Genomic DNA, 144179 nt, shown 5'->3' with positions numbered 1-144179 from the left:
GGTGCAGGAACCAAGTTGATGGGTAGTTAGATTTAACTGGGGTTAAAGTTCTGCCAGGAGAGCAGGATAGAAGGAAAAGAATAAACTATTATTGCAAAGGAGTGGTTGTAGTGCTGTGTCATGAGACCTCAGGTGGGTAAGAAGAAAACTGAGATAAATGAATGAAATGGATATAAAACAAAAGTGGAAAGATGGAAGATCTTAATGGAGATGAAAGATACTAGAATAGGGATAAAAATGTAAATGAGACAAACATAAAGGAATTGGTGAAAGAATTGTGGAATAGGGTCAAATTATTTGTGTTGACAAAGTTAATAGCATGAACGCACAAATAGGTGTCTGAGTTGTGTGGTGGGAAAATCACTAGAGCCTATTTTAAAGAATGGAAAGGGTTAGGTGTAGAATGGGTCATCCAAACAAATCTTGAAATCACTAAGAATGGTTACTAGGATAGAGATGAAGAAGAATAGCAAAACGGGTGTTAAAATCATCAGTGAATGCAGGGAATTGATGAGGGGGCAGGTCATTCATGGTAATAGGGAGAAGGAATAGGTGCTACAGTCGAATGGTACCATTTTCAAAGGAGTTAGGATTTTGAAAAAGGAGGAAAATGAAAATGTTTGGAAGAATGGAAAGAAGGACAGCGAACACTCAGTTCCTGGCCTGGGGAATAAAACAAACAGATCCACACTAAAGATAGTTGTAGAAAAAGCAGCAGTTGCAGTTGCTGGACAGGTGGGGTGACAGGTGAAAATAATAACTTTGAGACCCCAGCCTAGGAATTAGAAGAGTGTGGTGCCAGCCAACTGTGGGTTCCAGAAGACATAGTGAAAGCACTTAAGTGATTTTAGAACACCATGAGGGTGATGACTGAGGAGGGTGTCTGGGACTAGCAGCTCTACAGAAGGATGGAGGGCAGATCAATGCTGTCTATGGCCCTGATAATCTAGACGATGCATAATTGTCTAACATGGAAAACAAGGGACAAATCTGCCCTCCAGCAGCTCATAGGAGTGTGACAGCTCAGGAGATGAGCGAAGGCCTATTCTGGAGATAGAACTTTCTAGGGAAAGTGGGAGCATTAGCCATTCAGGGAGTCTTTTCTATTCCAACCAGCATAAGCATGTGCTAGCTTCTCAGAGACTAGGACAAGACCTCGGGTGGACTGGAGACTCTATAGTGAATAGAGCATTGAGATGATGTTCTTGCCTATAGTGAATTGTGTCTTGAAGGGGGGAGAAGCCCATACATCTTTACCAGGCTATGACCTCAGAATGGGTGCTGAATATTTGGTAATTTAATTCTCTGTTCTACATATATGATATAGATCCTAAATACAGTCTAGCAAACATTTTTCTAATTACATTTAATCCTACCCTGTGTGTAAGTATATATTTTTGTATACTATCATAGAATCTTTCTATACTTCAAAGCCAGGTAATCCTGCATTTGAATTCCTTCCTTGGTCTTTAAGAACTAGGCAGCCTAAAAAAAAAAAAAAAAAAAAAAAAAAGAACTAGGAAGCCTGAGTGGATATTGTCAGCCCTTCCTTTCCCTGTATCCTAGACCCTAACATTTCAGTGGACAGCCACTGACCTCAGATGCGTGTGTGTGCATTTCTTCGAAGGTGGATTTTCTCTAAACCAGAGAAGAGACCACTCTGCCCCAGCCTCTCAGCAGACTAGAAGAAACAGGAGACTAGCATCCCTGGGAATGGCTCTTAAGCAACGACTCACACAGGTTCATGAGTGACATCCAGCTTCCTTATCTCTCAGGTGGGATAACCCAGTAAAACCAGAGTTTCACTGTTGGATTAAGCTCCGGTGGGTCCCAGTAGACCATAGTTCTACTTCTCTACTTCTACAGGTGCAAAGACTTCTTGTTTCTGGAGAACCCAAACCAAGACAGTAGCTCTCCAAGTTACCAAAATTCTCTGAGCCTGTTTTCTCCTTTGAAACCCAGGACTAGTAGTACTTTTATTTTCTATAAGTTCATTTCAAATTTTAGTGATAGACTGTGAATGAGACACTTAGTATGTTTGCTGGCACAGAGTGGCCCTGGGTCAGGATGAAATGTCCTTCCTCCTCTTCCTCACCCTTGCAACATTCAGGATGCCTCACAGCACAGAGAGGCAGTGAGAGAGGCAGGGGGGGTTAGCTAATCAGTAGGAAGTGCGGAGGTGACTTTGCCCATCTGGGAAGAGCCCTGAACTAGTCTGGATTTCAGTAATGAGGAATTTGGCAGGAGTATACTTCAGGTAACTTGCAGGCTTATTTATGGTGACTAAGTTGTTTTATAATAATAAATAATGAACTATTTAAATAATAGTTTAATTAATATTTAAAAACTATTATTAATTACATAATAGTAAAATCACATTTATGGTTTCAACAATGCAGCAGGCATATAGGAAGTGAAAGAAGTAATATCTGCCAGCAGCAGCCACAGGGACAATGTAGAAAGAAGATTCTAACACATGTATAGAAGCTTCTGGTACTTTTTATCAAAAAGGATTTTGTCTTCAGTGCTAGGCTAAGGAATTTGGTTTCCTGAAGGCAGATTTTTTTTTTTTTTAAATGAAAGTGTTGCTTAAGGCCCATCCTGCCAATCAAAATATCAGAAATGAGCCATAAACACAGGCAAGGGAGTTGAGTTCCTAATATGTTTACAGGGCCTGAAACTATGGTATAATGAGCCAGTTTTATCTAAATCTCTTCTAAATGTGGAGCTGGACATTTTCAAAGGCCAGTGTCACCTCTCAGGAATGAAAGAATGAGTCTCTTTTCCCACATTTCTTTGTCATTGAGGTGATTTGCATGAAAATGGGATTCCTATTACTTCTCTGCTTCTTGGGCTTGTTTCTTTCTTCAGAGCTGAAAGTTAGACTGTGGCAGACCAGCTTCAGGCATTCATAATTAAAAATAAGCAGAGACTTAAAAGAACTCACTGCAATTAAAAGAGTAACCTCTGCATTCTGGGAACTGGGGAGCCAACCTGAGCTGTAATTATGTTATATAAAATGTGACCAGGAGCTCAAAGGAGAAGCAGCAAGAGCAGGGGGGCACTGGAGAAAGGAAAGCTGGGCCACTGAGAAGGGTCATTAAATTGTGGAATCAAGACACACACAGTAATGTGGAATAAGCAAGTTTTGCCCGATGGCTGGTCAAGGAAAGCACTGAGGATGGAGGAACCACAGAGGTCCTGGATGAGGATGCTCTTGGAACAGTCTGTTTTTTTGAATTCCATACTAGCATTGAGAGGTGTTCTCTACCCCTCCTGTCTCTACCCCACCCCCACCCCCTTCTTTTGGTTCATGCATTCTTACCCAACACTATGGATCTTAAGGGTAAGAACAGCCAGAGACCAAGAACTCATGGTGCTTCCTCAGTGGCCCATTTGAGCAAATATCTGCTGAGCACCTACTAAATGCCAAGCCCTATGAAAATAGAGGTGAATAAACAGGATTCTCCAGGAGTTCCTACCTCAGAGTGAGACAGAAGGGTAGAACAAATTAAGTATAAGAGATTGGGATGAATACAATAATAGATACATCTGGTGTAATACTCTGTCATTGAACCCCTGCTCTGTGTCAGACCTTTGGGAGTGTTGTCTCTGTTCCGTATAATACCCCCATTCAATTAAATGTATCCATTCTGACTGCATTAATTGAATGATGAGAAAGTATCATGTACATGGTATTATTACTAGATATTAACTCTCAGAGATCTTAAGTGCCTTGCCAAGTTATATAATTAAAACATGTCAAGCCTGAGATCTTTCTGGTTCTAAGCCCACGCCAAGCTCAAAAATCACATAGAAGAAGGGACATTTGTTTCTATATAGGAGTAGGCATGGTTTGGAGAGGAGAGGAAAGAAGGAAAGTAAGTAAAGATCTCAAAATAGAGGTGATGACTGAGTCAAGTTTAAAGGGTTTGCCAGAAAGTCCAAAAGTGGGTAAAATAATGTATGGACTCACTCTGTAACTCTATTCTATTTCATTATACTTTAACATGCATCTTCTGATCCATTTTCTTGCTTATGGGAGAAATGCTCCATTTAATGCTGTTAAATACCTGTGCCCTGGATACTTTAGGTAAAACAGTTGTCATAAATATGCCCAGATAATAGTGAATTTAGATACTGCATATAGGTGTGACTATGCCATATGTATGTTGCCGAAGATGAAGGTCATGTTTTCAAAAAGGAGAACACTGTTTCTTAATATTAATTCAATCATTCATTCACCACATCCTTTATAAATAAATGTACATTCACCTCAGGCAGGGAGCCTCTTGGAGTTCAGAACTATAATCTCCAACTGCAGGCATGCCTGCATGGCTCATTCAGTTAAGCATCTACCTTCAGCTCAGGTCAGGATCCCAGTGTCCCGGAATCTAGCCCCATGTGAGGCTCCCTGCTCAGTGAAAAGCCTGCTTCTCCTCCTGCCTTTGCCTGCCACTCCCCCTCTCTCTCCGCTTGTGTCCTTTCTTTCTCTATGTCAAATAAATGAATAAAATACTTATAATCTCCAACTACCCACCTGACAGTTCCATTTGGATTTCAAGAACCTTCAACACCATGCATCCAAACCTGGCTTCATCAGTCATCCCAATCACTTCTCCTCTTATTGCAGGCTTTCTTTTTCTTTAGTGCCCATGGTTCTTGGTCATAATGCTTTGAAGAACAGGTAGACCAGATGAACAGTGGTGGGCAGCAAAGCAAAGTTTACTGAGCAATAGTACAAAGCTCCAGAAAAGGGAGGGGACCTGAGAGGATTGCCACCAGAGTTTCTAAGTCTAGGGTTTTTTATGAGAATGTTGACAAGCTGTTTTAGTCTGATTAACCCTCCATGTGCCTATCGCCCTATCAGGTTTTTGTCCACACACTCATCTACCTATCAGATAGTCGTTCAGGTGGGAAAGGGGAGAGAGCTCCTTCCAGGGTAGTGTAGAATAATAGGATGGGGTCTTTTTCCTTTTAAGGGTACTTTCTTCTTAGAACAGGGGCCTCTTGCCCCTGCCTGCCTTTCTTCTGACTATCCTCCATTATTCTCATGTTTCCAGTCTTGATTGGACATATCTCCATTCACACTTCTATCAGAGCTAGGATCCAGGATCATGTATACATCCTCCTCATCTTCAGACACCCATTCTGCAAATTACTGTGACCCAGCTCTCCTCTCTCCATTCACTCTATCTTTGTTAAGACTGTCTCATATCTTATCCCAACTTTCACATGACCCTTCTTACTAGTATCCTCATCTCCAGGCTTTCCCCACTTTAATATTCCCTTCATAGCATGGTCTACTATAGAACTATGTGTATATGGCTTTTTCCTTATGTAGACTCCAAGTCAGTTGCAGACCAGGGTGATGTCTTCCTATTCAGCATGTATTCTAGGCACCTGACATAGAGTAGGTGCTCAGTAAATGTTTGTTGCTTGTTGGACCCCAGGGTAGGGCAGATGGAGAACAAGAGAAGAGCCAATATGTAAGGGCATTCATGCCAAAATATACATCTTCTATGAAATTATTTATAATTAATGAGGGACAAAAAAAAGAGCAGGGCTTCTTAGAAGGGTAACAACATACCTTCTATCTCTGGAAAAATGGGTATTTCCTTATATGGATAGCTACCATTTATCACAGGAATTTTCTGCACCAAACAATAATGGGAGTTAGTGAGTGAATGCATAAAAGAGAATAAGAGACAGAAAGACAGAGAGAAAGATTAAGGGAAACATCAAAAGCAAACATTCACTTCAGCACTTTATATGTGTCAAGTTTTCTTTTCTTTGTTTTTTTAAGATTTTATTTATTTATTAATTTGAGGAAGAGAGAGATAGAGAGAGAGGCAGAGACACAGACAGAGGGAGAAGCAGGCTCCAGGCAGGAAGCCAGATGTGGGACTCAATCCCAGAACCCCAGGATCACATTCTGGGCCGAAGGCAGACACTCAACTGCTGAGCCACCCAGGCATCCCTCAAGTTTTCTACCTTGAAATATATATGTTTATTATGCTTTTAATCTATAACAACCATGGTGAAGTTGGCATTATTATGAGATAACTGAGTCCTAGAGAGATTCAATAGGTCATACAACAAGGCCATAGTAGAGCTGGATTAGACCTCAGGTCTCCTGGGTTTGAAGCCCAAGTCATCCCCTAGAGAAAGTTTTTGATGCTAGGATGGTAAAATTGAATAGTTAAGATGGCATGAAGAGTCCAGGCATGCCTGTCTTTTCTGAGTTGGCCCTTTTATATGAAAGCATCATTCAGAGGCCTGGGTTTGGGAATAAAAGGAAGACTGGCTTTTGTTATCTGAGTGCATTTGACATCTCCATCTCAAATACCTGTTATGTTCTGAAAGTTGTAGAATAACTATTTCTCGTTGACAGAATTTAACAGAAACGACACATTGCAGCATCAGAAGAGGAAATAGGAAAGAGAATGTTCAGAGAATAAAAGCAGAAGTGATGGAAAAAGACAAGCCAGGGTAGGGACCAGAGGGAATGACGTAGGAGTTCGAGACAAAGAGCAAGGAGATTTTTGATCCTAAAGTTTGGAGTGCCTGCCAAGATAAAATGTGCTAATGTTAAATGAATTAGAAATGTAAAAGTTTGGGATGCCTGGGTGGCTCAGTGGTTGAGCATTTTGCCTTTGGCCCAGGGTGTGATCTCGGAATCCCAGGATCAAGCCCCACATCTGGCTTCCTGCCTGGAGCCTGCTTCTCCCTCTGCCTGTGTCTCTGCCTCTCTCTCTCTATGTGTTTCTCAAGAATAAATAAATAAAATCTTTTAAAAAAAGAAATGTAAAAGTTTATATTTGTGCTACAATTTGACCTTAAAATGTATAACTGTTTTTTTTCTCAACATAGGACTATTCAAACTATCCATACCTACATGTCAGGCACAGATTGTCCATCACAGATGCAGTGTGAATATGATGGATATGGTCCTGGATAGTGGAGGAGACAGACAAATAAAATAAAGGCTGGTGGGGAAATTTTAGACTGGGGTTCTGGAGCAATGGCTGACTCTTAAAGGAAAAGAGGAAAGAGGCATGAATGACTATGATAACCATATGGAATGGAGAAGGTACTGAGCTTTGAGGGACTGGTCTCTATAACTGAGCAGGGGAACTTGGGCAGTACTAACAACTGAGGCAAGGCAGGTAATTTCTATTTCACAAATAAGGAAACAGGAGAGTAGAATCGGGTGAGCTGGTTGTTGCATCATTCATTGTCAAGCCACACCAGGGTCCAGGAATCATAACATATTCCCTGTTAAATTTTTACAGAAGAGATTCTTTCTTCTTTGAAGTTATCAAGACTGATTTTCAGACTGCAGAGAGTAGAGCAGTCATTTCTGAGAAGAAAATGAAATACAAACAATTCCATAGCCCATTGGTGGTTTTGATGATGACCTCCCGAATCTATCATCACATATTCTAGACTCAAGTTCTGGCTCCAATACTGGTATGGCCAAGTAATTGAAAGTCACTGAGACTTAGTTTCCTTATCTGACTGATCCGTCATTACAACCTACACATGCACACAAACACACATTCACATAATTAATGTTAACATTAGGGAAGAGAGTGGTATGGAAAGTTGACAATAGCTAAAAAGTGGATGTAACAGTATAAGTTTCTAAGAACAAGAATATCTATGAGTTATCTCTTTTTTTTTCTTTTTCTTTTTTTGCATATTTTTTTTTAATTGGAGTTCGATTTGCCAATTCATTTCATTCTTTAGCAGGAAACATTCCTTCAATTTCCAAACCCAAGTCAGAATCATTCTCAAGCTTCCACATCACCCTGCACAGGCTTGGTACATACTACTTTATATTTGAATATGCTTTTTCTATATTTTCCTCTTTGACCACATTGATTATCTTGAAAGAAGTATTTTGTTCAGTTAATCTCTGTAATCCCATGGCCAGCACAGGGTATAGAGTTAGCCCTTGGCCATTTGGTTATGAATTCTATTGAACTAGAAGTTCATCAAGGAATACTATGAAAACTCAGAAGGCAGAGTGTAGAAGTCTAACCTGTCCAGTACTTTCCCCAAGTAAACAAAACTATAACTGAAGCAACAGAGACTAAAGAGGTCAGCACATTGTCTCTGATAGCAGTGCTGAATGGGACCAGGACCTGTGGGAACAGCCAGGCATATTTCAGGTCATTAATCACATGAACATGCTGGTTTTGTGTGGCATCTCTTTATGTGGTTTTCAATATGTCAGATATAACCTGGAGTTATCCCAGTTGGATGACCATTGACTTTGGAGAATTTTATAGTGTTGGTTTCTTTTTCATGCGAGTGATTTGGGTGATTAACATATCCTCTCAAAAATAGGTACATCTACTCTCCTGAATTCAGCTTATTGAAATAACTACTGTCTTTTGCAGGAAAAAGTCCTCTCTGCCAGCTTTTATCTGGCCTTCCAGAGAGGCTGAAATGTTACAGGCCGTCAGTCTCATATGGTTGGACAATTTGTGCTCTTCTCTGTTTTCACTTTGTATTTGCATTTTCATTTCTCTAGTATAGTTTTTCCTGTAATGGAGTAGCTGGTGACTGACGGGGCAAGGAGGTAGGAGTCTCATACATCAGTTGAATCAGAGCTGCCTGCTGCCTGGCATGTTTCAAGGCAGCCACGTACAGCATTCTTTGGGACCTACCGTCCTTGGGATACAGGGCTTAGTGATAAAGAGAGCAGGGTCAAAAGGGTGAGCCTGTCTGTGTCATATAGAATTCAGACATATAGCCTCCTTCTCTAAGAGGCTTTTTATTTTTTTGTTCATCTTATTGTTTTTGTTTTTGTTTTTGTTTTTGTTTTTTACAGGTTTTTGTATGTGAATATATAGCTGGGCTTGGAGGTAGGTGAGAGGATACTAGAAATGCAGAATCTGAGCAATCAAAAGGATATTTGAAGTTATAAAGGACGAAACCCATTCTATTTTGGATCTCCTCAACAATATCCCTTTCAAAGTTCTCCTAGTCTTTCCCTAAACGTATCCAGGGTAGAGAATTCATTACTTAGTAATATACACAGAATCTTCTCTGGGCATATTTGATTAACAGAAGAGCATCTATCTTTCTCTCACTTCTACTAACTACACATATAGCCTTTTAAAGGAGTTAAGATACAGATTGGATTGCCCCATGTCTTTTTCTATAAGGTAAATATTGCTTATATAACATGATTTTGGTTTCCTTCAAGGCCCCGTTCATCCCCCTCTGACTGTATTCCAGCAGGTCGTAAAGGTCAAACATCAAACTACCTACCTCCATGAAGCATTCTGACATCTCACTGCCATTAATTGTCTTAGTAGGAGCCCAAGTAGTAACCCATCAGAATTAGTATGGTTTATGCCAAAGGATTCTGTGGTTCAGTCCATTATAGTACCTGTCTCATGGAACTGTTGCTAGTTTGTTCCTTTGGGCTGCCTTTGACCATGGGCACGTGACAAAGATGATTTCATTGACTTTAATTATGGTAAGTACTGTTGCAGGATTTTGCTCACTCTCTGTTATACAGTATTACTGTAGCTGTCTGTCTTGAACACAGGGCTGGGGGCATGACCAGATATTGGGCACTGGGTGAGAAGAAGAATGATTACCAGAAGATTCAGTAAGACAGGTAGACCAGGAAGAGAGACATCTATGGGAATCATTATATTTTGGAGAACAGAAAGATGTTTTTGGTTTGGGTTTTGTTTTTTTCTCCTCTCCTCTCCTCTCCTCTCCTCTCCTCTCCTCTCCTCTCCTCTCCTCTCCTCTCCTCTCCTTTCCTTTCCTTTCCTCTTGAGACCATTAATGATACAATTCTAGGTTCTGTCATGCCCACTGTGGCAAATAGGTCTTATAAATATACAGAGATAGGGTCTAACCACCAGAAGATTAGCCAGGCTAGGAGTTCAAATGGGATAAAAATTATAATATGTAAATTATAACATATTGGACAATTCTCAACTGATTGTCTATTTCCTGAGACCAAAGAGCCTAGAAGTGTACCTAGGAAGCCCAAAAGCCTGGAATTACTCATAATCATTCTCAGAACATGTTCTTTATTATTACCAACACTTTCTACATTTCCTGGCACATAGTAGTTATTTTATAAGCAATATGTACTGCATCTTTAAAAAAACTCCTCGATCCCTGGGTGGCGCAGCGGTTTGGCGCCTGCCTTTGGCCCAGGGCGCGATCCTGGAGACCCGGGATCAAATCCCACATCGGGCTCCCGGTGCGTGGAGCCCGCTTCTCCCTCTGCCTGTGTCTCTGCCTCTCTCTCTCTCTCTGTGACTATCATAAATAAATAAAAAATTTAAAAAAAAAAAAAAAAAAAAAAACTCCTAGTCCTTTTTTTGTTCTCAATTTGGTGGCATGGATATACTGAGAATGACTTAAAAAATAACCATGACCTGGAGTGCTTTCTATTTTTTTTTTTTTGAAAGTTAATATATATTGGACTTCTCTAGCACTACTGGTGTATAATAAACGTATAAATTTGCTTTTTATCCCTGTTTTCTAGCATAGAGATCCTAAAACCCTTGGAATTTCCTGAGTTAGGAGTGTCTTTTGTTACTCATAAAGAGCCCCTTTGGAACATACCTGAATCAATGCTAATGAGGTTGCTCAAGGAGAAGCCTCTGGATAGCTTCAGGATACTGGCTAGGCATCAGAAAGACCAAAAGCACGCATATAGAGTGAGAACTACTTTTTCAGCCTCGTGCATAGCTCTAACAGGTGTCTGTGAACCTGACAGGTTCTACTGATGTGGTAGAAAGTTTGATGTCTTCATACAGAGGTTCTCTTGTGTACAAAAACAGTGGCCTAGTATACAACTAATATTCAATGTGCATCCCTCACAAATACCATATATTCTGAATCTCAGCTTTCATGGATATATATGGGATACTGTTATCAGTTGAGGTGTGCCCCCCAACACCTCTCCCATTCAGATATTGAAATCTTAACCCCCAGTATCTCAGAATGTGGCCTTATTTGGAAATAGGGTCATTGAAAATTTAACACTTAAAGGGAGTTCATAACAAAGTAGGATGGGTCCCTAATCCAATGCAACTGGTATCCTTATGAAAAGGAGAAATTTGGACACAGACAAGAGCACAGGAGAATACCAATTGAAGATGAAGGCAGATATCAAGGTGATATACTATCTATAAGCCACAGAACACCAAAGATTCCCAGCCAACTGCTGCAAGCTGGGAAAAAGATCTGGGGCATAGCCCTGTTTTGATCTTGGACTTAAAATCTCCAGTACTGTAGGACAATAAGTTTTTACAGCTTAAGCCACTCAGTTTGTGGTACTTTGTTACGGCAGACCCCAGTAAACAAATATAGATACTAGTATTATATTGATAAGCTTGATTTTTAAATAAGGTTTAAAAGAATTAAATATGATAATAAAGAACTTGGTATGGAGTCTGAAACAAAGTAAGTGGTCGATGTTTATTCATGAACATCTTGAATAAGTAAATAAATGGACAAATTAATTTAAAATGTTTCCATTGCATCTCCACAATTGTTGGAGAAACAGAGATGTTGACCTCAAGAAGAAACATAGCAATTATTATAAAGGTCAGAGTCTATCCCTGGAGGCTGAGAGGGTTTGATGTATGTTTCTCTATTCTCTTCTGGAACTGTCTATGCTCCAAGATCAATGCCTGCAATGTTGTCTTTTGTTGCTTTGTATTTTGAAAAGATCATGCAAGGAAAGGCAGCTTTGATTTGGAAAGACAGATGGCTGAGTTCTATTATCTAACCTGGTTGTATTTATTATTTTCATCCAACTTATCTGTTCTATCTAAGGAATCCTAGACAAGACACCCATTATTAACAGGGGAAATTGAGAATTTACAAAAGGTACTGGATCTCTGCAAATGTGGCCCCTTTTTAAATACATTCATCTTGAGAGTCATCTTGTAAAAATCATCATCTTGTAGAAATCAAAGTGTTCAAAGAAAGCCATGAATGTTGACATCCAAGAACAAAGATCACAGTTCACACATAAATTTGGCAATGACTAAAGACAAAGAATACCTGTTAACTGAGAGTATGGGAATATGGGCTTGTAGGTGTTTATATTGGATCAAATTTTCAGTAAAGCAAATAGGGAATGTGTATCAAAGCCATAACAATGTGTATTTTTTATAAAACACAGCAATTTTATTTTATTTATTTTTCATATTTTAAAAGATTTTATGTTTAAATAATCTCTATATCCAACCTGGGGTTGAATTTATAACCCCAAGGTTGAGAGTCACATGCTCCACCAACAAACCCAGCAATTTCATTTTAAAGAATAGATCTTAAGGATATTGGGTATGCAGGAAAATATTGTGTAGTATGTTTATTGCAATGTTGTTTATAAAAACAAAATTGAAAGTAATTTAAATGGTTAATAGTTAAGGTTAGATTAGATAATTAAACCAATTGTTAGATTAATTATTAAAAGCCATAAAATGGATTTATATGCAGACATTGAAAAATGACATGGTAAGAGGATATCTAATTAATTAAAAAGTATGATATATTATTTATTTTAATATTGTATATACATCCATATCTATCCCTAAAGAAATGGCATTTTATTCCACAACATTTATGAGTAGGGCATGTTACAGTCCTGTATTTCTCTAAACAAAATTAAGTTCTCTACAATATCCACCTGCTTTGCTTGGTGCTACATCCATTCTTAGACACTAGTGAGTGGTATCCATAAGATGCTTACAGGAACCTTAGACTTAATGTGCTGCCAAAATCTGGGGGTAGTATTGCTTTCTTAAACCATTTTAGAGATGATCAACAACCCAAGCCCATTTCTTCTTTCCAAAGCTGGTGGCCCTACACACTGATCATGAAGATATTTTACTGCATCTCCTAAAACCATGACGCTTAGTATAAACTCCCTCTTGCATCTATATACTACTGTCTGAGAGGTCCTGCCACAGCTCACAGAATCTTTGTGGAAACAGTATGCTAATCCTTGACAGTAAGGGTTAAAAGTCTTCTCAGCCTCAAGGCTTCTTACCCTTTGAGGTTGGGACATCTTGTATGTTCTCAACTCCAAGTACTATCTTCAGGTCAAACTGCGCCATACAGTGTTCCTTACTGAGTCTGAAATCTTTGTTTCCTGGGGGGTGTGGGCTGGGAGATTGTGGGAGGGAGCAGCTCATACCTAAAGAGAGAAAATTCTGACTTTTCTTTCATGGGTGGGAAAAACAGATGCTAAAATCAGTTCTTTCCCTGATAACCAATTATTTAATCAGCTTATTACAGTGTTGAATGTCAACAGTCAGATGACCTTGGGATGAGCTCTTTTCTTTCCATAAGACCAAGAGCTACTTGCTTACATTTTTCTGCTTCACTTTCATTATCTGTACAAAGTGAAAATTTTAAATATGACCTAATATTACCTACCCACAAGTAGCTACCACAGGTTGGGCATTCCCTTGGGAAGCCAACTGAGACAGAGGTTAGCTTGTAAAACTTTACTGAGGAATCTTATCTGGAGGAGCATCAGCAGATAAAAGATGGCAGCTGGCTTGAGCAGAGAGAGAAGTTACAGCAAAACCAGCCCCAAGAGGAGCTCTGAAACTGCCCTTCACAGCATTCCCAAGTTTGAGTGAGGAGAGGTAGCCCTTTCTTCTCCCAAATGGGTCAGTATTGGATGAAGGCTGGCCCTGGAAGGCGATGAGGATTTGGGAGGGAAGCTATTCTTCACAGTTGAGACAATTCTTGGTGAGAGCTGACAGCCAACACTGTCAGCAAAGCATTGCCAGCAAGCCAACCTCGCCAGCAGTTGGAAAATCTGTCCTTCAGTTCTGAAGGAGAGCTCTGGAAGGTGCACAGCATCTATGATAGTGGTAAATAATATGACATTTACAAACAAAATAATGCCTAGTTCCCAGCACATTTTAAGAGCTCCATAAACATTACCATGTATTTGCTTCTGCTTTATTAATATTCTTGGAATATATATGCTAAAGTGTTTAACTTGGTGGTAGAACCATGGCTACTTGCTGTTTTTTTCTTTGTGTTTTTCTATGCTTTCAATTTCATAGTTCTCTCTTGCCGTGGGCCACCTTCCAACTACCTGATATAGATATGGGCAGATGTCAGACTTACTGAGTAGCTGAGCTGTATCCTTTGAGGTAGGAGGAGCAACATATCATTCTACTCATATTTCTTTATACCACTTTTATTACTATTGATTCCTATGTCCAAGCACATTCTCCCAACACCTTACAGAATTTGGACTTTCAGAAGTACCTCATAAATGTTTATTGAATAAGTGAAAATAAAAATACAGTATCATCTCATGTACTTCTTGCATACATTCCTTCCTCCATTCATTTGGTAACTCCTGCATCTATTTATTCACTTATCCATGTGTTTATTTAATAATCATATATGAAATTAATATCCTGGGCCAAATATTATTCTAAGGGCACAGCCATTGCTAAAAGTAGATGTGATGACTTTTAGATTGATGTGATGACTCGTGAGATAGTGTATGTCAGATGGCCTTATAATCTTTAAAATGCAATATTAATTTTTATTGCTATCCATGGACCCCTGTCTTATTTGTGGGGTATATTTTTGTGTTCCTTTTCATAGGAAAAAATCTAGAACAACATGTATTGTTTTTCTCTTACACATGTACCTACCAGCAGTTTCTTTCTGATCCATGTCAATGGTCCTACCTTAGCACACTTGACCTCTTCAGATTGCATTGCTGGCTTTCTTAAGCATTAAATAACTGGAGGAGAACCACTGGTTGAGGTCAAATCATTTATCAGGATCAATAGCTTTGAACTGACTCTGGGTAGATGTGGTACGCTTTCCATATTGAAAGGTCAGAATCTGTCAACTAGCAGGAAATGCTCTAAGCTCAAATAATGCATGTCAGGATAACATAAAACGTTGATTGCATTATCCAGGGGCCATTTTGAAACATCCTCATTCTTTGGGTCTAAAATAGCCACTAGATGGCACTGCTATTTCAAAATGGATTATCTTATAAAAGAATGGAAGTACCATTACCATATTCAGCCCCCCTCTTTATCCCTGTCTTGTTAATGTATACATTATGCATGTAAACTGGACTCAAGTATCTGTTATCTCTTATCCTGTCAGTTTTTACATAAAATATGGAAGTAGTAATAACACTTGGTCTTCTAGTAATGGGTAGTATTATTCTGTATGATAAGGTATTGTGTGGACTTTAAAACCTTGTATAGATATTAACTTGTCTACTTATTGCCAATAATGTAAGTCAAATGAATATAAAGTTATAAAAATAGATAATGTATCTGATAACTATTTCAACAGCTAAGTTTCATAAATTGTAAGATGACAAGAATGGAAATATTGAAAAACTCCCTAAATTTCTATTTCAAAAACCCAATTGAAAATAATAAAAGATATTTAGGGGGGGCTTATCTAAGTATTGCATTATATATCTGCATCTCTAAGCTTTCTTAATTCTAGGTATACCTTTGGTCTTTAGCAAACATCAGAAGAAAACTCCATATGCATTTGTTGTAAAATATATTGAAAACATTATTCATTGTTATTTCATATATGTAACATCTCAGGAGGCAAGTATCCATTAGAATTGAGTATAAGGAAAATGATGAACTGGTCTACTACATTTTAGCAGATAATAACAGATTATATAATATATTATCTATCTATCTCCTTGACTACCAGGAGACTCAGAGCCATTTTTAACATTCATCCCTGTAACTGTCCTCCTGCTTACAGTATCCTGATTCTTCTTTTCTATGGCTCCAGGTCTGTTTCTTTTATGGAAAACTTAACATTTGACTTTTCTTTTTATGATCTATCTCAAATCTTTTATGGAATGGGTTAGAATAATGACCAGTAAAAAAAATGATAATTATTTGAAATGTATTTTAAAATGCTTTAATTTCTCAAACCAGTAAAAGTCACTCATTTTCTTTTTGCATGATACCCTCTAGGTATTGAAAACAAAAGTAAACACAGCCTTTAATTAGAAACTGATGTAGTCAGAGAGACAAATATACCATATATTGTTAAATTGCTTTGCATGGTATTATTTAATTTAGTGCTATGGTGAGTTTGAGGATATCACAAAAGACTCAAAGAGATCCCTGGGTCAGAGAGATATGGAATGGCTTCATGCGGAAGTAGGGCTTAAGAATGTTCTCAGGGTCAGAGAGTATTTAAATCAGGCAAAGAAAAGATGGGAAGAGAGGTAAGAACCTACTTGGTATCTAGGGAACAATTAATCTGGCTTTAGCAAAGAGTTTTTTGCATAGTCTGAGCATTGAAAGTAAGATTCTGAAGACCTGAATGCAAGGCTGAGGAATTACTGCTCCTTATATAAATGTAACCTGTGTAAAATGCAGGCTAAAATCGGTAGCTCCTCATAATCCATGGCCCTTTAAATAGAGCACCTACTTACCAAACTAATTGCTTATTCTTAAGTACCCCCAGGCTGCTCCTTGGGCTCCACAAATAATTGAAAGACCAGATAATCAAAAATGATCAGCGTGTAGAAGACATTACAACAAAACTCCTGGAAACCTGTTTTGAATTTACCTTTGATGAAGTCCAAATTAGTTGAATATTGACCATTCAAAAATATTCCTGTTTTTATGGGATCTGTATTTGTGCTATGCCCAGGTTGGTATCCCTCAAAATTAAGGTAATATTCATGTTCTCAGTTTCCTGGAACTTACTTTTCTTTTTTTCCTTTGTACTATTCCAAAGACTTAGTTCAAAAAAGTTAATTGTTTTTGGATTTTTTTGGATTTTTTTTTCTTTTTAATTTATTCTCTCTCTCTCCCTCTCTCTCTCTGTCTTCCCTCCTCCTCCTTGTTTCTCTTTCTCTAAAAGAGTGGAAAAGCATTAGGTATCAATGAACTTATTTAATGCACCAGAGCAGTTGACTATTTTACCTATTCAGTGCAGAGAGTCTCTCAGATATCTGAAATAATTATACCTGTTTTCCCCAAGGTAAACAGCCTTTGTTCATCAACTATGCCTTATATGACATTGCTTTGAGCTGCCGCCCTCATAGCTATCCCTAGACACTTATTAATTTTCTCTGAACACATTTCTATTGCCATATGGATATACTCTTTTTAAAGTACAGAAGTCAGATCTGACCACAAAAGAAAGCAGGGTCATCTCCCCTATTATTCTAGTTATTATTTATTCATTCACATTCATTCATTCAATAAATATTTATTAAGCACCTATTATATGCTAGGCATTTCATCTAACAGATAACTGTGTCTCCTCCCATGGAGCTTACAACCTGAGGGAAAGAACAATATGAAAGAAAGCAAATTGTTCATGCAGTGACGATTATGTGGAGGCTGTTTTGGGAGTATGGAAGAGCAGGAAAGTGGTGGTCAGGGTTGTCTTCCTTAAGGAAAGCTGAGACCAAAAGAATGAATGAGTTGGAAAGATGTAGAAAAATGGAGGAAAAACAATCCAGTTGTCTGGGATGGAGTAAGGTGTTAAACTTTCTGTGCCTCAGTTTCCACATCTGTAAAAAGGGAACAATAACAAAATCTATCACCGCAGAGTTGTGGGAAGTAAATGAGATAAAGGAGTTAGAAGAGAATCAGCCTAATGACAGTGATGGGGATGACTTTTTATTGTAGAGAAGGGAGACACATGCTAGGCGTGGTAAGGAAGCTGAATGGAGAACAACGGGTCCGGAGGCCACATAGCAGAAGAGTGGGAAGAGAGGCCATTTGGACCCATGTGAAATAGAGCAGGGGCTTTTTGGACGTGGGTCTGCCTTTGACAGAATGGAGCATACTCAAAGAGAGAGAGTGCAGCAAGCTCCCATTCTCCCCATCCTGCCCTTTGCTCCTCTTGCTTTTTAGGTGACCTGGTTATAATGGGAATGCTGTGAAGTGACTTTATCATTTTGATTTGGTGATATTGCTCTCTCTCTCTCCATTCATATTAATTTATTAATATTAATTTATTCTTTCATATTAATTTATTCTTTAATTGGGGTGATACCTAAACCACACAAAACAAGTGCCCTCTTACCCCCTTGGAATTACTGTCAACCTTTTTGTGCACGGGTATTTGTTAGTGTTTCAGTTCCCCTTCCTTCTTCCAAGATCAGCTATACACAGTTAACTCCTTTAATCTTGTCTCACCCAGTTAGTCCCATTTTCTTAATCATTTTTGTTCCTCCTCTCACTATTCCCTTGAAAATTGCTTTATCTCATGGTCAATTTATCACATAGCCATTTAATTTTTACCAGGCACATAAACCCCTCAGTGGAAATAGCACTGAGAAGCATATTTGCACTCAGTGAAGCTCCTGCTTTCCTGAGTATATTGCTCACTCTTGCCTTATAGATTGGTTTATATACATAGCTCAAAAAGTTGAGTACAATTAGAAGGATTCTGTTTGCTAATAGCATTGCCATCTTGCCTATTCAGTCTGAGAGGAAGAAGGACCTATGCAGAGAGTAGAGCTGTAAAAAGAACCTGGACTGTAGCATTAGGCAGACCAACCTAATAGTGATGCAATTGACTCAACCTCTCTGAGCTATAGAGTCTTCTGTATTTGGTGCTGGTTATGCAGTAGTTCTAGCATCACATTTGCAGGGTCTAAATCTCCACTTTGTCCCCTGCTAGTGCAAAGACCTCAGCTGACTGACTTAACTGCCCTTTGTCTTAGTTTTCCTATATTTGAAATGAGGATAATGACCATACCTCTGTGATAGGGATGTTGTGAAGATGAACTACAAAGACCTCATAGCCTTGTAGGAGGTGAGAGTTTAGTAAATATTCAAATTATCTTCTGTAAAATGGTACAGAAAAATTGACCTAACAAGGTCATGGTGGACAAGGTCATTGTGGATCATCTAGCTATTTTAAAATTTCATAGATTCACTAAATAGGAACTTTCTGTGTTTCACATGTATTTACTTTCATGGATGCACCACGTAGAGTTAAATTGAAAAAGACAATCATCACATGACTAGTGGAGGATACAATTGACTAATTACCATTTCCTTAAAGGAATGGTTGCTTTCTAAAGTTTGAAGCAATATAAGAAACCACAAGGAAAAAACTGACTTACTCGGTTACATACAATTAAAATATGTATGTACGAAGGAAAAAAAAACACCATAACAAATTAAAGAAAAAAGAACATACTGGGAAAAATATTTCCCCAGATATACCAGAGGAAATTGTTATAAAAAGTAAGTGAGATGATATATGTGAAAATGTAGAGTTAACTATAAGACATAATAAACATGTTAATATTATTTAAAATTATGGTACAGAGCAATTAAGTCTTAAGCACCAGACACGTAAATTTATATCAATCTGATGCTATGTTGGACCTCTCTGTACCTTATTTTTTTTTTAAGATTTTATTTATTCATGAGAGAAACAGAAAGAGAGGCAGAGACAGGGGGCAGGCCCCCCACCTTGCACCTTAAGATCCCCCTAATTCCATGGTTTAGGGATGATCAATGCCTTAATTAATGGGAGAAGTCCCATTAGTCTTGTGTCATCCCTTTCCTCATAGCTCCTAAGTTCTAAGCACTTGAGTTTCCTTGGGGCTCTCTTTATAGTGTCCCATGTCAAACACAGTCCTTCTCCCCCAAACGAATTCACTCCACAGATGTTTTGAGTATAGAAACCTTAAGGAGAATTTGGAGTGTCACAGGAAGAAACAGGACGTCACTGCCAAGCGTTTGCCATCTTTTTTGCCCTCCCACTCCCTCACTCTCCTCTCTCTTTCTCAGGAACAAAGGCCTTATCTTACAAGGATGATTTCTTCTCTTTCTTTTAAGCCCGTGAAACCCACCTCAAGTGGACTTATTGCGGCAATTTCTGAATAAAGAAGGCCCTTTTCCTAAGGTAATTCTTATATTAGCCTCTAAGAGGATTAAGTTTTCTCAATTTAATTATGTATATTATTTTAAATCCCCCCCAAATACTTGTAAGTTATGGCCATTCTTGTATTTGGTGCACAGAGAAATGGAAAAAAAAAGAAAAATGAAATACCTACTCAAAATTAGATATCAGGAGGTGACCATGTGGCCTTAATAACAATGAAAGCAGTGATATCTAAATAGTATATATATAAAAGATATATGTGCAAATAAATGGGAGAAAATATTTATATCCCAAGTGATTTGAATGATCAGTTCTCATAATGAAAAATAGAAGCTTGGGGCACCGGGGTGGCTCAGTGGTTGAATGTCTGCCTTGGCTCAGGTCTTGATCCCGGTGTCTTTGGATGAAGTCCCACATCGGGCTCCTCACAGGGAGGCCTGCTTTTCCCTCTGCCTATGTCTCTGCCTCTCTTTCTATGTCTCTCATGAATAAATAAATAAAATCTTAAAAAAAAATTAGATGCTACTCCTTTGCTTCTATCAATATAATAGCATTATTTGTCTTACTGATAATAACAGTAACTATAATAATAACACATAACACAAATTGAGTGAATATGGACCAGGTACCATCCTAGGTGCTGTATGTATATTGACTCACTTAATCCCCACAACAATCCAACCAGCTAAACACTGTTATTTTTCCCACTTTATGGCTGAAAAGCAAAAGCCCACAGATAAACAACTTGCCCAAATTCACAAACTCAGGGACACCTGTAATCCAGTTACTTCTAACCTCTGCACTAATCCAGAATCAAAATTCACTAGCACTTGCAGGTGAAACCTTAAAAACCATACCATAGCAAGTCTCAGTTTTACATTCTTTAAATTTATGAAATATTTCATTTAAAGCAATAATACCAAGTACTAGTGACACTGTGATAAAACTGGAGAGATGCATATGGTGAGTGGTCACGGATACTTGGCCTTTTTGAGAGACAAAAATATGATTCATATTCTTTCACTTAATAATTTATCTTTGGGGAATTTATTGTAAAGAATTATATATGTAAATTTATTTAAATTTATATATGATGAAGATATAAGCCATGCTACTCATTGCAGCTTAAGTATCTGACAGCTGAGTAAATAAATTATAGTACATCAATGCAATGGAAAATATAATGTGATCATTAAAATTTCAATTACAAACTATACATTTACATGGGGAAATTTGCATGTATAGTGTTAAGTAATAGAAATCATTGAATGGAGATATGTATTACATTACTATTTAAAAATATGTGTGCTGGATGCCTGGGTGGCTCAGCAGTTGAGTGTCTGCCTTTGACTCAGGGCATGATCCTGGAGTCCTGGGATCGAGTCCTGCATCAGGCTCTCTGCATGAAGCCTGCTTCTCTCTCTGCCTATGTCTCTGCCTCTCTCTCTGTTTCTCATGAATAAATAAATAAAATATTTTAAAAAATAAAAAATAAATAAAATAAAAATATGTATGCTTATGGACAAAGACTTAATAATACAAAATATATGAAGTTAAATTGGTGAAAGACAATTTTTAACATGTTTATTTTAAAATTATTTTTGTGTTGTAAGTTTATTTGCATACTAAAATAAAATTGGTAGATAATATAGGGAATCAAAAGGAGGATATGCCATGCATTATTTATGGCTACTCTAGAGAAGGAATCTCATCTTGGAGAGGAACTGAGGCCAAGCTTATCATCAGCATCGATGCTCTAAACCTCCACAAACTAAGTAGTTTTTCCAGCCATCCTTTATTACTCGGTATCCCTCAAGCATTCCTCTCCAGAGAGCCTTTATGGAGCAAGAGTTGTCAAGGGGAAACTGACAAGCTCAGCTTCCAATTTCCTCATGAATTGGTACTCTTCTGTGTCACCATTATGATGACATGTGTCCTATCCTTTATCCAATTGTGTTGGGGTTGGCAGAGAATTGAGAATCCTTGTAGAAAACATTAAATAATCTTATCCAGAAAAGTTCTTGTCTAAGCTGCATTTCTCCTCCAAATTCCTACATTGCCCTGTTTTGAGGCATGAAATGTCTTACATGTAGATTGTCTTTTCACAGAGACTGAGAGTTCCTTGAGGACAGATAGGACCTAGCTCTGTTCATTTTGGTGTCACCAAGTTATAGTGATTTGCTTCACAGCTCCCTCCAATTCTGAGTGCTTTTTCCTCTTTTCACTTGCTAAGTCTTTCTAGCTCTGGTTGTATGGTCACCTCTCTGTGGAGGTTCCCAAATCTGATCAGGCAGAGAGAGGATTTTCTGTTTCTCACTCATGGTAACACTCTACATACTCTTTGCTATATTTCTGATAGAGAATGTTTCATTCTACAATGGCAATATCCTGATAGTTATTGCCAATTACACAGCTTAGACACTTGGCAAATTCTTAAATATAACTACATAAGGAAGAAAGGGAAAGCCTTTGCATTCATCCTACCCCCTGCTAAGCACCATTTATATAAAGTATGCTTTATATATCTCTTGATTTTACCAGCTATGTAAACATTTATTACACAAGGAGTCTTACCAAACATACTATTCAATAATATGCCTTTTTTTCCTCACATAAAAATATCCTATGGATAATTATTCATCTCAATTCATATAGATTTAGTTTATTATTATAAATAGATCCATAGTATTGGCACACAATAACTTATTTAATTTTATATCATTGGATATTGAATTCAATTAACGGACAGTTGTATTCATTTATTCTGTTGTATTCAGTTATTCACTATTCTTAAATACCACAGTGAACATTCTTACATATACATCTTTCTTCACTTGTCTACTTGTTCTAGGACAAATTTCGAGAAGTGAAATTGCATATAAATCCATATACATATTTTAAATTTTAATATACAACATTTTAATTAGCTAACGTAATTAATTAACTACTTGAATTAATTTAACATATTAATATATATTGCCTACTAAAAAGGCTGTAATAGTTGAAACCCCCCCATGAGATTTTATTAAAGTCATTGGTTTCTTATACCCTTGCCAGTATTGATTATCTTTATATTATAATTTAAGTATTTATTTCCCCACCTTCATACTGGCCTGATTTTAAAAAGGGCAAGGATGGTTATTTATCTTTTTTTTTTTTTGACATACAGTTAGTTTTGTTTTTAATACATATGAACATGTGGCTAATGGAAGGCATTCTATTTCTAAAATAAATGTGAACATTTTAAAGTGCTAAATTGTGAAGTGATTCTATATACTCTATAATGTACTTGACGGAAGGATTAGGGACATTGGACCCACAGAAATGGCAGATGTAATTCTAGTTCTGTGTCCTATCACTGTACCTGAGGCAGGGCACACAAACTCTTGGAACTTCAGTCTCTTCTTCAGCAAAATGAGCACAATAATCTCTCTAAAATTCTTGAACAGCATGTATGTAAAGATTGAATTTAAAAATTACATAAGATTTGCTACTCTCCATGAGGCTGGCAAAATAGCAACATTACTATCAACTGGTTGCTGATTATAAATGTAGAATCTTAAACTACCTATTGAACCAGAATGTGCATTTTAACAAGATCTCCTCCAGGTGATTCTTATCCAGTGTAAAGTTTGAGAGCCACTTAATAGAAAACATTAAATACAACATCAGATGCAAAACATGTAATCAGTGATATAATAATGACAATGATGATGACAATGATGTAATGTACATAAAGTACCAGCACTTAATATACCATAGTATAATTTTTATTAGTTTTTTCAAATTTAAAATAATAATCATGGGCTTCTGCAAAATGCTGCATTTCTTTAATATATGCAAAAGTTCCATTTGGGGGTGTTAAGTGATGTGCTATGCAGTGGAATGAATGTGATTTGCACTTGGCAGTTCATTTGGGAGGCAGTGGAGCATGGGCCTTGGGAACCAGAAGGGGCTGGATTAGAATCCTAGCTCTGTTTCTCATTAGCTGGCAGGTTCCAAGCAAATCACTTAATACCCTTGAGCTCTACTCTTTTCAGTTGGCTGCATTGAGACTCTTAATAGTTTACTTGAATAATACTATGAACACAACTTTGGCATATTTCAGGGGTCAGGAATAATATCTGTGGACAGTTGCTGTGTGATAAGTGCTGGATAGTGCTCTAAATGCCTTGAGCAGTTATTTAATTAACTCCTTGTGAAATCCTCTGAACTAATTATTTGTTATCATCCCCATTTTATGGAAGCATAAATAGTCTCAGAGTTAGGTTAAGTCAGTTGCCTAAATATACTAAACCCAGATGGCGTGATGACATAGCCTAATCCCTCCCTCTCTTCATCCCTCCCTCCCTCTCTCCCTTCCTTTTTTCCTTCCTTTCTCTCTCTCCTCTTTCTCTTTCTTTCCTTGTCTTTCTTTCTTTCTTTCTTTCTTTCTTTCTTTCTTTCTTTCTGTCTTTTCCCCTTTATAATGCTCCCTTCAGAAAGTGATGCCTGAGCTGTTTTAGGAGAAAATAAGAGTCTGGTAGGTGCTAATTCTGATTTACCATCTTCCAAGTAACTTTTTTAAAATTTTTTTCCCTCTCATATTCTCTACCCTTCTGTTTTTCTCTACTCTTTCTGTCTCTGGAAATCATTCCTTGTTCAACTGGTGGTACCCAGAACCTCAGTATGGCTTCATCAGTGATGTTGGCATTATATCAAAGATCCATGATCTGAAGAGTATTTCTTTCCTCCTCATTGTCTCGTATTTGACAGAGCTTTTAGCAGGTTTATATTTCCTACACCTGTAGATAAGAATACTTAAAATACTTATGCTGAATAAGTATCAGGCACTGTTCTAAGCAATAATTTCATTAATTCAGTCAGTTTCTGTAACAACTCAATGGTATAGGTGCTAGAGTTATATATCCCTAATTTACAGATGAAGACACCGAGGCCAGAGAATTTTTGTGACTTGATCAAGGCTACTCAGTTGATGAAGCTGAGATTCAAACCCAGACAAACTTGCTGTAGATTCTATCCTCTTAACCATTATACCTATTGCCTCCCTCCTGACTCTCAAAACAGTATTGAGAGATCAGTAGGAAAGTGTGAGACTCACCACTTTACAGATGAGCACAAATTTTCAGGGTACTATATGATTTGCCCAGGGTTACATAGATCTAGATGTGGGGTAGGGATTAAGATCCATGTCTCCAGGTAAAAGGCTAGCTGAATCAGAAAAGGAAACTCAGGACAAACAGCCACAGAGGAAGCCTGATGGAATTTGAGTAGAAACTGAGATCTGCAACATGCCCAAAGAGAAGGGCCCGCCAGATTCTCTGTTGGATTTAATTTGTCATTTATGAGTGAAACAGTTGTCTTCCTTCTTCCCACATCCATTCTGCCATCAAACGATCAGTGTGATCCTGCATCTGGAATCATGTTTGACTCTGAATTTGCAAAATTTGTTTTTGTTCTTTAATTCAGGGTTCTTCTGCCTTTCCTAACAGGCTGTCCTTTCCCTTTACATCATTGTCCACTGAGACTATGCTAAAAGAAAAAAAAAATAGGGATCCCTGGGTGGCGCAGCAGTTTAGCGCCTGCCTTTGGCCCAGGGCGCGGTCCTGGGGACCCGGGATCGAGTCCCACGTCGGGCTCCCGGTGCATGGAGCCTGCTTCTCCCTCTGCCTGTGTCTCTGCCTCTGTGTGTGTGTGTGTGTGTGTGTGTGACTATCATAAATAAATAAATAAAAATTTAAAAAAAATAAAGCTTTAAAAAAAATAACCCTCCAATGAGCTTAGCAGTGTTCCTTTTCTCTGTGGTGTGTTCTTAACGTGTCATTTCTGTTTTCTAATTATTCAATCAATTGTTTTCTCCCCTCTTTTTAAAAATCGACTCTCTTCCCATTTTCCAGATCATATAGCTTATAAATGCTTTCCATTTTTCTTTGATTCTGGGCTCTAATTTGTTCCCCAAATGTCAACTGTCAGCATTTTGAGAATCAATGTTTGATTTTAAATATTAGATCCTGCCTTTCTCTTTTAGTAAAAAAAATAACAATAATAAGTGGGAGTCCATTTTAGAATTAATAGGAAAAAATTTTTTAGTGTACAAACCATTATTTCCATTTAATCTGATTTTATTTTTAGTGTAAAGTGAGGAGGGAAGGTATTATCTTTTTTAATAGAAAAATAACTTGAAAAAAAAAAAAAAAGAAAAATAACTTGAGCTTCCAAGAAATTAAGTAAGAGAAATTAAATGAGTGACTAAAAGAAGAAAGCTGCCATTCTGCTAGGCCTTCTTATTTCTTTTTCTGCATAATATATGGAGAGAAAATAGGCTAGCACTTGCACTTGAATTGTCCCTATCCTTCTTAGTCTCTGTGTAAACTTGAGTATACCAAATACCCTTTTCCAAATAGGTACATGTATTAGTTAGAGTAGAGGTGATTTGAAAGTATATTGCCCACACTTGAAAACAAATTCAGCATTGGGATAATTTAAATAGCTAGAGTGCTTCTGGTTTAATCAGGTAGGTGGATAGTGCTAATTTTAATAGGAAGAGAGAAGGTGAGATTAGCCAACTGTCATTTGATCTTGTGAATCTAGGGTTTAGCGGATTGGGTTGGGTAGCAGTTGTGTGTTCCACGGTGTCTCTGTATTGCAAATGATGTATTACCTTCTCTTGAGTGACCAAATGCATTCCTTAATCCAGGAAGATACCACTGGGCTCTTCAATGTGGTTCCTTTAAAACATCCCATTACAATTGCATTATTCCATCAAGTCCCCAAGTTACCTTTGTGATAAAAAAGATACTACAGGGATCCCTGGGTGGCGCAGCGGTTTGGCGCCTGCCTTTGGCCCAGGGCGCGATCCTGGAGACCCAGGATCGAATCCCACGTCGGGCTACCGGTGCATGGAGCCTGCTTCTCCCTCTGCCTATGTCTCTGCCTCTCTATCTCTCTCTCTATGACTATCATAAGTAAATAATAATAAAAAAAAAGATACTACAAAAAGGAAGTTTTTTTTTTTTAATTTTTTTAAAATTATTTATTTATGATAGTCACAGAGAGAGAGAGAGAGGCAGAGACATAGGCAGAGGGAGAAGCAGGCTCCATGCACTAGGAGCCCGACGTGGGATTCGATCCCGGGTCGTGGGATTCGATCCCGGGTCTCCAGGATCACGCCCTGGGCCAAAGGCAGGCGGCAAACCGCTGCGCCACGCAGGGATCCCAAGAAGGAAGTTATTATAGTGCCTAGTAGCCTCTGCATGCTCAGTAGAAGTCATGAGAAAGGACTGAATTGGGTAAGATAGGACCACTGATCACAATAGACACAGTATGTGGAGAAAGTAGTTGTGTTGAGTCCTGGAGTTTTAGAGAAAATGGGCTGGTGTGGTGGAAAATGTAAGTCAGGGGACCCCTACTGAGTCATTGCCCTCTTCTGTTTGTAGGTTCCCCTCCTTTCTCTTTGTAATGCTAAAAATGAGAGGCCAGACTACAGTCCTATGATTCTAGTAGTCTAATTGAGGAGCTAGGGCTCAGCAGGTGGTAGTGTATCTGGGGCTTCTATGACATGGAACAATGTCTTTGGCTCATTTTCCCTTTAATAAGTGGACGGAGACAGTAGTGAATCTATGAAGACACAGTCCCTCCTCCTCCCTGGAGGGAGAATGAAATATTAAAAGACTTTATTATTGTAAAGAAGCAGATAACAAGACAATCAGGACCATTAAAAATTGACAAAGCACCAAGCCCAGATAAATTACATGGCATCATGCTGAAGGCAATGACAGGGGAATGGAAAAAGCCATTGGCAGAGATGCCTGGAAGATCAAGAGAGCCCACACACAGACATAAGCATTATCTGCAGTCTGAAAGCCAGGCCCAGGCCCACGTATGAAGACACTGTGATGCTAAAAGGTGCTCAGATTACATTTTCCCAACTGGATCTTGTCGTGCCCTTGGAAGACGTTCTCTATCACTTCATCATGGCACCAGTTACACTGTTTCTTATTGGCTTGATTTTGTCCCCCAAAAGAATGTGGACTTCTCTAGAAAAAAGCCTTATTTTGATGACTGGCACAGAACAGACATTCAGTACGTTTATAGAATGACTCAATAAATAAACAAAAGTAGTGGGGCATGCAGGCTTTGGCTCCAGTTCCAAACTGAATTCCCTCAGAGAACTATATATTTTAGGGAAGATGTTTGTAACACCTTTCTCAAATTAAACATAAAGAATCTTTATTCTTGCAAGAAATTGGCCAACTCCTAAAGGGTTCTAAAAACAGTATGACTTTTGCAAAATAAATTTGAGAAGAAAAATCACATGACCAGTAAAGGCTAACTACTATGTGTATGGGGCTATTCTTAAAGGCTTCATTTTCAAGTGCGTTCAAAATGTGCGTATCTAGATAGTAAGTGTTGTGACTAGTTCCCCTGCCTTGATTTACAGAAGAGGTAAAATTCAGAGAGATTAAGTAGATCATAATCACAGAGCACAGAGGACAGATTGGACTTTATGCAAAGTATGTCTAAGTCCAGAACTCATTCTCTGTGTATTATGCACAACTTTGTGAGATATGTATTCTCTGTGCATTATGTCCTAACTTTATGAGATACTGGTATTGTTAGGCCCTTGGCATAGAAGGCAATTAGCATCATGTCAGACAAGGCTCATGGTCACTGTCCAAGTTAATTTGTTGTATGTATTAAATGATAGTGAGTGTAAGAGTGCTGTCCTTTGAACATGCCTGACAAGTTCTGAACTAGGTCCCTGTTCTGGAACTCTGGCACTATTTTTCAGACAGGCTCCTTCTTCATTATAGGTGTCTAGATGGAACTCTGACAGGAGAGAAGGGAGATGCATGACCATCCTCAATGAAAAAGAAGACAATTGAGATTTAGAAAATATGTAGCGTCCCAAGATCATACTGGCCTAAAAAACAGAAAAGCCTGGAGTCGATGCACAGCCTCCTGTCTCCTTGTCCAATATCATTTCCACTAGTCCTCAGCTCAAAGCAACCCTGAGACATTACAGATCTTAAGGGGTGAGGGAGCACGTGCTATGGAGATAGATTGTCTTGGATCTGAATCCTGACACTGACACTTACCAGTTGTGTGACCTTGGACAAATTGCTTAATATCTCTCAGGCTCAGTTTCCTCTCCCATGTAATGAGGGAACTAATACCTACCTCACTGAGTTGCTCTGAGAATTAAATGAATCTGTGAATTAATTAACTTATTCTCTGCATTGTACCAGAAAGGACTCAAGGTGGCTTACAAGGACATGATAATATGATTTAAGAATGGAGGAGAAAAGAAATAAGAGTAAGACAGGAGATAGGGGACTCAGTCCAATACAATGGCTAAGAATAGGTGCCCCATTTTCCTCAAAGGTGTCTAGTAGCCAACCCCAGACGGGAAGCATTGACAGCTATAGTGTTTGCAGTATTCACAAAGTAATAACAGACTCATGACTTACAGGGAGCATAGTTATATTTAAGATATAAGATATATTTTATATTCTTATATTTAATATATAAGGTATACTTATATATATTCCAGGTTCTAGGTACTGCATTAGGCAGTGCAGTCAGTACTAAAAGGCAGACATGGTCCTTGCCTTCATGGAGGTAAACTTTCATGACTTCATGATGTCAGTGTAATGTCACATCCATGATATCCTCTTTACCTAAAAATACAAAGAATAAATGAATTGCATAAAATTTTACATGTCATTCTTTGAGCAAAGGGTCTGACACACAGAAAGTGTTTAATACTGGGTTGTTCACATATTAACAGATATTCATTAATCTATAGCGTCTATGTTTATGCCTTTTCTAGGCACTGGGGATATGCAGTGTACAGACCAAACATCCTGATCTATGTCCTAGTTGAGGAGAAAGATAAGATCATTATGTAAAATATGTGTTATAGCAGATATTGATAAGGGATGTGTGGTGAAGAGTGCTGAGCACAATTCAAAGAGAATGGCCAGGGAAAGCCTCACTAAGAAGGCAATGTTTGAGTTCAGACTTGAAGAAAGAAAGGGAGGAAGCCATGAAGGTTCTAGAGAGTATTCCAAACAAAGAGAACAGCTAGTGCAAATGCCAAAGGCTGGTGCACGCCTGGCAGGATCTATGCAGTATTAGGGAGAATTCCTTCAACTGAAAGAAGTAGAAACTCAACTCCAGACAGGGTAAGCAAGATATTTACAGGAGAGATATTTGCCTGAGTGGTTCATAGAATCCAAAAATGAGATGCAGGACAACAGCCATTCTAATTTGGGAAGCTCCAAGGCAGAACCAGGCCTAGTCTCCCAGCAGGCTTTCTCTCTCCTCTCTTCTCTAGTCATTGGCTCTGTCCTCTTGTTCTTTCTCTATGCAGATGGAACATGACATGGTGGCTGGCAGCTGCAGCCACATCCTTATAGCCTTAGAACCAAGCAGTGGAATAGCTATACTTTTCCCTGCCTATTATTGCATAAAAAATGTCCAAGCCCAAAGGCCACTGTGGATGTAGAATGGGACATCGTATGATTGGCTGAGCCTGGGTTAGGTGTCCACCAATGTGGTCTGCTTAACAAAGTCTGACATTGAAAGAGGGTAGAGAAAAGGGAACTGGGCTCATTCAGAGTGTACCAAAAAGTCCTGCTCAAAGTAAATGACTTTCCCTAAGAAAAGCAGTTCATAAATGTCACAGGAGAGACTAAATCCTCCTACCCTATCAGAAATCATTAGCATCCTAGTTAATCTGACGTATGAATAAGAGCTTAGATTATTCTGTGTTTCTGTGGATTCCCAAGAGATATTTTGCCATTTCTCTCATCTATACAGAGGACATTCTGTTCATTGTCATATGCCTATAATGATCCTATAATCTAAAACGCTTCATGCTTATGATGCTGAGTGGTATGCTATAATTTACCTCTCCTTTGTTGTCATTAGAAAGTGCTATGAGCTTTCAAACAGTTGAAAAGTAGGCCACAAGTACACAGAAAACATCCAATAATACACAAGTTAATTTTAAGCATGGTCATTTTTTATGATAACAATAATTATGATTGAAAAGCAATTTAAAGAGCAAAAGGCAAAAATGCATGTTATATAGTGAGGAGATTTTTGTGAGATATTCTGGGACAAATTGGCATAGATTTATATAATGAAATGATGAGAACTAGGGGCATGTTCCCACACTGTGGTCATTTTAATCAGGATATGACCATCTGCCCAAAGGATGGACTGCCTCAAATACACACATGTCCTCTGGCTTCAGCCAAAAAGAAACAACAGCGGATGTGATGGCTAAAGAGGTGGCAGATACTGAGCCTAGGATATTAATTTCCCTTTCTTGGTTTTTACAAGGATACCTCTATCTCTCTCATTCTCTCTCTGACTCTGGAAAATCATTCTCTCTTTATGGCGTTTCAAGTTCATGCAGCTTGGTGGGAAGAGTGGTGGTGGTGATGGCTCACAGATATTATGAGCCCCAGTGCACTGCCCTATCCCCTGGCTACACCTTTGTAAACTATTTTTCATTAAACTCACCTCAGATTTCCCAACTTGAGAGGCTATTTTTTTGTCAGTACACTAACCCCACTCCCCACAGTCAAATTCTTGCTCACTTTGCAAGTGCATTATAATGGCATTAATCCTACTCATCTTGACTTGAGATATGTCTGTAGTCAGATCTGCTTCTTATTTTCTTACATTTTTGGTAATTCTCAGTCTTCATCCTAATATACCCCCTGAGCCTCCATCTCTGCCTAATTCCTCGTTTTTAAATCCCTTTCTAATGCCACCTCCTATAAGAATTTTTCCTTGAGGGGCACCTGGGTGGCTCAGTTGGTTAAGCAACTGTCTTTAGCTCAGGTCATGATCCTGGGTCAGGTCCTAGGATCAAGCCCTGCATCCAGCTCCCTGCTCAGCCAGGAACCTGATTTTCTCTCTCCTTCTTCCCCTCCCCTTTTTGGGCTCTCTCTCTCTCTCAAATAAATAAATATTATATTTTTTAAAGAAGCTTTCCTTGATTCACTGTTAGATGCAATCTTGTCTTCTTCTAGACTCGTATAATTTTCTATCCAACCACTACTGTGGCACTTATTTCTACTCTATACAGATTTTTGTTTGGCCCACATCTTATCTTCATTAATTAGCTGCTGAATTCATGCCTTCAGGATTCACTTCCCAACAAGAATGCCTTGCACATTTAAAGCATTCAGGAAATGATCTGTTGATTGGAAGAATGAATAGATTGCTGAATTTCACTATCACTTAAGACAGTTAATATTAGACAACTGCTCCCACATTTTAATATCATATCCATTAATTCCGCTAACATCTCTGGAGGACCCACCACATGTTGAGAATTGTGCTAGGTGCTAACTATTTCATGGCCATAAAAAACCTACATATAGAGAGTATATATTCATTGATCCTACAAATTCATAAAAAATATCTCTCTTGATGTGAATTTTTAAAATCACCTGTGCAAAAATATATAGGGTCCTTAGAACACATCTTCATCAACCCTCAACTCTTGTTCCTGCTAGCGCTGAAATTAATTCTCCATTCTCAATAGTATGGATGGTAATTTCAACTTAAATATAGTCTGTACCCATATAGAGCTATGAAGCTCAAATCTCACTGGCTTGTTAGAAAATCATGTAAGGAACTTTAAAGTATAGATAAATTCTTGTCTCATTAGTCCTCACCTCTACCCCAGAACTGTTGGATTGGCATTTGGATTGAGAATGGTGACTGATTTGAAGTTTACCACCTTCCCCCTTTCCACCTTTCTTCAATTATGACTCCATTAACTCTGCACTTGTCTGAGGATTGGTGTTCAGGAACCATTGTTTTAACATAAATTTTATTTTTATAGAATCCTTATGAAGAAAATAAGGGGTTTTTTCTTTCTGCTTTTAATGGAGATTCCAATACATGAAGTGAATTGGAGAAAGAAATAAACAATCATTTTGTTGAAGTAGGAACGTTAAGACTGTCTAAACATATTTAAAAAGTTTCAATCCTAAGCATAAGCAATATGGAAGAATAGGAAGCTCAAGTCTCTCTTTCCTCCAATGGAGACATCAATTCAGCAATACATAGACCATTTCCTTTGTGAAAAATCCAGAAAAGTTAACAGGTAGCTACACCCGAGGCAGCATGAAACCAGCTGGATCAAAGTCTATAGGAAATTTCATGGCATTTATTTGTCCAAGTCCCACCACTAACATGGAAAAAGTGGAAGAAAGCCCCCAATTCACAGCATCTCCCTGGGCAGGGAAAATGTTGAAGCATTTTCCAGTATTTAAAATTTTCAGAGAACTGCGTGGGGGATTTGTTTCTTTCTCATTCATCTTGGATCATTGATGGGACCCAGCATACTCTAGATGCCTAGGGTAGGGCCTTATGAGAACAAAATAGAACAGGGCAGGGGATGCACAGTACAGCATACAGAAGCTGATGTAGCTCGGTGTCATATTCCTCAGAGGGGAGAGAGAAGAGAGGAGTGTGTATTCATGTTCTGGCTTTTCAGGGAGCTGTCTGGATTCTGTCTCACCTGATTCAGAGTGCTGACCTGACCCAGGATACTCTAGAAGCCTCTGAGGGCCTCTGAGAATAAGTACTGGGTGGCTTGGGCAGCTCCAGAGAAACTGCAGTAGTGTCAACAAATACCAGAGAGAACAGAAGATTACAAACTCCTAAAAAAGAAAACCTGCATATCCCTCTAATTGGGAATTTAGTACAAGTCAACAGAAGATGCATCCAAAGAGAAGGTTTGAGTGGCCCTGAGAATATTTAGATGGGCTGATTAGTAAAGGTTTTCGTTTTTATTTTTCCTGTAAGAACTCAGGCTGTAAGTAGTGGGAAATGTGTATGTTTGTGTGTGCATGTGTGTATGTTCGTATGTTTTCAAATTCAAGGACACCAACACAGAGTAAAAAGCACATAAGGACAGGGAAATTTGGTCCAATCAAACAATTGCAACAAAAAAAAAATCTTCAGAAACCATCCCCAAAGAAGTTGAGGTATATTAATTACCTGGCAAAAAGTTCAAAATAATTATCATAAAGATGCTCTGTGAGTTCAAGAAAATGATATAAAAACAAATGACAACATCAAAAAGAAAAAAATGTAAATTAAAAATAAAAGAAATTTTGGAGCTGAAGAAAATAATAACTGAATTGAAAAAAATAATAAGAGTTTAGTCACACACTTCATCAAGCATAACAAAGAATCAGCAAATGCAAATATAGGTCATTTGAAATTATCCAGTAAGAGGAACAAAAAGAATAAAAGAAAAGCAAATGAAGAAAACTTAAGAGATTTATGGGTACTATAAAATACACCAATATGTGCATTATGGGAATCATAGAAGGAAAAGAGACGGAGGAGGAGTAGATGCTTGTTTGAAGAAAAAATGGCTGAAAACTTCCTAAAACTGGAGAAGAAATGGGCATCCAGATTTAAGAGACCCAAAGGATTCTGACTAAGATGAAACTAAAATGATCCACACTGAGACACATTATAATCAAATTGTCAAAAGTCAAAGACAAAGAAAGATTTTTTAAGCATAAGGAGAAAAGCAATTCATCATGTACTATGGAGACTCACTCCACAACACTCAGCAGATTTCTCAGCAGAAGTGTAGCCAATCAAAAAGGAGTAGGATGATATATTCAAAGTGCTGAAAGAAGAAAACTGCCAACCAAGAATGCTAAACCTGGCAAAACTGTCTTTTAAAAATAAAAATAGAGACTTTCCCAGAAAAAAACAAAAGCTAAAAGAGTTCATCAACACTAGGCCCACTTTATAAGAAATGCTAACAATAGTCCTTTCCGTTGAAATAAAAGGACATAGGCCAGAACACAAAAGCATTTGAAAATATAAACTTTGAGGGGGTACCTGGGTGGTTCAGATGGTTAAACATCTGCCTTTGGCTTAGTTCATGATCCCAGGGTCCTGGGATGGAGCCCCACATTGGGCTTTCTGCTCTGTGGGAAGCTTGCTTCTCCTCCCTCTGCCTGTTGCTCCCCCTGCTTGTGTGCTCTCTCTCTCTCTCTCTCAAATAAATAAGTAAAATCTCCAAAAAGAAAAAATATAAAGCTCGGTGATTAAGTAAATATATAGACAAATACAGAATATTATAATAATGTAATGTCAGTACATAAACAACTTTTAACTTAGGCATAGAAATTGAAAGACAAAAGCATAAGTAATAACAATAACTATAAAAATATGTTAATGAATACACAATATAAAAAGATGTAATTTGTGACATCAATAACAAAGTGTGGAAGAAGCAATAAAAAAAGGTAGAGCTTCTGTATGCAATTTAAGTTGTTATCACCCTAAAATAGACTATGTTTTGTATAAGCCCTATGGTAACTACAAAAAAATAACTTTTGTGTAGCAGATACACAAAAGAAAATGAGAAAAGAATAAAAGCATGTCACTATAAAGAAATCAATAAAACACAAAGGAAGATCTCAAGAGAGAAAACAGAAAAGCTATAAGACAGAAAAGAATTAACAAAATGACAATAGTAAGTCCTTCCCTATCAGTAATTAAGTATAAATTAATTAAATTTGTCAATAAGAAGATATGGAATGGCTGAAAAAGACATTCCATACAGACGATAATTATTAAGAGAGCAGGGTGGCCATGCTGATATCAGACAAAATAGTCTTTAAGTCCAAAAGGGTCACAAAGACAGAGGACATTATGTAATGAATAAAAGGGTCAAATCACCAGGAAGATATAACAACTATAAATATATGCATACCCAGTATCAGAGCACCCAAATATGTGAAATGAATATTGATAGAACTAATAAGAAATGGACAGAAATACATTAATAATAGGAGATTTTAGTATCCCACTTTCAATAATGGATACAACATTAAGACAGAAGATCAATAAGGAAATAGGACTGGAACAACACTCTAGACAAGATGGCATTAGCAGACCTAGTCAGGGTATTCCACCCAACAGCAGCATAATACACCTTCATCTCAAGCACACACAGAACACCCTCTAGTAAACATACCATGTTAGGTCACAAACCAAGTTTTAACAAAACCTTTTTTGAAGACTGAAATCACATCATGTATCTTTTCTGACCATAATGAAATTAAACTAGAAATCAATAGGAGGAAAACTGAAAATTTCACAAATATGTGCAAATTGAACAACGTCCCCTTGAACAACCAATGGATCAAAAAGAATGAATCAAAAGAGGAATTAGAGAATACCTTGAGACAAATGAAATGAAAACATAACATAGCAAAACTTACAGGATCTAGCAAATTGGTACTAAAAGGAAAGTTTATTAGTGGTAAATACCTATATTTAAAAAAAGAAGAAAGATCTCAAAACCTTCTCCCAAGAAGCTGGAAAAACAAAAACAAAAAATTAAGCCCCAAATTCCAAAGTTAGCAAAATGAAAGAAATGATAGAGTAGAGCAGAAATAGCAATATAATAAGGTCCATATATGAGAGCCCCATAGCTAATATCCTACTCAATAGTTAAAAACTGAAAACTTTTCTACTGAGATTAGAAACAAGGCAAAGAGATTCACTCTTGCTACTTCTATTCAAAATAGTGCTGAAAGTCCAAGCCAGAGCAATGAAACAAGGAAAAGAAGCAAAATGCATTCAGATCAGAAATGAAGAAGTAAAATTTTGTTCTAGATGACATCATTTTAAATGTAGCAAGTCCTAAAGATTCCACATAATAATAAATGAATTAAAAGTAAGATGAAAATGAAGTTTCAGGCTATATAATCAAAATAAAATATTAGTTGATTTTCCCAAAAAGAAATTAAGAAAACAATACCATTTGTAATAGCATCAAAAATAAAATACTTAGGAATAAATGAGTGGAAAATAGTATACTGAAAACTTACAAACATTGCTAAAAGAAATTAAAGAAGGCACAAATAAATGGAAAGAAATTTTCTGTTCATGGATTGGAAGACTTAATGTTATTAAAATGTACACACTACCATGAGTAATCTACACATTCGATGCAATCTTTTTTTCGTTCAATGCAATCTGTATCAAAATACCATTGGTGTTTTAAGAAAAAAAAATTTCTAAAATCCATATGGAACATAAAGAATCCCAAATAGCCAAAATAGTCTAGAGAAAGAACAAAGCTGGAACTCTCATGCATCCTAACTTCAAAATATATTACAAAGCTACAGTAATTAAAACAGTATGATACTGACATAAAGGGAGCTGTATAGACCAGTGGAAAAGAATAGAGAATCCATATACAAACTACATATAGAGAGTCAGCCGATTATTTAACAAGAGTGCCAAACTGCACAATGGGAATGGGACAGTCTCTTCAACAATTGTTGTGAGAAAATTGGATATCTAACCAAGAAGAATAAAAAGGCAACCTGTGGAATGGTAGAAAATATTTGTGAACCATATATCTGATAAGGGGTTAATTTACACTATATATAAGGAACACCTACAACAAAATTGCTAATGAACAAATAACCCAATTAAAAACTGGGCAAAAAGCTTGAATAGACATTTATCCAAAGAAAACATACAAATAGCCATATAGAGGGCCAATGTGGAAAGATACTTAGTGTCACTGATAATCAAGGAAATGCAAACCAGAACATACAACTTCACACCTATCAGGATGACTATTGTTTAAAAAAAAAAAAAAAAGACAAGTATTGTGAAGGATGTGGAAATTGGAACCTTAATATACTATTCATGGGAATGCAAACTGGTGCACACTTTGTGGAAAACACCCTGGAATTTCCCTAAAAAATGAAAAACAAGTACCATATGATTCAGCAATTCCATTTCTAAGTATTTATCTGAAGAAAATAAAGGCACCAATTTGAAAAGATACATCCCCCTCACATTCATTTTGGCACTACTTATATTCATCAATGGATAAATCAGTAGAGAAAATTTGATATATACTTGCAATGGAATATTATTTGGCTTTTTTTTTTTTTTTTGGCTTTAAAATAAAGGAAATCCTGCAATATGTGACATCATGGATGGACCTGGAGGGCATTCGGCTAAGTGATATATGATAGAGAAACACAAAAGCTGTATAATCTTCCTTATGTGTGCAATTTTAAACAACAACAGCAAACTAAGTTCCTAGATACAAAAAACAGATTTGTAGCTGCTAGAAGTGGGGAGATGAGTGAAAGGAGTCAGAAAGTGCAAACTTCCAGTTATAAAATAATTAAGTCACGAAAATGTAACGTATAGCATGGTGACTGACTATAGTTAATAATACTGTACTGATAATTGAAAGTTGCTAAGAGGTCTTGAAAGTCCTCATTACAAGAAAAAGTTGTAACTATATGTAGTGACAGGTATTAACTAGACCTATTGTGGTGATCATTTCATAACACATACAAATATTGAATCACTATGTTGTACAACTGAAATTAATATAATGTTATATATCACTTATAGCACAATTAAAAATAAAATAGTATCTTAAAAATAGTTTTTATATTGATTACATGTTGACATAACACTTTGGGTAAGTTGAGTTAAATAAAATCTAATAATGGGCACCTGGGTGGCTCCTTTGGTTAAGTGTCCAACTCTTGATTTCAGCTCAGGTCATGAACTCAGGGTTGTGAGATCCAGCCTTATGTTGGGCTCCACACCCAGTGCTCTCCATCTCTAACTTAATTAATTAATTAAAATAAAATGGGGAGTATAAACTAATATTTTATAGCTTTTGAATTTACAAGGAGATTTCACATACATTAATTCCTTTAATCACTGCAGCCATCTCTAGAGGAAATTATTGTTTATATTTCTTTTACTAATAAAGAAACTGCATCAGAGATTTAGTACCTTGCCTAAGGCTATAACTAAATCTGTCCCAGGAATCCAACCTAGAACTCCTGAATTCTGTGTGCCAGTGGTTTTCAAAGTGGGGTTCCTGGACTGGCAGCGTTAAAGCCACCTGAGAACTTGTTAGAAATGCAAATTATTTGGCCTTACTCAAGACCTATTGAAACAAAGTCTCTGACAGCCTGCCTTTCAACAATCCCACAAAATGACTCGTGCTCATAAGGTTTCAGGCATGTTATGAGAAACAAATTAGATAAAAGATCTGAAAGGAATATATAAGGGATAGACAAACCATAGTAGCATTATTTGTTCACTCCCTCTTTCTTTTCTATTATTTGTCCTCTGAGGGTGTAAATATTTAAATGTCAACAAAATAGACAGGAAATTAGGACAAAGAGCAAAATCATGAGGTGGCCACCTTGACTTGCTACTAATAATACCAAGAATCAATGACTTGACAATAATAGCAATTGCTGTTTTCCCTAAACGGTTCTTGATTTTTCTTTCCATGTAAACAGTGATTATGAAATTGAATTCCCATAATTATGATCAAGGAGTGGTAATGAAAAACTATTTTGTATGAAAAAAAATTATCTATTTACAGTAAGCACTGCTCTGTAGGATCTGATTCTGAAGGACTGTTTTATCTCCTGAGGAAGTTTCTTCCCAAGGACACCACTAAGTGAAGGCTGCTTGTTCCTCCCACATTTCAATCCAGTTCTTTGCATAAAGTGAGCCCACAGGAACTTCAGAACAAATGAACAAACATACCACTAACCACAAGCCAGGAGTATAGAGGTTCAAATTCTTCTAAATCCCCAAAGCTTCCTCTAAATGATTACTTTATTCTCTTTGAAAGTGATTCTACTCTACCATCCTGGATGTCTTCTAGGATATCTACTACCTTCCTGGTCATTTCCTCTTATTCATTATAAATACCTGGTATTTGATTCATAATCTTACCTTATACCCAAAGCTTTGTCATCATAGAAGTTGTTGTTGTTGTTGTTGTTTTTTAAAAAAAGATCTAAGTTTTGTGGATCACCTACACAGCATCCTGCAATCTCACCTTCTAAATGTTCCAAATTCCAAATGCTTTTGTCTCAAACAACCTTAACCATAAACTACTTGCTTACCCTCTGGGTCCAGACCTGGCCACCACTGGGGTTTCTCTACTCTGTTGTATCAAATTCATATTACACTCTGTCTCCCAGTCTTCTGGTTCTCATACTGAGTGATTCCCACTATAAACTCACTGAAAACCTCAAGACATTCTAGTAGTTCTTAGCTTCTTCTGATTTCACCTGTTTCTTTTGAAGCTTATAGATGCATGTGATATATCACTTTTGTCTCTTGACAGGAAAGTGACAAGATTTCATGGGATTTTAAGGTAATGCATGTAGGAATGAGTAGTGACATGTTAACTGGACTAGAAGGTGAAGAGTCTAGGGTAAGGGAGAATGCTAGTTTGTTGTGTACAAGTTGAAGTATGGGTTTTTAAGGTCACACTCAGCCTTGATGAGACAGGAAAAAGGGAAGTTCAAAAGGCTACGTAGAAGAGATGGTATAAAGAGAATCAAGCATGAGTTCTCTGAGGGCAACAATCTTATTTGTTTTGTTCCTCATTGTATACACAATTTCTAGACATTGCCTATTTCGTACATAATTTATTTGTTAATTCATAGGGATGTGTTAAGGATTAAATGGAGATTGTATAAAGCTTCATAAAAATGAGTATCCCAAAAGATCTAGGCAAGACTTCTTGTAATCTTGCCTTAAAAGTTGCACAGCATCACTTCTCCTGGATCCTACTGATGACAAGTCATAGGTCCAGCTCAGATTTAAAGGGAGGGAACTGTACAAGGATATGAGTTCTAGGAGGCATTATTCATTAAGGAGAAGGGAATCTTTGCAGAGTAACTCAAAACTCAAATAAAAGCCTTAGTAGAAGTGTTATTTCTTTCCCTCTTCTTTAAGTTCTGTATAAAACAAAGCTCAGAACTCAGTGCTGCAGTGTCATCATATGTAAAGAAACTCATCCTGAATATTGGAATTTATGTTCCAATATTGTGCGGTGATTGGGTGGCTTAGTCAGTTAAGCAACCAATTTTTGATTTTGGCTCAGGTCATGATCTCAGGATCATGAGATCAAACCCCGCATCAGGCTCTACACTGCACATGGATCCTGCCTGTGATTCTCTCTCTCTCCCCCTCTTGCTGCCCCTCCTCCTGCATTCTCCCTCTCTCTCTTTCTCTCTCTCTCTAAAATAAATAAATAAAATCTTTAAAAATAAATAAAAATAATTTTAAAAAGGAAAGAAATTCCAACATTTGCTAAACTTGAAAACATTCAGAGGGATCATAATACATAGTTTCTGGCAATCCTTTTCCTAATGTCCGCAACCATTCTTAAGCACTCTGAGAGTCCTGAGAAAGCCCCGCATGCCTTTGCCAAAAACATCCTTTCTCTCATTGATGCCATCCTGTGCCCTATCTTACCTATCACTCCCCTCTCACTGCTGCATGCCACTCAACAGGTACTATCATTGTGTGCTCTTGACATAAAGCAGCCCCTTTGAGTCATTCCTCCTGAAAGAAATGTCTGCTTACTAGAATAATAGATTCCATCAAAACCAAAATTTTATTATTATTATTATTATTATTGCCTGTTTTAAGGATAAATGGTCTTTAACACAAAATATCTGCTGGTGCAGTGCATGAGTTAAAATCGTAATAATCACAGATATGGTCGAGTATGATTATATTAATATTTTTGCCAAACACTGACTTGGCCTTGATGAAATTCTGCTTCAGGCCTGTCCTTTCTAGAAGGGCCTGTTCTCTCTACTTAAGCATGAATGACTGGAAACAAAACTCCTGCCCCACCCTTCCGTGAGGCATGGTCATAGGCAGAGAAGTGAAAAGAGCATGGCAGGCAAGGGTTAAGAAGTCTGTGTCTGAGTATTGATCTCTTGTGTGGCCATGAGAAAGATGCTTGGATTCCAAGGGAAATGCTTCTCAGACTGACTCTACTATGCATGTGTATCATCTGTTTATTGGGGATCGTTTATATGCAAATCCTGATTCGGTAGCGCCGAAGGGGGCCTGGGCTTCTATATTGCTAAGCAGCTCCACATGATGCTGATGCTGCTGATTTATGAACCCCGCTAGAGGAGTAGCTCTAGATCATTCTTCTCTCATTTGGGAATGGGAATAGTTTTATGTATTCATCTTTCTCCCACTTAAAAAAAAAAACAAAAAACAAAAACAAAGGACAAAAACAAAACCTTTGTTCATTTTCTAAAAAAAATTGAAATCCACACTTTTTGCTGTATTCCTTAACGCAGCTTGTGAAACTCTTTGAATCAGGTACAACCTCATCTCCAACTACTCTCTATTTCTCCTAAATCTATAGTACTCATCATCCTTCTTCATGCCATGTTCCCACACACCTTGACAGGTAATCCTTTTCTTTTAGAACATACTGCATGCTTAGCTACTAGGCTGAGCTCCTTCAGCAGTGCAAATTAGCATCACGTTAATGTTTGTAGCCCAAAACATATGTTGGCAAATTGAATTTAAATTTAAAAAGAAATATATATATATATAATTTTTAAAAAGAACACAGTTGCATTGTGTTACATCTGAGCAGATTCTTAATCTACTTGTCAGGGCAGTGACGCTCCGGTTAGTGTCCAGTGGGTAGAGACCTCGGTAGATCACTTTGTGGCACTTGAGTTGCCCAGAGTGGGAGCAACGGTTTTGTCTCACTCTATAATAAAGATTAGGCTGTCAAGTGACTAACAGTAATGTGGGAGTCTGAGATGACAGCAGGATTGAACTGCTGCGTGCAGAACCTATGGAGGGAGAAAATTATGAGGAGGTCATGGTACACCTGAAGCATTCCCTTTGAATGATGTAATATGGAACCTACGTTGACCAAATGAGTTACCAGAAAAGGAAAGAGAGAACCTAATAGGTATTGAACGCCTACTATGGGCTAGATGTTTTTATACATTATTCCATTTACTTCTCACAGTGATTCTGCAAGGAAAATATTGCCATAAGAGTTCTAAAAGTAGTTATCATATGATAAGCACTTTATCCACATTATCTTACTTGGTGTTCAAGCAGCATTACGTTATACTCTTACACATCATTTTATAAATTTCTAGCTGATATTTGCATTTCAACATGTATCCAACTCACAAGAACTCTCAAGGGTTAGTTTTCTTACTAGGCCTGTAAGTTCCTTGAGACTCATATTTTACTCAGAGTCACACTTCTCAGAACCAAATATGCTCACTCGGTTTCAGTTGAATTGAATTTTTCTACACCAAGTTGCCTTAATATCTCTTTGAGAGTTGAGAAGGTGTACTCTTTATTTTTATATTCTCAGTACCCTGTACAGTGTTTTTGCATTCCAGGTAATTTATAAATGGTTATTAGAAAAATATGTGGGTAGATGGATGAATCAGACAGACCAGGGAAGAGATTAGCAAGTTTCCTCCACTGGATTTGAAGGTGAAAGAGGGGATAGGAGGTTTAAAAAAAATAATGGGAAAGAATCTTGAAAGTCAGTATCTAAGTGAAATGTTTGAAGAAGATTATTTTTGCCATTATGTGCAATTTAGGTCAGAACATGGAGGTTGGGAAGTGATGTATGACACCCTGACACAAAATGCTATGGTGTTTCTCTTCATTGTTAGGATTACTTATGGTCACTTTATTTCTACCATAGCAATGATAGCTTCTTCCATGCAGTCTATATCTTTTGGATCCAAATCAATTTGATCAAAATGGTGACATGAGGATAATATGACTTGAGTTGTTCCCTCAAGCAGCTTGCTAACAGGAAATAAATATATTACCTTTATGAACAGAGGCAACCCAAGACTAAAAGAAAAGAAATACACTGAGATGGGCCATAGGCACTCACAGAAGGGAGAAGTTAAGATAATTGCACACTGTGGTCAGCTTGAGTGGACACACTGCCCGAGTGAGTACACAGAGTGAGGGGAGGTTGAGTCAGGAGCTTGAACAAAATGGAAGAATACTTCTCCAAAACAGAAACAAATTTTATCCTCAAAGTAAAGATAATGAAACTGAAGTTCAGAAGAAGGACAGAGTAAATTGGATGAGTGGTGTGGCCAGAATTCAAGCCTAAATTTCCTAATACCAAAACCCAGAACCTTCACCTTTTGGCCAGTCACTTTCATGAATTAAGGTGATGTTGGAGAATAGAGAAGAGAACACAACTGGGAAGAAATTGATTAATAGTAGTAATACCAGTAGGAGGTACTTAGCCGCATTCTCCTCCATGCACTTTACATACAGTGACTCCCTCAATCTTCACAACAACCTGTCTTACAGATGGATAAACTAAAGCCCAGACAGGTTGAATCATTTGCCCAAAGTCACATAGCTGGTATGATTTGAGTCCAGGCAATTTGGTTCCAGCATGTGTTTTGAAGTAACAGTTGCAGAAAGAGGGAATAGAGATGAAGAGGGATTAGTATTTTCTAGATGCACCAAAGTCTTCCAGGAATGAATACCTCAGGACTAAGTTCTACTAAGGGTCTCTCTTGAGTCAGAAATATGATCCTCCCTTCCTTGCTTCCTTACTCTTCCTTCCTTACTCTTCCTTCCTTACTCTTCCTTCCTTACTCTTCCTTCCTTACTCTTAAAAACAGAAAAAAAGAAGGAAAGTAACTAAAAAAAAAAACAACAAACTGCAATTAACATCCTTATCACTTGAATTCAAAACGAAAATTTAAAAACAGCTGAAAGGACTCCTTTGAAATGAAAAGGAAACTATTTTAGATTACAAAAAAAGTATACTAATTAAAAATGATTGATATGTTATTTTGTTAGTGACTCATCTTACCTTGCTACAGTTTCATTCATTTCTTGTCGACTAATGAGCTCATTGAAATAAAGAAAGGAATTTAGACTGAACTTTAATTTTCTTTAGGGTTTCACACATGTTTACATTTCATTTTAGTTATTAAGCAACCCCTATAGTTTACTTCTATTTTCCTTTTAATTTGAAACTAAAAAGACAAAGAGAAGAAGAACTCATAGTCTGGCTGAGATATAGGCCTTGTTTGTTGGTGTGTGTTGATGGTTTGAAATAATGGAAATTCCCATCCCTTATTAATAAACACATTATCATCAAAGAAATAGAAACATTGGCCAAATATGGTCACTGATAGTTGGTGGAGAAAAGTACTCAGTACAAGCAAGTTTTCCCACTTTTTTTTTTTTTTTCAATATGAAAATAAGACTGGAATTAAAATGGTCGTCCTTGTTCTGCCTTGGTCCTTTTTAGCCATGAGATGGCATCCCTGAGCTTCCCCCAACTCCTTTGTTATGTGGAACATAGGGGTCCTCTAGGGTACACAAGGGATGATGTGGAAGAGTGCTCTAAGATGTATGATGTCACAGAATGCGTGACCTTTTTAGTATTACTTCTAATTTCGGAGCATTTCATCCATGGGAAAATAGTTTAGGCAGTCACAAGCTATTAAGGAAGGTCCCACCTCCAGATCCTCATTCCCATTAATGTGACATACACTGTAGTGGAAAGAACAAGGCAGTATAAAACTGGCTCGCTGACTTCTTTTTAAGTTTTTTTTTTATGATCAACCTTGGAGGGGTTTATCAATTTTATGAATGTTTGCAAGGAACTTAATTTTAGCTTAATTTATCTGTTACCATTTTTAAAAATTCATTGATTTCTGTTGCTTATTTTTTCTTCTACATATTTTGGGTCTCATCTCAGCAATGTCTGTACACTGGATGGGACACAACTCTCACATCCCCTACCCTGTGCAACCATTGATATTTCTGGTTAGTTCTCAGCCTCACAGCAGCTGTGCAATGTTAGGCTCATCATATGCTCATTCTGATCATGCATTGCCTCACACGTGATAACCGTCCTGTACTTCTGTGATTCACCCCCTGCATAGTTCATTCAGCCTCCCAAATACCTACTCAAATTCAGCAGCAGCCCCAAACCTGGTCTTTACTTCCTTACCCATGCTGTCTTTTTGTTCCACTTAGCTGTGCTGCAATCCAGAAAAAGCACTTAGGCAGAAAGCTGGAGCACCTTTTTGGCTCACCTCATCTCTCAAAGGCCACAGTCTCACATTCACCTATTGTCCAGTGACTGGAAACAGTGCCCTTGTATATTCTGTCCAGTTTTATAGTTTTTATTTTTCAGTAGTAGGAGAAGTTGAGTGCCAGTTAGTCTGTGTCATGGTTAGAAACCAAAGGAGCACTGTGTTTCTAGGAAGTGGGAACATTGGGGCCTAGTAATGGATCACTTCCAATCTGTATCCCCATCTTTATTAGTTTATCTGCCTAATTGATATTAGCATCTACATTGAATTTACGCACAGAGTCTTGGTGAAGACCAATTTAGATAATGGTTGTGGAAGTGTTTTGCATGCTAAAATATGTGTTATAGAAACGCCTGGGTGGCTGAGCAGTTTAGTGCCACCTTCGGCCCAGGGCATGATCTTGGAGACCTGAGATCGAGTCCCACATCGAGCACCCTGCATGGAACCTGCTTCTCCCTCTGCCTGTGTCTCTGCCTTTCTCTCTCTGTGTCTGTCATGAATAAATAAACTTTAAAAAATCTTAAAATATATATATGTGTTATATAACAATCATGTGACATTAAGCATGAATATTTTTCATTAACCACATATGTTTAAAAGGATTAGTCAGTATAAAAGATGAAATAAGTGTTTTCTGGCATGTCAGAAAGGGAGATAAGAGCAGGGGAATAGCATTTATAATTAATTACTATGTGCCACATGCTATACTTGTGGCTTTATTTGAGCAACCCTATAAATACACATATTAATTTTATTCCCATTTTACAGATGAGGAAACAAAGGCTCAGAGGGGTTTAAATCACTTACATAGTCAACAAATGATAGATTCAAAGACTGATCCATGGATTGCAAAGCCTGTGCTTTGGAGGTGTTTTTCAAAGATTTCTTTCTCACACTGAAGGGCTTTGTATAAGCATCTAGACCATATCGCTGAACCCCTGATATTTGCCACCTGAAGAATGAAACATAGCCTATTATGGTGTCCTATTTTCTTCTCAGTGCTGTATTTTTTTCCTTTGGACTTGTTGGAAGTTTATTGTATAAATGGTTCTGAGGAATGTGAGAATTATTAGTGATAGCTGTATCCTCAAATAACAGAGTCACTCATTTGTGTGTGTGTGTGTATGATATTGAGTATGAGTATGTATGTGTGTTTCTGAAATTGCTTCTAAGTAAATCCTCTCATTTTTTACACCAGAAATCTGGCTTTAAATAAAACTATTAAATGTAGTGTAAACATTACTAAATTGGGATGTTAACATTTAAAAATTGTTCCATGCCTTTTTAATGTGTTTTGCTGTTTTCCCTGCCTAATTACCATTCTTCTCAATATTTATATGTTAACATGACCTTTTTCTGATTGAATAACTTCAATTGGGTCTCAAGTGTTCACAATATCTTACTTTTACAATTAAATTATGTTCCAAAATGATGAACAAATCCTATCACAGGAAGAAGCAGGGTGGTGTAAAGGGTGTGACATCTGTCAGAACCTCACAATCATTGTTTTTACAAGTAAGAAACAGAGAACATAAGAAGGAAGTCTGCATGGACAGTATTTGAATAGTTACCATGTAGGCACTGTGCTGGGAGTTATTTCATATATATCATCTCATTTAACATCCACAAAAATCCAACAGGGAAGAAATTACTATCACTCTCGACAGTAATTGACTCAGAGGGGAAACAAGCTCACACAGCTCACTGTGTAGGTGGAGAAGGGATGTGCCTCCCATTTCTTTCTGATATACAAGCCCAAATTAGCTTGTGTGTGTGTGTGTGTGTGTGTGTGTGTGTGTTATACAAATGACATTCAATGTCTTTTTAAGAGTGGAAGCTTTTATTAAAAAGATTTATTTATTTACTTATTTATTCATTTATTTGGGTGGTGGGGAGAACAGATTGGGACAGGGGCAGAGGGAGAGGGAAAGAGAAAAATCCAAAGCAAGCTCCACACTGCGCAGCCCAGCGGTGGGCTTGATCTCACAACCTTGAGATCATGACCCGAATTGAAATCAAGAGTCAGTAGCTTAACTGACTGAGGTACTCAGGTCCCACTAAAAGTGGAAACTTTTTGATTTTGAGAACTCGAATGTATTAAACAGATCCTTTGTGACTGTGGAACAGTCTCCTATCCCTTCCAGTCTGGGTTCTCCTTCTCCAGCTCTCCCATCTGCTCTATAGCCCACCCCTAAGTTACTCACCATAGTTCTCAAAATGGAAATTTCAAACTTCCAGCCCTACTTCCAAAAAATAAAAATTTACTCTGATGTAAGTAATTAATGGTCTGTGTTTCAAACTCCAATTGTGATTCTCCAGGGGGAGTTTAGAAATAACTCAGAGGGGCATCTTTAAGAAGAGTGACCAGCCTCTTATGGTGACTATTTTTCATTCATACAGTATGTTTGCCAAACCATCCCTATGTCACTTTAAAGTTAATCATATGTGGTATAGAATGCAAGATGGATGGTTCTTTACCAGTTTGGCCTCAGATTCAACAGACATTTATTAAATGTCAGTTATATGCTACACACAATGCCATTTGTTTCCTTGTTCATTATCTTACACAAATTTCTGAGGAGATTGATGTCACATAATGAAGGCTCTACAAGGGATTCTAACTAGTGTTAGAGTCAGACAACCTGGTCTGCCCATCTAGGCTCTACTACTTGCTACCTATGAGGTCTGCCTTATTAAATACAGAAATAGTGATAGCTATCTCAGGAATATGTTATGGAGTATTTAGTGACATCACATCTTTTGGTATCAACCAATAATCTTAAAATTCCTTGATGAAGGCTAGTTTTCTAGTAGGTCACAGGTACATTTCAGGGGCACATGGCCTTTGGATTTTCTTATTAAGTTATGCTGGGGTATAATCACATTATCCAGGGTGTGTTTTACTTTACCTCATTCACTGTGACCATGCTTCATTGATTCATTGTCTTTACTTCTGTCCATTATAAAGATCTGCATTCCCAATTTGGGCTTTTTCTTAGAATAACTGCTTCTTTTTTTTAATGATACCTCTTCTATAGACTTAGTGCTTTAACCTCCTAAATTCTGCTTATTAACTCTGGTCCTCAGGCGGTTCTTTCATAAACTTTCTGACACTGAGCTAGCCACCATCTTATCCATCAGCTGTTATCTTCAAATAGAAAAGTGATCTCTGGACTCCTCATTTGCACAGTGGAATAAACATTCCCAAGACAATCATTTACATATACATTATATTTGAAACGATCATTGGCTAAACCTTCCTAGAGACAAAGAAGGAGTTGGTTCATGACTCTCTTGTGACTTAAGATCTTTTTGTGTGTGTGTGTGTGTGTGTGTGTGACTTAAGATCTTTGAAGGCAGGAGTGAAGAACTTGTTACCACCTACAGTGAGTTAGGCATGAAGGAATATTTATCTTACTCGCTTCTCACAGTGAAGTTGAAAAGTGGGTGATGTTCCTCCCGGTTTATTGTTGAACGTGAAAACGCGCTGGCAGTGGCTCATTTGTGTTACTTCTCTCTCTAAAAGTGAAGTAAATTAAAGGAGAAAGAGTCATGAAGAGCTAAAAGCTTTGCCACAGATTACCCAAACCTAGAGCAAAGAGTAAACATCACAGACACTCCAAATCAAAGTTGTTTTGCCAAGCCTGTCGATAGTATTTTTAGTGACTTAGCAAGCATGTGGTACCACAGAGCCTTTCAAGCACTAAGCCATTATTAATGCCCACTCCAGAAAAAAAGGAAAACAAAACAAAAAGGAAGAGCTCCTGTTCTGTAACAGTCCATGGTCCCATCAGAACTGCCCACAAAGCTAGTTTGGGAACTCAAAATACTGTTAATTAGCTCCGGTAAAAATGATGTTGTTTGTAATCAAAACCATTCCAAGCCTTACAGAGCTAATGTTCAGATGACAGATAGATATATAGCAAACGATCATTTCAAATAAAATATATTTATATGTAGTTAGTTCTCACTATGAGATCTCCAGTGTGAATTGGAAAAAGTGTGAAGCCAAAGGGATGAGGTCTTAATTGGCTTGAAAGAGGGTATTCTTTGGAATCGTAAGACTTGAAACTGAGATTTGGATCTAGCAATTTACTGGTAGTATCATTTTATGCAAATCATTTTTTCTTCACTACGTTTGGTTTTCTATAAAATGGAGGAAACCAGTAATAAAATATAAAAAAAAAATTCCTGTTCTTTTTACCTCTCAGAAGTGTTCAAAACATCCCATGAGATGATGGGCATGAAAATGTTTTATGCTGATTTAGTAAATGGGCATGAAAATGTTTTACACTAATTTAGTGAATCAGTAAATACTTATTGAGTACTTACGTGTCAGATACTGTTAAGCTCCAGAGTAGTATACAAAAAGAATTACTTTTGTTGTGGTTGTGGTATTAGCCATGAATTGTTTCCTAGTCACCAGAGAATAACTGTTGAATATTCATTCTGGCACCTAAATCCGATTTCTAGCTTATCTTCACATTTTAGGAACAACATTAAGCCATGTGCCATTCCCTGAACATCCAAGTCCACTTACACCCAAGTCGTTGTTTCTCTTTGAACGCTTGCTTTTCCCTCATAATCCAAATCATGCTCATGGCTCACATACTTCTATTGAGATTAAACCCAAGTGAATTTAGCCCCCAAGTCATCTTCTTTTTTTTATAATATATGCCTTTTCTTTTCAAGGCTTCTCAAATTTTAATGTGCATACAAAGCACCTGGGGATCTTGTTATAATGCAGATTCTGGGAGTCTGCATTTCTAAAAATCTTTCAGGTGATGTTTGAGCTGGCAGTTTGTGGATCACACTATGAGCAGTAAAATCTTAGGATACTAATCCTGGACTTAAATAATTCATTGCCAATAATGCACAACTGTATTTTCTTAAATTAAAATTTACTGGTAAATTCCCCTCTGTGAACACTCATGTAAAGGAAAGTGCCTTGTGGTTTTCATGAAATAAGAGATAGGTGAGCTTAGATACATCACATTGCATCCCTGGGCCTAGTTTTCTCATCTGTAAGACAAGAACCTGACCAATTCCTCACCCCCAAGTGTCCCAATGAATATCTTCAGTGCACTGCCTAACTGCACTATACAGTCCTTTTTAAAAATAATTATTTTTCTTTCACTGATTTTACCTTTCCTTTTATTTTTTAAGCCTCCTTGAAAGCTCTTTCTATGGGTATTATCATGGAACTAAAAAAATGTCAAGAGGCAATTGGTGTTTTTGGTTGTCAGAGTCTCTGCTAAATTAAAGGTTAAATATTCCAAAATCAAGGCCTTCTGAAGGAAATCAATACCCCTGAGTGCCACCAGTTATTATCATCTCTTCCTCAAGTGCCACGCTTATGATGCATTTCTTTCTGTCTACCTTTCATAAATTTGCATCTTTTCTCTTCTTCGTGGCAGAGTAACAAGAGCACAGATTTCAAAGTCACACATTTTATTAAATGTGGGCATTATAATTCCAAGACGGCCTTTCTGAGACAAAATTTCCTCATCTGGAAATCTGTGAAATGGAATTAACAACAAGAACAATAATAATAAGAGGAAGAAGAGAAAGAAGAAGATGGATAAAACTGTCTAAGTTTTATGAATGTCAACCTCAACCAAACACAGTATCTGGCTTGTAGCAGGGGCTTTGCGGATGTGAATTCCTCCCACAGCCTATCCTTAGTCATCGTTTCTCTTTCTGTTTCTTGTACTCTTTTCCAAACGTATTATTCTCCATTGGGCTTTATTTACCTTCATCATCCAAAAAATATGTGTGTGAGTAAATGAATGAATAGGTAAAAGAAAGAACTAGCAATGTGAGTTACAAGGATAATACTTGGCATTTTTATTTTGACCTTCTATCTTTTAAAATCTCTGAAGCATTTTCTTATTTATTTGCTTATGACATTCTTGTAAAACATTTTTTTTTTTACCTTTCTTACTGGACACACTTTATCTATGGTTCTTGTGTTCTTATGCTTTGTCAATATAACTGAGAGCTTCCTGAGGGCCAAGACTAGTTCTTAGTCATCTCTGACATGGAAATGTTGGGGTTCAGAGCCAATGGTCAAGAAAGAATTCTTAGGATGTTTTCATTGCAAAAAGGTAGTTTTATTCAAGCATGGGAACAGGACTCATGGTCTGAAAGAGCTGCCTAGGGTTGTAATGAGTGACTGATTATTTACTTTCAAGTTGGGAGGGGGTTAGGGACTGCATACATCTCTAAGGAATTTGGAAACAAGGTTTCCTGGACCTTGAGGGGACTAGCTATTGTTAGGAAAAGGTCATTTATTACTGTCTAGTACAACATTAATCATGAGACTCTTCAGATGTATATCAATGGGCCACATGCTTGGAGGAAGATTGTTAACGTGTATCTTGGGGAGGGGGTAGAGATAAAGGAAGTTTCTAAAGGAATTTTTATATGTTAAAGTAGACTTACCAGATCTTGGAAGGTCAGCCTAAGACTGCCTTTGGCCCTTAGCAAAAAGTGTCAACATGGAGGCAGCTGAGTTCCCAGAGGAAGGTCACTCTGCGTGTTTCAAGGACTCGTCAATGGGTTCTAAGTAGAAAGGAAATTTAATGTTTTCCTTTTGCCTTTTTTCCCCACATCAATCTCTGCCTTAGCTGTGTTAAGCACAGTGCTTGGCACACACAGTTCCCTCAAAGATGTTTTGTTGAATGAATGTATGTGAAAAGGAAAGAAGGAAGAAAGGAAAAAAAAAAGAAAGAAAGCAAATGAAAATGAGTTTACTTTTCTAGATTGAAAGTGGCTTTTCTTACACGGTGCCTGGCACATACTAGGTGCTCAAAACATATTCATCAGAGAAGTATAATTGCCGATTTAAGCCTTGGGTAGATTCCCAAATGCCAGGCAGGTGACATGAAGTGTTTGATTTGGAAACTTGCAATGACTAACACTAAGAGTAACTGGGGAAAATGGAGAAAGAGAAACCATCTTCTTTCAGGTCAGAGATGTCAAGCTTTCATGTCATTGTCCGCCCTGCCTCTGCAGGCTGATGGTTGCCAAGGCAACGGTGGTGCCAAGCCTTCGCATTCACGGAGGTTTCCATTGATAATTGCTAATGTGAACAAGTGCTGGCTTGCACTTTACACCTGCCTGGCTTGTAAGTCTACCTTAATTGGATGTGCCAAGATTGAGGAAGAAGTAATCTGCCCTTTCAAGACAACTGACAGGGAGATGAAGTGTTGTTTGGGCCTTTATTGTTACAATTTTGCTGACAAAATTACTATGAACTGTCTTCTCTGGATGCATAGCCTGCGTTTGTTGACAGAACCCCAGTGTTTATCTTCTAAGGGTGGTATATTAAGTCAGGGGAAACTTTGATGAAATGTTTGGAGTGGTTTTGTTGGAAATTCACTTGTGTGTGTGTGTGTGTGTGTGTGTGTGTGTGTGTGTGTGTGTGTGTGGTTTTCTTCTCCCCAGTTGCTGTGGGGAGAGTTGTGGCATTGAGGAGAAACCTGAGGATATGGGGAAGTAGAAGGGGGTAAAAAGGAACCAATCACCTACTATGGCCAAGACATTGTGTCGGCCTTTCTAAGGCACTGGTCTTAATCTTCCCCATTCCTACAAGGCAGGTGTTAAAATCTCCAGGCTACAGTTCAGAAAACTGGCTCCTAAGGTGAATTTCTCTGTTTGAAATCTCAGATGGAAATCCAGGCGCGTTGTCAGGAATCAAAGTCAGGTCTTCTTGAGAATAAAATCTGTTCCTTTATCTATTCTTGTCTCTCAGTGGGAATTTGGACAAGTCACTTCCTTCCTAACTATAATTTCTCCTTTCTGCTTTGTGAAGTCTTCCCAAAGCAGTCCCCTCCTTTCTGCACCGGGAGCTCTGTTAATATTTAAACCTATTTATCTCTGTTTAGAAAACATTGACTGAGAGCCTACCAGGTTTTAGGGACAGTGTTAGGTGCTAAAGACACAGACAAATAATTTGAGTTATTTTATAAGAGCCTCCCATCTAGGAACAGATGGCCTTCAATTAGAGAGAGTTGGTTAAAAAAACGAAGTCTGCATGTGTACTGTTGAGTATAGAGGAGAAGAATTTTACTAGGGAACGGGGCCAGCAAAAGCACAGAGGAGCAAAATAGTATGCCTGGGCTGAAGAACTGCAGACCATTTAGTATTTAGAGAGCAAGGGCTACTGGAGAAGCCGACAATGAAGAAGGGGCTTGTGATGAAGTGTGGTCGTAAACTCAGAGATATGAGATTGGTCTTCTTCTTTGCAGTGGGGAATCTCCAGTGACACATTTATGGCCAGGATCAGCAAAATTTTTCTGTAAAAGGCCAGAGACTAAATATTTTAGACTTTGCAGACCCCATATGGTCTCTGCCACATATTCTTCTTCCTCTTCTTTTTTTTCTCCCTTTTTTTTTACAACCTTTTAATAATCTAAAACAAAACAAAACTTCTTCACTTGCAGGTATAAAAACACAGGCTACAGGCCACATTTTGCCCAAGGTGGTAGTTCACTGAATCCTGCTTTATGGCTCTGTCTCCAATGTGTCACAGTCCTCGTCACCAATTTGATTTCTCAATTTTCCTCTTAAAATTTAATGCTTGGTTAAGATCAATATATATTATCTCATTTAATCCGCATAACAATCTATTTATAAGTTATAAAAGCTTAATGATTTTTTTTTAAATTAAGTAAACCCTGAAGACAAGCAGGAACACTTCATAATTGTTCAATGCCTTTTCACTAGTAGATATTTGCTAAATTTTTAAAAGGTAAAATGGTTGGATTTTTATTGTGGACATAAGTTAGCCCTACAGGACTTAAATTCTAACTGTGCATAAGAGCTACCAAACAGAGTTGTATACTCTTAATGATGTATAGTGTACCTATGTGTAGAATAAGGATTTCTTAAAGTCAGTTTAGGCTACATGAGATTTTTCACTCAAATGCTGACTTCAGAAGGAAATTTTCCCCTACTAAGGTGTGCTTGGTGTGTCTCACAATATAGTGAGACAATTAGTTCTCCAGCCCAGATCTGGAATCTCTAAAAATGCAATTCATATTTGTTTTAGAAGTCAAGTCACAAAAAAAAAAAAAAAAGTCAAGTCACATATTAAGCTGGTGATTGGTAAAAACAAAAACAAAAAAAACTAGCATGTTTTCACTTGCACTATGGCCAAATCATACCTCTGCCATTCTCTATAAGCAAGATTATGTTGTTATTGCTCTTGTTTATTTCTAATTTAAATGCAAATCTTTTTTTTCTACTTACCCCTATCCAATTTCATTGCCTTTATTTTAGCTCCCTGTTCAAACAGTTGAGGTTATCTTGAATCTTTGCTCTACCATCCGCCACATTATTTGTCCTTCCTAATTTCCTAGCAACTCAGAGTTGGAGGGTCCTTGCAGCTCTTCTATCAGCTGAGGTTTGGGTTGGCACTACAGGGCCACCCCACTGTGTGTGTACTTCCCGTGGTGGAGAATGGGGAAGGGAATCAATACTTTCCACTGCATTATTGAACAGCTCTAATTGCTTTAAAAATGGGGTAAATGGAAGAAGCAAACACACGTTGACTCTCAGCAATTTGTGTATATAATGTTATCTTATTCTCCAAACAACCAAGTGAATTAAGGATTCTTATATTGGCTATCCAGATGAGAAAACTGAGGATTAGAGAATGTGCATTTGTTTGTTGCCCTAGTTGGTAAGAAATGCAGATAAAATTCAGTGCCTCTCTGACTCCTAAGTCCAGAGATAGTTCCCTGCTTCCACAGGTGCCTCATTATCACTAAAGATCTTTTCTAATGTTGGACCAAGTTTCCTTTCTTTTATGCTATGTTCTCTGTGCTCTCCGGAACAATGCAGAATAAATTAGCTCCCTCTTGTTCTGCCTTTGGTTGTTAGAGAGCATTATTCATAGTCAGGGTAATGCAGCAGCTGACAGACTCTCAGGAGGATGAAGAAGTGGACCTGGGGGCTTAGCACAGCATAAGGCTATGGACAAAAGTTTTGACACAAGACAAATTTGGGTTTGAATCCTGGCTCTTCTAGGTAGTTTGTGACCATGGTCAAGTCATTATCCTTTCTCTGAACTTACTTTACTCAGTGTAAAATGAACAGTATAAAAAAAATTGTTTTAAAGAGCCCTACCTCCTAGTGGTGTTGTGAGGATCACTGAAGTGGTGCTGCCAAGCATGACACAGTGCCCTGTAGAGTGAATGCTGCCTTAACAGTAGCTTTTGTGTCATTCCAGAGTATTCTGGGTTTTTTTTGTTTGTTTTTTGTTTTTTTTTTTACAATAAACTGTGTTCATTTGTCTGTGTCTGACAAGGCAATGCTCATTACTTGTAACTATCTTTTTCTTTGTTACTGATGAAAATATTGAATAACAATAGTTCATTAATACTTTCATATTTTCTAAGTGCCAGAGGATAACTAACATCACATATATTACCTCATTTCATCCTCATAATATCCCTGGAGGGTAAATGCTATTGTTATCATACCCATTTTCCAGACAGGTAAACTGAGTCTCAAAAAGTTTATGCAGTTTGCTCAGGGTCCCACCTCTAGGAATTCAAACCAAGGCAGGCTGGCTCCAGCATCCTGCTCTTAACCTCTGTGCTCAACTGCTTCAGAGCAGCCTGGGGCCATGGAAGCAGAGACGTCATCTCACTCTCATTCCAAACGCTACTCAGCAATTATTTCCTCTCATTATTATTATTTTTAGTCTTTCCCCAAGTCCCCGATACTTTGTGTTTTCCATGACTTGTCCTAGCTCCCTCAAAAATGCAAAATTAATTCTCACTTAATTTTTCTAATGTTAGACCAAGGTTCCTTTCTTTTATGCTATGTTCTCTGTGTCATCCAGAACAATGCAGAATAATTAGCTCCCTCTTTATCAAGGAAGATAAAGTGAACAGTTTATCTTCTTTGAGCCTGTTCCTCCATCTATAAAATGGAGATAGAGATACATAGTCAACTCTTTTGCGAATACTAAATATAGTCATTCAAACCAGGTGTCCAGATCAGCATCTGGCACACCTGAATAAGTTCCCTTTGCTAACTACCTACAGCATTTGCATTAAAAGAGAAGATTCGGCAGGATAATTACTTAATTTGCTTGCTCACCAATGCCTTATAAACTGCCTACTAGATGTAGGGCTTGGTTTCTACATTGGATGAAACAGAAAATATTATGCTATAACATTTTAGAAACTGTAAGAATAATATGGATAGTCTGGTGGGAACCTAGAAGGTCAAGTAGGGCTTCCCAAGAAGGAGAGGAATTTGATCTGGGTGTTGAAGAATGATTAGGAGTTATTCAGACAGCAGGGGGAGAAAGAAGACCTTCTAGACATAGTCAACTGGGAATAGTAATAGAAAAATTGTGAAGAATGCAAATATTGGCTTATTTACCCAGTCTGCTGGTCTGCCATTCCTAGGAAATCACACCTCCCATTGCTTCATTTTTTTCCTGCTAATTTTTATTTTACAAGCAACATAATAAAAATAAAGAAGTTAAAATCAATGCACCAATCTAATGCATTGAGTGCTTTAATTTTTCTGTTTTGTTTTCTAGTCATTATCAGTGAGATTCTATTAAATTTTATCTTTTTATTAACCACTCACTATTGTTACAAATGCTTTGTTCCTATTTTTGATATTTATCATTACTGGTTTCCTTTCAATGACTCTTATTTTATGTATTATGTTTTATATTTTTTAAACTTTGAAAAATTCCAAGGATAACTATCTTGAGACATTATCATAAAGTAGCCAAGTGCACAGACTTTGAATAAAATGCCTGAGTGGAAACTGTGATGACACAAGTACTTTTTTTTTTTTTTTAACCTTGGATAATTTATTGAAACTCTGCTCTGGTTTTGTTATCATTGTTATTATGTTGCTTTTTTCTCTCTAAATGAGAATTAACAATAGCTACTTCATATTTATTTTCACAAAAATGAAACAGGTCACAAAGGAAGCACTGAGTCCAGTGTCAAGTGATTAATGATGGCTCTGATTATTAACATATAATGCCTATTTTTTTACATAAATATAAATATATATGTGAAGACATTTGATTGATTTGATTCTTAGCCGGGAACAAAAGATACATATTTCATTCTTTATTCCAGCCCTATTATTGTCTATCTTCTGCTAAGAATCTTACAAGATCACCCCATTAGCAGATAGTTTGTTTATTCATTCGTTCAATTTGCTGAATGCCCACTTTGTCCTAAACACTGTCGTAGGCTCCTATGAAGCTCGTGGTCTGGATGGGAGTAGATATGCATATGTGACAATGCGATGTGATAACCATCTGTCTACTGCGAGGACTGCGTGAGGCACTGTCAGACTCAGAACTCAACACTTCCTTTTGGTCCCCTGGAGCCACCCCCTCCCCCCTCAGGGAGGTAGCCCCAGCCTCTTCCACTAATCCTTAACCCTGTCTCCACCCATATGCATGCTTTCTTCTGGTTCTCATGACCAGAAGCTCTTGTTTTGTCTCAGGATCTGTGCACATGCTCCTCCTCTGCCAGAGACCCCTTACTCTTTACATGTTGCATTTCTCATTGTCATCTCAGCATAAATGTCATTTTCTTAGAGAGCCCTGAGCCATCTATTGGCCTGTTGCTCTCCTTTTTCTTTTTCCATTCTAGCGTCTTCATCATTATCTTCTTAGGACATGTCAAGTATATAATTGTATACCATCCCCTCAGGCTGTGAGCTTCATACAGAGGCCATGTTTGTGTTCATCTCCATTCACACAACACTCAGTAGAGTAGAATATAGAAAAGACTCTGTAAAATATGTCTTCAAAGGATAAAAATCAGGGAAGGTGAAATACATGTGCATTGAGACTCAGACGAAGAGGGGCGTCTGGGTGACTCCGTGGTTGAGCGTCTGCCTTTGGCTCAGGTCATGATCGTGTGTCCTGGGATTGAGTTCCACATCCATCCCCTGACAGGGAGCCTGCCTCTCCCTCTGCCTATGTCTCTGCCTCTCTCTGTGTCTCATGAATAAATAAATAAAATCTTTAAAAAAAAAAAAAAAAGAATCTCACCAGAAGAGTAAAAGTTCACCAGGGATATAAGGAGAAATCGTCAGTGGTGAAGTGTCATGTTTTGGAAGCAAGCACACAAATTTAGAATCCATTCTTATTTGTCTTCAAATACTGGTCTTGCTACACCTACATGAACTCACGCAAATCATCTCAATGTTATGGCTCATCTCACTTGCATCTGTGAAATGGAGATAATAGCACCAAGTTGTAAAGTTGTTGTGAGAGGTCAACCTAAGGTATCCAAAGCATGTGGGTCGATCAACAAATAACTTTATTATATGTGTCCTCAGATGTGATAAGGAGGATCATGAATTGTGTGGACTGGAAATATTCTGGCATAAAGAGTTCCCTTGTCTCAGTCTCAGAGGGGAGAGACAATGGTCTGACCTGAAGCATTTGGCCGTTGTGAGGAAAATTGAATTGTTGCAAAGTCTTCAGAAGTACAAAATGCCTACAGCAAGTTTTTGAAGGTCAAAGATTTTTAGTTTGTTTTTCATAGCATCCAGAAGATGTAAACTAGTGGTTCCTCCTTATCTAAGGCACTCATCTCAGTATCACACATGTGCTAGTTCACTTAATCCTAACCATCTATGGCCTGTGATTTCCCCAGCTCTGCAAATGAGGAAGCTGAGACACAGAGATGTCAAGAAACTTCAGGACCATGGGGTTAGTAAATGATGAAGCTGGACTTCCAGCCAAGTAGTGGGGCATCACCAGTGCACTGCACCACCTGTGTGTGCCAGAAAGCCCTGTGGAATTTGAATTGTTGCATATATGAGTTCAATTCCCTACTCCACTACTTACTAATTGTGCTGTGTGAGGCAAGGGTTTTAATTTCCCTGATCCTCTGTCTCTTCACTTAAAAGAGAAAGACGATATATAGTTTGAAGGAGGTTGTGATATTTAAACAAACCAGCATATGTGCTTGGTAGGTGCCAGCATCGTAGCTGATGCTTGGTGAAAGTGTCTAACATTACTACTCACGATTGTACTAAAACCTGCCTGTGGGTTTTGACGTAGCTAAGATTTTATAAGCCTTGATGGCTGTTAATTGAGAAATATGCATCCGTGACAGGTAATCAATACCCTCATTTGGCAGTCAGGTTCCAGATGAAATAAAGCTAAACGATGATGCAATTAGAATATACAAACAAATCCCCCACAGAAGCCAAATAAACTTGACTGTTTTCTCCATCCTAATCATGCCACCGTGTTTGGAATACATCTGGAAGGCATTTTCTCGGTAAATCTGGACCCAGCTAAATAAATAGAGCTTCTTCGTCGGCTGTTTGCTTACCTGCTTTCTCCTTGGAGCTCAGTTTCCCTCCGCCCAAGTAGACAGCACGTAGGCCTGACTCCCTCAGTGTGAAGGACATGCCACACACCTCACTGACAAACAGTGTCCCCTGAAATTCACTTTGTCATTTCTTTCCTAGTTCTCAGACACAATGACAATAGCTGGCAATTTAAGTGGGGAAATAGTTTGGGAGGCAGGTTCTCAATAATCTCTGGCAAATCTTTCTTAAAAAATCCTTTTCCTTTATTGGAGCATACAAATTACTTAACCACTATGTGCCTGTCTTTGTGGTCACCCTCATACCAACCTGCAAATTTTTTGTTCTGTATTCACAACTGCAGCTTATTAACTTGAAAATGCATCATAACTGCCATATGCCAATGACTATAATTAACCATAACCTTAGCCAATGTTTTAGCTAAAACAATAAACAATGATTTAAAAATAGAAAGAAAATCCTAGATCCTCTACTTATTAGCTCTGTGTCTTGGGCAAGTAATGTTAGTCCATGAGTCTCTGTTTTCTCAGCTTTCAAAAGAGGATGATTATAGTACCTGGCACTCGGTATGATAGAAAGTCCAAGGGATATAATAATAGTAATAATAACAATAAGCTCACATGCATGCTAGTTATGGTTATCATTGCCACCCTAAATTTTAAGTCAAATTTCAGAAATGAGACTAATTTGTGTCATTTAACTTTTCCATAGTGCTTTCTGGAAGGTTTGGGATATGGCAAAGAACATGAGCTGTAGGGTCCTACAAACTTGGATTCATATTTTGTCTCTACCCCTTCTGCATGACCTTACATAGTGACCTAACCTCATTTGCAAGATCTTTAAAGAGTTGTTTATGAATATGTGACTCCTCCCAGAAACTTGGAATTTTAACTTGAGCTAAAGCAAGAAAACTTGTGAGTGTGTTAGAGTACATAATCGTTATAATGTACCCATGAAGGTCTTAATGCTAGAATGATCTGAAACTGCTTGCAAAGTAATTAGTCATAGGACCAGTAAACTGGTCCTCTTGGTATCATCTTGTCTAATTCATTCATTGTGTAGAGGAGAAAACCCCAAGGTTCTAAGAAGTTAAGTGACCCACCTGAGATGACAAAGCTAGTAAAAGGCTGAGCCCAAGAGGTGAACCCAGTTATCTTAGAGTGATCAGTATTCCAGCTTAATCTGTCAGAGCAGAAGAATGAAATAAACAAAGTAGTTATTAATTTTAGATTAGAAATAAAGGTGGAAAGAAAGGCAAACAAGGAAGGAAAGGAGGGAGGAAAGGCGGGAAGGGGGAGATAACAATGAAATTGAGTACATGGCATCATTTGGGGTGTGTGGAAGTCCAGTGGTGCAGATTATAGTGGAACCAGTGGGATGAGGTGGTGAAGAGGGTGCTCAGAGGTGAATGAGGTGGACTCAGGTCCCAGCTCTGCCTCCACAGGGCTGGGCAGTATGCAAAAAGGGACTTCACTGCTTTGTGCCCAGGTTTTCTAGTATCACACTCTCTAATCGGTCTGTGGTAAGGGCTAAAGAGATGATTGATATAAAATTATTAGTACAGAGCTTAGCACATAGGAAATATTCCATGCATTTAGCTCTTCTTATTATACGTGAAGTTGAGTGTCGTCTCTCTTCTATTTTTAAAGCTGTTGTTTTGAAGTCATTAAGATATCTTGGTTTGTTTTGTTTTGTTTTGTTTTGTTTTGTTTTGTTTTGTTTTAGTTAAATGCCATGGAGCTAACACTTTGAAAAGGTGTTGGAAGTAATTACAAAAGAAGCAAAGGCTTGGGAAGGGGGCTGCAGAAGAACTGAGCATCAATGTATACAGTACCTCCTAGGACTTAAGGCGCTGTGGAGAGAGCTTTCCTGTCTTCTACTTAATCCTTAGCACAGGTCTATGGGATAGGTATTGTTTCTCTCATTTTACAGATTAGGAAAATAAAAGTCTGAGCAATTAAATCATTTGGCTGAGGCATTTCTGACACACAAACCTTTTTCCTCTCCCTTCCAAGGTATAGTCCCTCCCCACCTATGTTTCCAGAAATCATTAGAAAAAAAGATCTAAGAAAACCACCTATTACTGGTTATTTGTTTCGTTGGATTTGGTTGGTCAGTTTTGGTTTTTAGGCAGCCTATTGTTGCTAACCGTCCTGTATCATTTCTATGAATAACTCTCATTCATTTTCCCATCCCTTATTGGCTTCTGAAAACTGTGAATCACCAGATTTAAAAGTAAGAAGTCTCTGAGTTTACATGTTTTTCTGTGTTTTCTCATACGTAGGATAAACAGTATTGCTGCTTACAAGAAAGCTTGAGTTACAACATTCTTCTTGGACACTGATGGAAATGTCTAACTAAGGTAAAATAATATATACTTTAACTGAATATTATATATGACTAAATTTATTATTTTTGCTCAAGTGTGATTTGCCAAAACATGTCGGTAGACAAAGGGAGAGGGTAAAACAGTTTCTTGTACTCTTTAGTTTGAACAGAATCCTGTGGATTAGAAAGTGGCATTCTCAACAGACTTCTGTTAGTAGGGTCTATCACAGTTAGTAGAGGTGATTGGCATTAAATGTGTAGATCTGTGGGTTTGAATGGATTGGTTTTCTTCCTTGTATTTTTTGTTTTTTGTTTTAATTTTTGGAGAAGTCCAAAGGAGAGGACTGAGCCTTTATTTGTAATGCTAAGGGAATGCTTAGCCCTTCAAAAATTCTTGCAGGTCAGATTCCCTCTGTTTAAGTAGACTGAAATAGGTTGCAATTAAAAATGAGAAGAACTATATTTAAGTAAGGTTAAGTAAATTGTTTATTGTAAAGGAGGAAAGATTTTTCCTCTATCTCCAGTTTAATACCTGGAGTTTAGAGATTAAATTGACAAAAGACAAATTAACAGGAGAAAAACATTATTTACGTGTGCAAACCACATACACATGAGCATACTCCATGAAGAGTAATTGAAAAGACTGGTTATAGTTTGGGACTTGTATACCTAATTTAGTAAGAGAAAGACAGGGGGAAGGAGAAGCTCCTAGGGGAAGAAAAAAAATGGGTTTCTGTAGGAAAGACAAATGGGTTTTTTTTGGCGAACAAACAGAAGATAAGAAAGTTTGTGATAATACTTGTCTATACTGGAATGAGTGGTCTTTCCATCTTCTTCAGGGCTTTAAAACTCCCCAGGAGAGGGGATTTAACAGTAGAATTACTTTTGGTTTCTCTTCTGAGAGCTCACCCACCCTGAGGAGACAATTTATGGCTGTCCTTATTTCTCTGAAATTTCTGCCTTTAGTCAAATAAGGGAAGATCCAAGAAAGGCGGCTTTTTTTTTTATCTGTTGAATCTCAAATGCATTCAGCTTACAATAATTTTTATGCCTACTTTGCGGTCCCAAATAGGTCCCCACATCAGCTATCAGAAAATATACCTACTTTCGTCTTTTTTGTGTGTTAACATTTCCTTGTCTGTTATCTTTGTAGGTTGGAGTGATCAGCATTTAGCCGTGTATGTGTGAAAATACAATATCATATTTTAACAGAAACTCATAAGGGTTATTGGATATTCTATACTCTTTCATATTTTAGTCCTTGATTTCAACCATAGCTCATGTCTAGGAGAGAAAATTCCAAAGGAAATTATGTGGCATATCCCTGTGATGGTGACTCTTTCAGGGTGCCAAGAAGAAAGCTGATACCTCATCTCATAGGAAATTATTTTAGAAGTAGCTGGAAGAGTAAGGAAACAGAGAAAACCACCTGAGCAATAACATAGGCAGGCTTTATGAAGACAAGGAAGGATATTCAGCATTTAATAGTGGCCCAGATGTATAGCCCAGGCTGTTTTCATCCTGCCATACCTTTGTAACTGCCTAGAACCCCCTCTGACTGTAGCCAGTCTTCCACACTTGTAACTCAGAGAGATACGAGCCCTGCTCTCCATTCCAGTTGTTACAGATGCCTTGCTTCTGTCTGTCTCACAGCTTCTGTGCCATGCTGAAATGCACCACACTTTCATATTACCAATGTAGAAAGAACAGTTTGAGTTGGTTTGTCGCTACCCATTATAGGACATTCTAGTGAGAAGAGTCCTTGTGTAAAACATCCTGTAGGTCCCTGGATTCTCCTATGTCCACAACACAGCTCTTTGTCTATACCTGTTGTAAAATATGTGGTCTAATGAATTCTGGTCAGGGTAACAAATATATGTGGCTTCAACATGACAAAATGAAAGAAATAGTCTTGGGCCTCTTCCAAGAGTATCAGGTATTTGTAGAATTCCCATTCCCATTAAGGGGATGCTGGTTTTCTAGTTCGATCAGACCATTGGTCACTGCTTCCCCATGCATAGCAATATACTTTAGGAACATTAGCAGAGCAGAATTTCCTTGGTTATTATGTGGGGACATGACTGAAACCTGTTTGGATTTATCTAATTCCTAATTTCCATTGAGTAGGAAAACACAAACGTGGACCATGAAGAATAAAAGGCAAGCTACAACTCTATGACCAGCAACAGAAGGAAAAACCTAAGGAAAGGAGTGGTACCTAAGAAAGAACTTCAAAGGGATACTTGATAGGAGGGTCCAGGGAGTGAGATATAAATGACCCCAGGCTTTCCCATAGGTCTAGCTTTAAGAAGATATGCTGGGAATCTTTGAAAAGCAAAGAAGGAACAATGGAATGTCCTTTTCTATAACTCAGAGGTCCAGAGTCTGAGTGTAGTCAGTAAAAGACAACTTTGATAACACCTTTGATTTATCCACCACTAAAGGATTAGAGTGGCCTCAGATAGGAGAGACCTGAGAGAAACATGAGAGAGAAATGAGTCAGGGAATTAATGAGTTCCTAAGAAGAAAGTTGTTATAATCCCCCTCCCTGCCTCAATCCAACCTTCTGATGACTTAGAGTGATCTAAGATTGCAAATACTACTGTTTCTCCACTTTTCTAAAGTATTCCTCTATGAAAACAAATAACAACAGATTTTTTCTTTCACAGAAAAAAAGAAGTAAATGGATAAGATTTTTCTCATTTTAAAACCTTCCTACTCCTGTTTTCTTTTAAACCTTTGGGACTGGCTCTTATTCTGCCTTCCATGTGCACCTGCCAATGACCAAATTAATGAAAAAGCTGTAAATGATGTTAGTGGAAAGATTCAGAAATAAGTGATTGTGCTTAAGTCATGATATATTTTTTTATAGATTTGAATTGCCTTACTCTGGTTTTCTGTTGCATTTACACACAGCAATCTAGTCATATTTTCTGCTCATAAAAGTCATATGTACTTTAGATACTGGGATTAACTGTGTCTTTTGTACTAGGGCTGTGTAACGATCATGGTGTTGTGTGACTTCCAGGTGTTTTGCCACCTGGACGACGTACAAAAGCACTGGTCAGGATCATAGTTTCCATGTGTGACTGCAACACGTGGATATGATATTTGTTATTATTGACCGTGTTTCCCAGAACGTCTTTCTGAAGCACTTCATTAAGAGTTCTCAGATGCAAAAGCGTGTATTTGTCCAGGTTTGCCAGGCAGAGAGCTGATGAGTCTTGGGATGTGATAGGCTTCGGGTCACCCAGTCCCCACAGAGACACATGGTACTCTCAAATAAATGTGAGCCCAATAGTTGCCCAGGATGTACTGGGGGTGACTTCATCTTCTGGGAAACTGTCCCTAGTCAAAGGGCAAATGGATGACCTGGCACTGCTCTTACAAAATTGAGGGTAAAGCCACTACAAGAACAGTTAACTGGGCCTGAGAAAGGAACTAAAGATGTGATCAAAAGTATTTGAGTCCTTCATGTATTCCTCAGGAATAAGATCAGCTGAAGAGCAAAGTCTCCATGCTGATCTTTTGAATGTAAAGGACCAGTTTCTGGGAGGAAGGAGCCAAATTGCCTCTGCAATTTCAAAGGAACTGGTTTGCATCAGGTCTTGAACAAATGAGGAGAATCTAGGATGATCTACCCAAACAAAATCAAGTCTTTAGTTACCTCTGTGGCCATGTGTGTGTAGAACAGAGGGGCTAAGACCCTAGGAGAAGCATCCGGTGATTAGAAATTCTCTACTAGTGACCTGTTGCACATTTGGAGTTTATCACAGCTCTGAGTGTATGTTTAGTGTGATATGCTCTCTCTGAATATCTCTTCCTTGTTTGAATTTTCTGCCACTGGAATATCTGTAAAGTAGTGTGTTTGTAAGTCAGTCCTAGCGGACACACTTCAAGGGTGGTATCTATGTGGTTCATACAGAAGCTGAGCTTCACCTGTTACTTGTCTGCCAATGTCAGGGTATTCATCAGCACTGACTGAGGTGAGCCCTATGGCCCTAGTGCCCACAAACAGAAGCAACGATTTAATCACCTCTGAGTTGGCGCCAGGTATCTTCAACCTTCTATTGCATTTCCTGGCCCTATCTGAGCACAGAGTTGGCTGAGGTGACCCTCCCTCACCCTTATGAAACAGAAGGTCTCACAAATCTTTTTTTTTTCTGACCTTTCTCCCAGGAGACCATGTAGTGCCTGAAATGCTGTGTGCAAGTTTTTGCAACTTTTGTCCTGTAAGAAAAGGTATTTGGTATTGTAGCTTATAAGCAAAACCCTAAAATCAGTCTGGGGAACACAGACTGATTTGCCACCCTTTCCCCCATCACATTTGTAAATAAAGAATCAAATAGATCTTCCCCCGCTCCCCCAAACACATGCCGCTCTTACCTCCTCAGCACTCCAGCAGGCAATCTTTTCTCCAGAATTGTCAGGAAAGCACTGGCTGACAGGTTGTGTTATTGCTTCTGATCCCATTGGTCACATCATGTAACATCTTAACTCCTAACCTAATTCGATGGATGCAGCTTGACAGGGCATAACATGGATGCTGGTCCAGCTTCCCCAGTGTGTGTTTAAGACCCCACCTCCCTGCAGGCTACTGGAGCCTGCACAACATTCAAAACACTTCAGGGCATATTTCTTGGTCAAAACAGGTGCATAGCCTATCCCTAACTATAGAGCTAGATTCTTGGAAATAACTGTGGCCATGCTTGTCTTCTTGTTTTAAGAAGGTTTGAGATCTTAAGTCAGAACAAGAAAAAATAGGGCTTAGGGGACTGAAGTTATGGTGATCTTTAGAAAGCATTTTAATTTTTTCATATTCAATACAATTAATAAATCAATAAAAATGGCAAACTCAATAAAGAGAATATCAATTACATTTTTTAAATTTCCAATTTAAAATTGGAGAATTGAACAATTCTACTCCATGTACTGTCTCTTCCCCAGGAGACACTTTTATTTTATTTTATTTTATTTTATTTTATTTTATTGTAATATTTTATTTTTTATTTAAATTCAATTAGTCAACATATAGTACATCATTAGTTTCAGATGACATTTTCAATAATTCATCAGTTGCATGTAACTCCCAGTACTCATCATATCACGTGCCCCCCTTAATGCCCATCACCCAGTTTCCCCATCCCCCCACCTACCTCCCCTTCAGCAGCCGTCAGTTTTTTCCCAGAGTTAAGAGTCTCTCATGGTTTATCTCCCTCTCTGATTTTTTCCCATTCAATTTCTCCTCCTTCACTTATGGTCCTCTGTACTATTTCTTATATTCCACATATGACTGAAACCATATGATAATTATCTTCCTCTGACTTATTTTGCTCAGCATAATACTCTCCAGTTCCATCGACGTTGATGTAAATGGTAGGTATTTATCCTTTCTGCTGGCTGAGTATTCCCAGAAGACATTTTTAGCTTGTGTATTTGTTTTACTGTGTTGTAGATTACTGTATGTTAAGAGAAATTTAGGTTTTTTTTTTTCTGTGTTTGGGTTTCGTCTGTCTTTCTGATTCAATGGTCCAGAGAGTTTGCTTCCTGGGTACTACCTATGTGCCCCAAATGTGGGATCAAAGCATCTGCTGTCAGCTCCTGAACACCTCCAGTGCCTCCCTCCTACCCCTTCGAGGTGTAAGGGGAAGAAAGTTACATTCAGTTACCTTTCCTTCTGTTCTGCCCCCAAATTAACTCTTTAAGTCTTTTATCTAGTCCAACTCCAATTATTTCCTGACGACTTTGGCATAATCTAGAGATATCTAACTTTGAGTCCCGTCTCTAATGTTCACTAGCTGTGAATTCTTAGACAAGTTACCTAACCACAGAAGCTTCAGTTTCATCATCTATAAAATAGGGTTATGCTCTTCAATTACATTGGGTGGTCATAAGGATTACGTGGCATGGTGAATATAAAATGTGTAGCACAATGTCAGACCCAGAGGACATGCTCAGCACTAGTCATGTTTAGGAGTCATGGTTGCAGTGGTAACAAGTGTGGACTTTGGAATGAGACTCATCCATTTTCATTTTCCACATCTATCCACTACTACTCTTAAGACAAAGCAAGCTTCCTTGTCTGAACCTCACTTTCTTTATATATAATAGGGGAATATAGTACAGTGGGTCCTTTCATAATAAGATAAGTGGTTCATAAAAATTCAATCCTATAAACCAAAGAGCTACGTTAATGAAATTACTGGAGTGAGCCGGTATAGCCGGCTGGCTGGCCATAAGTTTAGAGTCCACCTGGGCAGTCCAAACCCTTCCAGCTTCTGATTGTTGACTTAGCGCCCTCTTTTGCAGTGGTGGAACTTCCTGCAGTTAGATGTGGCCTATCTTGTCTCAGCCTGTTGAGCCAAGAGATTAGAAATCCAGGGTCCCATCTTTAGATTCCCTGGTTTCCAAACAGGATTGACTGACATTTTTTTTGACCAACCTTATCTCCATCCAGCATAAAATAAGAATTTTATCCAGGCTCTGTGTCTATATGAAAGTAGGAGTTAGGCAGAGGGTAAGAGCTAATTATATATGAATTATAATATATATGAAATTCCGATTGGCATAATTGTGATCAGTATTTATATATATTATATATTGATATGTGTATATTATATATTATATATATGAAGTCATTACATTGGGGTATTTTCTTATGGGACTTTATTATATCTATCTTTAAATTTTTGTGTAGTTAAATGAGATTACACATTAAACAGACCGTCTCATTTCATTTAGGCTACTATAACAAAATATCACAAACCAGTAGCTTATAAAAAACATAAATTTACTTCTCACAATTCTGGAGGCTGAGAAGTCCAAGATTAGGGTGCCACCGTGTTCGAGTGAGGGCCATAGCTGGGTGCCTTTTCACTATATCCTCACATGGTAGAAGAGGTCTAGGGATTTCTCTGGAGCCCCTTTCATAAGTACTAATCCCTCTCATGAGGAGTCCACCTTCATGACTTAAGTACCCCCCAAAGCCTCCACCTACTAATACTATCACTTAGGGGTTAGGATTTCAACATATGCATTTGGAGGAACACAAACTTTCAGACCATAGCATGCACCTAGCATAGCTCTGGAATATTCTTATTAAATAATAAGAAATGTTATCTTTTTAAAATGTTATTATTGATGAAGATATAACACACAAGTTGAAACAAAAGTTCTTGAGGTTTCCAGAAAAGTATAAAAAAGAAAACTGGCAATATAGACCAGAATTTCCTCTACTAAGAATTACAAGTTGGGAAGAGATTACTGCAATTCTACAATATTAGGCTTCATAAAATTTACCACCTAAAATAAATACCTGCAGTTCATGAAACAGATTTGAATTAAATATATATGATCAGCCCATAGCATTTTGGCTTTAGCAGATTGACAGCACAGGCATGTCTCCGACCTTTACACACCCCTCTGGCAGAACTTATGTGACTCCTTACCACATAGTCAAGACTTGATATTGATTTTAATAGAATTTCACCTGCAGAGAACTGAATGATTTTCCTCACATCTATATATTCTGGATGAGTCCTGACTGCCAGAGAAGAAGGGGCAGCTAAGACAATAGGGAAGATCCCTCCCACCATAATCTCTCTTCATCAAAAGAAAACCCGTCTTCACCAAAAGAAGGGACGGGTGCTGTACTGGGTTTCCTCAGATACATTGTTGGTGCTCAAGGCACAGCCATTGTAGCATAATCTTTAAATCATTCTTTGAATAGCAGTTTTAGTTCCTTTGCATAACACAGGTCTGGAGTCAGAAATGTAAAAGGCAAGTGGCAGTCGCTAATTCTAAGATGTTCAATGAAGAAACAAACAAAAAACCAGACACATATGTAAACATGAATCCCACCAAGAAGAGGGTGGGCTGGAGAGGAAAGGGCTTGGAGTCAGAGAGACCTGTGAAGCTCATGGAAACTTCACAATGAGAGGAGGGACAAGGGTGCTGGACAGGGACTGTGTAGTAGAAACAGAAGGGGAGAGAGGAAAATTCTGAGTTGAAAGCATAGGGGGGAAGCGTAGCAAAGGAGACAACTAAGAAACTCAGAAAACCAAGGCTCTACGAAAAGAATAGCTTTGAATTTTCCAAATCAAATTGGTTGCATTTCTCCCACTGTCAGATCAATTTCCAAGGAGTCTAAGTCTCTGGTAATTCATTTCAGCACCTTTTAAAGCATCTGTGGTGATCAGTTGCCTGATGCATTAAGAAACAAATGACTGACGGGATATATGTATTTTTAAATGTTGTGTTATTTATTTTCTTTTCTTTTTGGTCTTGAAGTGCTTTAGAAGTTAGAACGAAGCTGTGAGTCATATGCTGCCTAGCTAGGGAGGCAGGAGGAAGAGGAAGCCGTTGCCAGCTGATAGAAAATCAGGTTTTAAGTCCTATTTGTTTTCCAGTGTCTTCATGATGTGACATTAGGAGATGATGGCTGCAGTTACAGGAGGACATTTGTTCCAATGATGTTCATAAATATACTTTGTTAGGCAGTTCTATCGAATCCACCTGCTTTTCCTTCCCTCTCTAAGGACAGACTGCTTTTCAGATGTTTGATTTCTTTCTCTCAGATGGGACTGTGCTGACTGAGAATCTGAAACTCAGTGTGAGACATGGAATATTAAATCTACCTGCAGTATTTGTGTGGGAGGGAAAGGCAAGGTGGGGGATGAGGGGACAGCCAGGGAATGCTAATCCCGTAAGACAGCCTTTGCATTTGAGGTGAACACTAGTGTGCCCAGGTGGCCATTGGAGGCTGGCATGAATGGAGAGTTGGTTGTTGAACGTTTGGCAGATCTCTTTTCGTTCTAGATTGGGGCTTTGTTTTTTAGATCAGCAGAGATGTTGAATTCTTTCTTCTTGGAGTTTGTGAAGAACTTTGGGGAAGAGGTCATACAAAGAGATTAAATGGTCTTTATCTGTGAGCTGAGACTACCATTGCTCACCTAGCAAGACTGTTATAAAATCAAATAACGTGGAATATTTTTAGCCTACCAGCTTCAGGCTGGCCTAGGGTCCTGAAGGATGTCTGTCTTCTGCCTCCTTTCTATGAGTGCCTGGTGCATGAGAGATGGCTCTGTAGTGAAAGTGTGACACATTAACGTATACCTCAATGTATAGACAACTCCCTGGGGATCTTGTGGAAATTCCGATTCTTACTTAATAAGTCTTTATCAAGGCCCAAGATTACACATTTTTAACAAGCTTCCAAGCAATATAGATGTGAATGGCCCTTGGACCATGCTTTAGTAAGAAGAACCTACCAGAATGGGGTCATCAGATGCAGTAGGCAGGAGGAAATGGAGAAGAGGCCTCTACTGTGGAGTCTGGCCTTGCAAGTGAAGTTGGGTGCTTCAAAGGACACTGTCCAACTATATCCAGTAAGCCAGGTGTGGAGGGGGCAATTCCTATAGCAGAGGAAGTTTTGTGCTCTTTGTGGGACTTGACTGTGGTGATGAGATCAATACTAGTCTTGAGAAGATCAGGAAGCGAGGGGATCTGTGTCGTCATCCTCATGTGTGAAACCCCAACTGCTCCCGATTATCTTGGCATGAAAGTCCAAATAACTCACCATTTACCATGTCCTTCGTGAGAATGCCTCTGGTTTCTCATACCATTTCCTCGCACACCCCTTTTACTTTTCCACACGTGTTACACTTCCGCACATACAGTCTTCTGCCTGGAATGCTCTTTGCTTGCTGCTGCTTTGCCTATCTGGCAAACTCCTACTCACCTTTTGAATTCCTTTGTAAAATCAGCTTCTCTGTGAAACTTACGTTGACAGCCTCTCTATATTTAAATCGTTAGCTTTATTTCTCGGGACTGAAGTGATCTCTTGCTGTACGTCTTTTTCTCTGTAACCTGAAAGGCCCTTGAAACCTGAGTTTTTGCTTTTTTAACTGCCTCTGTCTTTCTTAGGGCCTAGCACAGTGCTGGGCAGTGGCAGTCACTTAGTAAATTCTATTTAAAGGGAACAGAAGAAAGGTAGAAGAAACAGGATGCAATGATTACAGCTGCTCTGGAAGGGTGCCTGTGAGCATGAGGGGTTTTCTCCAGGAGAGCCTGGGAATAGACCAGAGAGGACCTTCCTGTGAAAAAAGTTGCTATGCACTAAGCAATGATGAGTCTGTGCGTATATTGTGCAGTATGGGCTGTAGGAGCATCCTAGGTGAGAGGGGTTGACCCTATCACTGGGAAGAGAAGAGACTGGTGCTCTGTGATTTTCTGAAGTTCTTGTGCTCTGAACCACTGCTAAGCCCACTTTAACTGCTCCACAGACATAGAGTCTTCTTTTTCCTCCCCTAGATCCCACCATCGCGTAATAAGTAGTTAGGGCCAATGCTGAATCCTTGAAATCCTGCTTAGCATTTGGGACAGAAAGACATGAAGTTGAGTTTCATCCAGTCATGGAGAACTTACACTACAAAAAAGAGGGGAGAAATGCAGCCTTTTCTGCATGAATTCTACCCTCGGAGCCCAGGGCTTGTTTCCTCTGTCTCTGCTTCATCTGAGGTCATTGACCATGACTAGTTTTCCAAATGTGTAACCGGAGTTCTTTGGTCCTGAGTCCATCAACTGTATATAGGTAAGGCTTTATATATGGTGTTTTGCCAGCACCCTTTTGTCAAAACAATTCGTGGTACCAAATGATGGAAAATGCTCCTAAACGGACACTAGACATGAATCCTTGCTGTGCTGCATGCAAACCATAAGAAGTGGAGTAGTTGGACTCTCTGTATCCCGGATTCTTTATGTGTAAAGTGAGAATAACAATCTCTACCTCAGAGGATTGCTGTAAGGATTTTTAAAAATGCTGTTTTATTCTGTTGTTTCTATCTCTTTCTTATAACACCCCTGCCAATAATATTACCTTGAACATTATTAAAAAGCAACTTCCTCAATTACTTACTTAGTTTCACTTCTGGCTGACTCAACCATATACTAAAATATAAGGTTACCATAAAAAAATGACTTGGTACCAAAGAAGAAAAAGATGTAAATATCAATGCAATAGAATAGAGCTCCCTCAAAAGACCTAAAATCTATACCAGCATATAAAGAGTAGTGACTCGACACATGTGACATTCATAATATTTATCATAAGCAAATCAATTTACAAAACAAAGATCGACACATTGACAGACAAAATGGCTAATGAGGGTATTAGAAAAGAAATTCACAGAAAACAACAACAACAACAACAACTGTGGCCAATAAGTCTATCAAACTCTTTCCAGCCTCTCCTATAATTATTTTTTTCATACAAGGACACTAGTACTTAGAAGACGTAAGTAACTTGTCAAAAATCATTCAAAGGGTAAATGGACCATCCCAGCATGGACGTGGTTTCTTCTAGTGTCTTGTCTTTGAAAGAATATTTTCTTGCTATTGCTATTTTTGTCTGTTTTGCCTTTCCAAATAAAAAATTTGTCAACTTCTTCTTGAATTTTGAAATTAAAGTAAAATAAAATTTGAAATCCTGCTGGAATATGTACTGGAATTGTGTAAAATCTATAGATTAAAATTAAAAAATTGAAACCTTTAATAATGACAGTTTTGTTATTTATACATCCATCTCTTATTCTTTAAATGGAAATGTTTGTTTATTTCTTCTCTGCCAGGAAATCTTCTGGGTACAAGTGACAGAAAAATGAACAAAATATAACCGGTACCCTCAAGCACTTTCTTTACCAGTGTAGCGGGTAGACAGATACATAAATAAACAATCTTAAAATTAGCTTTGTTGAGTACAGCTACTTATAGTAAACATGTTTTGTTAATTGTAACAAATACTATCCGATTTATAAAATGCCTTTGGTGTATAATCATGCCATCTGCACATAATAGAGATTTACAACATTTTATCTAAAATCCTTAAGGCCAGATATGTCTTGCAATTCAGAGTTTTGAATGTAATATGGTGCATATTCCAAATATTACCAACAGTCTGGGAAGAAGCCCATAATCAAACATATTAATATTATTTCTGCAGCAGTATAAACATTCACATTAAGTGGCTTTATAGCAGTTCAAATCAGTTTGTCTATCAAATGAATGATGAAAAGTGCTCAATTTTCAGAATATTTTGGATTTCAGAATTACAAACAAGATTTATGGATCTAGGATACTTTTTTTCTTATTAATATGTATCAATTTTATTTCTCCTTTTCTCTTATTGCATCAACTAGATCTATTTAAATAATGTTAAATAGTGGGCAGACTGGACAGACTTGTTTTATTCCCAATTTAGAGATCTGTATCTGGTGCCCCTAATAAGGAATCATTTGGTTGAAGGTTTAAAATAGGAATATTCACCATATCAAAGAAGAATTATTTTATTCCAACTTGAGAAATGAAAATGTTAAATTTCATCAAATGTATTTAGGGGATGTTGAAGTAATTATCTACTTTTGTCTTTTTATTTTTAGTCTACTGATAAACTTCTATTGCATTATTCAGTTTCCTTATATTGAAACTGGGTGAATTCTTATTGGGTTATTGAATCAGCAATATTAAATTGTTAAACTGTATTGTGAAGTAGTTAATTTACAGTTTTGAATCTATGTTCACAGTTTAGATTGTTTTGTTTTCCTTGTTTTCTGCATAATATCTTATTACCTTTGGGGATCAGGACCCAATCTGCCTTGTGGAATGAATGAAATACTTTCTCCATCTTTTACTCTCTAGAATATATTATGATGAATGCATTTATGTATCTCTTGAATACTTTGAATTTAATGACCAAAAATCTCTCAAGATCTAATGTCTTTTGGGCAAACAGTTTTCAAAGAGTTTTCCATGATTCTTCTTAGTTCTTGTTCGGCTCTGATTTTCTATTTCTCTGTAACTTTCCAAACTTGATTATCTTTTTATTAGATTGGGAAGATTTGAAGTTAGAGGAGGCATTCTTACCCTGCCCAGCTGTGAATGCATATGTCTTTGCATTGCAGAATTTATGAGGGTTTTTATTTGCTCTTTTAATTGCCTCGGTTTTTGTTGTTGTTGTTGTTGTTGTTTGTTTGTTTTTTTTAAACTTGAGACTTCATTATAAAAGAGATTTGATTTGGCCCCAAATGTTCATCAATTTATCTTTCACTGTACTATCTTTGAAATGATGCTTTTAAGATCAACTGGGTTCCCAGAAAATCACTGCCTGAAAGAACATAAGAGATCACCTGGTCTACCCTATTGATTTTGGAAATGGGAAAACGGAGGTCTCAGCTGGTAACATAATTTACACAAGTTAAGGTGTCTAGAACAAAACCAAGCTCCACTTAGCTAATAAATGCCTTTTTGAAGTAAGCATAGCAATGGAATATCATACAGATATTCCTTTTCTTGCTGAATTCAGAACCATTGTCTATGCCTGTATCCCAAGTATCATGCCCTCCATTATGCGTGTGGATAGGAACACAAAAGCCTCATGGTGTCCAGCAACCCAATGCTTGTGGCTGCCAGCCATTTAGCTCTTGTCTCCAGGGATAGGGAATCAGATCGATCAAACTCTCAGTCACAGGCACGCTATAAAAGGAAAGACAGGAACAATCGCAAGCACTGTCAGTAATCCTGAATTCTTCTTTCAGTTTATATCACTTGTATTCATATGAAACATTGCCCAAAACCCTTTTGAGGGTATTACTTATTTGTTTCATTAATCACATAAAAATTACCAAAACATGCAACAGTAAAGGTGTGACTTAAAGGAGAGAGAACTATATTTGCATAGGTAAAGATCAATCTCATTGATTATGAAGATGGCTGTTTATGTTACACTGGATGTCCAGTACCTGCCATACTGTATACTAAAGGCATGGAATTATATTGTGGCCAAAGAAAATGTAGGTTCTGATACTCACTCTTGCCTCTATCAATAAGCATGACAAGAGTGGCACTTTACTATATGCACACTCAAGTACAGAAAATGAGTCAGTGAGCTAATCTGATTCTCCAAGAGCTGGACTAAATGAAACTTCTGTTATTTTCATGGTATTCACTTGAGACCAGATTAAATGACTTTTGCTTTTAAATTTTTCTGGGCAGTTGAAATCACCATGTCTGTTTCTTCTTGCATAATGAATATACAAAAAAAAATTAAAGTTGCCATGCTGAAAAACATGAATGCTAAAAATACATTCTCATCTCCTGTCCCATGGGTCTGGGCCAGCATAGTCAGACAGGCCAAGGCTTGAAAGGGCAGAGAGCTTATCTGAAGGATGGGAGAACAAAGCACTAGTAGGCAAATGTGTAAGGAAGTCCTCCTCTGAGAAACTCAAGGGATTAAAGCTTTTAAAATTTGGACTACCAATGGTTTTGAGTATTGAGCCCAAGGCAGGAAATTGGGGGTGAGTGGGTTTGCCAAGCTGGGAAGGTCAAGATCTACATTGACAGAGTCTGAATTTTTAAAAAAATGAATAAAATGAGAATATTTTGTGATGGGGATAGATAATTAACCGACATAATGAGTATAATGCACTTAGTACAGAGGCATGGCATATAGTGCTTGTAAGTGTTAGCTGTTATTAGAAAACAGATTTTGAAATGTCTTATTTTCATTCATTTAAAACTTAAAAACAAAAGTATACACTGTGTTCCTTTCCATCATCAAATCTTGTCAGCTAATGCCTACAAAGTATTTTCCAAATCTGATTAATTCCTGCCACTTCCAGGACTTCTTGTTTAAACCATAATCATCTTTCAATCACAATAGCTCCCGGATTGGTGTCTCCATTATCTCTGTTGCCCCGCACTGTGTCCATCACCAAGAAAATCATCCAAGTCCCTTCTTTGCTCAGTCCTTCTTTGCCGATGGCTTTCTAGGGCACTCAGCAGTGGACACATACACTTTAGCATGGCCTGGGAGGCCTCCACATGATCTGTACTCTGGCCATCCATCAGCTTCATCTCTTATCATAACCCCTCACTTACTCTACTCTTCCAGCAGATATTAGAGGAAGACAAACTAGCTCCTACTCTAGGCCCTTTGTGCTTGCTGTGTCCTCTGCCATAACTATTGTCTGATATGTCATCCAGTCTCTTCTTTCCTTCAGGTTTTTATTAAAACCAAAGCTTCTTAGAAACAATTACTCTGATGACCCCAATACCCAAAATCTTACCTTTTCCTCCTTCTCTGTCCTTTTGCTGTTTTCTTTTTTTTTTAGCATCCATATCTTTTGAACCCCAAATTTTACTATACGTTTTATTGATTTTCTAGTTTGTAGTGTGTTCCTCCTATAAAATGTAAATTTCACACAAGCAGAGATTTTATCTGTCTTATTTACTGTCATGTCCTCTGGGGTCTGGCACCTACTATAGTAGGTGCTCAATAAATATTTTTGGATAAATAAAGAATGCAAAGGCCTTTCCAAGTACATGTATTTGTATTCGGAACAGCATGGCAAATATAATACAATAAAGTACAATAACAAAAAAGTAGATGCAAATGTTAGAAGAAAAAATGTTGACAAATAAGAAACTAGGGGAAAAATTTTCCATGAAGTTCACTTCATAATCATGTTTGTACACTTGCTAGATAGGTTCTATACTTGACTTTGTCAATACTTTTTAACAATCTACTACGTACCAAGAAATCTCAAATATGTTGTATATATATATATCAACCAACTCCAAGGAGTTGATATTATTCTGCCCTCTGCTTATCAGAAAGCCATGGTAACTTGTTTACTATCACTCAGATAGTGGAAGCCACAATATTCAAAAAGGATGTTAGTAATAGTGTCTCTCAGGCTTTCCCATGTCCACTGACACATTATGAAGGATTTCATTCCTTGCTCCACTGCTTTCTAGCTGTGTGACATTATTCAGATTAGTTGACCCCTCTGACTTTGTTTCTTTTGTAATATGAAAGAAAGTAGACTTAGTCTGCCTAACCTGAAAACGTTGTTGCCCATTTAGAAGAAGTAAAGAATATGAAACAATGATTAAGGAGGTAAGCTCTATCGAAGACTGGCAGAGAGAAAAATCTTCTATAGTGGGAAAACGTTGAGCCAATGGAGAAAGAGAAGCTGAGAAGATAATGAGAAGAGTTTGTTTGAGTCCTGTATCCAGTCATCCCTGAGGCCAACCATTTACAAATAGTAAATCTCCCAGTTTTACTAAAAGTAGCAGGGTAGCTGTCATTCACAATATATACCTGCATAATTAACCTAGAACTCCCTACTGACCTCCTAGGATCCTTGCTGATATAGCTCCCATTATATGGGAGCCTTTTCTGCTAACTCGATCTATACACATTTTTGGCATCTGACACTATGGTCCAGGAGAGTAATCCTAAAAAAGACTGTCTGCCCTCAAAGATTTCCAAGTTAATCATAAAAACAAATATTTAAAATAAATATATGTATATCACACATGTGCGAAGTGAAATTGGCTTTGAAGAAATTACATTTGAAATGAGCCCTGAAGGATATATCAGTCTACACCATCTCTGATTTATTTATACAGATCCCCCTTTAAATCAGAATTTAATATCTTTTGCAAATCCAATCAAAGTTTTAGGTAATGTTCTTAGAGGAAAAAATGGCATTTCAGGTCAAAGGGTCATGTTAGGCTCATAAATATATACTAAAAATGTCATATATCTTCTAGTGCTACCTGTCCATGAATATATACTCTACAGAAATGGTTCTTTTCCTTTGGGGACTCATACACATCTTAGAGAAACTAGTATAACCCTTTACACAGAAAAATGTGTTCACAAAAACTTTGCATACAAAATCATGAGTTTCTTGGTACCTGATTTAAATTCCTAACATGCAAAATGAACCAGTGATCCCTTCAGTAGGCCTCTCTTTGAGGTCAGGACTACTGATGTCCACCCACAGGTAGGTGCTAAGTGCTTCTGTCAATAGGATCATGGCAGAAATGAAGAGTGATGTGCTAAAGAGCTTTACAAATATGATTTGCCATATATACCCTGATGTCCTGAAGTTATAACTCACTAGATGAAGCTTCTAAGGAAAATAAGCTATTCAACCTGACTTGAATTTCCAAGAGTGAGCTATTCTCCAAGAAGCCAGCATCTAGCTCAGGAGTCTATCAAACAAAGGTGAGTTATGCAGACTCTATCTGTAGGGCATTGTACATTTCCTCTCCACTGCTATACAAGATGCTTCCTAGCCATAGTTATTGAATTAATCAATCAAATTTTATTTTTATTACACCATTCTGGAAAATCCACTCATACCTCTTTCCAGTAATACTGAAAAGAAAAATAATCCATACCACCCAATTAAGAATAAAACATATGTCTTCTTGATAATGTCTGAGAAGTGGCGGGTCCAATGGTCATTGGTTTTTGAAGTTACTCAACATCAAAGGCAAGATAAACTACCAGGGTAATACCTGTAAGCAGATAAGTTTCATTATAACCACTGGGGAAAAGAAAGAAGAAAGAAAAGAAAGAAAACATTTTAAAAAATGAGAGGTCTCTGATGTCCTAGTGTCTACAGCCAGATGCAATAATAATAATAACATGCATTTATTGAGCACTTTCCTTTCTACGAGTTCAAAGAGCTGTACCACATAATATTTAATTTACCCATACCACAGCAGCCTGATTTATGACTTCTCCAGGGCCTGGGGCTTGAGAAAGCAAGATTGCTCATCGATGGTCTTAGCTGATTAAAGTTGCTGAGGCTGTATTTCCTGGCATTAGAAGAGAGAGATCTAAAATCTAGAACAGGGAAGTGGAAGATGGTTGTTTTTGCTAACATAGAGTAAAGGCATAATGACAAAATGAAGCTATCCCCAGAAGCGAACCCACCAGAGGCTCTCCTGAGTGGCATTACCCTGTGAATGGGCCCAGGCTTTGGCTGGCATTGCCAGCCTTTTAGCTCCATAAATTCTTTCTTGTTAGTAGACAAGGTTTGATGTAACTCAAAGGACTTTCTGGACTATAACCCAACTCATAAGATGCAAATGAAAATTCAACCAGAATATCTATCAGTGTATTCACTCATATAGCAAATACATGCTTTTTAGTTACTAAGTGGCAATGTTTGCTCACCAGACATCTGTCTGGTTTCCCAGTATCAAAAACGAAAACAGAAAACAAACTTGAGGACCAAAGTAGTGGTTATTTGATACATATGGGATCAGATCGAAGGGAATTTTTTTTCTGTTCCTCAATGTCAACGGTAACTAGACTTTCTCTCTCTCTTCATCCCACCTCCTTTCTATCTACCCCTCCATTTTTCATTTGTATATACAAGTCTTTGACATATGATTTTCTCCACCTACAATACTCTATCACCCACCTCCCCCACACACACACACATTTTGCCAACTCTTAATCATTCCATAAATGTCAACTCCCCAGGAAGTGTTTTCTGAGGCCCAATCCCAGGCTAAATTCCAGTATGTGCTCCCACAGCACCATAGACTTCTCTCCACATCGTAAGAATTTACATACATTTATGATATAGCACTTAAAATATGGCATAATAGTTAACTTATATTTCCCATGACACCATAGTTTCTGTGTGGACAGAGACGAGTAGCACCTTATTCATCTTTCTCTCCACAGCACCATAAGGTATCTAGCATTTTTAGCACATATTGAGCCCTTAATAACAACACAAATTACTGCTAATGTGTCTTCAGCATTCAAATGCAGCAGATACTGTACTATGCATTTTGCATGTACTATCTTATAAACTCTCTGCAACTTCCATTTATGTACCATGGTCACCATTTTCAGAAAAAGAAAATGAAACTCACAGAGACCATCACTCTCTTAGTCTGAGTTCCCCAGAAGCAAAATAGGATTCAGATGCAAGTAGTTTATTTGGGAGACAATCCCAAGAACTGGACTCATGCTTTTCATGACCGTTTTTGTACACATGTGTTAAATAAGTAGATAAAAAGAAAAAGGAAAACATAAAGTGAAGAAATAAAGATTGTCACAAAGGATTTTTTATCAGAGCTAAAATGAGGTTTGATGAAGCTGCTCTGTGTAGCAACTGGAATGTTCATGCTTTCTGGATTCAGCATGTCTTCCCTTGGGGATTGCTATACCACTCTGTCAATTTTCTTTCTCTTTATACTTCTCTGATAAGAGAACTCCTCCATGTTGACACTCTATATCCTTTCTTCAGATATGATAATATACTGATTTGGAAACAGTCAAGTCTTGACCTATCCAGAGAGTCATGATGTTTCTATGGTGACCACCCATATATCAGCTCTCAGCTGGTATGCATTGATTTTCTTGATCAAAAGCTCAGTTTACTGAGGGCACAGTTTATAGTTGCCAAAAAGCCCTGTATCCTGCCCATATGTTTCTTCTTTATTCTCTCCTTCTTTCATGCATATCATCTCATTCCATGTCATTTCCAAAATTAATTTGCAGTCCCAAACTTAATCAATCTATTTTACTGGTGAGGGAATGGCACACCTCTCATAATGCAATAGCTTTGTTTTGAGAAGAGTGGCTTGTTAATTCAGTCTTTGTCAATCAAATCCTTTTGTAAAACAAAGAATTATCTCCTGCAGGTTATAATCTCAACCACGCTATTAACCAGGGTTTGTATGCTTTCTGCACTTTTGTTTATTAGTGAAATAAATCCTCAACTTCATTTCAACAAATATTGATGGAGTACCTACTGTGTGTCAACCGACTGTGGTGATGATCAAAACATGAATAAGATACGCTTCTTGTTCTTAAAGTCTAATGGGAGAAACAGACATAAAAATACAATGTCATTATGTAGTGAAATGTGTTATCATAGAGTTAAGCATAGAGTGGTCTAAAAAAAAAAACAGGTACAACATAAAACAGAGAGCCAACAGGAAGGGCAAGAAAATCAGAGAGATTATGTACAGGACATGTTTGTGACATTAGGTTGAAAAAACAACTCTTGCAAATGTTCTAAGATATAAGCATGCATATTTTATTCGATTGACTGCCAAAGTCCCTTTGATCAAAGAGAAGGTTGGAGGGTAGGTATACTGGCCATTCTCCATCTGCTCTCCCCCCTCCCCACCACAAAAATATTAGCTCACGTCTGTGCTATGAAAGGCCCACATCTCAGATTACCTTTCTAACTTGGACTAATTCCTCACTGAGAGCCAGGTGGGTTAAATGCAGACTCTTTCCTCAGGTAAGAAATCTGAACTTTATTCTACAGGCGAGTGACATTTCAAACTATGTTCCATAGACAGGGGTTTAGAGAGGAGGAAATAAAGCAGAGAGCAAGGGACAAACAAGTGCTGTCTGAGTTCTTTACCTGAGCTTCAACTGAAGTACCTGTGCTCATTCCTGCTTTAAGGTGAGATGTATGAGGTAAATTTTGCCCAACAGAGGCCATGAGAGGAAGGAAGGAAGGAAGGAAGGAAGGAAGGAAGGAAGGAAGGAAGGAAGGAAGGAAGGAAGAAGGGAGGGAGAGAGGAAGGAAGATGGAAAGAAGGGAACAAAGGGAGGGAGGAAGAGAGGAAAGAGATGGCAACTTGGAGGCATAGAATTTGAAAGGTTTTATACAAAGGAGTGAAATGATCATGTTTGTGATTTAAGAAGGACTTTTCGGTCGTAAGAGTAGGACGTGAAATGGAGGGTGTGACATTGAGAAAGGAATACCAGCAAGGAGGCTACTGTAATATCTCAGATAGATGATGAGACCCAATCTAGTACTGTATTTGTGGTTAGGGAGAGGAGGGGTTGGAGTCAAGATATTGTTAAAACATATAATTGTTAGTGAGGCATTGCCTTCCGGGAAAATAAAAATATGTGTCAGAAGCGTTGTTGTAAAGATCAAATACTATGAAATATGTTTTAAACGGCATAGAGTAGTGCAAATATTAATCATGAGTGTTATTTCTACTAGATTATAGCTCTCTTTATTCCTATTCAGTATTCCTTCCACAAGCCCCTCCCATGATTCATTGTAAATTGAGCTTTCAACTAATTGGATTTGCTGAAAGCAATAGAGAATGCCATTTGGCTACTTCCTCTCTAGGGAATGTTGATATTCAAATCTCCAGGTCATTATTTAGCATCCCCAGTTCCGACATGGGAAATTTAAAATTGGATCTCATGTTAATCTCTAAAGCAAGCTCTCATTTGCCTCCAGAATGAGCAAATATTTGAACTTGAGAAAGAGGATCTTTTCTGCAACCTACAGCAAGCCTTTGACCAAATTATCCAACAGTGGTAGATCCTGATATTCTGTAGGAGTTGTGTACTAATTGTGGCTTATACCCTATATTATTAATAATGAAAATTATGATAATGAAAATTATGATGATGTAGGTGTTAATTGTTATATATACCATCATTTAGCACCTACTCTGTGCCAGGAAATATGCAAAACACTTTCTATATTAATCATTCGATTTAAGCCCTACAATAATGATCAGTATCATCACCATTTTATACTTCAGGAAAATGAAGCTCAACAAATATAAGTAACTTGTCTAATATTATCTAATTAATAATATATAGAAGAGAGATTTGTTTCCAGCCTAGTCTGCCTGGCTCCAGATCTCAAACTGTTTCTAGATGAAAGCATCAAGTACCCAGAGTTCTCTTACTACTTACCCCTCCCCACCCCCCAAATCTCACTAAGAGAGTCCTGGCCCTATTTCTAGGCAAAAAGTTTTGCCTAAATACTCTGGCTCTGTCACAGTAGAGTGGATCTTCTACTAGACTGGATTGACATTGACTGTCAATACATTGACCAGGCCTCCATAAGGGTCTTACACACGACAAACAAGGTGGCATTGTCTGTCACTCTCAGAAATGTGGGTTTAATGTGTCAGACTGGTGGGAGATGGTGACATTCTTCTAGTTTCATGTTAATGTGGACTTTAGACAGAGAGAAATCAGGTAAGAGGATTCATAGTATGCACCCAAGCTCTTTTACTGTGACCTGAAAACCATACACTGAAGTTATATAGAGGACTTGAGTGGATTAATGGTAGAACCAAGCCAAGTTTACTCATGAAGCTTTCAATTCTCTGACTCTATTTCCAAAGAAGAATATGCCTCAACAGTGTGGTTAGTTCCTTTTTCCAGCTCTTTTTCTCAACTACTTAAGACTGAAGGCTTTAGGGGCCCCTGGGTGGCTCAGTCGGTTATGTGTCTGCTTTAGCTCAGGTCATGATCTCAGGGACCTGGGATTGAGGCCCGTATCAGGCTCCCTGCTTAATTGGAAGCCTGCTTCTTCTTTTCCTTCATCTGCTTCCCCTGCTTCTGCTCTCTCTCTTTGTCAAATAAATAAATAAAATCCAAAAAAAAAAAAAATTAAAAAAAAAAAAAAGATTGGAGGCTCTGAAACCAGACTGCTAGCATATATAGCCCTGATCAGCCACTCCCCTACTACCTGGTCCACAGTGAATTTTTTAATTTCTCTGAACCTACTTTCTCTTCTATGCAATGGGAAAAGTGACAGCATCTTTATCATGGGGTTTTCAAGTAGATAAAAGTTTACATTCATGAAAAGAATTTAAATTAAAATAGAACACAAAATGAGAGCTTGATGCATATAGATACTAATATCATCATATATACATATGTATGCATTGTATACATATATATTTTCAGGTTATGGAGAGACAGCATAATGTAACAGAGAATGACTCAATTTGGAGTCCTGTTTTGAAATCCCTCCTCGTAAGTTCCCTGAGTCGCCATTTTCTCATTTATAAAATGTGGAAGGACAATCACAGCTCATTAAGTAATATAATATGTGTAAAGAGGTTAACACAGACTTGACATTTAATAAATGGAAGTTATTATTCTGGAGAAGGATATGGTGGCCATGGAAGCATAGGAGAGATGAGTAAGAGAGACAATTTAACTGTCATTTCTTCCCCCTTTTCCAAGAATATATTTTAAATGTACTGCTTAGCTCATCTGACCCTCAGTTTCCTCATTTGTAATATGGAAATAATAAACCTGCTGATGCGTGTACATTTTATAATGACAATGTAGGTGATAGATAATTGTAATTTATGTAGATAGAAATAGAGATGCAGGTGTACACCTAGAAGTAAATGTGGTTTAAGTGGCTAGAACAGTGCCTATTATATAATAGTTGCTAAATATATTCTGGCTTTCTTTTTTATTCCTTTCCTTCTTATTCATATTTTCACATTCATATCTCTAGATCCTGGATTACTTTTCACTCCATATTATAATGATCCAGATTGATCTTGACCCCTTTCTATACTAGATTACAAAATACAGTAAAATCATTGGGAATATGAAATATCTGGCTCACTTTGTGTCTTTCACAGTCCCCACAAGATACCTGACATACAGAAGAGAGTCTACAGATAGATGTTGAATGTGTGTTGCTTGTCAGTAAGTGGAGAAAAAATTCAAATCATACTTAGCAACTGAAGGAAATAAGCAAGATGATTATAAAGAAAGGTGTGAAAATATTGTCTTGACTTGAATATGAGGAACAAGAGTATTAGCAGTATCGATAATGGTCATAAGATTTAAGGTAAAAGGAGATGATGAACATACTGATTATCTACTATATTTTGATATACAATAACTTAGCTAACTAGTCAACGTTATGACCTAGGTCATGATATTTTCTTTTCCTTCTAACTTTAGCCATACTACTATAGTAGTCTGAACACTTCTTTATAGCTCCTTTCAAATATCCCATGTAGGGAAGCCCAGGTGGCTCAGTGGTTTAGCATCGTCTTCAGCCCAGGGCCTGATCCTGGAGACCCAGGATCGAGTCCCATGTTGGGCTTCCTGCATGGAGCCTGGTTCTTCTTCTGCCTGTGTCTCTGCCTCTCTCTCTCTCTCTCTCTCTCTCTCTCTCTCGGTCTCTCATGAATAAATAAATAGAATCTTTAAAATATACATAAATCCATGTATAAGTTATATATGCCACTTAGTATGTGTAGATGGTGGCCATAAAATGGAAAAGGGATCACAATCCTACCAGGCTATAACCCAACATCTGTTATGATTTTCGTTGGCCTAGATTATGATCTTCTTTTTTTCTTTAAAAATTTATCTATTTGAGAGAGAGAGAATATGAGCAGAGAAGGGGCAGAAGGAGAGGGAGATAAACAGGCTCCCTGCTGATTGGGGAGCTTGATACAGGGCTTGATCCCAGGACCCTGAGATCATGACCTAAGTTGAAATTAAGAGTTCGATGCTCAACCAGCTGAGCCACCCAGGCACCCCTGGATTATGTTTTTTTTTTTAATTGATGGGCACAAAGGGTTTAAGGAAACAATCATTTACATAAAAGCATATGTAATTTTGAGAAGATAGTTCAGCCTGGATCCAGGACTAAGTAATGGAATCATTTAGTGTCCCTCACTTTGAACTTGTTTTGCACCTTCCCTCTTCAACATTCTAACCCTTTCCAAAAGGATAATGACCTTTTTTGCTATTTCTGCTTAAAATAGCCTCGATTTTCTTAGGAGTACTATGAATACATGAAATATCCTAGGCTCCTGCACAGTGTGTAATACATTTTCAAAGCAAAGTGGTAACTAATAATTATGATGATAAGTAATATACTTGGTATGATATATGCCAGGTACTCTACTATGAACTCCCACTTTATTTAGTCCTTATAACCACTAATGATTTAGATACTATTATTATCTGCAGCTTAAAGATGAGGAAATTGTGGCTTATTAAAGTGAAGGAATTTGCCCAAGGATAACATTTAGCAAACAGTGGGTCTTGGATTTGAACACAAGCAGTTTGACTTCAGAAACCATGTTATACTGCCTCTTTATATGTATATTTTTTTACTATAGAATTCATGATTTTACTGAAATATTTGCCCTACTCTTATTGAGAAATTTAGCAGGTAAATGTCGTGCTGGGCAAAGAGAATACAGTCAAATAAATGCCCTGTATTCTCTAATACTTAGATCTTAGTGCAACATGTGTAGTGTGCTTTCTTTCCTTCAGGATTTTTCAATGTTTATTGAACATCTATTACTTTCAAGACTCCAAGCTAGATACCAGGAGCTCCTCCCTCAGTGACCTTCTAATCTAGTGCAAGGAAGGCAATTACAATGTGTTCAGGGAACCATTATGACCCCATCACTGGTCTCACTCTGCTTTACTCTGTGAGGACATTATAGAATTGTATTTTTTGGGCCAGATGCATCATCAGAAATTCCTCAACATAGAGCTCCAGTCAGATACTACCCATTAATTGGATTTAATATTTGAAATGAATCCTGTTTGCTACCTTTATCTAGTACAAAGGCAGATCTGGAGCTATATATGAGCCAGAGGAGGAACTCAAGGGGATCATAGAGTTCTAGGATTGGTCCTTAAGGATCTCCCAATCCAATCCTCTAGCTTTTCCAATAGGGAAATTAAAGCCCAGAGAAAGATAATAAGAGGCACAGAGTTGGGAACTCCAGGTCCTTTCTACCAGACCACAGTATGTTCCCTCTACCTGCCACGTTCTCAACAGTGAAGTAGAGGCAGCCAAGCCTGGGATTTCCTGTGGAGCTGAAGAAAATGGGCTTTGCACTGATTTTGCAAGTACCTGCAAAACTTCCCCAATGAGGAGGCCAATTGACCTGGGGTGAGGAGACACTGGGTTCCTTCCTAAAGTCTGGTGCTGATCTGCTGATTTTTATGTCATTTCTTTTAACTCATCCTTTTAATTAACATGTTAAAAAATGACATGTCTGTCATTTCATGCCAAGTCTCCCACACCTTCAGCTTGGCACACTAGGGTATGAACTTGGAATTTGAGGTATCTTTGAGCAAAAGTTCAAAATGCTAAAATAGGAAGCATTAATGGGTAGAACCACTATGTGTGCACTTACCAGGATCAATTTTCCACTTAGACAGCTTTTGCCCAGTTGTGCTAACTACTAACCAATCTATACTTCCTAATGGATCAAAGCGGAAAGGTCAGGAATCATAAAATCATCCATTTCCCACTCATTAATATTCGAGTGTGGGCTCTTGAACCTGCCTCACACTCCATGACAACAAAGACTTATTTATAACCAGGTTACAAGAAGACGAACAGCTCTAACTATATAGAAACATGGGTTTGTAAGCAATTTTCTAAATGAATGAATGAACCAAATAGTACATGAAGACATGATAGTTGACTATTGACATGAGGAATTATGTAAAGGGTCAGAATTGAGGAGACATGAATGTCTCACTCACCACGTGCCAAATCTAAGGGTGTCAAAAAACTCAGTAAACAATATAAATAATACTTAATGCAATATTTATTTCAATTTAAATTAATATAAAAGTTCATGGTAAAATATCAAAATGTTAAAGACAGAATCAGTTGTAGTATGTTTACAATGAAGAGAGGTATATTTATATATTAAGTAGAAGATCGGGGGACTTTGAATAAGAAAGGAAAAACAGAGCTAAAACCCTGCCTCTGGAAATCATTAGCTTATAGCCTTGGGGCTTTTCATTAGCCATTGGCCTCAGTTTCTTCATTATTAAAAGGGAGATAATAGCTTCCATTTCACAACATTTTTTAAGGATTATAAACACTTAGGACACAGCTCCCAAGTTTGTGTATTTCATTTATTTAGTTAGGATTATTTGGAACATTTACAACGTCCCTAGCATCATGGACAAATTACAAAAAATAGAAGCAAAAAGAGGAAATAGAGGAGGAACTAACATGGTTTGAGTTCCAGATACCGTATCAGACACTTTACTAATCCATTCCTGTTTGGATGGAGACTGAACTGAAGACATTTCTACAATGGGGTAGACTCCCTCTGGACCCAGACTAAATGCCTTCTAGGGTGAGAAGTAGCATCTAGTGAACAACTACTTCATGATAGGATTTTCACTCTTAATCTAATTGAACTCATATAGATCTTGTGTGTGTGTGTGTGTGTGTGTGAGAGAGAGAGAGAGAGAGAGAGAGTATCAGATGCCCGTGTTACAAGTAAGTAAACTAAAATTCAGAAAGTCTGGGTTAATTTTCTGAGATCACAAAGCTAATCAAGAGCTGAGCTGGTTTTCAGGTTCCCAATGAATTGTTACCACTAACATACTTTTTTGTTTATATGTACAAAGTAGAAGCCTCAAAGGGGAGACACTCTTACACAAAAAGTAGAGTTTTACGGGAATGCTAAATAGGGAAAGATTTAAAGAATAAATAAAAAGTACAAAGAGGTTTAATCTCTTTAAATTATCCACATAAATCCAAGAAATATGTGGCATGCATTAAGTACCCCATTAAATTAAAAGATGTATTGAGACACTAACAAAACCAGTGTTTACTTGGAGGAAATTAAGAATAAAGTATGAAAATTGAAGTAGGCTCACAGAGACACTGACTTGGAAGGTACTAAAATAAAAATAGGTGAATAAAAGGTCATCCACAGAGGGGGGAGAACTATAGGTAACCAACTCACAAGTTATGCAAGGGTTAAGTGGAATAATGTGTGCAAAGATCTTACCTATAACAAAGTAACACATACAACTGTTGTTGTTAATATTTTTATTTGGAATCAGATAGATCTGCATTTGAATTCCATATGTGCCATATAAGGAAAGTAAGCTTTGATGTGGATTGAGTTTTTCCAGTTTATAAAACAGGAACCAAAAGAAGCATCTTAATTTTTGTTTTTAAGATTCTATATCTATAGACACTGGCTGAGTGCCTAACCCATTCTAGATATTCAGGAATTGGTGGTTGTAGTTGTTGTTGTTGTCATAACAGAGAAAGAAAATTGTTTCAAATAAAGTTGACAGTACTTGTTTTTGCCTGCTAAGAGAACTGGCAGCATGAGTCATATCAGTGGGAAAATAAATGTCAAAGATATTCCAGGACTGTTCCAGAAAACACTTGGGGAAGTAGAAAGAAACCCAAAATCTTAAACCTGCTGGCATATCTTGTGAGTGGCTGAAGGGTAACTCAGATGTAGATGGACCTTCCCCTTAGCAGATATAATGAGTTTTGGATACGTAAAGGGAGGCAGGTGGTAGAAAATTTCTATTTTGATTCAGTATAACCTCAAAGCTTACAAAATCACAACCATCACCCAGAGGCATGTCTCTATACAACACACATCTGGATATTCCTAAACATCTGGATGACTGACTGCATTTTTTTTTTACACTTTTACCCAAACATTTGGGATCAATATCAGAAAATAGGGGCAGAATAATGACTTCAGGGAAGCTGTCAGATTGAATGTCTATAATTGAAGTTTGGAAAAGTAACACCCGGGGTCTGCTATGTGACAGAAGAGCTGAGAGAAGTAAATTGCCTGTGAGCCAATAAGGAAGGCAGGTGTGATTGTGATTATGAGTGATTTTAGTCCTCCTAATTGTTGTCAGGAAACCTGTGAGACATTGGAGCCAGGAGGAAGGAATGACTGACATCTAAATGATGAGTTCCTGGAGCCATGTGTCAAAGAGACCCCACCAGGGATAATTCATTTCTGGATCTAGTGATACCTTATGTCTTGGATGTAAGTGAATAAGCAACACTTCAGCCATTTGACCTAACGTCCAGAATTGGATGTAAATAGTATTATCTAGAATTCAAAGTCAGTTACTGGTGAGACAGGCATCCTTGATAAGAACAAAGTCATCTGAAATTACATGCACACCTTTTGAAACATCTCATAAAAAAATTAGGAATTAACAAGGCTGACAGCAGCCAAGGTGTGGATAAGGCAGCAATACTCCAAAAGTATCTTAGTTCATGCAACCAAAAATGTTAGTGCTGGAAAGGACTCGGATTATCACTACCAGGGGTCACAGACAAGCAGCCTGAAGGATGAATTAATTTTCCAGGGGATAGATTTTCTTTGCTATGCTGAATGTTAAAAAAAAAAAAAAGTATATAAATCTCTTGGGACACCCTTTAATTAGCCACAGTCCCCACCACTCCTTCTTGTCTTCTTCCTGCATTCGGGTGCTTTTCCACACTTACTTTAACATTACCACACCACAGAAAGCATTTTAGTTTGCAAGACTTGAAACTCACCCTTTGTTTTGAAGATAAGGAGTCTGAAGAAAATTTAACATTACCACCTATTTTCAGTTTGGCTGTGTACCCAGCATGGGGCTAGACGGCCCATTAAAGCATTTATCAAATACTTTTGAGCACTTGTTACATACCAGACTCACTTCTAAGTCCAAACTATATAAGATGCTGCAATCTTTGCATTTCTGGAATATACCGTCCAACTGAGGAAACACCTAGAATAGTTTATGGTATATGCTCTCTGACACTTGCCTTCTTGCACCTTTGGGCTTTCAGAAAATGAAAAATTACTACACGCTCTCTTGTTGCTCTTTTACCATTTTTGGTTTCATGGTGTGTTTTTTTTAAGATTTTATTTATTTATTCATGAGAGAGAGAGAGAAACAGAGACACAGGCAGAGAGAGAAGTAGGCTCCATGCAGGGAGCCCGATGTGGGACTCAATCTTGGAACTCCAGGATCATTCCCTGAGCCGAAGGCAAATGCTCAACCCCTGAGCCACCCACGCATCCCGATTTCGTGTTTTTGAGCTGCTGATCATTTCTGCATGAACTGGAAATGGTTTTTACTGGAATGGAGTTCAGGGGATAACAAACATCCAAATCTCTACACAGAGTTGTCAGGGGAGCCCTTGGCTTTCCTAGGAGACCAAGAAATGTGGTTTTACAGGAAAAAATTCCTATTTTTTAACCTAAATTCACATATGAATAGACCATAACTCAAGAAATACTTTCTGGCTGCTTGTGAAGTGTGATAATACACTAATAATCCTTGCCAGACACTTGCTATATTCATAAGATTGTCATATTACAACAGCTTCATAGTGTGGTTCTATTATTATTTTTGACAGATGAGGAAACTGAGGCAATGGCGTGAAGTTCACACAACTAGTAAGTGGAAGAACCAGAATTTAGATCCAAGTCTATATGCTTGCATAACCTTTCCATTACTCCACTTGTGTCCTTTTCAGTTTTGCCAGCCAGAAGAAATTGTTCCTGTGAGAAGAGGCAGAAACCACAAGGCCATAGCCTTGTCTTTATCCTATAAATATCAGAATTTCACTCTACTAGCTATGACAAAGGAAATGAGAGTCCAGTGAATGCTTCTACAATTTAGTTTCATCAAAGAACGGCTGGGGCCGGAAGAGATGAAGATTTGTACCTCACTCGGCATGGTATTCTTTGCCCTGATGCATTATAGTGACCACAACCTCTGATTATGTGTGGAAAAACTGGGAGTGTGTGAGGGAAGAGTACTCTAGACACTCCAGAAAGAAGAACCCTTGAAACAGATCGACAGCTATTGGGTTTTAATTTGCTAAAGACCTTGGGGCTACAATGCCATGGGGAATATAGTGCGGGGGTGATGGAGAGACCTCAGGTGACTTTAGATGGATGGGGTTTCTCAGTTTCATGAGCCTAAGACTACAGAAGCCAACCATCCCCCCGCCCCCCATGAGAACTATCATTAGCCTTCTGGGTAGTAAAATCTTCTCCAAGATCCCAGCAAAAGGATGATGGTCATTCTTGGATTTATGTGGTAGTGTAGACTTTTATCTTTTTTCTAGGTTTCAGCTATTTTATTGGTGTGATAGTTAATGGTAATATTTTTGGTTGACCTTTCCAGGATACATGGTAGGCTTGAATTTTCTGGCTTCCTTGTATTTGAGTGAGTACAGTTCTGGCAAATATGTTTTGAGCTGCAATGTAGGACTTTTTAGAAATCTCTCTTTCTCCTAAGTATACTCAATATGAATTGCTTCGACAAAATGATGCTGGCAAAACACTGTATATAAAACCTTACCTATATATAGTTGTTGATATATTTCCAACTATGGACTCAAGACCGGTTGCACATTTGGAAAACTACTCATGTCTCTGCTTCCTCTGTCTCAGATGAAGCAGAGACAGAGGAAGCAAGCCCTGGGCTCAGAGGATAGAATTCATGCAGAAGAAGCTGCATCTCTCTTTTTTTTTTGTAGTATAAGCTATCCGTGACTGGATGAAACTCAAGCTTATGTCTTTCTGAACAGTATCTTGGCTCTTTCTTCTGGTTCACTGGCCAGCAACTTTCAAGGAAGTGGCTTCTCCATTAACCTGAGCGTCCAACGGTCTATATTTAGGCAAAGCATCTTCAACTGACAGTCATCACAGTGGACTTCCAGAATGGATACAATTTTGTTTTCTTTAAAGCCACTGAGAGTTGGAGGCTGTTAATTCTGCATCATAACCTAGCCTATCCTGAGCACTAAAACTGAGCAATTGGGAGAGGCTATGTGAGGTAATATGAGATAGAAGCCATTTTATACTAGAATTTTCTTAAAGACAATGTATTACTAAAAAATAAATAAAGGCTCTCTATTTTGAGATGATATTTTATCACTTTCAGTTATTGAGTGTTACCAGCTCTTTAAAAAAAAAGATTTTATTTATTTATTCATAAGAAACAGAGAGAGACACAGGCAGAGGGAGAAGCAAGCTCCATGCAGGGAGCCCGAGTGGGACTCCCGGGTCTCCAGGATCAGGCCCTGGGCTGAAGCGGTGCTAAACCACTGAGCCACCCAGGCTGCCTGAGTGTTACCAGCTCTTAACAGACATCCAACTCATACATGGTTGTGAAAATTAAGCTCAAATTTCTTAAGAAAATATACACATGCATCTAATCAAGATTTATTTTTAAACATCAGTTAAAAGTAAAATTTCGGTGGGGATAAAACATGAACTTAGAATTACATTATGATATGGTCACATCTGTACTGAGAATTTTTAAATGGCTTCCTTTTGCATTCATGACCACACTAATTCTTTAGCCTGAACAAAATAAATCTCTCTGTGACAGAGTTCCACATTTATTACTCTAACCTCTTCTCACTACCAGATCCAGCTACATACTTATTATGAGCATGAAGAGCCCTTCATCCCCAGTGTTTACACTTGCTGTTACTTCTACCTGGAGCACATTTCCCTTCCTTCACCTTGCCATTCTCCATTTCTTTGACTTTCATCTTGGTTATAATCACCTTCAGTAAACTTTCCTTCTCCCATTTACAGTAGGCCAGGAGTTCCCAAACCTCCTCTAGATGAGTATGAACCACATTGCATTGAAATCATTTGTATATTGGTTAGCCATCCTTACTAACCCATGGGATCCTTGAACATAGAGGCTGTTTTGTTCCTTGAATATCCCAGCTGCCTAACACAGTGTCTGGCACATGGTGTGAGCTCAGTAAGTATTCCATGAACTGATAAACATAATTAGATAGAATAAATAAATTTATCAGCTTAAAGGCTATATAATCTAAGTCACAAAGTCATTCTTTGGCCAACAAACACAGTATGAAGTGTCAAAACAAGTATTTGATTCCATCATTCCTTGATTTAAATCAGGCATTTCCTCTCGATAAGGAAATTAAAGAATGTGTGATCCTATTTCTTGCCAAATGTGTTGTGCTATAAAAAGACAACGAAGAATTAGTGAATTTTAGGAAGTGTGAATCTTGCAAACAATTTAAGATCGTTTTGGTATGAGACCATAAAGTGAAGTAAGTACCATGGTGTAAGGATAACTATCTATGAAAGTACTTTAGTGTATGTTTGTTGTGTGCAAATTTTAAGCACATAGAAATAAAGTGAGGGCAAATACCTGTACTCACTGAGTCCAGTGAGAAAAAAGAAGGACACAAGGAATTCTAACAAAAGGAAGAAAGGGTACATGCTAGCTCAGAAGCACAAAACAGACAATGCTAATCAGCATATTAAAAAGGGAAAGGAAGAAGAAAACCTAAAATTAAGCATCAATTAAATATTGGCTATTTTATACATAAAATTTCATTTAGTCCTAAAAAAATGACATGGAGTCATTTTGCTGAGATGAATAACATGAGGCTCAAATAGTTTTTATAAAACCTACCCCAGGTTTTACCAGGTCACACTTGCCCCTGGTAATGTTGGAATTGAAAGTCTGGTGGCTAGACCATACAGCCCTTCTTGTGATCACACCATGGTTTCTCTAAGCACACCCTGCCAACTATGAACTTCAGCGTTTCCTGGAGTGCTTTTAAAAATGAAAAATTGTCAATTTTGATTCACAATATCTGGCACTGGAGTCTGGGAATCTGCATTAAAAGACTAGTTCCCCATATACAATCTTAGGCATGTGGGGAGTACCTTTGCATTCATTAAATCACATTTCTTCCTAGTTGAAGAGACTTGAAGGGAAGCCAGTTTAGCCTGGCAGTATATGTCCCTTATCTGGAGATAAGGGAGACTAAGACTTCATTCATCAAAACAACAAACAAATTAGAACCCTTATCTTTATTCAATAATGACAGTTATTATAGGTACAACAACAATAATAAAGGAAAACAACTCTTCTGTGTTCCAGATCCAAGAACATGTCTTATTTAGCACTACATCTGATTCATCTCTGATTACCCAAATTAAAAAAAAAATAGTGAATAATAGGTACTCAACCAAAGTTGGTTGAATAAATGAATTTACCATGTAAATCTATTTCATCTGTACATGGAAGTTAAAAAGGCAACTCCTTATGTTTTCCTGCAAAATGCTGTTCTCCAAAGGAAAATGAAAGCCAATCATGACAAATGCTATCACTTCAATCAGAATCACTACCAGAATCGGTGTGGGTTTCTGTTTGATAATAAATGCACTTTATCTCTTGCCTGTTTCCAGCGATCCCTAACTTGGTAGTGATCTTTAATTAGGGGATGTCATACATTGAGTTCTCAGCAGTTACTCCAGATACTCTATGGGTCTCTGCTGCAGATAAGAAAAGCCATAGATTCCAACTGTGAAGCTCCGAAGTCCTTTAGCCTCTGGTTTGTACATGGTAGAAAACACAAGCTGTGATCTTGATAAAGAACTGGAACATTAAAAAATGTTAACCTTTTTCTTTCTCGTGATTCACAGTATCCCAGTAATCATCAGCAAAATCTAGCAATATAAGTGATTTCTACCTGGACATTCTTCCTTGGATATCTCACAGTATCTCAAAAGTATTATGTTCAAAGTTGAACTCATGAGGCTTGCTTCTGTTGTTTTCAGTGTCTTTAATATCTCCGCCATCCACCAAAGCACCCCAGCTAAAAATCAGGGAGTCATATAGTATCTTCTTTCACCATCCTCACATCTAATTAGTCTCCAAACCCTCTCCATTTATATCTCCTAAGTTCTCTCCTGTCTGTTCATCTGTTTTACCCCATCATCATTTCCTTCATCTAGGACACAATTCTCTCTGCAGCTTGATTTCTAGTTGTCCCAGGATGAGTTTTGTCACATTATAACCTACCTTTCTCAGTGTTGTCTGTTTTTGGACTAAAGCTCAGATCTGGCCATGTGTATCATTCTCTAGGTTCAAATTTATAGCTAAATATATATATATATATATATATATACATATATATCATATTATATATATAATTCATCATATGCATATGTGTATGTATATGTAAACAAACACACCCACTATTTCAAATCTACCTGCCTTTGCACATATTGTTTTCTGTCTCTGAAATGTCTTTCCTCCTGTGTGTCTAAATTGTTTCTATTCATTCCATATGCACCCCAAGCATCCCCACCACGTGAAGCAATCTTAGCTATCCCCTCCCACCTCTCCCATCAGTTAGTCAGTCCTTCTCTCATGACTCTTGTTCATATGTGTGTGTGTTTCTCTGTTAGCATTTACTGCACCGCCCTGTGACTGCATGCTCATTTATTTTATTCCTAAATACACTGTGCATTTCTTTTAGGAAAGGCTGTGATTTTATTTTGCCTCTCTGCTGTTTCTATTAGGGTGTCTGGTACATAGCAGGTATATGTTTCGCAAATCTGTTGCATTACTTGAGCAACACAATATATTAGTTAGAGGAAAGAAAAACATGTATCCAAAATACTTAAGCAGTGGTCATTCTTAACAGATGATTTTTTCCCTGTTTTGCTCAGATTCCCATACCATTTCTCCTATTGAAGACCATTTGATAACTAATGTAAGCTGTAGGATAAAGTCCTTATATCTAAGCCTGAAGTTCGATGCTTTCCACAGCTTGGTCCCAGGTTGAATATTCAGTGTCCAAGCACCCAAGCTCAGCACATACTATACCCTCTATAACAGTGTGTTGTGTGAGCAGTTTCCCAAGATGCCCCTAAAGGAACTACTGGCTATTAGCTGAAGTAAACAGCCATATCCCTGTGTCACCTCTAACGAGTGCCACAAACAGATACAGCTGTAAGACAAACCCCACACACACCTGAGGCCCATGACTCATCCAAGTGTGAGATTTAATTTTCAGTGGAGGGTATTTGGCTATCTAGACATTTGTCACATAAAACCTTGCGCTACAGTTATGGCCTAGAGCAAGAGGTAAGCACCAGAACACAGTGTTTATCTGGCATCACGGAAAGATTATGCATGTCCTGAAACGTGTGAGAACTTGGCTTTGTATGTGAAATATAGATGACTTCTCAGCATTATATTCTCTCAAAGGGTGGGAAAGTGCTAAGGACAAGGAAGTCTTTAGTGGAATGACTGCAAAGCAATGTTTTATTTTCTTATTTCCCTAAAATTTACTTTTCAAAAACAAAATGTAAAAGAAAAATAGATTTTATATCTATATGCATTTAAGTCATTTAAGTGTTCTGTCAAAACATGTGCCCAAGATAAAAAGGAGTTTTTATTAAAGCACCCTTTGGGATAGTATAAAATGGCAAACAACTTTAATGTCCATATATGGTAGATTTCATAAACAAATTAAGTAATCTCTGTGCAACAGGAACACTATGCAATCGATAGGACTGAAGGTGTGAAATAACATGTGCTAATCTGTGACATTGTTCATGAGGGATTTTAATAAAACATACACAATATAAACTGATTTCCAGCTTTAGAAATATGTGCATAATAAATGCATACATAAAAATACTAGAACGACGAATATAAAAATGATAAAAGCCACTACACATGGGTGATAGGATGACAGATAATTCTCATTTTCCTCTTTTTCATTCCTATATCTTCTGTTTTCTGTAACAGCACCTATTACTTTGTTAGTACTCCTAGATTTCTGTAGCAGCTGCATTTCAATTTCTTACTCCATTTCTCTTCCTTCACTTTCTCCTCCCTCTTGTGGCCATACTTCAAAATAAGCCGAAATCTTTGAAAAACAATAAGATTTAGCCAAGAAATCCGTCATTTTGAAAATAACCGTGTTTGCAGAATGCCTGACCATTTGGCAGAGTACATCTGTGCTTGGGCTATTTCAGTAGTTTTTCTTCATATAGGCTTTGGGAGCCCCTCCAGAGACTCCCATTTTCTATTGAAAGGAAATAGGACACCTAGTGTGGCATTCATAGTTCTTCATAATCTGGCCCAAGCTCTCCAGGTCACTCCTGCCCCAGCATGGCCTGGATTCTCAGCCATCTTAGATTTACATAGAACATTCCCTCGGCATGGAACATTCTTCCTCCCTCTTTGTCCTTCTATCTTGTTCATCTTCAAGGCAGAGCTCAAATTCCCTATGCTCTGTGTTCTGTTCCAGCCCCACTTCAAGCAGAATTCATGGCTATTTTCCTCTATGATTCCTCTACACTTACAATGGTGTGTTGAATCCAGCCTGTAAAGCTTATGAGGGCCAGTTGTTAAATATTCAATAACTTTTAAGCCTATTTTTAAGTTGTTGGAAGCTTTAAATTTTTTACTTATTTATTTTTCAGATTTTATTTATTTATTTGAGAGATAGAGAGTTGGGGTGGAGGAGATGCAGAGGCAGAGGGAGAGAAGGAGAATCCTCAAGCAAACTGCCCACTGAGCTGGGAGTGTGACTCTGTGCTTGATCCCAGGACCCTGAGATCATGACCTGAGCTGAAGTCAGATGGTTAACCAACTGAGCAGCACAGACGTTCCCTGTTGAAGCTTTTTAATTGGGAACTTGAAAATTGGCTGGGGTGAAATATTTGCACCAGAGACATTGGCAAATGAGGGCTTAATTTCCCCTAGACAATCAGTTTCCTAGCACATCATTGCTCTGCACATGCTTTCATTACAGTACATGTCCATTCTCACCTGTTATAATTAAAGAATCATTCTCTCCTATGAAATTGTGAACTCACTGAGGACAGGGTCAATGTCTTAATCTTTCTACATCTTAGAACCTAGGAGGACTGGCATATGGCAGGTGATCAATAAATACCTATTGGAACAGATAGAGTTGCTCTGACACACATTCACTAAATTACATTTGGAATTAGGCTATAATCTTTTTTTTTCTATCTTTGATATTCTTGTTTCTCATTTCCAAAGCTAACAAGATTTAGCTAAATAACATTCATTTTTATTAACATTCTTAAATATTACAAAATAATTGACTTTTTCAGTGTGGCAGTGATGGTGATTAGAATAGAAAACTCATAAGTATATCTTTCTTTATTATATATAGATACGATTACCCTCATATCTTTACTTCCAATAGCTTTGCTTAATAAAAAATCTAAGGAGAGCCTCAGGAAGGCATAATATGATTTTAATATACTTAGCTTCAGAGAACCTCTGATGGTTAATTAAGAAACTTTCATCTTTGAAGTAAAATTAGAAAAAAACTTATTAACTAAAGGATGCAGGGTCAATAATAAGACAGCTTTCCTTTTGAACATTCCATCTAATCAATCCTGAGAGACTTAAGACAATTATATTTTATCAGAAACGCAGAGAAATAAGCACCAACAGGGGACACCGAGTGGCTTTGGGCATTCCGTACAAAACAGTCTTAGGAAATGATCAATCCCTTCCTAATCAGAGTCATTTTATGAGATGACAAAAAAAAAAAAAACACATTATTTACAAAGCCACAGGAGTGAAAATTACAGTCTAAGGATTAGGAGGCTCAGTGTCTGTATTTGAAAAGCTGTCATATTTAGGTGCATTCTCTCAACTAGAAGGCAGTCCAAAAAAATGCAGCATTCATCCATGCAATTGTTCGTCTGTTCGTCTGTCCACATACTCATTTTTATGTTGGCTATAATAAAAAGTGAGCAGGTATGGAATTTCAACCCACTTGGTTTATAATAACAGCCCCACAACTCACCTGCTGTGTAGGACTACGCAAGTTTATGTCTGTGAATTAGAGTTTTCTCTCTTTAAACAAGTATAGTGCTGACCTCATAAAGTTTCTGTGAATATTAAGATAACATGTTTCAAGCATATAGTAGACACTCAATAAATGTTATTGCTTTAACTCCTACCTCCTTCATTTTTATGCAGGTTTCTTATAAACATATGCTCTCAACATATTGCCCTCTCTTTGAGACATTTGTCATCTGCTTCGTAAAATCAGGTACAGAAATGTGAAATTAATAGAAGATAGCATATTGTAATGAGGGGAGCACTAGATTAAGAGAAAGGAATACTATGTTCTAACCCTATATCTGCTATTGATTTATCATGTGGATTTGAACATGTCCCCCAAACTCTCTGACCCTCATTCACGTAGCCAATATTTATGAATTACCTATCCTTCACCAGGCATGTAGCTAGACATTGGAACTCTAGAGAAAGGTAACCCATGGTCCCTGAGCTCAGAAGCCACCATACAAGTGAGGAATACACATGCGTTGCAAAATAAATAAAATCTGATAAGTTCTATCATGACATTGCCTATCAAGTGTCAAAGGATGAGGAACATGTCCAGCTAGCTTACACTCATCTATGAAAGGGAAATAAGACTGCTTATTTCTACAGATTTTTGTGAACAAAAGATGAAATTAAGTATATTAAAGCAATATGTAACCCAGCGAGTGAAGTGAATACTCACTTTTAAGTGAAATATGAGATTATGTGGTATTTCCCACTTGTGAGTAGGACAGGGTATTGTTTTTGTTTTTCTTTGTGGTTCGTACATTGTAAGTGCTCAACAAATAGATAATGAATGAATGTATACAAGAATACAGAAATACAGAAATTCAGAAAAGTGAGTGAAGGGTTAGACTATTTGGGGAGGACTTAAAGGACTTGGTGGATCTATAGCCAAATTTAAAGCATGAAAAGGACTTGAAGAGGTAAGGAGAGTATGCAAACAGATAGAGAACAGCCTGAACAAAGATTGATATAATAATATTATACTAGCAAATATGCTTTGGGTATGAAATAAAGGTTAGGCAATGTGGTTTATGCTTCAACCATTACTTATGTAATCATTACAAAGGCCTTCCTTGCAAATTGAAATTATTTTTATTTTCCAGTTTAAATTCAGGAAAGGTATCACCATACTTGCATAAAAATTGAGTATTAACAGTTAGAATTTGAGCCCAGGTCAGTTAGACTCAAGATTAAAAGAATGAATGATCCAGGAATTTTATAAGGGTACAAATTGGCTGAATTGGTGCTTCAGAGTACAATCTTCATCTTTATGGCAAAATGCTCTTCTGGTTTTCCCTTGGCAACTAAACTGCCCCTTCCTTGTCTCCTTCACAGGCACATCTTCCTCTACAGTTTAAATCCTGACCTCATCTCAAAGAATAGCTCCAATATTTGTCCAGATGTATGAATCAGGAACCTAAGGATCATTCTTGACACCTCTCTGCTCCTCCAGCACCCACTCCATGTGCACACACAACCCTAAAACTCAATGGCTTAAAATGATAAGTGTTCATTTCACACAAATCTGAGGAATGGTGATTTAAGTCTGTGGCCAGGTGGTTCATTTGGTCACAGCTGGGCTTATTCACCTGTTTCCCGGTCATCTGGTTGTTGCCTGATATAGAATGGCCTCGACTGGGATGACAGTAGTGATTTGGCTTTTCTCCTCGTAGCTTATCTTCCTCTGGTGGGCACAGTCTCATGGCTGTGGCAGAGGGTAAGAGTCCACGCAAGCCCAGTCACACAGGCACTTTTCAAACCTCTGTTTGTGTTATGTTATCTAACCATCCATTGACCAAGGCAAATGACATCTGCCCCTGACCCCTCAAGCTTCATGTCACCCTGATTCCTTCACCTCCTTAGTTGCAGTCACCTCTACTCTTCCCCACTCATACTCAGAGTTTTGTACATTTTCAACCCATCTAAAACACAGTCCTCTAATGGCTCTCTGCTCATCACCAATGATCATGCAAATCTTAGGTCATATATCACTCGCTCATGAAAGTTGAAAAAGACAAATAATTCTCTAATAGGCTCTCATGACACCATATAATCTTCTTCAAAGCTCTTATCACTGCTGAAATGTTATGTATATATATATATATGATTATTTAGTCATATTTATTTATTTATATATATTTATCATATTTATACATGATTATTTAATCACATATATACGATTATTTAATCTCAGGTTTCTCAACTAAAGTCAATGTTATATGTAGACAGGAATCATACCTGTTTTTACTCACCTTTTTGTACCCCCAGCCCCCAGTTTAGCTCAGTACCTGACACACAATCTGTGTTTGTGTGACACACACAAACCAGATTAGGCAATCTGCAAATAATTAATGAATGAATGAACAAATAAGTAAATGAATACAAATAATAAATACTAAGGATAAATTTAAAGATTTTAAAATTTGAAAGTTTTTTAAAATAAATATATACATACATACATAAACAAAACCACTTAGAATTTTTGTTAAAAGTAGTCCAGGCTACTTCTTAGCTATTCCTGAAACTCATCTTGCCCTGTACTAAGAAGAAATTAGTAAAATACAAATCTAATCTGGTCATGCCCTAAACAAGGTTCTTCAGCAGCTCCCATTGCCAATAAAATAGTTAAGGCTAAGATGGCAAAGTAGGAGGATCCGAAGATCACGTCACCCCATGGATACACCCAGGTAACAGCTATATTAGTGCAATTAACCTGAGAAATGACCTGAGGACTATCAGAACAGACTCTCCACAGTTACAGAGAGGAGGCCACATTGAAACCGGTAGGAAGGGTGTAGTCTTGGTCAGGAACTAAACTAACTGCCACGACTAACACAAATGGGAAGGACAGCACAGCATGTAGAAGGGAGAGGAGCGAGCCCCACACCAGGCACCCACCTGCACTGGAAAGATCAGCCTCCATAACATTTTGCCTTTAAAACCAGTGAAGCTTAACTTCATGACTTTGTGCAACCTTCAAGGCTTAACTCCAAGTACTTTAAAAGTCAGCAGGGATAGTCAAGGCTCTAATTAAGCCCCAGGTGGCTACCCTGACTCACCCACTGTCTGCCTCTCTGCCTTGTCCTCACCTAAACAGCACCCATTCATAGTGTTCTTAGCCACCCATGTCTTTCCTTCTTGATTTCTGTGTTCGCTGCTCCTACTGACCTCTTCTGCCCAATCAACTCCCAAGTCATCCTTTTAACTCTACTCTAATATCATTCTGGAGAAGCTTCCCCAAACATCTGCGCCCTGCCCCTAGACTGTGTGTATATGGCTCTTGTTGAGTTCAAACAGCTTTTGTATAATCTCCCCTTATTACAGGTCATCACTTTACATTCCATTATACCAGGGCTTGCCCCCTTCTCTGCTCCTCCTACCTTCTCTATAGGGAGGTTCCACCAGAGCAGGAAGGAACATTTACTTCTGACTTAGGATGAGGTCAGTCACGAGTAGATGTGCAATATTTGTCTGGTGGGTGAAATGGATAAGTGAATGGATGAGGAAGGACCAGCCACCTTCCGTTTTGGATTTAGAAAGAAATGTAAAGACTGCTGACTGCAGAAACAGAGGCAGCTAAGCAAACTAAAGGAGCTCAGAATCCATTTCAGGACTGTTCCCTCTCTCCTCCAAATGCCTTCTTTATGATTAGGGAGAAAAACTAAAGTTACTGACTGTGGATTTGATAGAAACCTGAAGGTGACCTGCTAGCTAAGCTCTCATCTGTCTGCAGTGCATTGCAAGGGTGAGAGGAGAAGAAATATCCTGCTATGAAGCACAGTGATGGGAACCTGTTTTTTGGGGCTGGACTACCCTGCATGTGCACCCCGGGTCTGCCACATATTAGCAGGGTGACCTTGGACAACCTCTCTTTGCCTGATTTTTCTTCGTAGTAAAATGGGTACAATGTTTTATGAGGATTAAACAACATAATGTAGCCTATTTACTGTGTTTTATAAGGATTAAATGACATAATGTAGTCTATTATTGTGTTACTTGCTGACCCATGATTAATAGTAAATGTTAATGTGCTTCTTCCCTCTTTCCCCCCTTTCTGTCTTCTAGGGGGAACTAAAACATCTTAGGTTCATCCTTGGAGCAGGGGATTGAAAAGTGTCTCCTTCTTCTTACTGAGAGGAGGACCCCTTTTGTCCCTCTGGACCAAGTTCAGTATCAGTGACTACTCCCTCCCAGCCTTCCATCTTGTCAATAGTTTGTGGCAGGATTTTCTGGTTTGCATTTCCAATTCATTACTTCTAAAGAGAACCTTTTAGATGAATAAGGGGGAAAAAAGAAAAAAGAAGCCTCAACATCTATTCTGTCAGAAAGAGAAAGAAAATTCTTTATTTCCATTTTCTGCCAGAGAGCTGATTCAGCAGCTCGCCACCCTCCCCATCCTAACTCCATTCTTTTTCTTTATTCTAGGCCCTGTTCTCATTATCCACAGCGTATCTCTGTCAGCAACTTTATCCTCCCCTTTTAAATAAGGAGCAACCCTTTTACTCCCTCTTACTATTGAAGACTTGCTGCCAGTTTGAACAAGATTGCCCTACCAGGTCCCAGGGTGTCACACCAGGTCTATTGCAGCCCCCCCTCCCGTCCCCATGGGATGGGGTTTGTCTCTCCCCACCCAGCTACATCCCTCTTCCTGAGCCAATGACAACCTGTTTGGCCTTTGTGAAGACCCCACTACTGAGCAGAAGGCAGAGTCCTGATTTAGTCTTGCTGCCCTGTGATTGGTTGTTGGTATATGTTTCTCTGCCTGAAATGACAGTGCAGCTGGACTCTGTGGCCCACCGGGCTAATAGGAGCCCACTTAGCTGAGACTCTTATCTGAGTCCAACTCAGTCCAGGCAGAGGGACACGGCCTATGCAGCCAGCCTCAGTGAATCCAAATTCCTGCCTTGGCCACTTACTAGTGGCCACTTACCAGCCTTGGGCAAGGTAACATGAACTTTCCGAGACTGAGGGGTTTTCTATGTAAAATGAGGATAACCTATGATGATTCAATGTTTAAAAAGAGAAAGAGGGCAGTCCGGGTGGCTCCGTGGTTTAGCGCTGCCTTCAGCCCAGGGCATGATCCTGGAATCCCGGGATCGAGTCCCACGTCGGGCTCCCTGCATGGAGCCTGCTTCTCCCTCTGCCTGTGTCTCTGCCTCTCTCTCTCTCTCTGTGTCTCTCATGAATAAATGAATAAAATCTTATTTTAAAAAAAGAGATAGAGAAAGAACAAGAGAGAATGAGAGCAAACAAGGGGACAGGAGAGAGAAAAATAATGCCAACCAGAGTTCCTGACACTTCTTGGCTACCAGGTAAAAGTGAATGACCTCCGTCTCCACCTCACATATCTCTGTAAGGAGGTTATACTCTCTCCCCTCTGCTTCCTTAGCTGCTGCTATTCAATTGAAGTCTACTTCAATAGAAGTTTCTCAGATGCACATATTGGTCTGTCTTATATAAACAGTATCTCTAACTTTTTACCTTTGGCTTCAGTAAGAAATGTTCTGTCCATCTGCCCTAGCTCCAAAACCACCAGTTGGGTAGGTCAGTCTGTCCTAGAGCTGATGGAGTAGTATCGAATGCACAGCTTAGGTGTTACTCCCTCCAGGAAATCTTTGTCTATTAGACTTAGTTGCACATGTGCTTGCGGGCAGTGCAGTGCCTCAGAAACAATAAATACTTCCTCATCAGACTTCTTAGTGAGCTTAGTATAATTTGTTATTTCCTGGTCTTCTTCCACACTAGATTCTAAGCTAGTAGAGGAGATAAGGATTCTGAGCTCCTTGCACAGTGGTTGACATTAGCTGGCACACATTAAGGGGTGTTTAATGAATAAATGAATGTCATAAAAGGAACAGGATGAAACCTACCTGGAGTAGTTTGGGGAAGTGACTGCATTTCTTTAAGCTAAGAGGAGCAAACTTAATCTTCCTGGGGAACAGAAATGACATTTATGGTCCGAGAAAAATTAGGGTATTTTATTTCACTCAGTTACTGACTTAATTCCTTCATATCATTCTCTCAACTTTGATGCCATATTTTCATGCCCATTCTACAGACAAAGAACAGAAGGACTGAAGGACTGAGAATTTAGGTCACCTACTTAAGGATGCAGAGCTAGTACTCAGAAGGTCAGAAATTCAAACAGTGGTCTCTAACACCACATCCCACTACCACTTACAATTCGTAATTCTTGCTTGCAAAGGAGCTATCGGTCCCTCTGCTCTTGGAAACCAAGGCTGAAAAGGAATGAATCTTTTCCTATGCTAAGTGACAACTTTTTAAAGAAAGCTTTTACCTAATGTGAAATGAAAACATTTTCTTTATGAGAAATATGCAATCCATATGTGCGTTTATATTTCAAAGCCCCCAATTTACTAGGATTTCTCTAGGCTGTTTTTGTCAGGGTTTGAAAAATAGCTCCCTGTGATTTTTTAGATGTGAGTTAATATGGTGATAAGCACCATAAAGTCTCTGGGAATAACACATCATTAATTTACCTCAGAAAATAAGACTTCAGCGACAAATAAACCTCATAAGGGCTCTGTGGTTAAAGTAGCTTGGCGAGCAATGGCTATTTGAATTGAATGAAATTAAAGGTAAAAAGAGTACAGCAAATGTAATAAATAATTATTTTATGCAGCCGAACAACACATAGCCTGTTTTATGAAGGGTCCTTGACTAAGTCGAAAGGAAAAACAAATTACTGGAAACATTCCATTTTAGTGGGAGGCAACATTGTGTTCTGGGAAGAACGTGGAGTTTGTAGAAGGCCTAATTTAAATCCTTGCCTGGCCACTGATTAATTTTTTGACCTTGAGAGAGTAACTTTCACTTTCAAACATCTTGATATCTTGAACTGTAAAATGAGAGAACTGAATTCTAAGATCTCTCCAAAAAAAATAAAAATAAAATAAGATCTCTCCAGCCCTATTGACACTTAACTTTCTAGAATTCCAAGGATTTTATGTCACATGGTGATCAGAAACATGAATATAGTCTCAGTGGGGAATGTGGTTCATTAGACTGAAATGAACTCAAGGGACTCAGGCGGCAGGGTGCTCAATAATTATACATAAATTTTGGAGTAAATTTGACCTGGGCTTCAGTCCTCACCCCTCCACTTATTGGTCATGTGATTTCAGATCAATTTGTTCAACTTTTAAAGGCTCTAACTTCTATAAGATTGTATATGACACTTCCCTCAAAGGGTTGTCATGAGGATTAAATGAGATAATATATATAAAATTCCATGCATAGTGCCTGTCGCACATCAGATATGTAATACAAGTGGACCTCTACTGTCACATAAAGAGCCTATCTTAATGTCTTCCCTGGTGGGGTTGGAGGCATCTTTCTAGAGATGTGAGTGGCAGTGAGAAGCTGAGCTGAGCTGATTCCCCGCTGAGACTATATTCATGTTTCTGATCACCATGTGACATAAAATCCTTGGAATTCTAGAAAGTTAAGTGTCAATAGGGCTGGAGAGATCTTATTTTATTTTTATTTTTTTTGGAGAGATCTTGGCAGTGAGAAGAAGCTGAAAAAAAAAGCTTTTTTTTTTTTCATGTTTCTCTAGTAAAAGGCAATCTAGAAAGATTACCTCCTGGGTGGTAATCTGTGGGGTCCAGGGAGTTCTCATGAAGCTTGCAAAAAGTTTTTGCAGTTATTAAAGCCAAAACAAATCAGAAGTGTATGGAGTGAGTCAGGGACAGGTGTCAGTGCTGTAATCAGACTTGGGAATCTGACTGAGGACTGGAATCATAAATTTGGGAATCAACAGCATATGGGTAGTTTTTAAAGCTGTAGAATGAATAGATCCCCTAGCCACTGGTTCTCAACCTTGACTACACGTGGGAACCACCCGGAGAGCTTTTAAAAAACACTGATGCTTCAGTAACCCTCAGAGATTCTTATGTAATTAGTCTCAGGTGCAGCCTGAGCATCTGTATTATTAAAAGCTCCCTGTATATTTCTACTATCCAGCCAAGGCTATGAACCACTAACTTAGGGGGAATGTGTAGACAGAAGAGATTCAAAGACTGAGTTATGGGCCTCTTCCAACATTTAAAGTCTGTCATAGTAGGAGGAGCCAGTAAAAGAGGGAGAATGGGTCATCTCTGAGGCTGAAGAAAAACCACAGAATTCAAGAGGGAAAAGAAGGGAGGGGTTGCTAAGGAAAGACTATTTAATGCTTCTGAGAGGTAAAGTAAAATCATAACAGAGAAGTGATTAATGGGTGTGCTGTCATGGAAGTTCCTGCTGGAAGTAGCAGAGGAAGTTTCTAGGAGTGGTGAATGAGAGCCCTGCTTTTAATCTCATTTTGCCTTCTTTTGATGCCAAGCACAGGGCTGGGCATATGTTTGATTGAGGATTGGTTGAATGGGCTCTTAACACTTATTATATTTAAAAACCGTTTCTGGAATAGGTTAAATTTTAGTATAAAATAGGTCTATCTTGATACAGATGCCATTAATTCATTAAATGATGGATGGTGCTTCACTTGAAAACTTTATGCTATATTCTCATTATGCTCAAGTTACTAGACTAGATTCAGAACTGCGATATAAAGCCACAAAGGTTGTTCCCTGGACAACTTCAAGAGTCACTATTTACAGAGACTACAATGTAAATGACATTTGGAGTCCTGTGTGTTCAACCTGCATACTTATACATGGCAGTCCTGACTAGAAGCTGCTAGAAAAAGGTTTGGAAAAGAATGAAAATGATTTTTGTCATGTGTCAGGGGCATGCTTTCACATTCATATACTTCGACTTCACACTCCTCTGAACAGTAGGGTTTATTATTTCTCCTTTTTATAGATTATTAAAAATGCAAGACTCTAAGGAGTCCTAGAATATACAGGTAGTGGAGCCAGATCTCATGTCAAGTTCATAGGTGGCATACATACCAAAAACAAGAGTGAGTATTATATTGTGGCTCTAATGCAACATTATGGAAAGTTAATACTAGTTCAATGAATATTTATTAAGTACCTAGCATTGTTAGAGACCCTTGGAATAACATCATTAACCCAAAATACAAAAATCCCTGCCTTGAGGAATTCTTGGTTTTCTTCTTATTACCATTCTACCTACTGGCTCATCCTGAATATCCACTGGTTTGAGCAACAGACCTGAGAGTCTGGGCTGCACAACATACGGTCTGTGACACTAGGCAAGTCACTTTGCCTCTCTTCCTCCGTTTGCACAATGTGGCACAATAAGCCCTGTTTAGAGTTTCCAGGTGTGTTGTCGTTGAATAAATAGAAGTCTCCCTGTCACCAGTAAACAGGAATGGAAATAGATTTTAGTGATAAAGTGCAATTGGAGCTTAAGGCAAGAGATTCCAGGCTGGACTGACAGATGAGGGAAGGCGGTGGGTTGGAAGGCCCAGGTTGCTACCTGAGATATCAGGGCTAGGCTTGCTACAGGAGAAGATGTTGCTGCTCCTGCTGCTTTGTTCAATACCCTTCATGACCTGTAATTAGTAACTCCTTCTCCTTAGTCTTTCCCTTGGCTTCCTTCATGGTCCTGACGAGCATCTCCAAAGGGTTCTCACCTTGCATCCACACTGTGGTGGTCTTGGTCTCACTGGTTTTCAACCCAGCTGGCTGATCAGTCTAATAATAGTGCTCATGCACTATTTTGGCCACATGGCCTCTTGATATCTTGTAGTAAGATATCAGTCTCCATCAGACCTCAGTAGCATCCCAACCACTACTGTTCAAAAGAGGCAGAGTTCTCTCTGCAGCTGATGGCATGCCCTTAGTCCAGAACTACAGGATCTATGCTGCATCTCTCCTTTTGGGGTTTAACAGAGACTTCTTGTAGCATCTCTCTCCACAATGGTTACTTCTAGTGCCACAGAACTTGAATCATATTGAATCATATTGTTTCAAGCAGCATGGATGCTTCAAATGCAGCTACACTTTTTGAAGAATCCTTTCTCACTGTGGGTCCTAACGAAAAATGGTATAAATTGTATACCATGAACCAAAGGCTCTGTTTCTCTAGTAAAAATCAACATTTAAATACCAGCTTAAAATGCTACCGAATCTTGGTTAAGTTTGAAGTAGTTTACTAGAATCTACAGGGTTCCATTAGATGTTATGCATGGGTTAATTAAATGAGGGATATCATGGGAGAGAAGAGGACTACCAACCTTGCATTATATCCTTAAAGTCACTTTAATCTACTCAAGACACAATGTTGACTTTTTAAAAATTGGATTGTGGCTTACATACAGCTAAATTCACCCATTTTAGGTGAACAATGAGTTTTGACAAATGTATATGGTCATTTAACCACAACATCTGTTGTGTTTCCTCATGTCCCTTTATAGCTGATCTTCTCCCTCAAATAAGTGACTTGTAATTTCCAGATTTGATGGCTTTTCTGGATGTTTTATGCATTTTTAAAATTTGTAATTTAATTCAATCAGGACAAGAGGATGCGCTCTATACTATGGATAATTATTTTATGGCCTAGATTATGGTCTTATTGGTGAAAATTCTGTGTGCACTTGAAGCTGTATTCTGCAGTTGTTAGTAGAGTGTTATGTAAACGTCAATTTGGTTAAAGGGATCGATCTTCTATATTTTGTCTAATTATTCTATGATTTACTAGGAGAAGGTGTTACAAATCCCAAATATTACTTAGGTATATAAGTTTTGATGTCATACATGTTGAGGTTATCTTTTACATGAGTTTATTTTTATAATTTTGCATTTTCCTGGAGTATTGACTTTTTTTTTTAATCATTCTGAAGTGTTTCTGCTTGTCTGTAGTAAAAACTCATTGACTTGGGGTCTATTTTTGTCTGATACTGATATAGTCACTCTGACTATCCTCTACTTACATTTTATAATACATCTTTTTATTTTACTTCCAGTCTTATTGTGCCTTTGTACTTAAAGTCTTTTAGAGACATGAGATATTAGATTATTGCTCTTTCATTTCATTTGGCAATCTCTGTTTTTTTGTATATTTATATACAATGTAATTTTATAATGATTGTATTTAGACCTACGGTTTTGTTCTTTTTAAATTTGTTTAATTTTTTTCTATTACTGCTTCTTGCCTTTTTGCATTAACTCAATATATTTTAGTATTCCATTTTAGTTGCTTTATTGGATTTTTAGCCCTATCTATTTTATGATTTTAGTGCTTACTCTAGAGATTACAGACAAATCTTAAACTTATACCTATATAATTAGTTAACATTTAATTACTTCTGTTAAAATAAGAGAACCTTATATCAGTGTGTTTAACTCCTCCATTCTTAGTGCAATTATTATTTTTCTTTAGTCATATATACTTTAAAGAAATTACTGATTATGTGTTTGAGAAAGAGGGAGAGAGAGAATGTGATTTTAATATTTATCCACATATTTACATTTCCAGGTGTTCTTCATTCCCTTCAGTTGGTGTGAATTGCTGTCTACTATCATTTCCTTCAGGCTTCAGAACTTAATTTAGCATTTATTGTAACTAATTTATTGCTGCCAATAAACTATTTTCATTTTTGTGTATATGAAAATTACCTTCATTTTTAAGGATAGATTTACTATCCTTAAAATTTTCAGTTAATAAAAGTTTGTTTTGGTTTGGTTTACTCATCATTGTCCCCTTAGAATTTTGAAATATTTTTCAATGTCTTGTAGCTTCTGTAATTTCTTATAAGAAGTCAGTCAACCTTCTTATCTCATGCATATAGCATATTTTGTTTGCAGGGAGGGTTCTTAAGGTTTACTTTTTATTTTATCTTTTAGTGATTTGACTTTAATATGTCTAAAGACAATTTTCTTGTGTTTATTCTACTGAGGGTTCATTATAACTTTTAATTATTATATATTTTAATATGTTCTTTTTCGTCAATATTAATTAGAATATGCAACCAAATTTAGGAATCTAGTTTTATTTTTTTTTTTAATTTTTATTTATTTATTCATGAGAGACACAGAAAGAGGCAGAGAGAAAGGCAGAGATGGGATAAGCAGGCTCCATGCAAGGAGCCTGAAATGGGACTCAATCTTGGGACACTGGGAGCACAACCTGAGCTGAAAGCAGACATTCAATCACTGAGCCACCCAGGCATCCCAGGAATCTAGTTTTAAATTTAGTTTCCAGGCATTATTCTTCAAATTACTTTTATTTTTGTCTCTATTTGAGATTCCAACTAAATATATGTGAGGTTACTTTTCATTTTTTCATAGATATTTGAGAGTCTACTTATTTTTCTTCCAAATCTTCCCTTCCCCACTCCCTTCTTTGGATTGGGTAATTTCTTTTGTTAATCTCTTAGATTTACTGCTTCTGTCTTTTTCCATCTCAATCTATTGTTGATACCATCAAGATAATACTTTATTTCAGCTATTTCATTTTCCTGATCTAGATTTTCTATTTTTAAATAGTTTACGTTTCACAGTTGAGATTTTTTTTTACCTGTTCATTTATTTTAGCATATTTTTTTACTTCCACATATGTTCTTTTAATTCCTTAAATGTATGTAAAATATATGCTTTGAAATTTTGTCTGCTAAAGTTACCATCTTATCTCACACAAATTCAGTTTCTATTGACTACTTTTTTTTTCTAAATAGAAGTTATAGTTTTCTGTTTCTTTGCCTGTTTACCAATTTTTGGTTGAAAGCTAGACATTATAGATATACCCTATTGGCTCAGGATATGTCATGTTCTCCTGATGGTTATTGGGGTTATATTAGGTGGCTAATGAACTTTGATTCAAATTTCAAGCTTATTTTTCCCCATAGCAAACAGCTGCTGATGTTAGTCCCTGTTACCTTTCACTATTGATCTTTTAGTCTGGCTCTTTGTATAGCCTCCTTGTGTTTGAGAAATTGCGAGATCAGGCATTGGGAAAAGACAGTGTTCACTCTATGGTTTCCTTACTTCTAGGGATATCTCATAATTGCCAGTTGTTCTGCCAGCTTTGGTCTTTGTTATTTTTTTTCTTGCATTTCAAGAATATCCAGCTTCAGATTGTTGCCAACCGAAATGATCATGGTTGGAGAATGCACTTAGTAAAGAAAGCATCAAATTCATATACCTGTTTATATAGCTATCATCCATGAGTAGACTTCTTTCAGGTCTTCTTTTCTTCCTTACTTCAGAGACCCCTATGTTTTCTTCTACATATGCATGGTTCATCTGCCAACTAGCAATTTAGGCAGTTTATGCATTGAAATTAAGTCTCACCACTTCTAAGTTTTTTTTTTTTCTGTATTTATTTTACCTGCTAGAATTTTCTCTTTAAATTCTCAACTGCTTTTCCATCTCTGAACAGCAGTTTTTCTTACCATGCTTTTCTGCAGCAAAGCTGCATTTGTGAAACAGTGTCCCTGAGCCACAAAGCCACAAATTCACAATGCCTACCACTTCTAGTTTTTTTTTTCCCCAAAAGTAACTCTCCAGTCTATTTTTGCATATTTACAGGTTTTTAAAAAGTTGTATCAAGGGGCACCTGGGTGGCTGAGTTGGTTAAGCGTCCAACTCTTGATTTTGGCTTGAGTATGATCTCAGAGTTTTGAGATGGAGCCCTGCAACTGGCTCTGAGATCAGCAGGGAGTCTGCTGGAGATTCCCTCCTCTGCCCCTTCCCCCACTCATGCATAGGCTAGCTTGCTCTCTCTCTCTTGCTCTCTCAAATAAATAAATCTTTTAAAAAATTGTATCCAGTGTTTTTATGATTGTGACATATAGGTTTTCATCTGACCATTGTGTCTTCCATCATTACCAAAGTCTAGCCCTGACTCAGCAGGGCACTTGCATGATGAAGTTGGTCTGATGCTCCTTGAAACCTGCCTTAACTGCAGGCAGGAATCTTCCTGATCAGACAGGAGCTACTTTCAACAACTTCTAAAGATTCTTGAGTTCAGAAAAAGTGTCTATAATATGGTTTTTTACTTACTATCTTGGCTAGGATAGGAGCAGGTCTAAGAATTTCAGGAACTTCTATCTGGGCTTTCCTACTACCATAGCTCTTACTCTAACAGCTAATATCAAGGAGCATTCTGGCAAATTCTGAGGATATCTTTTTAAATTCTATAACCAGACAACCAGGGAAGTGGTCACAGGACAGTTAAGTCTACTGTGAAATAAACCTGTAGCAAGACTCCATTTATTACTTGACTCCATATGCCTCTACTGTAACAGAGACCATGATAGCACTTTAAGTCCCCAAACATCACCATCAACTTGGACCCATGTATTTTTCAAAAGATCTGGGTTTTAGCCTTTCATAGTTTAAAGTCACCTATTAAATAGTTACAAGTTCCTTTGGGGAAGAGTCACTATTGTATATATTTGCTATGGTGCTTTAGGCCTGGTTCACATGAGGCCTTTAACTCCTATTCTGTTGATGAAAACTGGGCCTAAGAACTAGAGCAAATCCACTCGAGAAATGGACAGAAGACATGGCTAAGAAGCACATGACAAAATGCTCCACATCAGGGAAATACGAATCAAAACCACAATGAGATACCACCTCACACCCGTGAGAATGGCTGCAATTAACAAGACAGAAGACAACAAATGTTGGCGAGGATACGAAGAAAGAGGAAACCCTCTTGCACTGTTGGTGGGAATGCAAGCTAGTGCAGCCACTCTGGAAAACTGTGCGGAGGTTCCTCAAGAAGTTAAAAATAGAGCTACCTTACCACCCAGCAATTGCACTACAGGGTATTTACCCCAAAGATACAGATGTAGTGAAATGATGGGACACCTGCACCCCAATATTCATAGCAGCAATGTCCACAATAAGCCAAACTGTAGAAGGACCCATGATGTCCATTGACAGATGAATGGATAAAGAAGATGTGGTCTGTATATACAGTGGAATATTACTCAGCCATCAGAAAGGACAAATACCCACCATTTGCTTCGACATGAATGGAACTAGAGGGTATTATGCTGAGTGAAATAAGTCAATTGGAGAAAGACAATTATCATATGGTTTCACTCATATGTGGAATATAAGAAATAGTGAAAAGGATTATAAAAGAAGGGGGAGAAACTGAGTAGCAAAAAAATTAGAGAGGAAGACAAACCATGAGAGACTCCTAAGTCTGGGAAACAAAGGGTTGCAGAAGGGGAGATGGGTGGAGGGAAAGGGTACTGGATGACAGGCATTAAGGAGGGCACATGATGAGATGAGCAGTGGTGTTATACTAAATATTGGCAAACTGAATTTAAATTAAAAAAAATAAAAGAACCAGAGCATGTCTAGAAACTTGGCAAGCCATCATGTCTTTTCACTGGTTCAGCTGGACTCAGCCTTCTGCTCAACCATTTCTGATCTGTTGGTTACATATATTAAGCAACACTCTTGTCCAATGTCCATCAATCTTACTTCTAGAAACATTAGGCATTATAGGCCTCTGCAAGGTTAGTTCCCCTGGCAGCTTTTCTGCCCTTCTCCTCCTTACAGTGAGTATCACCTGCTTGCTTCTGTAAGTTAAATGCTACCACTTTGCTTTTTATATTCTGTGATTTTGTTCAGCTGGGGAGTTCAACTAGGGAGTCCAGTTCTATACCAGTTCAACTGGGGAGTCCAGTTCTATACCTGCATGTATTACTATCATCCCACGACTTCAGAAAACAGCTATCACTGAGTTTCTCAACAATACTGATGTCTCCATAACCAGAGCAATCATTTTTACTTTAGCAAATAGAGTGCTTTCTAGGCCCTCATGAATAACATAACTAGATGGTAGGTCTTCCAATCCTATACAGCAAACACACTATAAGCATGTCCAATTATCTTTTGAGCCCTTCCTCTACAGTTTATCATGGCAGTTCTAGCATCTATGCTTTATATAAACCAGTGCTCCACTATGAAGGGAAGTCACATGGTTAATAGTGGTAGAACCAATCCTGCTATAAGAAAAAGCTCAGCTTCTCTCATCACGATAAAAAAAATCATAGTTTTATTTTGCTACAGGTTGATTTTTATTTATGGTTTTATCATTTGGTTGATTGGCTGGTTAGTTTGAATTAAGTGAACGAGTCTAAGAAGTTTTGGGTTTTATCTCTACAAAATTTTCTAAGCAGATGAATTCTTTAGAGAGACAGTGACAGTTTAGAAGTATTTATAGAATCAAGAGAGAAAAGTGAAGTGGGTTGCAGAGGGTGTTACAAATGACATGCTGTGATTGGAAAATAATAATAATAAACTCCTGTTGTTCATTTGTACAAGGTTTGAAACATGTATTGAAGCCCACACTCTAATCCATATGGATTTTCATTTTCTCAAAACACAATAATCGTCTTGCCTTTGTCTGAGGGGATTTGAATTGCACGAGTGGTGTGTGACTCCACTGGTTCTGCAAAGAATAGTCATGACTGAATGGCCTCCTCTGGGACTCTACTTTGGATTGAAATTCCAGAATAATACTGTCTCAAAGCTTGTTTTTAGCCCTAGAAGTTAAAAAGAGAGTCCAACTACATGAAGATACAGGTGTGTTACTCATACATATTGACTCAGGAGGTTTTAAAAGCATCTGTTTCAGGACTGTATTTTCACGTTGGTCTGTGTTACTGTGTGTACTTAGCCATATCTCTGGATCTCTGTGCCTTCATCTGCAAACTGGGAGTGATAATACCTAAGTTGCAGAGTTATTGAAAGGTTTCTCAACCGTGGTACTATTGATATTTTGGGACAGATAATCATTTGTAGGATGCATAACAGCATCCCTGACCTCTACTCACTAGATGCCAACAGCACTTTCCATCTAATCACTCATGTCAACCAAAAATGATTCCAGGTGTCTACCCTCAGAACTGTATTGAGAACCACTGTGTTATTTTAAAGATAACAACAATATAAAAATAGCACATTTTGTTTATTGTGTGTTTATAGTGTGCCAGACACTATTCCGAGAACTCTATATGACCATGTCATTTCATCTTCAGAGAAGCCCTGTGATAAGACGGGTTGTCTTATCATTATAGTTTTGTAGAAATGGATACTAAATAACAAAGAGGTTAACTTTCTAGGGTCAGAGTTGAACTCAGGACTCTTGACCCAACAGCCAGCAGTGCTTTAAAGCCATGCCAAACACAGTGGAGTCTCCTGAGCCATAGTAGCAACAGCATCACCTGAGAGCTTGTGGAAGATGACCTCAAATGGACTGAATCAGAACCTTCATTTTAATAAGATTCAAGGATTCAAATCTCTAAGAGAAAGAGAGAAAAGAGAGACCTTTTAAGAAAGTGGTTCACAGGATCGTGGAAATACAAGCCTAAAATTTCAGGGTAGGCTGACAGAATGGAGACCCAAGGAAGAGTTGAAGTTTGAGTCCAAAGGCAGCTTGCTGATATAATTTCTTTGTGCTTGGGAGAGGTCAGTATTTTATTAAGATCTCTAACTGATTGCATATGACCCACCCACATTATGAAGGGTAATCTGCTTTACTCAAAATTTACCAATTTAAAAGCTAATCTCATCCAAAACATGTTTTCACAGAAACATCCAGAATAATGTTTGACCAAACATATGAGTAGTATGACTCAGCCAGGTTGACACATAGAATTAACCATTATAGTGTTCAATAACTATTAGCTTCTATTGTTCCTGTTAAATAGATGAATAGAAAAGTAAAACCTGTTTTTTTCCTTAATCTTTCCATTTTACTCCCAAGGTATTCAAATTAAAGTATTAAAAGAGTTGTAGAGTCATTTTGTCGGTTTCAGGGTTCTAAGAGCACTTCTGATCAACTAGAGACGGAGTTGTGAAGCCTGGAGGGAGGAAACTGGATCCAAGGGGCACATTGGATCAATAGAATTAAATAACACCTTAAATCCTGACAGATCAGGCTCTAATCGCAGCTCTGAAATTTCCCTGGGTAACCATTGGCAAAATGCTCTCCCTATGTGAATAAGAATAATAAAAACATTGCAGTGCTCTTGTGAGGACTGAAGATGTCATCTCAAATACACCCTGCTCACTACCTACACAGAGCTGGTGAAGAAGTGATTCTCACTCATTTGTCTGTCTTTCTGCCCTCCCTGCCTTCTTACCTTCTTCTTCCAACCCTTCCTCTCTCCTTTCATTTCTCCCTTCCTCACTCTCTAGTTTCTTTCCTTCCTTCCTTCCCTCCACCTTCTCTCCCTTCTGCATTTCCTTTCTTCTATCTTTCTCCCTTCCTCCTTTCCTTCTTCTCTCTCTCTCTCTCTCTCTCATCCCCTCCTCCCTGGCTCCCTTCTTTCCTTCTTTCCTCCCTTCTTTCTTTCCATCCTTATATCCATCCATCTTTCCTTTCTCCCATCTATCTACCCTTCTTTCCTTCCTTCCTTCCTTCCTTCCTTCCTTCCTTCCTTCTGGGCACCTTTGAAAAGTTAACGGATACCTTTTTATTCTAGATGCTAGATACTAGATACTATTCTAAGGCTAGTGGCACAAAATAAATAGAAACATTATTCTACTTTCTGTGATTCATAACATAGTGGGGGACACAGAAAGGCAAACAGATACATGTGATGTTACATGAAGCTCTGACAAGAATGAAGATGCATATACAAAAGAAGGCCAAAGTCGGACTGAGTGAATCAAGAAGGCTTTGCAGAGGTGTCAGTGTTTGACAAGAATCTTGAGGGATGCATCAGAGCTTGCCTGGCAGATGAAAGGAGACAAGATCCCTTTAAGATGCATGGTCATGAATGCCTTTCCTGGCAAGGGTGCAAGGCCCTTTGGTTTCTGGTGGCAGGGAGAAAGGGCTATGGGTGGGATGAGAAGAGAAAGCAGATAGAAGCGTTAGATTTGGAAGGGACTTACCTGTCACATGTGAGAGTCTGGACTTTTACCAACAGGCAATGGAGAACCATGAAATAAGGGAGGAACATAGCTAATAATATTTGTACTTTAGAAAAGATCACTTTTTAGCATCGAGTAATGTAAGAAAGGATGGACTCCCTCTCTGTCTCACACTCAATACTCCTGACATCAACATCCTTTTTGGCTCATTCCAACCCCCTCATACACACACACAATTACCTGGGAAGGATTCCAGGTAACCTGGAAAAGTCAATTTCTCTCTTATTAAGTAATCCTGAGTCTCTCATTCCAGAAATAACCAAAACTTTGGTAATAGCAGTTTCTGAAGTAGCTCTAAACTTAGTCAAAGGAAAAATAATGGACTTAGAAAAGAAGAATTAAAGGAGGCTGCTTTTTCAGTCTTACCTTTTTATTTCCCACACATGTAGCAATTTTGATTCAGTGCAAAAGCAAAACTGCCTTGTGGATAAAGTCACCTATCCTAATGTTAAAGCTCACCTGGGATCCCTGGGTGGCGCAGCGGTTTGGCACCTGCCTTTGGCCCAGGGCACGATCCTGGAGACCCCGGATTGAATCCCAGTCGGGCTCCCGGTGCATGGAGCCTGCTTCTCCCTCTGCCTGTGTCTCTGCCTCCCTCTCTCTCTCTTTCTCTCTCTCTCTCTCTCTCTCTCTCTCTGTGACTATCATAAATAAATAAAAATTAAAAAAAAAAACTCACCAAAAAGCCCCACCGTAAGTTATGCAATGGTAAATGGATGCAATGTTAAATTAAAGCCAAATTAATGGGGTAGTAATTAATTACTTATTATAATAACTCTCAGAGTTGGAAATCACTCAAGTCTGTGACCTAGAGTTTCCCATGGGACTCAGAAGGTGGAAATATCTTGGCTATGAGACAAAACTGAAAGATGAAAGCCAAAGTTGCAAAATAATATGTCTGGTCCAAGCTGTCCTAAAGAACTGCAGTGTGGTTCTCTGCTCTTCAAGAACAAGATAACTGTAGAACCAGTATATCTAGGTTCCCAAGGGCCCTAGAGGCCAGGCCAAGTAGACAGAGGAGCCCTTCACAGTGTAGTGCCCAGAGCACAGTCAGGGGAAGCAGGTATACAAGCCTGGTCTCAAATCAGCTTTGACACTGTACACTGCTAAAGTCACATTACTTTACATCTCTGAGCCTGTTGCCTAATCTATAAAATGTGAAGAAAATCAATCCCATAGTCTTGGTTTGCAATGAAAATGGGCTGGTGTATAAAAAGCATTTACTAAGCAGTTAATGTCAAATAAAGTGTTTTTTTAAATAAATAAGTGAAGAAATATTTGAATGAACATCAAAGTATTTTTTTCCAACTTCCCAAGACCAAAGGGAAAGAAAGATGGCATATGACAGAGCAAAGATGACTTTAGCAATGAAATTTGACCTGATAAGCACTAAGGTTCAGGATGTGTGTGAGGCCCACTGGGATAGTCCACCCATGACTTGCAGTATTCCCCCTACTAAGAAGCCAGGCCCATAAAGTATCTACCCTTCTAGTTCTTACAGTTAAGAAAGTGTAACCATTACTAAGCTATGGCCTTTCACTTACTTAAGTTAGATCAACATTTGGAGCAATTGGGAAATGTGCCCTTTTCATGGAAGTGGTTCTATTTCAGGAAAAAAAAAAAAGCCACTAAAGAGACCATAAAGGTCTCTGATGTTAACTCCTTGTCACATTCTCATCAATAACTATTCTAATGTCCAGCCGCTTTCCTCCGTCCCCACTCCTGACCAGCAATCTCTTATGTTGCACTCTCTAATCTGAGCAGATGGCTTCCTCTCTTAAGGAGAGAAGGGCTATCTGAATCCCATCCCCCCAGTCTCTCTTATTTCCATCTTTACGCTGCATCTCACCTGTTCTTCATCTCTCCTCTCTCCCTTCCATTTGAGAGGAGGCAAACATAAAGTAAGTTGCAACACGGTGAAGTGCAGGATTATAAATACATGCAGACATTAGAAAAAAATTTCCATTCCAGCACTCACTGCTCACATAAAATTGAGTCTCCGTATTTTCATCTATAAAGTGGGGAGTGTAAATAGCTAACTGCCCTTTTCTCAAACAACATAATACATGTGAGCTCGTTGGATGGTAGTTATTAAAATTAACACTCACTCAGCAACCATTCTTACACATACACATATTCACATGAATTTAATCTATGTGAGATGGACTCCCATCCCCCAAAATTATGTGATTTGGGCCTTCATCTAAGCAAGGTCATCAGTTTTTTGTTTTGTTTTTTTTTTTTTGTGGGGAGTGAGGGGAAGGAGAAGGAGAGAAATTAAAATGAAGTGTTTTCTGCATATTTTAAGAGCCTCAGCCCTTAACTACCAACTATGTTGCTTGTTTGTTATAAAATATGTCTACTTCCTACCTTCCACTTCCATTTTCCACTTCCAATTACTTTTCCTCCCTTATCTATTTCATTTGTCATCTCAGGCTCATACACATTGCGAAGATTATCTCAAATGTCATCCATTGATTGACTGATTCCACAAATGTTCATTAAGCCCACCTATGTTCCAGTCAGGAACATCTTAGATAAAACAAAATAAAGCAAGTTAATAAACAAATGAACAAATAAACTAAAAACAGCAACCACAGCACAAAACAGAAAAATCAACTGTACTTCAACTCTGGGATAGAATGAATATGCCATATATATTTTTTATGTAGAGGCCATGTGAATCATCCAGTATATTAGAAACTTACTGTTGTTTCTAAATAATTCATTTGATAAGGAAATATAAGTGTATTTTACTTCTGGAAACTAATATTGAAGCAAAACCAAACAAGGAATAATAATAATAAAAAAAATGGTAAGATAATCTTCCAGAGCAGCCACTGTGACCTGCCTGTAGGGTCTTCCTCGTCACTCACATCAGTCTCTGTTTTGGAGAACACAAGAAATGGCCCTGCACCCCACCCCCACTGTAAGACTCACTTCTCTGTGTTAAGCCAAAGAATAGCACTGGATATTTCCGAACACTCCAGAAGATAAAAGACCAAAAATTCAAAAGAAATAAATGGCATGATTCTTCAGTTGGATAAACAGGTCTTCTGTCCACCCTCACTTCTGGGACACCTGTGAATCACAGCTCAGCTGACAGTCTCTGCTGAGGCAGATAAGACAGGTGACATAGAAGTGTGGCCTTGATGCTGAGAAGGAGGCAAGCTAAGTTAGGATCGCATAGCATCTTTATCCTCACAAAAGCGATGTCTTACCTTATGTGTGAGTAGCTGACCAACATGTCAGTTCTTGAAAACTTCAAACTGAGAACGACACCCTCACTAGGACTCTTTCCTTCTAGAAACAGTTCTTGCTTAAATTGGTTATTTTAAAAAAATTGCTACCAAAATGATAAATAAGACATTCTCATACCAATTAACACCCTCTTGATAACATTTATCTGAAAATGGGAAATTATTTTTTATTCCATCTAAACAGGAGAAAATGTTTACAAAGTTATTATTGAATGTGAGAGCTCTGTCTTACTAACTCCACCTGCCAACAAGCTTTTTTGGAAATAGGAGTAGGTAATTATCTTATTCACACTTATTTATCAAGCATTTTGCAACAACACTTAGAATTTGGGGAAGAGACTCTTGTAGGATGATGGGCTTTAGCAAATGTGTAGGCTTTGTCTGAGGGACCACTGCTGGGCACATTACTCAGAAAAGAAAAGAAAGAAAGAAAGAAAGAAAGAAAGAAAGAAAGAAAGAAAGAAAGAAAGAAAGAAAGAAAGAAAGAAAGAAAGAAAGAAACCTCTAGGTTTCCCAGACAATTTCTTTTAAGTGGGGGAAAGATAGTTGAAGAAGAGGATAGATATGAAAAAGAATCTCAAGAAACTCAATAGATTATTCTTTCCCTTTTCTCAGAGCCCAAGTGCCCTGATGAAGGGGAGCAGTATTTGTACATGGAGAGGCACTTAAAGGAAACTGAGAAGACTTTCTTCAATTTACACAGTGAGATGGTGAAGTTAAATGAGGCATGTGTAAGGCATTTATTTAAGGTTTTCTCCAATCTAGTATCCTCCGTAAGGATGATGGTGATGGTATTTGCTACTTGCAAGAGTATTGTAGTGAGGATTAGTTGCCTCTGAGATGCAGAAACAGATTTAAAAACTGTGGGAGGCAGCCTGGTCCATCCAAATCAAAACAGCTATTAACCTGTGCTTTGATTGACTTCGTGTGCAAACTACCTCCATCTTATTTTCTTCACATACTTGATTAGCACCTTTCTACATCCACCTCTTTGCTCTAGTCTCACTTACATGTTAAACTTTAGTCTCAGTTACAAATTAAAGTTTTTTTTTTTTGCAGGTAAAAGTCCCTACCACTAAAAGAATTTGCAAATCCTAAGAATGGATAGTGTCTAAGGGTACCTGAGGTTTTTTTCTAGTCTAGGATTCTAACTGATCAATTGTCACCATGTATGATGGCTCGGTAAAAAGGGATTTTATCAAACTCGTGATCTTCTCTCTGCCAGCTGGGCTACTGTTCCTCAGATATGCCTGCTCTTGAGAGTCAGCTGAATTCTCAGAATGAAGTTCTGGTCATCAGAATTCAAGAGTTTCCTGTATTTGGTAACATTTCCTTTTGCTCCTGTTTTGTTTTATAAAATGCTTTTGGACTAAAAAGTCTCAATCATACTAAAGTAGCAAATGAAGGCACAGAATATTCTAGGAGCACCAATATAGCAGTACATGCCTTTTCTCAAGCCCCAAGCATGCAGTGAGAGTCATCATCATGCCTCTTTTCCTGACAAGGACATGAAAACCTGAGAACATAGTGATTGCACAGGACAAGTTGGAGAGTGAGCAGCAGTGTTAAGATTTAAGCCCAGGACTTTCTGGGCTCCATGCAGGATTTATTCACAAGGCCACATTGTATGCCACACCACTCTGCTTAGGCTGAAAACCCAAAGTTTCAGACAGTTCACCTGAGTTCTCTTCAGTGCCCTGGAATTCACCCAGTAGGCCTGTGACCTAAGGCAGTGGTGTTCCCTGAGCCACAGACTTCTGAAAGCCATTGGCATCCACTGTACCCAGAAGTGAGGAAAAATCAGGGCCTCTTCTCAAAAGTTAGGGGTTCTAAGGATTATTGGAGATTTTAAACTAGTTGAGAAAAAAAATCAAAGTATATAAATGAATGCAATTAAACAGCACTCACACTGAGCTCAAACTTGGGAACAAATTTAAATATAAACTCCAAGTTATGAATCAAAATGACAATAACCATCATAAGAACTATTATTTATTGATCCACAACTATCCATATGTCCTCTCTCATTTATGCCCCACAGCAAAGTCTTCCACAGCTGTGACCTGTGAGGAGGACATTATACAACCCATTTACAAATAAGGACATGGAAGAGCAGCTAGGCCTAGTAACCTACTAATCATCACACAGTACGAAGTTCCCACTCTCTCTCCCTGTGGGAAACCCATTGTCATTCCATTATTCTGTTCTAACTTTCTTCTGATAAAAGGGTAGGTGTATCCAAATCTGTGCTTTATCCCTGAGTTATTATACCTTAGGCTTTCAGCTTTTTCTCTTCTGGGACCAGATCTGATGGAATCTCATTACTGTGATGATTGAACCAAAAGGACTTTATCTTTCTGCATTTGGTGCTTCATGCCAAGAATGACATGAAGAAGAAGAAAAAAAAAAGCCCCACATCCATTAGCATCCACAGTGCTCAGGGAATATTTGTCAACGTCTGGAGACATTTTTGATTGTCACAACCGCAGGGAGGGGGAAGCTACTGGCATTTAGAGTGTTGCTAAATATTCTACAAAGCATAGAATAGTTCCCCAAAACAAAGAATTATCCAGCCCAACTGTCAATAGTACTGAGGTTGAGAAATCTTCCCCTAGTCCTGATGCCAGGCACTTGGCTGATTATAAGTAAGCAATCTTGATTTCCTGCCCATCCTAGTTTAAATAGCATCTCCTGGTCACTATTCCCTCATCAGACTCACTGATATTATCTTATGCATTTGTTCACATAGATATTATCTGTTGCCTGATGCAGATGTAAGCTCCAAGAGGGGCAGGATTAGGTCCCCCTGACCAGAGTCTCTCTAGGCCAAGGCATATAGAATACAAAATTGATAGATATTTGTTGACAGTGAATGAATGAATGAAGGAATGAATAAATACTCTGTGGAATGCTAAAAGAAGTCACTTCTATTCTTATAACTGCACACAGAGACCACAGTTCTCCCCTTTCCTACAAAGTGTGCTTTGGACTTTGAGAGACTGCCCTGGCTACAGGCCATTAAGCAGCACACATTCGGCCTGCTGTCCTTTATCCTCTGAAATTTTCTGGGCAGTTTCACAGATCTGAAGAGTTTTGTTGAACCTCGATGCTACTCTGTGCTTTTCCTAACTAACCACATAACTGCATCCTAAGATCCCCATCATTCATGATTCAGGGCTAAATACTTATATCTACAGGTGCTTTGCACTTCCACGGTCTAAAACCTCCAGAGCCAAGAGCTTTGAGGAATTGAAGTTCCTCTGAATCTCAAGTATAGGAACTAGACACTTGTGATGTCACTCTTCCCAGCCTTAAATAAAAGTTTGCTGTGAGGGGTGGGTGGCTGGAGGGGTGGAAGTCATGGGGAGGGGCAGTTGCTCAGCTTTAGGCCTGTAGGAGGAAACTCTGTGTTGCAGCCCTGTGCCAGGACTTGTCAAGGGGTCTGGGGGAGGGCATCCAGGGAAAGTTAGGACTGTGGTGTGTGGGAGCCACTGGGACATGTCCTAGAGGAAAAGTCAGGAGCCCAAGGTGAGTCAGAAAAAGATAACATGTGAGCACCCTGGGCCACTGAGGAAAGGCTGGCTCTGGGGAGAAACTGAGTTCAGAAAGAATACAGACCTAGGAATAGATTAAAAATCCAGATCTTGGTGCCTGAAATGCATCAAGCAGTGAGACTGAAGGGGAAAGAGCAGGTACCTAGACAAAGGGCCAATGTAGGAAAGAACGGGAATAGGAAGGGAGTGGAAATGAGTGTTCACATAGTGTGGTGTGCAGTATGCTAGATCTCTCATGCTGTCTCGAGTACTAGACTTATACTCACTTTCTTATAAAGGAAACTGAGATTTTTGAGAAGTCAACTTCTTCTCTTTCTTAAACTCCACAAGGAGAGAGATCAGATCAGTTCAGCTTTATTCACTGCTGTATCCACAGTGCCTAGAACGTGGGGCCTGCCCAGGGCAACTTGCTGGCTGACTTGAACAAAGTTACCTCTGGTGAAGGGTGAATAGCAGAAAGAGGGCATTCAAAATCCTGTCAGCAAGACACAGCCCTTTCCTGTACTAGACTGCCTTCCTTGCCAAAATCAAGTCATAAATCAGAGAGAAGTTAGCAGGAGCAATGATGTTTAGGCACTAAATCTATTCAAAATAGAGTCACTACTTCATTTGTCTCTGAGTCTAAAAGGTCTAGCACTTGGCTTTTGCCATTTTTGGAAAGATTCAGTGGTTTCACCATTTCTCTCAGCTTTTTTAAAGAGAAGAAACGTTTAAAAAAATTGGAATTAGATTGGTTTTTAGCCGACTTAATAAAAAGCTGAAAGATGAACATTAATTTCAAACTGCTCGTACATTGAAAGTTGGCTGTGTCACTTCCAAATTGCATAAAATTATTTTAGAAGCAATATGTATTTATTCTATGACTTTTTATAAGATCAAATAAGCACCGTTTAGGTATCAGATGGCCTGTTGTGATGAGCACTTCATCATTATAAACTTAGACTTTTCTTTGTTTTTTTCAAAATAATTTAATTTAAAATGCATTTATTGAACAGCCTTTATGGTTAAGGCCAGAAGCAGTAAGACAGGAGGATAACAGGATCTGCTCAGGTTGTATTCTCTCAAAGCACCCAGCAAGGAAGGAATCACTAACAAGCAAGAGGGCGTGCACAGGGCCAAAAAACTGAACACACCCATGAGTACAGGTGGGTTTGCAGTTAACTGCAGTAGCAAAAGTGCTACTGGTGATTGTCCTGGTCTACTGGCACAGAACCTCCCATTTCCTACAAAACAATCACAGGTATTTCTGGAAATTTCTAGACTATTGTGTGCTGTCTAGGATTTCCACTCTAGCTGACCATTGTCATTCCTCCCTGAGTACTGCTCCTGATGGCGAAACCTGTACGAAAGTATCTTGTGGAATGAGGGAGATTGCCGTTCTGTCTCTTTTATATGCGCTCCCTTCTATAAGCAAGAGCCTGAAATAAGGATGTTTCTGTGTGCCCCTAAACCACTCACCAAGTTTTTAGTGAAACAGGTCTTCTATTATTTTGCTTATTTTCATTTAGGGTAGTAGTGAAGAGTATAGATGTTGGAGACAAACTTCCTAGGATCATGTCCTGATACATCACTTACTAGCTGTGTGACTTACAAAATGACTAATTTATCTGTACAATGAGGAAGATAGTAATTCCTAGTGTAGTAGTTAAAATTAAATAAATGAGTATGTGTCAAATACTGAAAACAGTACCTAACACATAGTAAGTGCTATATTTATATCAGCTATTATTATCATTAGTTAGTGAGTAATAACTTTGCATAAATAGTGCTAGCTTGATTATTGTATGCTTCACCATGTGCCAAGGAGTATACTGGACATTTTGTGTTTAATCCTCTCAGTAGCCCATTAAGGCAGGAATTACTGTTACCTCACCTTCATAGCTGAGGAAGCTAGGCTTAGGAAGGTAAATAACTGAGCAAATGCACACAGCACTCAAACTTCACTCCTGGCTGGTGGACTGATGCCGGCATCTGTGGAACCATGGGGCAACAGGAATGGTATATCAGATGTCAGCCATTCTGCGGCACTCAAAGCTTCTGACCCCCTCCAAAGACCTCAGTCTTGATCCCCAGTAAGGCATGTGCATTCTTCTCCCTTTTAGCTGAGTTCTCTCCAGGAGGCACCTCAGATCCTCCCAACAGCATGATGTTTGGGGGAACCTCAAGTCACTCCATGGAACTAGAGATATGGTGAAAAAGGAAAGCATGGAAGATGAAGCTGAAGAAATGAGGAGCCAGGTCATAAGTGTATGTCCTTCTCAAAAGTCTGTACTTAACCCAACATGCCAGCATTGTCCACACTGGGCTCTGTGAACAACTCCTGCTGCTACAAAACAGAGGCCATAGAGAAAAAGAAGAAGGAATTCAGTGATTAAAATAACTGCATGAAATTCCAGGTTAATCAAAACATGTTCCTTTACTATAGGACTTCTCAGAGCTTTAAAAGATCCTGATATGTATCCCAAAAGGGGGAATGTTTGCCATGGAACCCTTCATGCTCACCACTTTATCACTCCCCAGTCTGAAGCCCAGAGTGTTCTCAGGACAGATGTTTCCCGGAACGGCTTTATGGGACAGCTCCTGAAATGAAAAGATATTAGTAAGGGTTCTATCAGCAGAACCACAGCGTCAGATTTATGATAATAATTCTCGCAGAAGTACAAAAAGGTCAAGCTTAGAGGCCAGAAGACCTTCCAAAGACGGTCACAAACTCCAGTGAAGAGAAAACAAGGTTGTAAATCAAGGCCACAGGTGAAGAGATGGGCAAAGAAGGGCCGCCCCCTTCTGACTGGTTCTCTGACTCTGCCAACGTGCTACCCTCACACTCCTCACCCTGCTTCTCAAACTCTGTTCTCCAGTTGCCCTGAACTTCTCAACTATCTGGCCTCTGTATCTTTACAAAACCTCTTCCTTCCACTTAATGACTCCCTAGAGCACACATGCATCGGCCTGAGCCTGAAGAACTTGTGTTCATCAGCTCAGGTGTCATCTCTAGGAGTCTCTTCCTCAAGAGACACCTCCTGACCTTCCCAGGCCTCCATAAAGCAGCTCATGGCTTACACAGCACTTGTCCCAGGTTGCTTGGGAGTCCTGTTATTTGTCTTTCTCCCTCTCTAGACTTTGGGATTCTGCAAGGCTGGAACCAGGTCCCACTCATCCTTTTGCTTCCGTCGCTGAGCTATATGAGTCAAGCACATAGAAGTGGTGCCATAAAGTTTATTATGTGCACAAATGACTTGTTTAGTCTTCATAATAATTTGGGGGGTAGATTTTACTTTTCCTACTTTATGTATAAAACAGAGTGCCAGGTGGATTAAGAAACTAGACTAAGTTCATATAGTTAATAATCACATTCAAGAGAGCTAAGACCATCTCCAAAAAGCATTAAATTTATCTTTGGGCAAAGGAGAAAAAGTAGGGACTTCTAGGGTGATGTTAAGTATGTATCCTGGAAGGCTCCCACTGCAACCCTATCTCCCCTCCATGACAAACCCCAAAAGTTTCCTGAGCTATGGCCACTCAGAAAACACTGAGCAGCAGTGTGAGGCTGGAGACAGCACTGACAGTAAAATGGGAATGTTATTGATAGAGGTATCAAGTAAGTTCAGAAGGGGCTTGCAATAATTTAAAATGTAAGTCTATTTTCAAATTCAACTATCACAAAGTATCCATTATAAATCTGCATGTCCTCTTACCTTCAGGGAATGGTCCAGCTTTTTAAAAAAAATGTCATAGAGAATTGGGTTTCAAACAGCTGACAAATGAGGTCGTGTTTGCCCACCTGAAGCAGCTAGGAGCAGGAATAGCCAGGATGTCAGTCTTAAAAAGCTCTGTGGGCCCCATTCAGGCGAACAAAATGCCACGGATATATTCTAAATGGGGATGTATGTTCATCCATAAAATACAAGGTTAAGTGCCAAGAACTAGGCAGAGACGGGAATGGAACAGGAGCGAGGAGGGTCCTGAGTGTTCGCAGGGAATGTTAGAAGAATCCTCTCAACTCACCTGCCTTTATAGAATTTTGCATGCATTTTTTGATAATGTAATGAATGAGACAATTCCAAATCACTTAAAGGTGTAAGCTGAAGCATGTTCCACAGGCAGAGCACTGAATTAAGACACCTCCAATGCCAATTTGTTTGATTTGTACAGCACCCCTACGGAAGGTGCATTATTATTTCTAATTTCCAAACCAGGAAACTGAGTTTCAGAGAAGTTCCCTAGCTTGTACACAAGGAAACAAGAATTTGGCCCCACATGTGTCCTAAAACAAACAAAAAAAAAACAATATTGCATACAATATTACAGATATTACATATCAAGTGTTTGCCCTGTCTCCCTAACCCTGCTCCCAAGGAGCACTTTTTTTCAGTATGCCAAAGATAGCTCCTCACTTTCCAGAACTGGGAGAGGAAAAGATTAAATTTAAGTGAGTGAAGCTTGTTAAATGCAAGACTATTAAATGCAAGCTTTTAAACTGAGGTATTGATGTTAATATGTTGTTTCTCAAAATGGCTTGATGATGGCCTAATTCAGGTAGACTTCCTGTGGAGTACTAAGTTTATAAATCAACCAAAGGGCCACCATTTCTGATGTTTGCAATTTAGTTTAGCAAAATGTAATATTTAGAGTCAAGGTTATTTGGCAAAAGGGGCCTCCAGAAAGATAGTAGCCAGAAGCCCTGGTTTTGAGCCTTAGTTTCTCTCTTGAAGAACTCAAAAATAAAATTGGGAACAAATAAGACAAAAGATATAAAGATTTTTTCCTTTTTCTAAACTGAGGGGGACTCAGAAAGTGATGGTTACAGTTTCAATTTTACCCTAAGCTGTGTCCACTGACAAACCTTAATCTATAAGTAACCTGACCTCCCCATTGGTGAAAGTCTTTTCATAAGAACATTAAGTTGCTTATTTTCTAGCTGATGCAGTTTTATTTACACTTTTGTTTTTGATGTCTGTTTGTCTTTTCTTTTTTTAGAGAAAGAAACTGCATGAGCAGAATGGAGGGGCAGAGAGAGAGGGAGAAGGAGAGAATCATAAGCGGGCAACATGCTCAGCGCAAAGCCCCATGTGGGGCTGGATCTCATGACCCTGAGATCATGACCTGAGCTGAAATCAATAACTTGCCATTTAACCAACTGAGCCACCCAGATGCCCCTCATTTACACTTCCAAGAGTCAGACTACCTCTACCCAGTCCCCAATATTCAGTCATTCCTTTGTTCCCTCATCAAACCTAAATTCACCTCACAAAATGCAGAGTTGTATTAGTATTACAAGGTTAATGATAGGGCCAGGTAAGCCAGGTTCAGAGGATAGAAGTGAATCATTCATCTTGTTATGTCCAAGTTTGCATTATTGCAGTGTTTCATCATTTTCTGGGGTGGGCCTGTACCAGGTCACCCTCCCACACACACCTGGGAGGGTAGAGTTGGGGGAAGCAGAGTGGTGGAGAAGAAAGTAGATAGGGTTAGACTGCAGAAGGCAAAGTTCTTGTAGGTAAGGAGCTGCTTATAGGCTAGAGAAGATAATATATTTGCAAAAAATAATAAAAGTGGCTCCAGCAGCACTGCACTGGTATAGGCCAGCTGCCTCTTTTTCTGGAATTGGTATATTAACCCCTACCTGGGATCCTCACTTACAGTTGCATCTTTTCCAATGTGTATAGCACCTTGGCCCCCAGATCTGATTATTTTGTATCACTTACAGCCCCAATGGGAAACAAATGTCATATTAAAACTAGATAATTCAAGGTAGATTCAATAAGGAGACATTCAAAATGATGTGGATAGGGATGCTTAGGTGGCTCAGTGGTTGAGCATCTGCTTTCGGCTTGGGGCATGATCCTGGGGTCCTAGAATTGAGTACTGCATCAGGCTCCCTGAAGGGATCCTGCTTTTCCCTGTCTCTCTCTCTCTCTCTCTCTCTCTCTGTGTGTGTGTGTGTGTGTGTGTCTCATGAAAAATAAATAAATACATAAATTAATTAATTAATTAATTAATTTTAAAAATGGTGTGGATGGACTGTACTGCAGCACACCGTTAGTGACAATGAGATGCACCATCCTTAAGTGTGGAGTGAGGAGTAAGGAGATGTCACTGGAAATGGGAAGGAAAGAGAACTACCAAGCTGGTTTCTCCGAGAGTCTGCAATATTGGTAGAGGGGTAAAGCATGTCTGAGATGACTATGCCAGAAAGGAGCACAGGTACGACAACTTCACTCCCCTCCATCTTCCCCTTCACCTCCTGTTGGGGCATCAGTTGGGCAAACCAACCAGAACCAGAACCCGAGGGAGACTTGCTATACTGACAAACAGCAGAGTAGAAAGGGATGGCAAGTGGATCTGCAAGGGCAGCAAAGGTGTCCAGCATAGACCTTTACTTAGAACCCATCTGGGAGCTGGAAATGCAGAGAAATGGTATTGTTTCCACCCTGGAGGAAGCTACTGTCAGCAGAGAGTTTGGAGATTAGAAAGCTACAAAGGAGTCCCCAACTCGGTGAATGCTGTAAGGAATTTATTTCATTTATCTCTTCTTTCATCAGGCTTTCCCTGGAGGCCTCCTCTTTGACAGGCAGATGCAGGCCTGGAGGACCCTGGGTTGCAGGGATATGTAAAAGACGCAATCCATACTGTCTGTGAACTCATTATCTGTTTGCAGAGAAAGACGTGCAAGGGGTAAACCACAACACACAAAGCTCCAGGGCCTTCCTTCTCTCCGAGTATCCGAAGGCCCAGCTCACAGAGCACAATTAGTTCTGTCCATCTTTGCATATATTTGGACGGTAACTGGTTTAGACAGCGGCCTCTGTTCATTAGGCTTAGGAACTTTCCATGTCAGTTAATTTGATTAATATCAGAGAAAACTCAATTAGACTTGTCAACTTTTTGCATATGACATTTAATATCTATTAAAATTATGTCACCTCCATCAGCCAGGGGACCTATTTTCAGTTTCTCCAGACTGTCTACTTAAGAACGCTTAACACCCAAGCAAAGGTGATGGAAAATATTTTCCTATCCTTTTCTGCACACTTTCTTAAAACTGGTCTAACGTAATTATGTAAAGACAATTCTCATGTTTATTTGTCCCTTGCTTCCATTTTCTTAGAGAACTATACTTGAAAGAAGAATATACAAGGCTGAAGGTTAATTGTCCAAATAGTACTTAAGAGAGAGGCAAGGAAAAGGAAGGTCTATACAGGTAGGGAGAATCCTTAGGTTAGTGGGCTTGTTGAGGGATTATTCATATACTCGGTTGTCACTTCCAAACAAGTACACCATTTCTGGGTTAAAATGAGGCTGTGAACTCCACAAAGAATATTATTGCAGTCCATAATAAAATAGAGAAGAATGTAAAATTCTATTTACTAGTGGAATTTCTTTATAGTAGAAGCTTTAAAGCTCTAGATGGAATTACTACAAGATATGTAACACACGTGGAAATGTAACTGCATAACCATATCATTTCAAAGCAGGAAAGAAGCCTAGGGATCTCTGTATTTAATGTCTGCGTTTATGTTGCTATTCTACAGTAACTTTTGTTTCTGGCATCTGTTCCACAATTTGCATCCTATCTACTGGAAAACTCAAATAATTAGCTCCTAAAAAAAAAGGAGTATATATCAGAATTGTTTGGAAGATCTCTTTCAAAATGCACACACAGTTGCATCCTGCTGCAGAGTTTGTGGTGGAGCCCAGAGCCTCCATTCTAAAACATAGACACAGGTCATTTTAAGAGGCATCTTCACATAAGAAAGAATGCCCTAAAATGTCTTCAAATAGTCTATTCTGCTTCATACTTCTGGGCATTTGATCAGGCCCTTTCCTGACTGTTGCTCTTGCTTGTTTGCCTGGCAAATGTCTAACCCTTCCCTGAAGTCCACCAACCTCTCTAAAACCTTTCCCATCACCCTCTGTATATTTTATATACTTGAAATGCTTGCACTATCACAGGGCCTTGTAATGTACGTGGTACTTTTTTTTCCTTTCACACCAGTCTGTGAGTTCTTTGAAGGCAGGAAACGAGTCACATCTTTGACCTCTGAGAGACAGTATCTATCCTGTAGTATGTGCTCAATAAATGCTTGTTGGTTGGAATTGAATTGAATAGATATTAAATACATTTAGGTTATCACTTCCTTGGCTTTGTTGCTCCTATTAGACTCCATTCAAGGATTATTCATACAACAGTTGCAAATTTAGAGATCCCATGTGGTTCAGGCTAATTGTGGCAGTACATTACTAAAAAGAGAAGGAAACAAAAAGTCTACCATTCTAATTTTACCGGCATCTGTAAGAGACATTAAATGAGATTCAATTTAACTACTGACACGGCTTGCAGATTTTTCCTCATTCTCCCCCTTTTTTGTAATTTCATACCTCGCAGACCAACCCCCTAAGTCTTTCCCTTTCATTTTCCCTAATGCCCAATGCCCTACCCACAGGGGTTCTCTTTTCCTCCCTTCCTCCTTTCATGCTGTCACTGTTTATCTGTCTCTTCTCTCACTTTTCTCCAAATTAAGAAGGCAAGCACTATTCCTGTCCTCACCATCCTCTTCCCACTGTTTAGTCTCATACCTCTCTGGTCCCAGTTTTGTAACCTGATCTGTGACTTGAACAAACTAATACTTCTCCCCCAGCCTCATTCCTCACTAATGGATAGTCCTCTAAAGATTTGTATTTTTAAGCCTCAAAATGTCAAAATAGGGTTATAAAATGAGTGATGTGTTTTTTTAAGTGTTTACGTTTCATGAACGATCACATTTAAGATAAAAATGGAAATGGGTTCCAAGAATAATTACAGGATTTGCAAAAATCCTTATTCAGAGTATGCCAGAGGCAGTGTGTTTTGATACTAGAACACATGTTAAGTGTTTTGGGTTTTGTTTTTCTTTTTCTTTTTTTTTCTTTCTTACCTTCAATACATCCAGTGTATCCCTGCATCTGGCTGTCTAACCTCATTTGGAGAGAACATCAAAAAGGCTTCATTCAGGGATTGTTCGTAAAGGAATAGCTCACACCAAGTTTTCCATCTGACCCTAAATCCCACCATTGCTAATAAAGATCACAGAGCAAAGTACACCTGGAAATATTCTGTGTCAAATCTGGGTTCAAATTATGGCTCTTCCGCTTCTTAATTTTGTGATCTTAGGTGAGCAAGCAGCAAGCTCTCACTTCCAAAGAGAGCTCTTCTGCCTTTAAAAGAGAGTGTGTTTTTATTCCCTGAAGGCTGACTGTTTCCCAAGAAAGGGTATGGACGTTTGAGTGCCTGACTCCATCAGGAAGGTAAGTACCAGAAAGTCCCCTAGGACCTTAGGTAGGGTCTGGGAGCAGAGGACTTACTTCCAGCGACAGACAAGTTACTCACTGGCTGTACAACTTCCGGCGAGTTACTTAGCCTCTCTGAGACTCATTTTTCTCATCTGTTAAGTGACAGTTATAAAAGAATGCATTTCATATAACTATCATGAGCACTAAATAGATGAAATGAGATAATGTATGAGCATATTAGCAGCACCTGCATAAATTGACTATTAAACCTGTGTGTGTTTAATAACAATCGGTGTATCTGCCCTTGCTTGGAGACTCAGCATGCTTAGAGGGATGAAAGAAGGAGAACAGGAAAAGTTAAGGGAAGAGATTTGGTGGTGACAACCTGGCAGTGATCAAGTGATTGGCCGGGCAAGACTCCAATATCAGTACCTGTGTTATGCTGCAGGGGGCACAGAAGAATGCCGATGACTCCCCCGTTGTCTGCTCACTTCCTTCACATAACCCATGCACTCGAAATAGTGTCTAGCACATAACAGGTGCTCAATAAACACTTGATGAATTCCCCATGCTAAGTAGCTAGCCGTCTTGTGTACAGTGGGTCTTCAATCACTGCTGAAAGAATAAAAATAATAAATGTAACTAACATTTATTGATCCTTTCCATATTCGTGCACTCTTCTAAACTCTTTATATGTGTAATCTCATTTAGTTGTCACTTGCACACTGTGAACTAGGCATGTTAATTAATGCCTTCTTTCAGAGAAAGGAAATGAGGTACAGATAAGTTATATGATCACTCAGCTGAAAACTGGTGATGCCAGGGTTCTGCACCAGCCACTGTGACCTAGGCCACGTGAGCCTTAGGAATGCCAGTGATTCTCTTTGCTTCTACTTTTAAGTTCAGTAATATCCCCAAGGGTGGGGTGCGGGGTGACAGTGGATTGAATGAAAAATAGGCTCAGTTTGCTCATTGTTATTAGAGATCATAACTTGTCCTCCCTATTATAGAAAAGAATTATTTTGAACATCAATAAAGCTAATGTGAACTACTATAAAGTATATTACATTTTACATTCTCTATATTGTAATGGAACTAATAGAACATTGACTTAGGAGTTCACAGACCTACATTCAAATTTTGGCCCCTTTTTATTAGTTTTATGGCCTTGGGCAAGTCACTCTGCCTTGCCTTTCTCATCCGTAAAATAAGAAATATTATACTGACTTTTGGGGTTATGATAATCATAAACGAGACAAAGCATGTAATAAGCCAAAAAACATTGCATGTGTAGATAGACAAGGACTAAATGTGCTTTTTGTTTGTTTGTTTTATGTAGACTGGTTCGTACGGTCGGTGCCAATAATTAATCAGTGACTACTGTGGTTTCTTTAAATGCAGCAGGACTGTGATTATAGTTTCTTGAGTACCTACTACCTGCACGTCTCACGTAGAGAAGCTCAATAAATATAGCTCCTTATGCCCACACCTTCAATCCCTGAAGTCACTGCAGGAGATTCAGCTCTACTTCTTAGCACAGTGTGCTCCCTCTGACCTCATCTAAGTAGTCCCTCTAACTGCTTTCTGCCTCATCATCTGTAAAAGTAGCATGCGTCTCCAGACTTGTGTTTTAATGAATATTTATGGTGTAATTTACACTGGTGTGAGATACACAATGGCTCCTTTCTGCATTGTTAAAAGATCAGGAATTTTGTGTATGGGGGGAGTTGTGGGTGGGTAGTATTAGTATCTAGTTTCCCTAGTTGCCATTAAGAAAATGTGTGCTGTAAAGTTTAGTGGAGTGGGACTCTAGGGTCTGATTCATGCAGCAGAAAAGCGCCTTTACAAAGACTTCTGTTTTTGTCTTCCAGTTACACATTTTGTTCCAAGAAAGTGCTGATCCCATTTGAGTTAAATATTAACTTTAGAACATTTTAGCAACTCATTAAGTCTCTTCTTTTTTTTCTCACTTCACTTGCAGGTGGAGTTCATTATAGTTAAGCTGGAGGGAGTCCTATAATAAATTCAGTCTCTCTCTCTCTCTCTCACACACACACACACACACACACACACACACACACACACACACTGTCCTTGTAAGAAGCATGAGACAGAATTATTCTATGTGTGGACCAGTGGTTCTACGGGGCAAGAGATGTTGAGCAATATCTGAAGATATTTTAGGCTGTTACAATTCAGGAGGTGCTACTGGCATTCAATAAGTAGTAGCCAGTGATGATGCTAAATATCCAACAATGCACAGGAAAGTCCCCAGCGATGAAGAACTACCCAACCCCATATGTCAGCAATGCCAAATTTGAGAAACACTTGTGTAGGCTAAAGAGAAGTATTTTATCAATGACTCTGTTTCTAAGACTATATATAGCCACCCCTGGAGAAACCTAATGACAAGTTTTACACTAATTTATTTTCTGGCCTCAAGGACCTTGAGACCAATGTTGAATGTTTTTAAATACTTATAAGCCTAAGTTTGGATCCTGGTGATTCTATATTTTGACTATGTGACCTTGGACAAGGTCTTCACATTTCTGATACTGAGTTTTCTATTTTTTTTTAAGTGATAATACCTACCTTGGAAATCTTTATGCAGATTATATATGGTAATGCATTTATAGCCCTAAACATGTCTGATACAGCAGAGGCTCCTAAAAAAATACTATTACTCTATCTTTTTAATAATCACTTAGCTGAAAGGATTATCTGAGAACCTTGAAATTGGCTTACAGCCTCCAAGTATTAAGTTTCCATGAAGACTCAGGACTGCTCTTCCATTCATGCAATATCCATTGTCAAGAGGAGACTATAAAATGGAGCTATGTGCAGGGAGTTGTGAAAGCATCCCAAAGGGGCATGTAACCATACCTAAGAGAAGGGGAGAGAATCACACAAGAGGAAGATGACTGAGTTATGCTTAAATTTTTAAGACTCTAAGTGAGTTATCTAACATAGTCTCGAATATCTGTTAATTTATTCTACTTTCTCACTGGCTTTAGTCTTTATTCCTTGAACAAACTGTTGATATTCCTATCATTAGCAATTGCATTGATAGTTTAATTAAAATTTGAACATTCCATCCAATTTTAGCCACCTGCTGTCTTTTATATCCACTCATATTTCAAAACCACAGAATGTTCCCTTTTTTTAGGATTTGGCCATATCTGCTGTGATTGGAACAAGAAGCCCAGAAAGGCTGTGTTGATGGAGCTTGGCAAATGGCCATTGATCTGGGTTCATGGCACATTTGTGACTTCCACACACCCAAAAAGTATAGATCTGGAAAGGTATCCTTAATTACAACAATTACAGGGAAATCTCTAGTTGAAAGTATTTACTGTTAGTGGCGTAAGGTCAATCATCTCATTACTTATGAATCTATTTGTGTTCCTGTTAGCAACTGAGTTAGATATTTAGATCAATGTATTCTTAGCCTGCAGTTTCCTCTTCCTGATAAACACACTGAACTCACATTGGAGTGGTAAATTATGTTTAAATGAGAAATGATATACCATTTACGTGGTCACCAAATAATGATATTTCTGATTTGTAGCTATTATAGAAAATTAAAAGAAGAGATGAAATTGCAAACTGCCACAGTACACAGAAAGATTTGATGAGAAAGGTTGGAAATAACTCCAGGATTTCTACCTGAGTTTGGAGTATTTACTACTGTGTCCTTTGAATCCTGTTCAGTTGATGAATGTATGGAAGCTTTACATTCATTGTGTGCATGTGTCTCATGTTCTATTGTGAATACTTTAGGGGTAGGATCAGAATTTAAGTCACCTTAGTACACTCAATGCCCAACACTATACCTGGCATATACAATAGGCATTCAATAACTATTTGTTGAATATGTTATTTGTTTATGGACTAATATTAGAACCAGGACTCTGTGGACTCCATAGCTTATCACCACTCATTCATCTAGTTGGCCAGTGTAATAACTTGTAATCATTCTTGACTCCTCTCTCTTTTTCCCACATTCCATATCCAACCCATTAGTAAATTATGTCAGTACTACTTTCAGAACACATCTTCAAATCTGTTATTTCTCTCCACATCTACTACTTCCTCTCTCATCCAAGTCATCACTATTTCTCACTTGAACTGAAGTTCTTATCTGAACTTACTCATCTCCCAGGGATCAGATTGAGTCAGATGCTCCTCTGTGCAAATCTTTTAGAGGCTCTTTACCTCAGTTACTATGAAAGCTCAAGTCCTTACAAAGAAAAACATGACATGGAACATTGATACCTCTCTCTATCATTCACTCTATTCCAGCTGCACTGAACTTTTTTGTTGTTCTTCAAGATACAAGCACGTTCTCCTTTCAAAATGTTCACCTTTTCTGTTTCCTATGCCTTGATTAGTAGTCTATAAGAGTTCTCTTGACTCATGCCTTTTCTTTCTTTAGTTCTCTGCTCTGTACCACTCCACCTAATTATAGTAGCCTCAATCACTTGTTATTTTATTTTTTTTTTGTTTTACTGTTAATTTATAACAGTTATGCCATCCATCCATGCTGGACTAAATACTGTCTGTTTCCCAAAAATGTAAACTCCTGTGAACAGGGACATTTTTAGTTCACTGCTGAAAAAGAGTGGCCTTAAGAGCTGTTCGGTCATATGCTGAATGAGTTAATGGAAGGAAAGGAGGCCAGTGTATTTGGACCATAAGTGAGCAACAGGAAGAGTGGACCACAGTAGGTAGTTCACAGATGGCAGCTCATGTTGGTCTTCAAATCATGCTGTAGAGTTTAGATTTTATTTTAAGGGTCAATAGAAAATCCATAGAAGGATTTTATGTAGAACAGTGATAAGATATAAACTGTTTTAAAAATATTAGCCACATTGTAATGACATAAACAAATGAGCTACTGGGGACATAGTGGATGAAAGGAGAGCAAGAGTGGAAATAGGGAAACAAGTTAGAAAGGTCTTGAAATAACACAGGTAAGAGATGAAGACAGTGTGGGCTAGAGTAGTGGCTATGGAAGATAAAGAGAAGTGAATGCACTTGAATTTTGTTTCAGAGACAATAGGACTTGACATCAGACCAAATATGGGGCAAGAGAAGGTAGAGGAAAGGAAAATAATAACTATAGTTACTGTGTGGTTTTTAGCTTGAACAGCCTAGGGAATGGGCAATGTTACCTATCAGGAAGGACTGAAGGAACAATAATCTTGTATGAGGGAGTCAAAGCTCTATTTCTAACACTTTTTCTTTTTTATTTTATTTAAATTTAATTAATATAGTTTATTATTAGCTTCAGAGGTAGAGGTCAGTGATTCATCAGTTGAATATAACACTCGATGCTCATCACATCATGTGCCCTCCTTAATGTCCTCATCTAGTTACCCCATCCCCTCACCTACCTCCCCTCCAGTGACCCTCAGTTTGTTTCCCATAGTTAAGAGTCTCTTATGGTTTGTGTCCTTCTCTGATTTCATCTTATTTTATTTTTCCATCCTTTTATTTATGCTTTTCTGTTTTGTTTCTTAAATTCCACATATGAATGAGGTCATATGATAATTGTCTTTCTCTGATTGACTTATTTTGCTTAGCATAATACCCTCTAGCCAGGGTGGCTCAGTGATTTAGTACCGCCTTCAGGCCAGGGTCTGACCCTGGAGACCTGGGATCGAGTCCCACCTCGGGCTCCCTGCATGGAGCCGCTTCTTCCTCTGCCTCTCTCTCTCTCTCTCTCTCTCTCTCTGTATCTCTATATCTCTGTCTCTCGTGAATAAATAAATAAAAATAAAATCTTAAAAAATATACCCTCTAGTTCCATCCACATCATTGTATATGGTAAGATTTCATTTTTGATGGCTAAATAGTATTCCACTGTATATATAGACAACATCTTCTTTATCCATTCATCTGTTGATGGACATCTACGCTCTTTCCATGTTTGACTATTGTGGACATTGCTGCTATAAACACTGGGGTACAGGTGCCCCTTCAGATCATTACATTTGTATCTTTTGGCTAAATCCCTAGTGGTGCAATTGCTGTGTCCTAGAGTAGCTCTATTTTCAACGTTTTGAGGAGTCTCCATGCTGTTTTCCAGAGTGGCTGTACCACCTTGCATTCCTACCAGCAGCAAATGAGAGTTCCCCTTTTTCTGCATCCTCACCAACATTTGTTATTTCCTGACTTGGTTAATTTTAGCCACTCTGATTGGTGTGAGGTGGTATCTTGTTGTGATTTTGATGTTTTAAATATTTTTTCAAACATTTTGAGTTTTAAGTAACTACTAGCTATATAAATGAAGAAGGTCAGAGGCCTTGGATATATAAGCCTGGAAGTGAAAAAGATCTGGGATATAGTTATAGATTTGAGACCCATACAATGATAGATGATACTTAAGATCATGGGGCCAAATGAAATTATTTAGGGAGAGATATATAGAAGAAGGCCTACCCCTCATTCTCACTGAAAATAGAATGGAGTAAATACTCTGGCAACCATTTTAGTCTATTCCTTAAGCAGGTGACCTAAGGAGATGTAGAAGACAGTATATCAGGAAATATAAACAAGAAAGAAAAGGTCACAATAAAAAAAAAGGGGGTCACAATAAAAAAAGAAGAAAGAAAGAAAAGAAAACCCAAGTCTGTGTTAATGAGTGAAGGAATCAGAGCTGTTTAAGGAGGGAAAGGACATGAAGAGGGTTTTGGATAGTTTAAAAAACTAAAGCAAAGAGTAAAGGTCTCAGAGAAGTTGAAGAATTTCAGAGTGGTTATATTTGAGAATGTGATCTAAATATTCAGAAAGTAGCCAGAGAATGTGATACTTTGAACATCTATGCCATCATGTTGCCTTGCCATTTAGCAGTTTATTTTCAGCCTCTGTTGATGTGATTGCTCATATTGACTTCTATTATAAATCTTTATAAATTTATGTATGTGAAGATTTGTCTCTTTAAGATTCTCTAAATGTCTGATGCTAATTACTTATGACTAGCAAAAGGCTCTTCCACTTCTTTACCCACCACTACAATACTCTTTTCCTGCTCTGAATGATTTGTGCCCTGTTACTATCTTTGCCCACTTCTCCTGAGTTTCTGTGCTTTCCCAACGCAGGGAGCAAGTTACATGTATTGTGGGAAGAACAACTTCTTGGTTAAGGTTCTAGCCAAAAAACAGCCCCCAGCATGCAGCACTATGTCACTTCCTGTATATTTCTGTTTGCTGCTCTTTGTGCATGAACATCTCCAGGATAATTCTATTTCATCCCATTAGCCTATATTACTACCTAGAACAATCAACAACCAAGTAGGTGCTAAATAAATAGTTGTTGAGTCATTAGTGGATTTATGCCTTTAAGACATGCCTCTTTCGCCTCACATGTTAACCAAAAAGAGAGCCAAAGCTAATGTTTAAGAATATCTAAACCAAATGTGATCTATAAATTTAAAAACACTCCTCCTCTTAACAATGGAGAATTTCTTGAGCAAACATACTGTGGACATTTGCTATTGTTTTCCATGGGTTTCTTTTTTCTTTATATTATCTAAAAGTAATCATTTATAATGTATGATCTATTTATATGTTAACACTATTTGTTCTTAAAAAATAGTGCATGATTTGAATATTTGCTCCAGCCTATTACTGCTTCACTTGAAAACACATACACACACACACACACACACACACACACACACACACACACAGAAATTTCATTAAAATCTTTGTGCCTTTGAGGATTATCATTATTTAGTCACTTCCTCCTGTAGGAAATCCTGGCTGTTCATTTGTGGCATAATAAGTAGGCTGACTCCAACAGTTAGACTTCTAAGGGACAAAGCCCAAGGCTCACCCCTGTTGCAATACCTATAAGAGTGTCTGACCAACAACAGTTGCTCAACAAATATTCCTAAGTAAATGAATGAAGAGACAGTCTCTTTAAAGGAGCTGCATATCTTACTAGTAGCAAGAAAGAATGGAGAGCTGAGAATCCAGTGATATTTGCTTGTGAGTGTGCATGTGTATGCATAAGGGAAGAGTGGTGCCAAATTGGAGAAGATCAGGTAAAATCAAACCAGAAGATCATATTGTAGCAGAAAATTAAGAGCTTGGGAAAGTGCCGGAATACGGCACTCCTCTTTGACTGGCTGACCGAGTTATTTTCTCTTCATTAGCCTTTGACAGTCTCTGGAAGGAGATCATTGTATTTAATGGTCCAGAAGAAGAGAAATAAGCATATTTAGCAGTGACATTTGTGAACATTAAGAACAAACTTTGAAGTGGACAGAGAAGTATTCACATAATGTCTGGATAAATGAAGCCATGTAGAGTTTAATCATTAAGGGTATACATCTCAGGGTATTGAGGAAAAGGTTTCTTCTATGATAAGGAGAAACATGCTGTGTAGAGTGGTTTGAATGTTTGTATTCAACCAGCAATGATAGGCAGACCCTCCAATAAATTATTAACCATGTTCATTCAACAACAACTGGGTACTCACTGCAGAGCTAGCGCAGTTCTTGGCACAGGGGATAAAGTATGGACTAAGTGACGTCTGCAGCCTTCATGGAGTTTGCACCCTAAGGAGCTAATGGATTTGTTGCAAATATAAAACAC

This window comes from Vulpes lagopus, chromosome 15 (genome assembly GCF_018345385.1).
Source record: "Vulpes lagopus strain Blue_001 chromosome 15, ASM1834538v1, whole genome shotgun sequence".
Taxonomy (NCBI): domain Eukaryota; kingdom Metazoa; phylum Chordata; class Mammalia; order Carnivora; family Canidae; genus Vulpes; species Vulpes lagopus.
Note: the sequence above shows the minus strand (reverse complement) of the source record.